The sequence below is a fragment of the Amblyomma maculatum genome, chromosome 1 (assembly GCF_055883805.1).
Source record: "Amblyomma maculatum isolate TAMU_Amacu chromosome 1, ASM5588380v1, whole genome shotgun sequence".
Classification (NCBI taxonomy): Eukaryota; Metazoa; Arthropoda; class Arachnida; order Ixodida; family Ixodidae; genus Amblyomma; species Amblyomma maculatum.
Window position 1 is genome coordinate 272,309,656 of NC_139344.1, and position 142,127 is coordinate 272,451,782.

The window sequence follows — 142,127 nt, forward strand, 5'->3', positions numbered from 1 at the left end:
AAGGCTTCGCTTTGAGAGTAGCCGCAATAGCCGTTGTGACAATCCGTGGTTTTTTGCCCCTATTTGTTCTCTTTTATGTTTATAGGAAAGAAAATGTGTAGTATCTGTCATACTGAAGTGTTTGTGAAAGCGGGAAGAGATAAAGAGGTACCGTAGAGGAGGGCTATGGAGTGATTTCTGTCGACTGGGCATCTTTAACGTGCATTGACATCGTACAACACACGGACGCCTCTCCGTTTCTCTCCCATCGAAACGCAGCCGCCGGCGGTCATATTTTGAAGCTTGGTTTTGAGGAAAGGAAGGCGCAGTATACTTTTGGCTGGACCCCGCCGGGTGGCGCAGTGGTTAGTGTGCTCGGCTACTGTGCCCAAGGATGTGGGATCGAATGCTGGCCTCGGCGGCCGCTTTTCTATACCGGCAAAAAGCAAGGCGCCCGTGGGCTGTGCGATGCCAGTGCACGTTAAAGAATCCCCAGTTGTTCGAACTTCCCGGAGCCCTCCACTACGGCGTCTCTGAAAGCCTGATTCGCTTTGGGACGTTAAACCCCTTAAAACAAACCAGCTAACCAACTTTTGGGTAGACACCACATAATGATGGACACCTACACTTCATCAGGTCAACGTGACACCACCTTTCAGAAGGTTAAGCGTCCGGGCAGGGTGTCCTTGGTTGATACATGGAGTAAAACGCACTTCTTTGTAGGGTCTCTTGAACTGAAGGAAGCAGTGGACACCCGAGGCGTCCTTGCAAGCTGGCTTTTCTGAGCTGCACATCTGTTAGCAAGGAAGCCCATTATGTAGGAGGACGACTAAACGGTCGGACTCCTGGATGCAGTCGCTTGAAGCAGGCAAACATTTCGAAAGGAGGAGAGTGTCTTGAAAGGATTCAGAAGAAAAAGTTCTAAAAGACAAGTGTAGTTAAAACCTGACAAGGTAATAATAAAAAAGTTCCGGAATAAAGCAACAAGGGAGTGGGAGTTGGAGTAGAATAGTAGCGGGCAATGGAAGAGAAGGAGGGGGCATGACTTTTTTTTTTTATTACTGGATGTGTTTTCCCAGTAGTCAGCCCGGCAGGCTCTGGAAAGCAATGAAATCCCCTCTGTTGCCATGATGAACCCGGCGACGAGGAAATATTCAGTTGAAGAAAGAGGAAGTGAAATACGATACTAAAAGGTATATAAGAGAGGAGACGAGTTATTTATCAGCGTACACGCAAGAATAGAAGCAAATCGGCAGAACAGCTAAGAACAAAAGAAGTATCTTGCTGCGTATACAGCTTCCTATGAGATATTGTCTTTATCTAAGCGAAAGTAAAATGATCAAAGTTACCCCTACTGCTAATCTGTGAAAAGTGCACGGCGGGCGTACGTCATCGGCTTCACCTAATAAATGCGCCAGGGCTGATGTTCTACGAGTAACCCACGAGCGACCTTTCGGGACTTTCTTCCAATGTAACTTTGCCGCGTCCACATGAAGTGTGTGTCGATGTTAACAATAAGCGCGGCTGTGGATGTGACATATCGGCTGCTTCATAAGCACATAGACCAGACGGAAGCGAACAAAACCTTTGTGTTCCTTCTGTGTACGTCTGTAGGATCGCATAACCCGTCTGAGGTATTCACGGCTATGTACTCCCCGCGTTGAATGTTTGTATCTTGTCAAAATTGAAGCATCGTTGAGTCCCATTTAATGGAAACGTGAGAATAAAAAAATATTCTTCGCTAAACCACTCTGCAAAAATATTGCTTAATTATACGACACCTGTATTTGATCATGCATCTAGACTCTAAAAGGAATTTTCGAATGGGATAGGATGAAATTAGCGTAAGAAAAAAAAAACACGTACTAAACGCAACGCCTCAATGCTGAGAATGATTTATCCTATTTCGAAATATTCTAATGTTTATTCAGAGAAATTTTTCGTAGGATTTCGCACTGATGAGTCGATGCCAAGTTTCTGAAATGCTGCTAAAACCATGACGATAATCATATGTAGGACGCAACTCCCTCGACAATGTAGTGGACAAAATGTTGACCGCGGTAAGACCGTGATAGCCTGAAAGTTTTTCTAGGGTAGATCGGGAGGGATGGAGGCCAACCACAGCCACACTACAGAGTGAGGTGGATAAGATTGCATGGGGACGGCGGGGTGAATGCTGTATTTCTGGTGTTTCTGCTTCCAAGGGGTGAGCGAGTGGACAAGGTGATGAGATCTATTTACGTACAAGTGAGCTTTGGAGATGGGAGTGTCTGCAAGGCGACAAGCTCATACGTAAGGATGGTGTCCGTGGTATACGTAAGTTGCCGGCCACAAAGAAGAAATGAGAGAGTTCCAACGTAGTCCGCGTACGTGATAAACATCAGAACCTGAGCCCCGTTGAAGTGGGCAGAGTAAGCGTACATGTTCAGCTTGTCGCTGAAGGTGCGGTGCAAGCGCATGATCATGTCATTAGTCCGAGGGAGGTACGCACAAGTAGAGCGGTGAGCGATGTGGCGGGGCTCAAGAGTTAAAGTTCGAGCTCCTTATTTATCATTCTTTTTTTTTTTGAACGCATTCAAAACAACTCAATTCGTTTAACTGTCGATGACTACTCACGGACTGCCCCTCTCTCCTCTTCAAAAATCTCATCTCAACCTATAGACTGGTAACTGGTGGAAAAACAAAACGATGTCTGCTTTTTCGATAAAGTTTGTTAAATAAATCCTTTGCTCAAGTCATAATGTTCTCTGCGCTTTCTTGCATCGATTTCAGGGTAGATGAGAACATGCTCATGTGCCCAAGTGCCGTACTAATTATATTTGAAATACTTTTTACATAACATGGCGTTCAAGTGGAACTAGCTCACCGCCTCTATCGCCAGCATTTATGATCCGACTGTCTTCAAAACAACCATAGGCAACAATATTAATAATGTACAATGGTTACTCCTCTCTTCAACGCCATACGCGAATTGAGAGTAACCCCCCTACGCCAATACCTTTGTGCCATTCCTGCTTTGTTTTCAGTAGTTCACACTTAAATCTTGAACCGCTGACATACATAGGCTTGAGGGCCTTGTGTATATTCCATTCCATAACTTACTTGCAGCGCTGTAAAAGGTACAGATCTCCTCAGCCAATCAGAAAAGTGCGTTGAGCCAATTCCTCCGCGCATCGTCGTCTGCTCATCTTATCGAGGCGCGTGCAGATATGTTGGAAGGAAATAAAAATAGACGCCGACTACGTACCCAACAATGACTGGAAAGTTTCAAGATAGCGTATGCATGCATGCGTACGCTTGAGCAAGCGTTTTGCAGGGCGTTACGCCGTTCAGCGCACACTCACATTTCGTAAGCAAACGGGGATGCACTGAAAATTATAGCTTAGTAGCGCCATCTAGTTTTTAAAACTACAACTATTTTAGTCAACGCACGACTGGTTTTGACGGTAGAGCGCGCTTGTTACGACGTTTTCTTTCAGAGGGCTTTAATATTACCATTTAAGAACCTTTCCATAGAAGGATGAAAAGCAAACACCTATTTGGGGATGAAAAGGTGGTTGAAGTCGCAGTTGGAGTTCAGTCCAAGTACTTAGTGGCTATGGCCAAGTATGCGGAGGTGGCGATGAGTGCACGCACCGCTCACTGCTCCAAAGCCGCACTGGGGCGGTTTTAGGTGGTAAGGGTTGCGCGTGTACGTCCATGAGGCGTGATGAAACATAGGGGTGTCGCTGCACCATAGGCATGCATCCGTATTAAGTGGTGCGTAGAGGCGGTGTTGATAGGGGAAGCTGCGGAAAGTGGGAGTCTAGATGCGGCGAAGTGTGTAGGTCTCCGGCGATGAAAGGTGTTTGTGAAGAGGGAGTAGATGCTAATCGTAAGGTGTCAAGGGGCTTAGAGTAATGGGCAGAAAAGGGGTACATGTATAGGCTGTCAGTCCCCACTCGGTTGGTGTAAGCGCGAGCTAGGGTGTTAGCCTTGAGGTTACCTTCTAGACCTTCGTAACCGGAGGCCCTGGCGATAACACGATCTTGGACAGAGTGGCGTCCAAAATGCCGAGGGCAAGATTGCAGACACGGCTGCTGGTGAAGGCCGGACACGCAGCCTGTGAGTCGGCACGCAGCTTAACATTTGTTTGTCCTGTGCTTTGATGGAAAGTGCGGGGGCAATAGCTTCCGCCGCAGCTGCAGGTGTGAGGCTTCAAAGTATCCAGCAAGGTAGGTAGCCGCGAAACCCTAATAGAGGGTGGGAGGTAAGAGGGCGAGCTCATTTATACCATCGTACTTATCATCGCTGCAGTACCATCTGCAGAGGTCACGAAAGCGGGCAACCTGTAATTCATGGTACATATGCCGTGCGAGGGGGCCAAGGTGGAGACGGAAGCGTACTTGTAGAGGGAGGGTGTCTGTGAGGGCCGGGGTGCATGGAGCATGGTGACCACCAATATGGTCAAGAATGGATCTGCCTCCGGTAGTAGTGAGGAGGTGAATACGTTGATAAGCGAGTACAGTTTCCTGAATTGATTGGTTTGTGGATGCGGGGGTCAAAGAGGCATATTTTAGAAGTGCAAAGGACGCCCACAGCAGACTTGTGGATGCATAGGAGAACATTAAACTTGTTTAGGTCTGCATAAGTGAGGTGTTGGTGGGGCAGGCTGTGTTGGGTGCGGCTTACAGCAAACGATGTGATCAGGTGGAGGGTGTCCTTCTCACGCATGCCCTTTCGATGATCGTGATGGGGTGGTTATGCATTTGGAGGTTAATGTGTCCCGGTAATGTGTATCACTTACGGATCACTCCCGATTTCTCTGGGGCATATTGCGGTAGTAAACGGGTGCGGGGGATTAGAGAGCAGCCCCTTTGTCGGCCATCGAACCACGGGTGCACGAGATGGCAATATCATCTGTGTGAAGTATGTAGCCAATATCAGGGACAGTAAAACCTTTGTGGGCTATTGTTGCCTTGACGATGTTGGATAGGAGGGAGTGCGCCTTAGGGAGTGCCATTATTGGCAATGGTGAAAGAGGGTAAACGCATAGGTCCGATCATGCCGATAATTGCGGTGCGGTCCCATAAGAACGCGGTGACGTATTGAAAATGCGGGACCTACAGTTGATCGAAGCTAGTCCCTCCGGTATGGCTTCTTGCGAGATGTTGTCGAAAGTGTCTTTAATGTACAGAGTGAGGAAAAGATGTTCCCCACCGCAGGAAATGCGATCGAAACATCATGTTTCAGGAAGAGAAATCATTTTGGACAGAGAGGCATGGCTGAAAACTGAGGATGTAAGGTTGGAAGAGTTGATGCTCCTCAATGAAGTTCTAGAGGCGCGTCAGTATAGGACCCTCTCATACAGTTTCCACTAACAAGGGAGGTATAGTCTAAAAGCCGTGATGGAGGGGTATTTGTTGGGCTTGGGAATTAAGATGACCTCAGCATGTTTCCATTCACCGAGGAGGTGGCCAGGAGTACAAAAAAGTTCATCATTGATATAGGCGGTTAGTGCTTGGTGGGCTTCCATGGAGGAGTTTCGGTCAAGCGCGCTGGTAACTATATCCTCCCCGAGAGCACTGTTATGGGTGGAGGAACGAGTGGCCGCGTCCGCCTCCCTATATGTGACTGGGGAGTTCAATTCTGGGTTTGGGAGACCAGGGTAGCTTTTGCCGACGGTAGGTAGGGAGTGGGGTACCTAACTTCTGAGTGCGGAACGCGGTTAGCAGTGCTTTATCCCTGCCCTGGAAAGAGTGCACCGGTGATATATGGCGTCCAATGTAAGTTTCGATGTTCTTTTAGTTTGCTTCTGGGGGAAGAAGACTTCCGATAATGGCTCAGGTATTTGTTGGAGGTGACTAGAGTGCCCCTGAAGGTGTCGTAGCTGTGGAGCCAGATTTTAACGGAGAGCTGGAAGACGTAATTTTGGGCCAGAAGTGTAATGTTGGCAATGAGAAGCTTGAGTTTCCGGTTGTTTTTGGTGGCGCCAGCGTTTAGTCACGTCTACACAGGCTTCTCACAGGTTAAAAAGATGGGCATCCACAGCCAGGTGTTCTTCCGGGTGATGTAGTAAACGGGTGCGGGCACAGTGTTGGAAGCATAGATTAAGAGTCTATTTGGAGAAATGCGTTATGGTTTGGCTTGAAGAGATCTGTGACTCGAAAAGAGTCCCAGCTGGTGATCCGAATTTGGCTGATTGGTTTTCGCACTTCAGGGGTCGGAATAGAGAGGAGGCAATGGTCGCTTCCGAGAGCTTCTCGCAGGTTTGTCTCAACAAAAGCTTTTCTTTTCTTCTTCTCCTTTTTTTTTTTTTTTTGCGAATATGAGGTTGTGAAAAGTGTCTCTGAACACAATGCTGCCATTTCTGGTTGGTGTCCCTGTGTCTGTGAGGAGGTCGAGTTGGAGAGCATCAATTACAGTGATAAGGGAGAGGCCTGTAGGTGTGTCAGAGCGGTATAGGTGCAGGGCCCATGTATTAAAAGCCGGCGGTATTAGCTGGTCAAAATTCAGGCCGGTGCATACGGATTGTGGCAATTAGTGCCCGCAGTCATTAAAGTAAACTGTGGCCAAGTTGCAAACATTGAAATTGTTGATAAACGCGTCACCACCTGGCACACAGTCAGATTAAAAAATGCAGTAGCGAAAATTCATGGGCATGACAGCCCAACAGACTATTAAGAAAAAATTAAGAGACATTTTTTTTTTTTTTTCAGGTAATGGTGACCGTGAGTGATAGCTTTTATTTGCCGCTTTTAGATGGCGCTACAATTCGTAAGTATCAAAATATTGCAAATAGAACTAGTCTTTAAATATCCACTCTCTCGTCTGCTTGTGTGTTCGTTTAAATTTTCATTTAAAGCCAGCTAGTCACTATTTGAATCGGAGTTTCCGACCTGGTAAGAGCTCTATTCACAATGAGTTGACAAAGATCTCCCATCACCCTAATTAAGGCTGGGCATAATTAAGACCTATTATCGTCGTCAGTCCTGCTAGGAAACATGGTATGCTGAAAAGTGGAGGTATGACAGTGCCTTGGGGACGCCGATTTTGTTATTTTACTTTCTATTTTTATTTAAGAATACTGTAAGCCTTATTATGCTCTTACGAAAGCGGGGAAACTAATGGGACAATTATACAAGAATGCCAGACATGAAAAAACTTGCAAAGAAATGAAAGCATGCGCACTGCAACGTTGTGATACACTCAATTTGACGCATAAGAACACTGATAAGAACTACGAAGCAACATAGTAAAGTCAACATGATAATCAAGAGGCACTGGCGAGATAAGACAAACTAAACACTCGCAGTGAATAAAGAAGGACATCGCAGGAATATTATGCATTTAGTTTTACCAAAACCAAAAATGACTCAATTTGTTTTCAGAAAAAAGATCAAGAGACGTGTCGTCCATGAATTCATGAGGCAGACTGTTCGATTTTTCAATGGCTCAAAGAAAAACATAAGAATTTATATACGTCGCATCGCGCTGGGATGGCTCTGAAGCCCTTTCTGTGATTCAACCTACTTATTCGATGATAACGTAACTCGATGTACTGATTTACCTCAATTTTTATTCCACCATTGTAAAGAAGGAATTGGTATTTCATAGAAGCTACGCATCTCCGACAAGAAAGGGTGGGAATATCTGCAGCTCGCATGAATGCTACTCTTTCATGCTGTGAGTAGCAGGAAGAAATAAAACGAAGGGACTTATTTTGAATTTTGTTTTCTAATTTTTGGCTAAGATATAACTGATGACGGCTTCAAATCATCCTTAAGGATGTGCCTTATGAGGGTATTCAGCGAAATCCGAGTAGTTTGAATGATTTTGTACACGTGTTTGTTATATCTGCATCCCCCCACCTTTCTTATGCGTAAATGTGACGTCTAAGTATTTGACCGTATCTACCTTATTTATGTTAGATCCTGGTAAAGTGTAGGAATGTACTAAAGGTGCTTTTTACGGGTAGTTGAGATGCAAGAAGTTTTGTCGATATTTATTTCCCTCCCCCATCCAATACTACCATCTGGCAATACTATTTACGGAAGAATTTAACTTTAGCTGGTCGTCACGTGTACCGACCGTGGTGTACAGCACGCAGTCGTCTGCGAAGAGCCTTATTGTTACTCCTAGTTCAGCGCAGGCATGAATACCATTGATATATATATATATATATATATATCAGGAACAGAATCGGTACCAAAACGGATTCCTGTGGGACACCGGAGAAAACGCTTACTCATTTTTTAGAGCTTGTTAATCACATTGAGTATCCCCAACTTTCGCCGAGGATGTTCTATCTGCAAGAAAGTCTTTCATGGAGCTGTTCTTGTCCCCACTGGCTGAAGCCGGTGAACTATGGTAGAGTGGGGCACGGAACCAAATGATTTTTTGAAGACCAGCCTAACAATTACCAGGAGCTGTGTGCTGCAGGTATATGAGGGCATTATTCTGAAGCCTTTTCACAATATGCAACTCACAGAGCCCTCGAAGGAAATGGGACATAAAATTGTATTTGTAAGAGCTATTCAAGTATTTTTTAGTGTCATAATTTATCATTATGCAAACGCTAACTAATAATAGGGATGTCGACCTCAGGCATTGTAATGTCCTACTCTGTATCGGTATCAGCACTGATTTCTTCCAAACAGGGGTCATGCTTGTGTGACTTGGGAAGCTTAAAAAGTGTTAAATAGCGTGCACAACTCGCTCCCGGTGCGCTATTAGGGTTGGAATCATAGAGAGCGGCCTCGATTTGTGCGATGTGTAGGGGACGTCATATTCATGTCATATAACTATTAAGGTTCCACAGGCAAGACATCCACATTTTCAACTTGGGGGAAGAAAAAAAAGACCCCCTCTGCCTATACAGCAGGCTCAGAAGCGCTGCCCTTCACTTTCAGGGTCTTTTTCCGTAACGATTAAATGGGCCGTCTGCGTTCGAGGAGAGCGCGAAGTATGTGTAAGGCCCTTAAGAGCCAATTGTTCCATCGACGGAAATACACAGCAACTGCCAGTCTAGGAGAGCAAGGTGCATAGCGTACTTTTCAACATGTGTTGTAATGCGAGAGGCAGCGTACGACGGACTGTGCGACCCGTCCGACGATGCGGAGCACCAAGCCTCGGAGACCGCAAACCCAAAACGTGAAAGTACGGCTTCAGGGCATACAATTGGAGTGAACGCTTGGTTGTATCTCTCTCCATGGTAACGTAGCTATACGACCGAAAGCTCTGTTAAGCATGGTTTAGCACAGTTTGACACAGTTTGACACAGTTTGACTGATTAAACTTCATTTTTCTTTTCGAAGAATTCATCTGTAAGAGCCATCGTCGGGCTGCATTTTCGCGGTATACAAGGGCTAGCTGCCTGGCGGCAGCAGTGCGAAGCTAGCAGTCGCATGTGGAAATGCATCTCAGGTGTTTGACTAGCAAGGGGCGCGTTACTGCTAGGGGTCGAATGATTCGAATCTCCAGTTGCCGGCCGACCGACGCGTCGGCTCTTCCGTCACGCTCCCTGCAAGCAGTCGCCTGCAGCCACAAAGCCGGTTTTAACCTTTCGAAGCCTTTCAAGATCTCCCAGCGAGTCGAAATCCGCAGTTGCATCTCGAGTAGTAAAGCTTTCGCTGTAAAAACCAAGTCTTGTTGGCCAGTGCAAGGCACTGACGTCCCCTTATGCGCCTGCGTGCACCACATGTATACATTGCCAAGGCTGGTGCTGGCCACGCGCGAGAGAAGAAGGACGCATGTCTGCTCATTAGCTACTGGAGCTGCGGATCACGATCCTTGTCCAGGACAGATAGTTGCGCTAAAGAAGGGTGCAGTAATGTCTATACACTGTTAAATTAGGCCTAGTGTCACTCCCCTGAAGCCAGAAAGCTAGGAGAAGTGTGGGCGTGATGATGTTCTGCTTGTTTGCGCCGGAATCTCCAGCAGTTACGCTGCAATAACGAGATAGGGGAGCCAGAAGACAATGCATTGACGTTTCGCCCTAACATCCGCCATTATTAAACTAGTAGGTGTGCAGAATTGAAGTTGATATGTACCCTGGTCCGAGCTCTTGCCTCGGAGGTGCGTGTTGTTTTACGGAGTGGAAACATACGCTTTATCATCTCGGCAGTAACCATTTCAATGATAAGCTTGAACTGGCATCGAAGTATAGTGTACGCGAGTGACTTGTCGCAAGATGTGATTCTGAGAGCTGTCTTGTAGTGCGGAAGATTTCAGTAATCAGCATACAAGCACGCGCCTACTTGGGTGCCTCCACAGTATACTCTGAGAGGTGCATGCATGTGAAGATAAAATAATGACATTCCTCTAACCAGTGCGCCCATGCTGCGTTTAGCATTTGCGCGCATCTTGTCCCTTAGTTTTACGTTAGCATGTGTTGTTCTGCTTTGTATTGCAGGCAATTCATCAGCACAAATATGTAGAGTTGTTTCCGAGGATGATCGCTGCATACTGACAGGACTCTTGTGCATAGTCTGCGTCGACGTTTGGTCGCCACGACGACGCTCGGCTTCTTGCTGACGCTCTCTTCGTCGTGATGCTCGAATGTGTCGTCGAATGCACCCCTCTGGGCTTTAGAAACCTTTGCCGAGCAAGGTGCAGGTCACTTCGCCAATTGTGGCGTAAGGTTCGGCCATGCAGGTCTCCAGGTTACGAGCATAAGCGTTAGTCAACAACATGAAAGAAATTTTCCCGCGCCCAATTTTCTGACTAGTCTCATATGCGATTACGTTTGGACGAGGATGTGTTACCGGTAGGAACAATCCTTTTAGATGAATTTTGCTTCGAAATGCGGAGCCCTCAAACAACTTTCTTGCCCATATGTAAGTGTCACTTGTTAGCCCTCACTGTTGTGAAACCGCAGGTCTGACCAGGGGAATGCTTTCATAAACCCATATTGATGTTAGATTTCCTGTCCGAAATTAATCAGAGACTAAGTTCGAAAGTGTTGTCCTATATGAATATGCGTAGACCGATCCCACCGGCCAGTTTCACGACGCCACCGCTGTCGCGGTGCATGCTGGTACATGTAGTCAACCGGCCGCTCCAGCCGCCCGGAGAGCCTGTAGAGCCTGCGCGCCGTGTTTCCGAACGATTTTTAGCTCGTGTGTATGTCGGAGTGCATTGGGAAAATTCACCTGTACATGGTGAATTTGAAGCACATGGCACATATATTAAGGCGAAAGCCTTTAATGGTTCATACTGTCGTGGACAAAGTGTGTCCCGCTTTTGCGGCGGCTGTCGCGTGACGTTCCTTGGCGCGCGTTCAAGTGTGAGATTGCAGATGGCAGGAACGCTAGACAAGATGAGACTTCTCAGGCTTTCGCCCTTCACTACTTTAGTCGCTAAACACCGTCGCAATTTTTACTCTAGTTTTATGTATTTAGGCAAAAGCTTATACAGCTCGCTCGGCTGAAAAGCCGTCGGCGTTGTTGTAGTAGTAGAAGAAATAGTTGCCGGCACCGCATGTCGGAAATAAGGAGGGCTGCGTAAAAAACCATATCATGGTAATTTGTCCTACTGAGGTTGATAAATAATCGGTTTTCGATAAGCGATGACGAGCTAATGGAATCAACGGGATTAATCGATTAAATACGGAAATAAAAAAAATGAAAAATGGGTGGTTCAAGTCTCAAAACTGTCAGAATGAAAAGCAATTTCAATGATGCTAACTTAAAAATTTAGTTCAATTTGTCACTTAATTAGTTGAAATAATTGAAAAATGAAAACTTTTGTGTCCTATTATCTGAATGAAAAGCCAGTGCTATGGTGCTGTTTATAAAAATTTAAAATGTGCAATTAAATTGAAAAACAAAATCAAAAATTAGAAAAATGGGGCTTCACATGTGTCAAAATTAATTGCCACAATGAAAAGCCATTGCTGGATCATTCGAATTAAGAAATTTAGTCTGTAATTGAGCAAATAATTTTAACAATTGAAAAAGTGTAAAATTGGAAAAAAAACAAGTTAAAAGGTGCTAAATTCTGAGACCAAAAGTTAAAGCTTGATTATTGTAAGGAAGAAAATTTAGAGTGTGTAATTGGTTACTTAGCTGAAATAATTGAAAAAATAAAAATCCAAAAAAGCGATTTAAAGGTGCCAAAATGCCCGGGATGAAAATTCAATTCTAGACGATGCTAAATAAGAAAATTTGAGCATGTAATTGATCAAATTCTTAATTGAAATAATTGAAAATCTTGTGTTATTAGAAAAGGCGGTTCAAAGGTGTCAAACTCAATTTGACATCGTTAAATGCACTTTTTCATTTCATACAATCATTGTAATTTTTAGTTGGTCACTTATAAACAAATTTTTCTATTGTCATCAAGCATTTACCTTTCATTATGTGTATTTGGTCCCGATTTATGATTTTTCAGTTCTTCCTTTTTTTAATAATTGGTCAGTTTCACCCCGCTAAATTTTTTTTGATCAATCAATGACGCATTTACTTCTCGTTCTATATGCAATTTAGCACCTTTGAACCCCATTTTTCTTTTTTTTTCTTTTTGTTATTAAAATTATTTGAACAATTACACACTTTAATTTTCTTTATTAGATCGTCAAGCATTGGTTTTCATTGTGAGCATTTTGACACCTTTTGAAATCTCGTTTTTCAATTAGTTCACCTAATTCATCAAATACGTAACCTAAATTTTCTATTAGCATCGTCATGCATCGGCTTTTCATTCTGAGCATTTTGACACTGTTGAAAACTTCTGTATCGAATTCATTCATTTTTCTTTTCTTTAATTCATTAATGAATTACAACGATTTCTTTACCTCACCATAGCCTATCACACACTAATCAACCATCAATCATCAGAACTAAAAATTACCATGATGCGATTTTTTTTGTATGCAGCCCTCGATTATTTCCGACCTCTTCACAACTGAACGAGGCTACTGCCTAAAAAAAAAACAAATTTAAGGCCCTTAGAACGCTTGCTTTGCATGTAACAGTCACTGTAAATTTCTGAAATAATGGCAACGAATTTTTGTCGGCAGTGAGGTAAGGGAAATGAGCGTTGAGTTCCTGTGGAGCGGAGATAGCAATAGTGCAGTCGCATGTGCGCGCGCTGACTTGCCGACAGCCGACTACAACAAACATGGCGGTGGTGCAACTTCCGGAAAACCGGCTCATGCGCAGATCGGTCGGTGGGATCGGTCTATTGGCTGTACTTGAAAGCCTGAGTTCAAATGAATTTTTCGAAGCTCATCGGCAACGGCTGCGCGAAGTTGCCGTGTGAGGGGTGTCTGCATAGTTGTCTAGGAGAGGTAAGCTTAATTATCACAGTGTAAGACTGTTGGGGTCGGCCGCTTTAGTTCATTCTTCTGCCGAATGTGTAGCCAATCATAATTTTTAAAAGCATCGTATCAGCGAAGTGATCTAGTCAGCCAGGTACAGTGGGCTTGTACTCCGAGCTGCTGCCTTGAGAACGCAAGCTCGCATGTCTGGGGGCGGCTGCGTTTTCCGGAATGCTGCTTGTTCACGAAATCAGCGCTTCTTTAGAAGGCGCTTACCACCACCTTCGTCTTGTGCAAGACTCTACCTAAACAAGGTTATATACGAGCACGTTTCCCATGGCAAGAACATAAACAACAACTGCAGAAAGGTATTGTCGCCACCGCTTGGCTGGATTCGTCATCTGTCGAGCTTGACTCGGCAGCATTGCGGAAGGTTCTGCCTCATTATTTATGCCGCTCCGAAATGGTTGCCACGGCGTCTTGCTAAGTCTGCTAGGTTGTGCCATGCTGGCATCGGCGGCGGACGCATCTGGCGATTCCGGTTTATTACACAAGTATACTATACTACTTCAATGTGAAATCGTTGAAAACATTGTCCACAGGCGACGAAGGATACCACTAGAGAGGGTTCAATCGTTTTTCGGGGCCTAGCCCCAACATTCCCGGCGCAAATCCTCAAAAATGCAGGAGACGATGCGAGTGTGCGCCTGATCGAGACGACTATTTTCAGAGCCACCCAGATATTGGACCTACTTGACTGCGCCCACAAGTAACACAGATGAAGGCGATAGGCAAGCGTGTCTGTCGAAGAACAGTATCACCGCTGTTATGCTGTTATAGGTCGTGCTCAATTAGGAGCTAGCTTACGATAATCTCGAACAGAGTAGAGCCAGTTGTGCTTTGTTGCAACCTTTCAAAATAAACCTGGTTTCATCTACGGCCATATGAAAAGTGACGAAGCCGAATACCAGAGGACTAATTACAAATACTACAGAGTTGCAAGCCAACGCCGTTGCAGATACTGTTCTATTGCAGACTGCCAGCTGTTCTTATTTTTTCGAAACCCCAAAGGGTAATTCAGCTTATGTATCTTGCATGAAAAGTATGATTTCAGGTTTCTATTTTTGCTCCTTTTGACTAGAGTGCGTGACAAAATCTTGGGGTATACATCCTGTATTCTGAGATAACATGGTTAAAGAAAATGCTGCATTAATACAATGTTGATGCATTGCTTTGTATTATTGAGCAATTACCAGGGCGTCCCTGCGATCTGCGTAATACGCCGAATGTCGGATTCATCACGATGCGCACATCCTATTGATGCATCTTGTTCGTCGACCTCAAGGTAGTCGTACGTTTGTCGTCTACGCACCGGTTCCCGTGCCATGATAGGCGAGGTCCTGCCCCTCTGTATTCGTTTTACGTTCAATTCGCCGATTCCACTCAGTGTCCCACAGCCTTAAGAGGCTTTATATCAGGGAACCGAAGCGAACAAAAGCCCGCCGCCGTGCCTTGTTTTCGACAGTAGCAGAGATATCACACTTGGTGGTGTGTCTGCGAAAAGAAAGAGGGGGCGAGAATGGGTCTGAGGGCAACGTCGTGGCGACGAAAGAGCGAGAGAGAGAGAGCGATCACGTTGATACGTGTTTATTCGAATCAAGGCCGACATAATTTTTGGTATCACGATATAGGAAACCCTTAGGTCGGCTTATATTCGAGAATTTATAGATGTGATTAATATACACGACAGCAACTTATTGAAACTGAAAAAAAAAAAAAAAATGGCTTGCCGATGGTGTCTCCACAAAAGTCCAGAAGACAGATTGTAGCCATTACAACTCCTATCCGTAGGAGATGGAAGTACTTAGGCGTGCGACTCTGACTTCACGTAAGTTTATGCAGGAGTTCTATTGGTCGGAGAGCTTTGCCCTGCCACGTGACCTTCCAGGCTACGCACTGGAATGAACGGCGCATGCACGTCCGCGAGGCTTTCAGCGCGACACCTCTGGTCTAAGTGCGATCTCGTAGCCGTTGGAACGCATTAAGAATAGGGTGCCAAGGCGTAAACGGGCCCTTTCCAAACACTTCTTTCTCGTCGTTAAATCATTTCGTGGGCACCTGACCGACGGACTGAAAACTGCGCTTGGCAAGCGTCCTGTGTTGTGTGTTTCTTCTTGTATGCATTCTTTCGCGCTGAGTGTTTCTATTAATTTGCAATAAGCCAATTAGCCCAGACCAATGTCCAATTTTGCTACAGACGTCGCGACAGGCCAGATGCGGTCTCTTGCAGCTCGTACGCTGGCTCACTGAAACGGGCGAGCTAACTCCAACAAGCCGCCTCCAACATGCTTGATAGCCCGTTCATTCAGAAAGTGCTGCAGTATGAAACGGAGCATTGTGTGCTGTACGAGGAGAATAATTCAAGCTGACCATTGACGACGATGACGAGTGAGAAAGTAAATGCAATTTACGTTTTGTGGCTGATTTCGTTCTCAATTTTTTTTTTTCGTTCGACTTGCATTCAAAAAAAGCTTTGTCTTTTCTTTTTTTTTTTTTTTGCGCGGTAGCTTTAAAGGCCCCGTTTTTCATTAAACCCAGCGTTAGCGTTATGAAACGTCACGGCCATGGCTCTGGCATACGGTAGCTGAGATGACCAGGCACTGATTGGTTTTGTGCGACGTCACGCAAAGACGTGACCTGTCGATTTGGCAAGAGCTGCCAACTCGGACTTCTCACTTCAGTCGGCAGTGTGAGGGGAATCGAGCCCTTCAGGATACTTGCGTTCCAAGTAGGACATGCTACCCTACAGGCCACGCTGAACGTTCTTACGGCTTGGTTAAAGAGGCACATTGTATTACGTCAGGTGACATTTCACATAATATGGTAGGTTATTGCATTATGCTACGGAGCATGTGTGAGATAATAGAGGTATGTACAAATTAAGATATTAGTAACTAAACGATTTGCAAAGTGAATTTACGTCGCGTCATACCCTCAAGGGCGGAGCTTAAATGACACTACACCATCACCCCAGTTTTTTATCCTGCCTTTTACTTTCGCGGGTCAGGTTAATATTCGAGGCTGGCCTAGGTCCGGGTAAATAAGGCGCGTGAAAAGTCTTTCTTCTTTATCTTTCCGCACAAGCGCTGTTCGTCAAAAAGTAATTTTGTGTTTTCGTGCATCGACCTTTCCTCGGTGCGCATGCAGTTTCGCCGTGTTTCTGCGACTCGTCGCATGCACTAGCAGCTGCACTGTAAACTTAATTTTAGTGGATATGCCAGAATCACTGCACTTCTTTGGGTGCAAACGTTTTTCTAATCTTGATTCCCATAAAAAAAAAAATAAGATAAGTAAAATCATTGGAGAAAATAGTCTACGGCTTAGTTAAACAATTTAGAGAAAACTGAACGCAAATCGCCACAGAAGCGGTGGCTGTTTAGCGCTGACGCTTCCTGCATTCTCACGGTTTTCCCGGCACAAATCTCGTCAAAGTTGATAGTTCAATGTCAGCCCCCTTCTGCGAGGAAGCGTGCATGCACGTGTGCGTATGTGTGCTTGTATGCGTGCGAGCAAGTGTTCCGTGCGCATGTGCATTGCGCTGACGTCGACAGTACATGCACGGGCGCTTTGCAGGCCGCCTCCAACGAAACGGGGTTGCCGCGATAGGCATCGAACCCGGGCCACCTGAACCGAGGGTTGCGTGTGTGCTTGTGCGCATGCGCGCCTGCCTGTGTTTTTAGCAAGCGTGGTCTCCGACGTATAATAGCTCCCGCCGTAAAGCACCATATAGTGTTGAATATTTGAATATATACGCAATCAAGTACCAATCCAGCTGGAACGAGAGGCAACGAGGAGAGACAAGACCTGGCGGACATCTTTTGTCGGCAACTGTTTGCCGACTTCGTAAATGCGCCGTGAATGAAGGATATGTATAATTAGTAGCATGCAGCCTACGTCCCCTCCCCCCTCATTGCGGGCCTCCCTGCAGCGCTTCCCAACGCTTGCAACGGATCGGCGGGCTGCAGCTGCATTAAACGCTGCGATTCCCGTCAGATCCGACCATGCTGTCACAGACAAATATAGTACAATGGGCATTAAACTCTATACATGGCTTCGAAGTCAAGCACAGCGCCGATGTAAAAGCAATAACCAAGCATATTTGAGTGCATGCTATGTCTCGCGCCTCTTTAGGCGTGACGTAGTCATGCATGCAAACGCTCCCAGGCACACAATTGCACGAATAGACACAGCAATTACCCATGGCACATGCAAGCATGCGAACCACGGCTTCTTCACAGCGGTTCGCCGGAAGGACGCGTGCAGCAGCGAGACCACAAGAAGCGTACGTGAGCGTTAAACATCATCATCAGCTGAACTATACCCACTGCAGGGCGAAGGCCTCTGCCATAATCCTCCACCTAACCCAGTCCTGTGCTATCTGCATTCACTTGACCCCTGCGAACTTCTTAACCTCACCCGCCCACCTAACTTTCTGCCGCCCACTGCTACGCTTCCTTGAAGTCCAATTTGTTACCCTAAGCGACCATCAGTTGCCCTCTCTACGCACTACATGCCCTGCATATGCCCATTTCTTCCTCTTGATTTCCACTAAATGTCATCAACTCGGTTAATTTCTCAGACCTAATCTGCGCGCTTCCTATCTGTAAACGTTACTCCTATACCATTTTTGGTTCCATAGCCATCTGCGTTGTCCTCAACTTAAGTAGAATCCTCTTTGTTAGACTCCCCGTTTCAGCCCCATAGGTGAGTACAAATAAGATGCAACTGTTGTATACTTTCCTCTTGAGCGATACCGGCAAGCTGCTAGTCATAATGTGCGAATACTTGCCAAATGCGCTCCATCCCAATCTTATTCTCCTTGTTATTTCCCTTTCGTAGTCCGGATCGGGGTTTCTACCTATCCTAAGGACATATTCGCTTACCCCTTGTAGTGCTTTGCTACCTATTATGAACTGCTGTACCTTCCCGAGGCTGTTGAACATTACCTTAGTCTTCTGCATATTGATTTTCAAGCCTACCTTTCTACTTTTCCTGTCTAGGTCATCAATCATTATTTGTAGTTCATCTCCCGAGTTGCTTAGCAAGGCAATGCCATCAGCAAATCGCAGATTACTGAGGTATTCTCCATCTACCCTTATCCCTAACTGCTCCCATTCCAAGTCTCTGAATACTTCCTCTAAGCAAGCTGTGAACAGTGCTGGGGAGATCGTGTCTCCTTGCCTAACATCTTTCTTTATAGGAATTTTGTTACTTTCTTTATGCAGAACTATGGTTGCTGTGCAGCCACTATATATATCTTCCAGCACTTTCACGTACGGCTCGTCTACCCCCTGATTTCGCAATGCCTGCATGACTGCCGATGTTTCTGCTGAGTCAAATGCTTTGTCGTAATCAACGAATGCTGTGTATATTGGTCGGTTATCATCTGAGCATGTTTCTAGCACCTGGTTGATGGTAAGGATATAAACGATAGTAGAGCATCCTTTCCGAAAATCGCCGCCTTCTCATCATATTCGCGATCTCATGGCGGCTCTCAGTAAATCATTAAACTAAGCAGTAGCTTAGGTTACCCGATAATTTGCTGCCGCAGCTAACCGCGCAAAATGCTGAAAATAGGAGGCTGAAGCACACCTCTGTAGTCGCAGTGAGCACGCAGCGTGGACCACGAGAGACTGTCCTCCCAAAAAGGTTGACATATTCTATCAGCTGAACTGCTCTATACGTCCACTCAGGGACTGTTCTCTACGGCATAATGCCATGAGACGACTGGTAAACTGGCCAGACAAAGTGACACTTTTTTAGATGCATCTGCGTTGCGCACACCAACGGTAAGGACCATGCGTCGTCTGTTAGGGCAGATTACGCGTATCCGGGAATTTGGGAGTCGAGGTATTTGGTCTGTAACCGGGGCGAACAGTTGTAGCTACTGAAAAAAAAAAAAAAAAAAAAACGAAAGCAGCCCTCTCCCGAGGTGTGTATATGAATTCTGAGGCCGTTAATTTTGCTTGTGCGCCTTTCTTCTCAGTTCAGTTCAGGCGTTCAGTCGTGTCCGACTCTTCGTGACCCTATGGACCATGTCACGCCACGCTTTCCGGTCTCTCACTATCTTCTTAACATCACATAGCTTCATCTGCAATGCCTCGAGAATGCCATCTAACCATCGCGTTCGCTGCCTACCCCTTCTCCGGCGACCCTCAACCTTTCCCAACATCAAATCTTTCTCCAGCGACTCCTCTCTTCTCATCAGATGACCAAAGTAGCTGAGCTTTAACTTTAGAATTTGACCCTCCAATGAGCAGTCAGGGTTTATGGTCGACAATATCGACTGATTTGATCTTCTGGCAGTCCAAGGAACTCTTAAGAGTCTTCGCCAGCACCACAATTCAAACGCGTCGATTCTTCGGCGGTCAGCCTTTTTAGGGATACCGAAAGAAAAATTTTAAAGACAATTATCATTATTGTGGAACAACGCGACAACATAGCGCCTGCGTGCGGCTGTTATTGGGTAGGCGCTTTCTAGCGCGTGACATCCCTGCTTATGACTATACATGCCAACGGAGATCTTGGCATGTCCGCACATGCACCGCCGAGATCAGCTGCTGGCTGCAGCAAGTGCGGACAAGAGGCATCTTGGGATCGTACACGAAGTGTATAGCTCCTTCGGCCGAAAAGCCGTCAACGTCGACGTCGCTTTAACCAAAATTAAAAATAAAAATAAAATAAAAACAGTGTTGGAGAAAATACGCCTCAGATCTCGTATCAAAACTGTGGAAGTAACTGTTTTTTGTGCAGCGTTGAGGGTATGTGTCATCATACCCCTTCGCTCCCCATTCGGCATCCATCTGCTAGTCAAGCTGAAAAGCACATCTGAAAAGTGTAAGTGGGAACTTAGTGAGATACTGCACCTTTCTTTCCCCAAAAACCAACTTAAACAAAAAAAATATATATATAAAAGTATTCGCGGAATGAAAAACAGTTTCGCATCCACGTTTAAGGCGAAGCTTGAGAGTTTCCCTAACTTTCAATGAAGCACCAGAAATAACGTTACTTTAACGACCATACTATGCACAGCTGCACCGTTCTATAAATGTGAAGTACGTAAAAGCCACCACAGCGACCTTTTGAATGCGTATTTTTGACGTTCGATATATTGAACCGCACTGCTTGCTGATTAAGGAAATATAAGAACTAGGCTCCACCTCGATGTTGATGGCCTTCAATTTCGCATTACAACTTTGCCCCCTAAAATAAAATGTAAGCGCTTATTACGTAATCTTATTATTTAGTAATTTAAAGAACGAGCTCATTCATAGATTGCGCCAATGTGCTTTAATAGATCACCGGGTTGCAGGGGGTTTGATTAGTGAAACGAAGCAGGTGGCAAATGGCTTACTCGCGTTATCTTCAGGTGACATTTTCAGTTTATTTGATAAGACAGTTGTAATTTTTTCTAAAACGAAGGTCGCAACCTGCAAAATTATTTCAAAAACGCGTGCATATCGCGCCATCTTTGTGAGAGGCGCCTAAACGCAAGTAGCTTGTTCTGACAACAGATGGAGCACGTTTATTCATCTCTCGTAGGGCTTCTCGGTACCCAGCAGCGAATCACAGTGTTTTGATGCGTCGATTTCCTTATGAGACGATCGATCAATCTGCTCTTATTATGGCATATTGTCTATTGAACTACCACACGGAAAACTAGGCAGATGCGAGAAGTTGGAAACGTGGCTGAAAATGTCCCATCAAGGTTTCGAAACAGCGCTTATTTATTATTGCTCGCCTGTTCAAGGACAGCGCCGTCAAGCGTCGTAGCTCTCCTTTAAAGCATTTACTTAATTTACATATTGTATTAAATAAATAAAAAAAAAACGATGCGCATAACAGGCATTATAGAAAGAAAAAAAAATAAAAGGGAAACGCCCAATTTTAAGAGGCGAATGAATATATAGACTAAAAGGCGAGGGCAGGAAGAAGGGCCTACATATGCGCACGAGTAGGTACCTAAAAAGGCAACTTCACTTTTGCAAATTGCAGCCGAGGAAGCTCTTATACAATCGAATCTGTATTTTTTTGCTGACAAGTGCCTCGACAAGTTCACGGGCTGTGGTGTTTTTGCCCTTGCTTAGGATACTTGCTTCTGCAGCTTTGCTAGACATAACTTATTTTCTTTTCCCTTACAGGCTTTAGAGTGATGTGGTGTGGCAGTACCCGTGCCATTCATTATCACAAGGTTATGGTCAGCAAGGCGATCATTAATGCAACCACCCGTATGGCCAATCTAGCTTTTCCCACACATCAGTGGGACACAATACACCAGGCCCACTATATATATTACAAACGGTACCGCATGCTTTTTCGGCCATTCTACATTTTTTTTTTGTGTGTGTGTGGGGGGGGGGGGGGGAATCTGCCTTGTCGCACAACAAAGACAGCTTCTTGAGGTCCCAAAAAACCACAGGAACATAAATTTTCAGCAACAGGCTTCAATATGTGTGCTACTCTTTGAACGTAGGCAATTACCGCGGGTTTATATTTCTGTCTGGAAAAATCGCTTTTTCCACCGTTCATTTCTCTCTCTCTCTTTTTTTTTTTTTTTTTAGTAGAGAGTCTGCAACTGAGCTTATCAACAAAAGAGGATAACCAGCTTATTGCAACTTCAGGACCTGCCCTTCGAAATTTTCCTTCGCTTGTGACAGCAAGATTTTTTTTCATGGAGGCTTGAAGGCACACCAGAGCGTTGGCAGGTTTAACTTTCTTAGAGGGGGCGGGATCAAATGAAAACAGTTCCTTCCGTACGCGTGGGCAATACATCCAACAAACGCTTTCGTCACTGAAGCTGATGTTACTGTCTAAAAATTGTAAAATTTGGTTTTCTGAAAGCTCGTAGGTAAAATTCAAAAAATTACTATGTCGTTTAAAATGTCCTCCACATTTTGCAGGTAAGTCCGAATTGTCTGTTTTTTAAAACAATAAAAAATTATCAACGTACCTAAAACACTTTAGAACTTTTTCTCCACCAAGAACTTCTAATAGAGCTCTGTCAAGGCTCGCTAAGAAAATTTGCGCAGTGCCGGGTGCACGCAAGACTCAATAAAAGTTTTTTTTTTTTTATTTTGCACACAATGCGCTGGTCTTGAAAGGAAACAACAACACTGGAAAACAGGTAAAACTCGAAAAGCCCCATGAAGTTCTACTGATACGCTAGCTTGTGTTTTGGAAAAAGTACTGCCACTCTTTTGAATACAGAATTCAACAGCAATCAACAATTCACTCTGCGGAATTGAATAAAAGAGATCGAAAGCATTTATACAAAACATGTAGCCTACAGTCTTGTTTGCATGTAGAGAATCAAAGAATTCAAAACTATTCTTAAGAAACAATGGGTGATCAATCTTAAACTGTTACCTTTACATTGGCAAATATCCTAAGTGAGCCTTTATAAACCAATGTTTTCACACAAAGATATGGCTGTATTTTTTAATTCTTGCTAATTTGTCCTTTGTCAGCCGGAAATTCTTGTGTATGGCCTCTAGCGCCTTTTCGTTAAAAAAATCCCGACGGCATGACAACAAAGGCTTTCTCCTTATCGGTCTGCATGAGTCGAAGGTAGCTGTCGGTTGAAAACTTGATGACCATTTTGGTGGGAGAACCAGGCCGAAGTCCTTTGGCCGTTCGAATGAGGCTGTCAACGTCGTCCAGCAGGCATCTTTATCCTCTGCGTCAGCCTTGCTGGCGATCCTGCGATTGGTGGAAAGGAGTTCTTGCCCTGGGATTTTTGGCTCGGTGCTAAACTTCGGGAACTCCTTTAGGACACCAGCGACGTCATACGGGATGCTGACATCTCCCAGAAGCTGGAGAGCCGTGCTGCTTTCTTGATTTTGGAGCCAAACTCCACTTCTCGCATGCAGAGCCGAAGGTGAAGTAATGCTTAGAAGTGACCTCTAACGAGAGGCGTACCACCACCACACCTACTCGCTTTGCAGTACCGTCCGTCGCAGCGCCGACCGTCGCTCCAACCGCTCGCTGTTGTTCACCCAGTGACTCGTCAGGAAGGTGCGGGGTGCTCCCCGCAGAGAGGAGGAGAGTAGCGGCATCCCAGTTGAGGCGCGCGCTGGCGTGGAGAGCAAGAGAAGTTTCCGCACTGCGCATGAGCGCGCCGCCGCGGAGAACTGACCGAGTGGATCGGGAAAGCGTCTGAAGCATCGCATGCGCAGGACATGAAAGTGGGGTCTGCATTAAACGCCGGTGCACATGGATGCGTTCAACTGAACGTTGGTTGTGTTCGATACCACACTCGATCGCCCACAGCCACAGCTTTCGCTCGACATTCGGTTCAGCAGAGTTGAATCCCTCTATTTTTTCCCCCTTCATTCTTGGCCAGCACAAGGAGTGTCTTCTGCCACAAAACTTATGTGGTCTGGGCTGCTATCCGCCTGAAGGACTGAAAATTTAGTACGCCAACGTTAGCAGGGTCCCTCCCCTTCCATCTCCTCCATCCCCTCTTTGTTTCTGCTCTTGCGCATACGTCGGTCCTCCTATCTGCCCTTGCCTTTTAGTCCATATATTTACTCGTCTCCGACGTAAATAAACAGTTGCAAGTTAAACATGAACCTTCTCTCTTCCTTCGATGAAGTCTGTTTTGCGCATCGTCTCTCTTTCTTTTTCTTTTTTTTGAAGCTATGCACCAACTAGCCCCCCGGAGTATATTACTAGGTAACCTTTTTTTTTTTTTTCTTTGCTGGGCCCTTTTATTTGTGTTTCCTCAAAACCACCACATGCTTCTGTGTTAATCACTCATATTGCTCTCACACTGCCGCACGAGAGTACTTGGATTCTGTATCACGGAAGTAGTGAGGCCTCGAGAGTTCACTGGCTTGTTAAATTTCGCCAGACCTTCAATTCGCCACGTCAAGAGAATGTGCCGGATACTTTGGTCTGAGCTTTGGCGTCAGGTGCGGCTGCTCTACGATTAGCTGCATGTGATTTGCTTTGAGAAGAAACCTGCCAACATTGGCGTACTAAAGTTGCAGTCTTTCAGGCGGATAACAGCCCAGACCATATAATTTTGAGACAGAATATACTCCATGTCCTGGCCGAGACCGATGGAAACAAGACCGCAGAATCCGAGTACCCTCGCGTAGCAACGTGAGGGCAATAAGAGGGATTAACACAGAAGCGTGTGGTGGTCTTGAGTAAATGCATATAAAAGGGCCCACAAGAAAAGAAATGTAACCTAGTAATAAACTCAGGGGGCTAGTTGGTGCATAGCTTAAAAAAAGAGAGAGGATGCGCAAAATGCACATCATAGAAGGAAGAGAGAAGATGCATGTTCAATTTGCAACTGTTTATTCACTTATTCAGGAGGACCCACGCCGCTTGCACGAGAGTAGAAACAAGGAGGGGATGGGGGAGAGGAAGGGGAAAACCCGGCGAGGGACCCTGCCAACGTTGGCGTGCTAAAGTTGTCGTCCTTCAGGCGAATAGCAGCCCAGATCAGAGAATTTTTATGGCAGAAGACACTCCTTATTCTGGCCAAGAACGAAGGAGAAACGTTAGAGGGATTCAACTCTGCTGAACCAAGTGTCGAACGAAAGCTGTGGCTGTGGGAGATCGAGCGTTGCATCGAACTCAACCAACGTTCAGTTGAACGCATCCATGTGCACCGGCGTTTAATGCAGATCCCACTTTCATGTCCTGCGCATGCGATGCTTCAGACGCTTTCCCGCTCCACTCGGTCGGTTCTCCACGGCGGCGCGCTCATGCGCAGTGCGGAAACTACCCTTCTCCTACTCTTCACGCCAGCGCGCGGCTCAACTGAAATGCCGCTACTCTCCTCCTCTCTGCGGGGAGAACCCCGCATCTATCTGACGAGTCACTGGGTGAACAACAGCGAGCGGTTGGAGCGACGGTCAGCGCTGCGACGGACGTGACTGCAAAGCGCGCAGCTGTGGTGGCGGTACGCCTCTCGTTAGAAGCATCACTTCGCCTTTGGCTCTGCATGCGAGAAGTGGAGATTCGCTCCAAAATCAAGACCGCAGCACGGCTCTCCAGGTTCTGGGAGATGTCAGCATCCCGGATGACGTCGCTGGTGTCCTAAAGGAGAGCCCCAAGTTTAGCTCCGAGCCAAGATTCCCAAGGCAAAAGCTCCTTTATATCAATCGGAGGATCACCAACAAGGCTGAGGTAGAGGATAAATATGATCACTAGACGGCGGTGACAGCCTCATTCGGGCGGCCAACAGACTTAAGTCTGGTTCTCCCACCAAAATGGTCGTCAAGTTTTCTACCGACAACTACCTTCGACTCATGCAGACCGATAAGGGGAAAGCCTTTGTTGACATACCGTCAGGATTCTTTAACGAAGAGGCGCTAGAGGCTATGCACAAGAATTTCCGGCTGATAAAGGTCAAATTAGCAAAGGTTAAAGACTACAGCCATATCTCTGTGAGAAAACATTGCTTTAGAAAGGATTGCTAGGGTATTCGTGAATACAAAAGTAACAGTTTAACTGTTTTTACCGCAAAAACTGACACAGAAAGGATCCCGTTTAGGTGTATTGATACTGAAGGAGATGCGTGGAAAGGAGATGTCGTAGCTACCTACTGAAACATCTAAAAACTGTTCATTGTAAACATGAAAACAAGTCTCTAGGCTACATGTTTTCTGTAGATGTTTTCGATCTCTTTTATTCAATCCTACAGAGCGAATTGTTGATTGCTGTTGAATCCTGTTTTGACAAGAACGGCAGTATTTCCTTCCAGAACACAAGCTGGTATACCAGTAGATAACTTCAAGGGGCTTTTCGAGTTTTGCCACTCCTCATTGTCTCCTTTCAGACCGGCATTATGTGCAAAAGAAAATATTTTTTTATTGAGTCTTGCGTGGCCCCAGCACTGTGAAATATTTTGTTAGCGGAACTTGACAGAGCTCTATCAAAAGTTTTTGGTGAAGAAAAAGTTCTAAAGTGTTTAAGGTAATTTGATAACTTTTTTTTTTTTTGTCTTAAAAAGCAAGCGATTTGCCCTTACCCGCAAAATGTGGAGGACGTTTCAAACGAAATAGTACTTGTTCGGATTTTACCTACGAGCTTCCAGAAAACCAGATGTTACAGGTTTTAGACAGTAACATTGGCTTCAAAGACGAAAGCGTTTGCTGGATGTATTGCCCATGCGCACGGAAAGACTTGTTGCCAGTTGATTCCGCCCATTCAGTTAAGCGCATCAATGCTCTTATGTGCCTTCAAGCATCCTTGAAAAAAAAAAAAAAATCTTGCTGCCACAAAACACTGCAAAGCTTTGAAGGGCAGGTCCTAAGGGTGCAACAAGCTACAAGGTTATCCTCCTTTGATAATAAACTCAGTGGCAGAAGCGTTACCAAAAAAAAAAAGTGAAATAAAGTATAATAACAGTGCAAAAAGTGATGTCACTCGACTGAAAAGTAAACCTGTGGTAATTCTCTATTTTCATATGATGGCACATAATGTAAAGCACGTTGCTCAAAAGTTTAATGTTCCTGTGCTTTTTCTGCCCCCAAGAAGCTGTCCTAATTCCTTGTGCGACGCAGCAGATTCAAAAAAAAAAGAAAAAGGTAGAATGCGCGAAGAAGCGTGCGGCTCCGTTAGTGAAATGTGCGGTCGGCCTAGTGTATTGTGTCCCACTGACGAGTGGGAAAAGCTTACATTGGCCAAACCGGCGGTTGTATTAATTATCGCCTTGCTGACAATAATCGCACGACAAAGAATGGTACGGGTACTCTCATACAGCATCACTGTGAAGCCTGCTGCGAAGAAAAATAAAGTTGTACCAAGCAAGGCTGCAGGAAACAAAAATCCTATCCAGAGGCAAAGACGCCACAGCCCGCGAACTTGTCGAGGCATTCCGCATCAATAAATGTGAAAGCGATTGTATAATCATACCCTTGGTTACAATTTGCAAAACTGAAACTGAACTTTGAGATACCTACCCATGCTCATGTGTGGGTCCTCCTCTCTGTCCTCGCCTTTTTGTTTATATATTCACTATCCTCCAACGTGAGTATAAATAGTTGCAAGTTACGCATATCCCATTTGTCTTCCTTGTGTGACGGCTGTTTCGCACATCGTCGTTTTTTGAAACCATGCACAAACTTGCCCCCCAGAGCGTATTACTAGAATACGTATTGTAGTAAATGTCGTGAGGTTGAGGTCTTGCAGCAGGGGCTGAACGTCGCGATCATTGTTCAGAACGTCCTGCGATCAGTTAAGAGTTCACAAGCGCTGGCACGAGAGTCGGCGCGTTCCATGGTTGTTTTTGTTGTTGCCCTCTAAAATGCGGCATATATATATATATATATATATATATATATATATATATATATATATATATATATATATATATATATATACAGCGGCATATATACATATATAAAAAGATGAATATAGTGTAACGATGCAAAGCTGTAAAAGAATATTTAAGTAAAATAAAAAGCATAATAGCTTTGAAGAAAATACAGTGATGTCAGATATTTTTAATCATGTGGAAGAATGTTAAAGTGCTAACAAGGCAACCTTCCAGTTGTGATTATGTAATGAAGAATTCCCTAAGTCATACCCAACGCAATCTCTCGGCGTTTGCACTAAACGATAGCAAAACTGATAGTGACAGGTGTCAGCCGGCCGTTCCAGAACGCGAAATCCGGGAAGCGACAGGAAGACACGCTCGGCTCCTGTCGCCGCAGACACCAAAGCATTGCTGTGGGGTTGGTCGCCTCGAGTCTCCGAATGGGAAGTGGCTGCTTGCATTCAGCATACCTAATTTGGCGCCTCACTTCGGTTCGCGTTCCAAGAAAGGCACAAGCGATGTAGCGCCGGAGAAGGCGCTGCGGAGCAACGGTAGAAGCCACTAATCACTACCGTGTCGGTACCGCTTATCGGGCGCCCCACTGACGAGGTTCAGCAGAGTAGAAACCGCTACGAGGGGTAGCGGTAGGTGACTTGGTGGACGGCCGTAATAAGCATTCAAGGATGGACTAACTGATTAGGACCGAAAATCACAGGAGAACGGGAATCTTGAGGAGTTCTTATGGAGTGAGTGACCACGAACGTTGAAAAGGAAGCGTCATGGGTCGCTTGTTTGTGTTATTTTTAGTGCGGGAACAGTGCTGCGGACATTTGCGACCGGGTACGGCGCGAGGGTAAATCTTCTTGGCCCAATCATGCTGCTTATGCCCATTGGCCGGAAGGCTATAAGGCAAAGGAGTGGAAAACCGAGGAGAATTGGTTCTTCTGTCTCGGATCCCGTCTTAGGTTGGTGTCCTGCACCATCGGCTCTGCCGAAGTTGGAGTCTCTCCCAGGAAGATGGTCCAGCCATTTCCAGTATGTGCTATGACTATTGCAAATAAAATGTAAATAAGTTTGTATATAAAAGTCATAAGTTCCGAAATCAAGATCCTTCTATCTAAAATATCCATCTCTGACGGAGGTGCATTTCAAGTGCAACGAGCCCACTGCCTGGGAAAATAACCAGTTCCAGCCGATGCCTGGTTGGCGGAAGGCGGTGTAACTTTACTACAGGGGAGCCCCAACCTTGAGAGAGGGACCTCCAGGTAAGCCTGGACCTGAAGTGCGAACCGCCAGCAAGGGAGGGGAGAATGTTCTATGGATTCTACTTTTCCGCATTAGCCACGAAGTTTTGTCGGTGTCCACCCACATCTACATAGATATAAATTCGAGTTTGAAATTCTGCACCGCAAAAGCGTCATTGATATCTCACACTGCCTGGTTTTGCATGAACGGACATTCCAATGATATGATAAGTGCTGATAATCCGTGGTATTGAGTAAGGGATCACGTAGCCTAGCAGATATATGCTGGACCTTCTGGAACCGCTGGGACCAGGAAATCGCTAGCAGACTGAAATTAGGGACGGGATATAGCAGACGCACTAAGAGGCAATCTCGCTGAGAGGTCAGTCGCCTCGTTTGAATAGACTTCAGCGTGGTCAAGGACCAAGACAAAACAGACTTCTTTCGAAGTACGCGGAAGAAAAAAAAAATCGAAGGAAACGACTGAAAAGTGAGGCAGACTGCAAACTTGTGATAAATGGCAGGGAATTTTGTGTAGAGGCAATCCAAGTTCCAAAGGTAAAAAAATATAGGAATATAATCGGGGTTACGGTCGGAATAGCTCCGTGCCAAATACTGCGAAATAAAAAAAAAAAAACGAACTGCAGCTTTTTTTCGGAACTGACCGAGGCATTTGTAGAGAAAACAGTGTGATGAGATATTTCCTCTAGATGATCAAGAAAAAAAAAGACAATTTAGAATATTTGTGAGATATTGTCATACTAGAAGCTCACAGGAGCATGCGCGAAGTAAGCGGGAATATAGATCGGGGATACGAGCTTCGACATAAAGAAAAACAGTTAAAGCGCATTTCGGGAGAAGGAGGAAGCCACGTGTACGCCTTTCCAGTAAAAATGGGGGTTGAGTTTGTAGTTCGAGCTGCCAGAGAGTAGGATACACCCGCATTCAAGTATTGGTCTCGCATACGCTTTCAGAGAAACAGCAACATGTCGCGACGTATCCCAATCTTTTTATTGTCCACTCAATCGTGTAAACCGGCATAGAGCAGGTTTTCTTTTAAACACATTGTTTTTCACCTGTAGGCGCCAGTTCAATCTTAAGTCGTGAGTAACGCTTTGATATCTAGCCGACTACATCTGCGGAACCGGGTTGGGGCGGTGTGCTGCCTTGTTGTCCGGCTAAACCGATAATGACCCCTGTCCCGAGGCGTGACGGAGGGGACTTTCATCAGCATCCGTCGACATACCGTCTTCGCCAAAAGTAACCAGGCTGCATGTTTTGCTTCTCGCTTCCATTTTAAAGCCAACATGAATTCCCAGAGGATCACAACTTGTTGACAAGTGAGGACAGGGGCTCGCCTTTACTTCGGACAGATTTTCTGCTTCAGAAGAGGTACGAATTCTCTGCTACGCGACTGGGAAGCAGAACACGCAGCCTGGTTACTTCTGGCAAAGACGGTACCTACGAAAGACGCCGGGTACGCGTCTCCCTCCCCATCTCCCTTTGTGCAACCTGTTTTGGGCCCGCGATGCACCCCTCAGTTCGCGCTTGACTACGGGTGAGCTGTTGCGGCTTGGTTTGGCTAGGTCACAATCAAGGTCAAGTCACGCACATTCTTAAGCCACAGTTATACCTCATGAAATAGTGCATTCGCACTAAAAAAATCAGAATAGTTCCGTCATTCCGACTAGCTTCCCACGAGGGGTTCCTGGGTACGAATTCATTCTGCTTCGACTGATCTTTTTTTTTTTTTTTTTCGTCTGAGTTAGGAATATGCCAGTCACAACATTCTTGGCTGGGTTTGGCCGCGAAAGCAGTGCTCTCACACTAAAATTATTCGGTGCTTAATTTTGGTTATATCGTTGATTCTTGCGAAAGCACTGTTTGAAATACCGGCGCCAGAACGCGTGAGCTGTGACGCCACGATATGGTGGGCCAATCTGGAGTCAGAGAGAAGTGAGATCGTTGCTCAGATGTCACGGTCGTAAGTCATTTCGCTCCAGTTGGCAGAAAATGCATAAGCCCCGCTACGATGGTGCAGTAGCTAAGATGCCTGACTACTGTGCCTGAGTACCCGGGTTCGGTCCCTACCACCAGCGGCTGCGTTTCGATGGAGACGAAACGGAAAGGTGTCCGTGTGCTGTGCGATGTCAGCGCACGTTAAAGATCCCCATGTGGTCGAAATTACTTCGTAGCCCTCCACTACGGCACCTCTTTATTCTGTCTTCATGCCCCCCTTCCCCCCTTCCCTTACGGCGCGGTTCAGGTGTCCGCAGAGCAGGTGTGACAGACACTGCACCTTTTCTTCCCTGTGAACCAATTATTATTATTATTATTATTATTATTATTATTATTATTATTATTATTATTATTATTATTATTATTATTATTATTATTATTATTATTATTATTATTGTTATTATTATTATTATTATTATTATTATTATTATTATTATTATTATTATTATTATTATTATTATTATTATTATTATTATTATTATTATTATTATTATTATTATTATTATTATATAAAAATATTTAAGGTAATACATTCTTTTCAAGATTGCTGGTTGTTGCATTCGGACATATCTGCTTTTCCTGATTGGTGTGCGAAGAATCGACTTACCCTCAATTCTTCCAAAACTAGGGTTGTCTCATTTACCCGTAAAACACATAGCTTTCTCTACCGTTATTCTGTGAATTTTGTGCTGTTGGACAGGGTTGATGAAATTAATGACCTTGGTGTACTTTTTGACCGCACCCTCAGCTTCTCCTCTCATACTAAACGCATTGCTCAGCGGGCTATGCGCACACTCGGATTCGTTTGCAGACTTTCGAGAGAATTCCGTACTCCACTTCCGTTCTTAAAACTGTACCTGTCCATACGCTTGCCGCTCTTGGAGTACGCGTCGGTTGTTTGGAATGGCACTTGCAAATCGAACTTGGACAAGGTTGACAGAGTACAAAAAAAAAAAAAAAACTTTACGGATATTTCATTATCGCTTTCCTTGCGCAACTTCCTCCTCTCGCTCCACCAGGAGCGCCCAATTGTGTCTTCCTTCTCTGCACTGCCGTCGTATCAGAGTTGATATCACTTTTCTGTACAAACTCCTTCATGGCCACATTATGTGCCCTCAGCTCTTAGAGTACATCCTACTGCGCGTTCCGCGAAAGAGCATGAGGGAATTCAGACCATTTCAAGTTTCTCTGTCTCTTCATTCCCATTCCCTTCTGGACAGAATGCAGTGGTTATTAAACTCTTTTTATCCTCACCTTGAGATCTTCCAAAACTCACTCTGTTCATTTATATTGGATGTTCGTAGCGTTGTATTCTAAACAGTACTTTATCACATATAACTCCCACTTTCTAGCTTAAAATATTGTATTTACTTCACTTTTTGCTTTTTCTCCTGTTCAATGTTGTCTGTATCTTGAACTGCTTTTTATCCGTTGCTTACTTATATTTCAACTTTAAACTTTATATTCGAATCTTACTGTCCCGTGTTTAATTCTATTTCTTTATTGTAATATTCTGTATTTCTAGCCTATGTTTTAAGTACCACGCACATGTTGCGACTGGAATGGTTATTTATTTTATGTATATTTCTATATCACTATAATCAATGTCAGTTATTTGTTATTGTTTTTTTCTCTCTATCTACCGTTCTTTTTTTTTTTTTTCTTTCGTGATGTGCTCAACAATTCTCTGACTGTGTATATAAGTGACGCTACTCATTGATTGCTTTCTTTCCGTGATAATTTTCGTCTCAATTTCATTTCATGAGTTATTTATTTCTTCTTTGTGTTCTCTCTGTGTGTGTAAACATGTTTGTGCTTTTTCTTTTTTGTTTCTTTTTTTTTTATTTGTGCTGCAGCACAAAGACCACATGGTTGTTCCTGCGCACATTAAATAAAGATTGATTGATTGATTATTATTATTATTATTATTATTATTATTATTATTATTATTATTATTATTATTATTATTATTATTATTATTATTATTATTATTATTATTATTATTATTATTATTATTATTATTATTATTATTATTATTATTATTGGAAATCTTCGCAACGATATGTTGCATCCCTCTGAACTGACGCTAAAGTGCAGTGGCTCCTAATTTGGACACCTTTTGTCCAAACGCCCTAGGCCTTCGGACTAAGGGATCTGAATTTTTTTTTCTAGCGTTTTGGCTCGCTGTTATACCGATGTTGTAGTTACCGAAATCTGGCTGTAAAGCGATATCCCTTCCAGTGATTTCTTTCCGAATTATTACTCTGTTTTGCGAAGAGACCCCCCTGAAACAGGACCCAAACAAAACAAAGGAGAGTGCTCATTGCTATTGACAGTTCTTTGCAGTGTGTTCGACGTTCCAATCTGGAAACTGTTGAAGAGAATGTGTGGCTTCAGCTCACTTTAAATCGACATGAAAAACTTTTACTTGCAGCCTTCTACATTCCTCCTAATCTGCCTCCTCCTACCTGCGATGATGTTTTGCTCTCAATCGAACATGTTATAACTTCTCATAGCAAACAGAAACTACTCATTTTAGGCGATTTTAATACTCCAGGTATCAAATAAAACTCCTTTACATCTCACAACAATCATTATGTAGTAAGTGCAACATGCTAATTGATTTTATAGCTTTTAACTCTTTGCATCAAGACAATTTCATTGAAAACTGGTGTGGTAACATTCTTGATATTTGTCTATCGAATTTTGAAAGTGTTCGAGCCTCGAGCTTTGACATACTACTGACTCGATGTAACAAATTTCACCCTCCATTTCTAGTTACTATTTGTGTCTCTGCCTCACCTTCTACTAATTCAGATCGGGCAGGGAATTCGTCCCGTTTCGCGTATGAACGTGGCCACTATGTCGGTCTCTTCAATTTCTTCTCTTCTGTCGACTAGTCCCTTTTAAACATTCGTGATGTTTAAAAGAAATAGTTCTTAATAGTATGCGTCAGTAGATACCTCTGCATACTCCTAGTGGTAGCAAGTTTCTTTCCTGCTTTTTCCGGAGAACTAAGAACGGCTTTAACACTTAAGGAACGAGCTCATCGTAAAGTGAAACGCCCTGGATTTGACAATTGGGCAGATGAGTTTCGCGCTTGCGTTCTCTTTGCAAGCGCGCTTATACAAGAGGGACCACGACTCTTATCTTGAGTCTTTAGAGAGGAGTGCTTCGAATCGTCCTAGTCAGTTCTGGCGATACGTTCGCAAGCGTTCCAAAAATCGAATTCGCATATCAGTTTAGTTGACTCTCATGGTCGGAAATTCGGGATGTTGCCGACAGTTTTGCCCAACATTTTTCTTCTGTATACAACCCCCCCCCCCCCCCCCACACACACACACACTGCGATTCCGTATTCCTCCCATCTGGTGCCCCACCTAATTCTGGTCTCTTTGATGAGATGTTGATAACCGCGAGCCTTAATCGTCTTAGTCCATATTTGTCTCCTGGGCCTGATGGCATTCCAGCCGCCATAATAAAAGCCTTCACTTGTATCTTTGTACCAGTACTGACTGCTATATTTAATAACTGTTTGAAAAATGCTGCCTTTCCTCGCGTGTGGAAAATGGCACGTGTGTTTCCTGTCTTCAAGTCAGGAAACTAATCTGATGTTTCCAATTATTGTCCGATGTTTCTTCTATGTGCAACCTCTAAGCTTTTCGAATTAGCTTTGCAAACCTACTTTCATTCCATCTCAACCATGTCCTCGTACTCAATCAACATGGCTTCATATCGGGTCGCTCTACGTCAACTAATCTAGTCACGTTTATGACGCATGCCTCTGCAGCAGTTCTTCAGAGAGGTCAGGTTCACACTGTGTACAGTGACTTGAGCAAAGCTTTCGACGTTGTTATTCATTACTTCTTGAAAAGCCTCCACTCTCTGGCATCGAAGGCTCAATCGTAGCCCTCCTACGTAGCTATGTCATTGATCGCTCCTATTATGCCAGTGGCAATTGACAGACCTCCTTCGTTTACCCTGCAACCAATGGAGTTCCCCAATCAGAATAAATAGGTAGCACAAAAGGACGACGACAGAGGAAGGGACACAAGCACGAACGCTACTAACAACTGGTTTTATTCCCCGAATCAGTTCACAATATATAAGGCTACATGGGCACATGACAATAGGGCAACGGCAGCCTTCTGAACAAAAAAGAAAAATCTCATTACAAATTTTATACCCGCTGAAAGAACCCGTAAGAAGATAATCAGCCGAGAAAGGGCATCAAAAACATACACTACCGAAGCCAAAAGAAAAATGAGCACGCGTGTAAAAGACGGTACACATATTACTGATAGCTCTCCAGGAAGGCGCGTGTCCCTTCCTCTGTCGTCGTCTTTTTGCGCTACCTTTTTATTATAAGAATGTGTGAATGTCACCAACTAGCCCAGCAACAAGTTTTATTGAGTTCCTCAAGGTTCTGTATTAGGCTCGCTTCTTTTTTTCTCCGTTTTTATTAGTGACGTTTCCTCCGTGATCAAGAAGTCTTCGTTTCTCTTTTATGCTGACGATATAAAAATATTCACTATACGTTCTCTTCAAGATTGCTTGTAGTTGCAATCGGACATGTCTGTTTTCTCCAATCGGTGTGCGATGAATGGGCATGCCCTCAATTCTTCCAAAGCTAGGGTTGTCTCATTTAGTCGTAAAATTCACAGATTTCTTTATTCTTATTCTGTGCATCTGTGCTTTTGGACAAGGTTGATAGAACTAATGACCTTGGTGTACTTTTTGACCGTGCCCTCAGCTTCTCCTCTCATACTAAACGCATTGTTCAGCGGGCTATGCGCACACTCCGATTCATCTGCAGAGTTTCGAGAGAGTTCCGTACTCCACTTCCGTTCTTAAAACTGTACCTGTTCATATGTTTTCCGCTTTTGGAGTATGCGTTGGTCGTTTGGAATGGCACTTGCAAATCGAACTGTGACAAGGTCGACAGAGTACAGCAAAAGTTTTTATGGATATTTCGATATCGCTTTTCTTGCTCAACTTCCTCCTCTCGATCCACAAGTAGAACCCCCACCGCATCTGCCTTCTCTTAACTAACGTCGGGTCAGGGTAGATATAATTTTCCTGCACAAACTCCTTCATGGCCACATTCTGTGCCGTCAGCTCTTCGAGTACATCCTACTGCGCGTTCCGCGAAAGAGCATGAGGGAATTCAGGCCGTTTCAAGTTTCTCCTCTTCTGCATTCCCACTCCCCTCTGAACAGAATGCAGAGGTTGTTTAGCTTTTCTTGACCTCACCTTGACATCTTCCGAAACTCGCACTCTTCATTTATATTGGATGTTCATAGCGTTGTATTATAAACAGTATTTGGTCACATATAATTTGCAATTTCCAGCCTAAATATTGTGCTTACTTCACAGTTGCTTTTTCTCCGGCTCAATGTTGTTTGTATGTTTAACTGCTTTTTATCCATTTCTTATTTATATTTTAACTTTAAACCTTCATATTTGGATCTTAGTGTCCCGCGATCAATGGCATTTCTTTATTGTATTTCTCTGTATTTCTAGCTTGTGTTTTAGGCACCACGCATTTGTTGCAGCTGGAATGTTTTTTTTTTTTTATATTTCTATATTACGATAGTCAACGACTGTTCTTTGTTCGTTTTCTCTAGTTACAGCTTTTTTTTTTGTGATGTGCTCTACTAGACATGCTACTCACTGGTTTCATTCTCCGTGACTGTTTATGTCTAAATTTCATTTCATTTGTGTTCTATCTGTGTGCGTAAAACTTGCGTGTGCATTTTTTTTCTTACTTGTGCTGCAGCACAAAGAATATATGGTTGCTCTTGCGCACAATAAAGATTATTATTATTATTATTATTATTATTATTATTATTATTATTATTATTATTATTATTATTATTATTATTATTATTATTATTATTATTATTATTATTATTATTATTATTATTATTATTATTATTATTATTATTATTCGTTTCAGTTTCATTACGTGTGTCATTTATTTCTTCTTTTGAGTTCTATGTGTGTGTGTAAAACTTGTGTGCATTTTCTTTTTTTTCAATTTTTTTTATTTGTGTTGCAGCACGAAAACCACATGGTTGTTCTTGCGCACATAAATAAAAATTGATTGATTGATTGATCGATTATTATTATAAATGCATAACATGGTCTTTAACGAGCCTTTAAATCTAGCTTCACTGCTAGGTCTCTAAGCTTGCAGCAGAGCCGACCAGATGAAATTGAACTGGAAACAGCGCTGGCTGGAAGAAATAAAATGGCAGAAATGGAGCATGATGCGCTATCTGCAAAGAAGGTGTCGCGCCTGAAAATGTGCGTGTGCGTGCGTGCGTGCGTGCGTGCGCGCGCGCGCGTGTGTGTGTGTGTGTGTGTGTGTGTGTGTGTGTGTGTGTGTGTGTGTGTGTGTGTGTGTGTGTGTGTGTGTGTGTGTGTGTGTGTGTGTGTGTGTGTGTGTGTGTGTGTGTGTGTGTGTGTGTGTGTGTGTGTGTGTGTGTGTGTGTGAGAGAGAGAGAGAGAGAGAGAAAGAGATCAGAACTCCTGCCAAATTCAGCCTGTCGACACAGAGCACCTGCCAACTTGGCCATGTGCGTAGTCTCAGGCGTCACAAGCCCCATCGTCCACTAGGCGATCGGCGATATTTCAGGTGTTCTCATGACGTTATACACATTGTTGACGAATCAATAATCAGCACTCGGCAACATCAAGTCATCTCATTACGTCTGTCGCGATAATCAAGGAACGCGTCCCCAAATGCAAAGAGAGGGGGGGGGGGGGGGGGCGCTATCGCAAGCATGTTCGAACAAGATCACAAACAAATGGAACAAAACAAAATGAACCCTTTTTTATAAATTAAAGTTAGGACGCAATCAGAAATCACACTTACAGAAAAACACACACAAAAGACGCCCATTTATACAAGTTAAATGAAAGCGTTCACCGAATAAAGAACGTTCAAGAAAAGACAGGGATCTCTTGTAGCCAGGGCGGCCAGGGCGGATGCGGTTGGGCCAGTTGCTTCGCGCCGGAGGTGCTGCGTTCAAGAGTGCTCTGCGAAGAGCCAGGTGGAAACTGGAGCAGAGAGGATCCAAAGGTGACGCCGGCGGACTTGCGTCGGTTGCCCCAGAACTTTGGCAGCGGCAACGTAACCGATTCCGAGACCAGAGCCAGACCCATCGATGGCGTCCGTCACGCTGAAGGCTTAATAAGGCCAACTTTGCACTGGTGATCCAAGAGAGGCCTCTTAGCAGCACGGACCAGACATCCGTCCTCTGCTAACCTATACGCTTGAATGCCTTTCCTTTCTCTTCCTTCCTTTCTCGATGCCTCGGTTTTCTGACACGTCACCTCTCCGCTCCTCGTGTCCGGCATGCGCTTCGTTGTTCTCACCACTTGCGCATGCGCTCACTCACGCCGGTTCGACACGTGCATCGCTCCGCCATCGACGCGCCAAAAAATCCAGCGTTTCATCACGCAACACCTCACAATGTCACAGCGCGACCGTGGACAAGAGGGCTTCTGGAGTGCGGATCTGGAGGGGGAATATAGGTGGGTGTGTAAATGGTTGGTGGGCTTCTTTTATGGGCTCCTGTTGGATGGAGAGATCCGGACAACGGAGATGGGTTTCGTTCAGATGCTGCATGGGCTTCTGCTAGGTTGAGACTGGATGTGGAAGTGGGGTGGTGAATAACACGCACCACTTCTGAATGATGAAGACATTCTTTTTTCTTCTGATATCTTTATTTGCTCTCACATGCCGATGCTGACACGGGGGGAATTATGTAGGGGGGACGGAAATGGGGAGATGGGGCATATTAGCGGAGGTTGGTGCGGTAATGGCGGTTGGAAATAGTTTTAAATTGAAAGCTTTACTACGCCTTTCCGTAGCTTGGTCGGCGTGTGTTTCACATAGCCTTGGACGTGCCCAGCGGCACGCGGAATCCGCTCCACCCATTTCTTGTTCGCACGCGTGGCGCGCAGAGCTCGCTTCTTCTGCTTCACTTGTTCTTCTACATCGCACACGCGCTTCTCCTTCTTCACACACCTGCAAACTTCATTCGCACAGGTACATATTTCCACAAAGATATAACATTGCCCGACACAATTGCACAGACTTCCAGTCCCGTTACCTACCCTTTCCCTCCACCGCCACCGCTGCCCATCTGGCTCGACCCCTGAGACTTCTTTCTTCAAAACGCCCTCGACACCTTCGTGTCGTCTAAACACGGCTATGGTGTCCTTCAGGTTCGCAGAAATCTGTGGAGGAGGAGCGCGTTTTCGCTCTCCCTAATTAGGTTTAACCTTTGTTAAGCTTTTACTTTTTTTTTTTTTTTTTTTTTTTTCACTGCGGCGTTTCCTTGTGGGCGGTAGAGATGGATGGGAGCTCACTGGAGAGTGCAGATAGGGTATAGAGATAGGTGTTGGGCGGTGCTTCTTTGGAAGGAGGCCTCACTCATTTGCTCGCACGCTCTGGCACCGGAATGATATGGAGGGTGATGGCGGGTTTGTGGATGGGAGTGGGCTCCTTCCTCTTTTAGGCTTGTGTTGTTTGGCCCCTTCTGGAAGACGAAGGTGAGAGAATGGATGGCTGGAGATGCTTGTGGAGGTTAGGTATCACTAATTCGCTTTTATACGCTGATGGAAGGAAATCGTGCGCTGTCATAAGCCAGGGCCACAATTTTACGGAATGGAACTATTGCCGCTCTAGTTCACCTAGTAACGTCGAAACGCTTTTAAAGAGCACGCTGTTGATATAAGGTTCCAGATTTCACCTAGTACTACAAGTAGTGACAATTCAGCACTTGCGATCGCGTGACCACACCGAGCACATAGCCGACGCCTCGTACATTGCGCTAACTTCGTCGCCATCATGTAGGGGTGAGGTCGGAAGAAGGCATCGCCAAACGTACTGATACGTCTCTCATGAAAATATCCCGGGTTTACTGGATGTCACGGTATACGACGTGCTTGCTCAACAGGAGTCACCTCAGTTGTGACGAAGCCGCCAGCTACGACATGGCACATAATCCACGTTGAGGGAGGGCCATGCAGCCATGGATGCAGCCGAGGTGTAGACGTCGCACGTATGCGGGCGACCAGACTGAAAACGAGCGACATGTCAAACAATGGACGAACGCTGTCTGGAAGCTGCTCCCAAACGCGATGCAAGACTAGCTGACCAAGTCTGTGAAAATGCATTCCTCGCACTATAACCCCCCCCCCCCCCCCCACACACTTGTAACCCTCTCAAAAGAAAAACGCTATAGTCACATGTTCATTCGTTGCAGCATCATTCAAGGCAAGTACTATAGTTGCAAAAGTACGAGGTGCGCCAGGTAGCGCTGATAATTTCCGTCTTATGTACGCAGCCGCCATATACTATATACTGGAGGCTTCAAATTATTCGATATAGATTTATATTTTCCAAACCGTGAAGCGCACTTCAGCGCAGCCTGTGCAGGCGGTTTGCAAAGCGTGGCGGATAATATTTATATCATAGAGCTTGATTATTACATGAATAATTAACAAGACTAACTATTCAGCGTTTTTTTTTATTTTAGAATTTTTAGTGCAATATGATAAATTGAGGGCCAAGCACATCCAAGGCGAGTCGCCTTTTCAACTTTTTTTTTTTTTTTTTCAATCTGCAGTGCGGCTGGAAACATCGAGTGAAAATACGAATCTGGAAGCTAGATGACTTGTCCTTCACTCTTTTCAGTTGCACAGTTATAAAATTTCGTCCCTTCCATTTTTATGCATCAAATACAGACGCCCTTTGCGTATATCATGGGACATAGAAAGTTGACATGGTTGTAGGACGAAAGCCTTCCTTGTTTCCTAATTCGTGTGAGAAGAAAGTGTGGCCCCGAAAACGTCATTCACCCTTGTCAAACATTCCTAGATTGATAATAACGAAATCAATAACTGTTAACTAATCATGATAATTATGATAATTATGATTTGATTAGTCATAGTCATGGTTAGTCGGTCGTGGTTAGTCATAATTGTACTCATTGTTAGTCATAGGTAGTCATAGTCATGATTATAGTGTCTGACGTCATAACAGCTCAATGTAGATGGCGCCACCGCATGCTCAGACATATCTGAACACGCCAGGCGTTGGCCGAACTCGGTGTACAACACAACGTCATTAGAAGTGTGGACACAGGCGCTGAACTGTACCAGCAACAGAAGAGAAATGCGTTCGCTTTGCCGCCCGTAAGGAGGCTTAAACTCCTTCTGGAATTATCGAGAAAAACTCGTGCAGCGACGCTATTTTATAAAAGTGCAACGCATGAAAATCAAGTCAACGAACCTTCAGATCCGTAATTTTGTCGTTCTGTATTCCGAGCTGCAATGCCGATCAAGAAAGTTTAAGAATGATGCTAGGTTTTGATGCTGACGGCCTTCAATTAGAAACATAATGTTGACAATTAAAATAATAACAAACTAAGAAATTGATTAGTTAATTACTCTTAATAAAAACTTATTCATCCTTATAACTCACACAATGACCGCCTTAGTTGCCGTATTCAATCCACATCAACCGACCTCATCAGCGTTCCTTTCACAGCCTTTGAAAGAAAGAATTGTATTGCATAATTTTTAACACCCTTTGTATGTGCGTTGGGTGGGGGGGGGGGGGTGAGGATGGAATGCAAAGATACGTGTAAGTGATTAACTTGGCTTAAAGGAGACGAATCTCTGAACCTACCTGGTTAAAAAGCTTGCTCTTGTCAAGAGTTTCTAGTTCTAGACGTCGTGGTGTGGTTTTGTAGCTGTCATCGGAAATCACCCTAAAGAATTTCTAATCTTCACAGAGGCAGGAATGGGAAATGAAAGGCGAAATAAAAAGTTCTCTTTACAGAAATAAGGCATAACATTGCCATTGGTGTGACATGCCATTCACCCGAATCTAGAACGCAGCCATCTTGGATAAACTAGAAAAATCACTGAATACCATCACAAACATGGAAAAAAAGATATTGCTTTGTGGGAAATTCCCCATCAACGCAATTAACACCTCACTTAGTGAATACCTAAACGTTTTTTAATGACACGGCTTTCAAAACTGTATAACAAGACCAACAACAGTGGCACCAATTTCGCCATCTACAAATGATCACATATCAAAACACGGATGTCAGCTCCTTGAAAACAGATGAGATAAAATATAACACTAGATATCAATTCTCTGCCGTTATTATGGCTCGTGTAACAGCCATAAACCAATCCATGAAAAACGCTCACAGACCCCCAAAATGGGACTTTACTATGAAGCAATGAGAAGTCCTGTCTAGGTGAGACATTTTAAGCATGGATTTCGATCACGCTAACGAAGCATATGATGCATTTAACACGTTACTTCAGTAGCGCTGCGTTTAAAAGCAGTACAAATCTCGAAGAGTGCGCCGCGTTAGGTGTCATAATTTACTTACTTTTTTGTTCGTGGATGAATGAGGAAGTACTTACCATATATATTCCTATTAAACGTGCTTTGGCCTAATAAAATTAGGAAAAATGCAAATAACAATTATTACAAACAAATATGCAGAATTATAAGCAATGCGTCACTCTTTATGATGTGGAGACGAAAGAAAGAGTATTATAGCCATCAAGTTGAAAAGTACAGAGTAACTCGAAAAAAAATATGGCGGATAATCACTTGCATCCATCATTATTCTGAGAAATTTACTATTTTGTCATAGCTGAAATTTTGAAAACTTTGACCTAGCATGTCTTGCTTCTATATTCAATCTTCTTTATCCTAATGCAGGTAATACCATAGCTGCCACTTCGCAAGATAGTAGTTGCACTATTCTACCTACTCCGCGCTATAATACTTTTGCTTATACATAAAAATGACAGCTGGAGAAATCGTTAGTGTCTTTCACCAGATGTCACCATAGAGGGCTATGGAGCATGATAGGATATTCTTGACAGAATCAAGGGCAACGCTCACATTTCATGCATCCCCTTGAACAAAGCAACAACAACAACAACAAATCAGGCATTTTTATCGGGAGTTAATCCAAAAACGCTGAAGACTGGGAGGGCTGTACCCATCTACAAAAACGATAGTCCTAATGATATTGAACCTTAACGTCCGCTTATTATGCTCGGTTGCTTTAGAACATTGTCTGAGAACCTAATAGCGAAGATAATACTGGACATTTTTGGGAAATACGACATATTACACAAAGAAGAGCATGGCTTCCGCAGAGGTCATTCTATAGTCGCAGCTGTACACGCAGTAAGAGAAACAGTTAACCATGCTTTAAATTTAATTAAGGTTGCTATAATCATAAGCATTATTATTTAAAAAGACAAAAGCATTTGAATCTGTTAACCATAATATTTTGTCACAAAAACTTCAGGCAGGATTTCGATACATTCGGTGCATCGAATTCCAACAAATCTTACAGTATGGCAAGGTACCCGACAAGGGGATGGTAAGGTGACTTGATAAATGAGAAAAAAAAAAATGTCTTAAATCGTAGTGAAAGCTTTGAATTATTAATAGTTACTTCCCTGAAAGAAGAATTAAATGAAAACATTTCCAGATAAAACTCATCAGTTGCGCTTTTTATATCGGTATGAAACTGTTTTTTTTTTTTTTTAACAAAGCTTTTAGATGGACAAGATTGTGCATAGCGTTTTGAAGAAATAGCAGCGCAAATAAGAAACACACATGGAAAGACCGAGGAAGACACATGACAAGCGCTTATCATATGTCTTTCTCGTATTTCTGCGCATGTCTTTTTCCGCTATTCCTTCAAAAATAAAAAAAAATATTTTGGGAGAGCTGGTACAGATCTGCTGCCTTTTGGGAGCAACAAAAGGTTGTCTAATAAAGGTATATATACTCGTGGCGCCCTCTCTATGGCCTTGGGGAAACCTCCTTCGCCGGGGCTGCATGTCGGACGTCCGAAGAGCGATCAATACAGGGGGCGTGTTTAAATGACGAACGTCCAGTTTCATTTACCATGATGCGCGAACAGTAGCTCTTTGTTTCTACTCTGTGCCGTGCTATCATTTGTTCTTTGGCGCGGAGGCCAAGAGGGCAGTACACAAAGACATCTTCAAGGCACGGGAAACTATTAGTTTTGCCTGCAGCAGAACGCAAAGATGAACACAGCAGACATACGAGAAATTGGAATATTTTCTGACTTTGCTTTCAGTCTTTCTTTTCTATCGACATTTCCACGATTTCCGCCGCGCTGTGAAGCTTGACTAGTAAGACGGTCGCAGGGCCCGCTTGTGTGCTGAGGAGTCCGGTATAACATCCGGCACGAAGGCGCCCAGCGAGTCTTCGGAGACGCCGGCGATATAGCCGACGGGTAATAACGGATCCCGTCCGTGCAAGCAACAGGTCTCCAATTTCGTCCGGGCAACGGCGCTCGCTCGAATATGTCCAAAAGTCAAAGAGGAGGGAGAGGGGAGGATAAGGCGGAGCTCACCGGCGAGTCAGTGCAACGCCGAGGCTACGGAGCGTTGTCCACCGGTGCGCGCTCTCGAAGCGCACGCGCAGATAGGGAACATTAAAACGGCCCGCTGAAAGCAAAAAAAAAAAAACAAGGAAAAAAAAAAGGTAGCGCGGGGAGGATATGAGAGCAGGCGAGGGAGGAACAAGGCAAAAAGAGCAAGTGAAATGTCGGGGAAGGAGGGATGTGCGCGCAGGGATGCCCGGAAGCGGCGCTGTGTCACAGCTGCACGGACGACGGCGGCTGTCGGCACGATGCGCGGCTGGGCTCTGCTGGGCGCCGTGCTCCTGTCGGCCGGGGCGCTGCCCGAGGACGACAGCTTGGCCACGCCGGACTACGTGGAGCTGGGGGAGCCGGTCGGAGGAGAGCCGACCCGCAACCGCACGAGATGGGACTCGCGCTTCGTGGACTCGGACGGGCGCTTCTTGGCCAAGATCATGGCCACCTTCATCCTGAGCAAAGACTTGACCCGTAGCTTCGACTACCGCATCGCGAAGCCCGCCCTTGACATTGCCATCACCAAGGTACACGGCCGGAGGCCATTCTACCCCGAAGGATCTCTCTCACTCCCTCCCTGAGACTTTGTCTTGTGACCGTGCCTTGAGACCTTGTCCCAGTGCGCTGTCTTGAGACTGTCCTGAAGCTTTGTCTCCAGATTACTTCTTGAGACGCCGTCTTGGGACCTTGTCTTGAGAGTTGATGCTGGTACTTTCCCTGGAGACCGTTTTTTAACTGTTTCGAAACACTACCTTCGAACTCTGCTTTTAAATTTTGAGTTAATTGTTTCACAGTTCTGCCTTTGATCGCCTTTATCCGAGTTTGTCGAGTTTTAGAAATTTATGTCTCATTCATGATTGTTGCGATGCGCTTACAGTTAATCCTTTTTTTCATCAGAGACATCCTCTTGAGCCCCTCTCCTTTCTTCATGCTTCGCAAGCGTCTGAGGGAGCTTATATCTTCACCCTCACATCAACAAAAGTCGCGCAAAAGTGACAAAATTCTGTGCACCGTTGGCCAATATGAGTCGCAGGCCGCGACTCAACAGCGCGGTAGTTTTGAATGCCGAGGTCGGGTCTTGGCGTTTGGCAGGAGTGCGCACTCAGCATGGTCACGAGCACGAGCGATAAGTGGCGTTGGCCGGTGCGGACATGGCACACTAGGCCTTTTTGTTTTTGTATTGCTTCAAAGAAACAAATGTCACTGCGAGCAGAAGTTTCTGTTTAACAGGCGACTTCATGTCCTGATGAAAAATGACAATTCTATTGTAAGGGCTCTTGTCTTCACATAGGTTTCATTGTGCGCGCAGAGACACACAAAGTGTCTGTGTGCTCAGAGGACCTGTCACAGTACAAAACACCCTTGCTGCTTCCCGCAGTAACTAATTTTCCATGTCTTTGTGTTTTGCTCACAATCGCAGGTTGTTTTTTTTTTCTCTCACTAAGGTGCATCTCGTCGCATTCGTTCTTAGCACCTTATTAAGAATTGTTGACAAAAAAGAGAGAGAGAGAGAAAGATGGCAACGTGTTCTAGATGAACTGTGAAGGCTAACGGACGAGCTCCTTTAGTGCCGATGGAAAGTATGAAATACATTTTGAAAGTGCCGTACAAAAAGAAGCGTGCTTTCTTGAGAAGCGCATGGGCGGCCATCTTGCTTGGGTCTCGACATGAGTGAAAGCTTCTTGCGGAATTTTTAATAAGGTGCTCGTTCTCGTTTTATAAAGCTTACCATTAGTTGGTAATCAGCATTTAGGAAATAACAAGAAGAATAAGATTGGGATGGAGCGCATTTGGCAAGCACTCGCAGATTATGACTAGCAGCTTACCGGTATCGCTCAAGAGGAATGTATACAACAGTTGCATCTTGCCTGTACTCACCTATGAGGCTGAAACGTGGAGGCTAACGAAAGGGGTTCTACTTAAGTTGAGAACAACCCAGAGGGCTATGGAACGAAAAATGGTAGGGGTAACATTAAGAGATAGCAAGCGTGCAGAGTGGGTCAGAGAAATAACTCAAGTTACCGACATTCTAGCAGAAATTAAGAAGAAATGGACATGGGCAGGACATGTAGTGCGAAGAGGGGATACCCGATGGTCGCTGAGGGTAACAAACTGGATTCCAAGGGAAGGAAAGCGTAGCAGGGGGCGGCAGAAAGTTAGGTGGGCGGATGAGATTAAGAAGTTCGCAAGGGTCAAGTGGATGCAACTAGCACAGAACCGGGTTAAGTGGAGAAATGTGGGAGAGGCCTTCGCCCTGCAGTGGGTATAATCAGGCTGATGATGATGATGATGATGATGATGATGATGATGATGATGATGATGATGATGATGATGATAAGCATTTAGCACAGAGCCACATAACCATCCCTTATAGCACAATAAAAGACCATATAGGTAAGTCATTGGGGGGGTACGAGCATCAGCCGAAAGCAGGCATTTTGAACTTTAATAGTGAAAAGCGACCGACCCCGTGGTCGGCTCACCATGTAGGGACACACGTGTTAAGCGTAAGGCGCTGCTGCTCCCCGGTCAGCCCCAGCAACACGATTTTTTTCCGAACGGTTTCTCCACTGATCGTGGGTCTCACCTGTGTAAGCCACGGGAAATAACCCTCAATCAATCACCCCTTTCCTCTGGGAAAAAAATAAACTATGTAAAGATGAGGTTTAACTGACATAGTGCTCAGCTGCGGGATACAGCTTTGAAGGGCTGCAGAACTGACCTAAAAGGGTATGTGAAAACATTATTTGGCTGCTGTTTCGAGACCTGTAGCAATAGCTTTGTAAAACCCGCCAAAACACCTTTTCCCGAAATCTCGCGCAACGTAGAACATGTGAGCGCAGTCGTCGTAGATCGAAGGCCCGAGTACTTCACTTCAATTTTAAACTAGATCTTGCTGCCATTGATAGACCGAAGACCTGTGTTCTGCACCTTATTTCTAAGCTAGACCTTGTTGCCATTAAAACGACGTAGAAGGGATTTTCGCAAAGCAGATAAGCTGGCTTTTTGTCTCGTAGGAGGACACTGCTTGACTCGGTGGCATGAGAAAAAAAAAATAAATACTCATTTAAGGTCTCGCTTTTGGGTTGCGAGGCTTTGACAGACCAGACTTCAAAAGTTATCGCAAGGGTATCAAACTCTTCTTGAAACCTGAGCCGACTGGATGAAGTCTGGGCCACCTTGCTCCAGTGAACCAGATAGTCTAATAATTCAACTAGTAATAATATTTTGGCTTATTAAAGCGTAGTTAAATTCCCGTTCGGCTACGTAAATTTAATTATCAAGGCTTGTCAGAGAGCATGCTCATATTCACTGCTTCCAGACTCCCGTTTAAAATAACCTGTACAAAGACGTAATGAAAAAGCACTACATGGACGAAATTTGATCGTTGATACCGCTATTACTGCGAGGTTATCATTCCTTTGTCTTTAGTTAAAACATACCTAATATTTGAAAGCTTCCACGTTCGCCTCAAAAAGTGAAGCATATTTTCATAAATAAACTATTGTTGCTTGCGGCACGCTGCTTTTTCAAAAATGGACGAAGCGCTAACAGCACATTCACAAGAAAGGGGACACGGACAAGCGCTCACTGACAACTGATCCTTTATTGAAGGGAAAAACACAATATATAGGCACACCTTGGCGGCGCTAATCAGCGGCAGCAAACGTCACAAGGTGAAAGGACCATAAAACAGATAAAAGAAAACAGGCATAAATGTGATAAAAAGCAGTTATGATGGGATGAATAGGCTAAAAACGATGGTTCGAAAAACAAACTGATATATGACACGTGGTGTATAGGGCCAGATGAACATGAAGACAATCACAAAATATTGATAAAAAACTGACTCACACACAAAAAAAGAATAAGTTATATATAAAATAAAAAAAAACTCAGACATACGACCAAAAAGAAAAATACTTCAAGCACCTTAGGATGAAAGATAGTAGTTTTCAACTCATCAGGCATGCGCATCTTTTTGCAGTTCTAAATTCATGCGCAAAATTCAACTGCGCCCTTCTAAAAAATAGAACTCACTCTGATATAGCACTTTGGACGGTTCGCTAACGCAATCTAAACCTTTCCTTTGTATGAAGAAGGCTTTTTTTAACTCCCAAGCTACATTGTCTCGACTTTTATACAGTACGGTAGTTTCTTTTAGAATAGGTATGCATTTAAACTTCTTCTTGCAATGAATCGGCAGATTGGATCCAGTGCCCTTCTCAAGCGATCGCTCGTGCTCTCTCAAACGCTCATTCGAACATCTTCCAGTCTGGCCGACGTATACTTTACCGCATGTGAGTGGTATCTGATATACAACGCCTTCCTTGCACCCGATATACGGTTGGTGTGTTCTACATATTTCCTTTCCTAGTTTCTGGTTATTAATCCGAGGGCACAAGGAAGCCAGCTTGCAAGGGGCAGAAAATATTACGAAAACTTTGAATTTATTTGCGACCTTCTTCAAGTTGTGCGTCGTGCGATGACAATAGGGCACAACTACAGGCTTAACCCTTCCAGAATCCTCTTGAGTGCCTCTACTTCTTGTACCTTTTATTTTTTTAATCAAGGACTCAACTACAGCAGATCTAACGATCTGTGGGAAAGCTGCCTTATGTAGCCTTTCAATCTGAAGTTCAAAGCCAATTTGCATGCAATGTTCACACGATTTCTTTAAAGAGGATTCCAACACTGATGTGGCTATGGCTCTTTTTACTGTCTTGGAGTGGGCCGACTCGTAAGATAAAAGCGATTTTTGTGCTCGGAGGTGGTACATCCAGCAAACTCCTCCTTGTGCAAAGGAGAGTTCTAGATCCAAAACATGCAGCGTATTGCTTTCTGGTAGTTCAAAGTTATAAGTATTTAACGGGTGGTATTAGAATGAAGGAGGCCTAATTAAGGTCGTTTGTGCAACTTCATCAGAGGACGTGAAGACGACGACACCCGAAGCGCCACGTGAATGGTGGCAGCTTAGCGAGCGAAAACACTGGTTAGCGAAATGGCACACTGGGCATTGTAGAGTGCCCATTGCGCCATCTTCGCAGCCGGATTCCATTTTACACAGAGCGAGAATACTGTCTCGATGCCAGTGTTATCAAACTGGCTAGCCTAAAATGTTTTTGAAACAGATTTCAGCTTTCAATGTTGTACTTTAATTGAGATGTTCGCCCCACTGTATTTTTCATTGTGAACAGGTAATAATAATAATACAAAAATTTGGTGCAGTGATGTTTAACGCAGTGGTCAACGAAACTGATCTTTTATTCTCGGTGTGGGTTAGAAATCTTTGTTTCTTTGTTTTTTCGAGTGGTTGCTCAAAGGACTCTTCAGAGCCACCTCGGCGGAATCCAAGCATGAGGGAAGTAATGCTCCTGCATTAAAAATAGCAAATATTAGCCACACTTCAGTGATTCTGCCCCTGAAGCTTCACCTAGGATGCCTGTGAAGAGAGGAAAGAAAATGTCCAAGAAACAAGCTGCATCATTAGCGAAGGGTCATTCGTCGTTTCTTGTGCGTCTCCTCTCTCTCTCTCTTTCTCTCTCTCTCTCTCTTTTTTTTTTTTTTTTGCGCTGACAAAGCTCAGTAAGCGAAAGTTGGACCGTGGAAGCCAATATGTGAATCATTAACCGTCCTTGGCGCTTTCAGCTCATAGCTCCGCTTAAAGCCACTTGCTAGCCACCATCGTCGAAGTATATACATCCTGACTGAATCCGCGCGGCGCTGGAGTCCGGTCAGTCACAGGCTTCGTTTATTCGTAGCGTCTGTGAGAATAGTAGTTGCGAAACGCGTAAGTACAAAGCCACGGAGGGCTCTCTATATATATTTTTGGTTGTTGTTGTTGTTGTTGCTGCTGCTGCTGCTGCTGCACCTGTCGGGTATCGAAGTGGATGACACGGACAAAATGCAGACAAAAACACAACTGATGGCCGAACGTCTGCTGCTTCCACATCTTTGAGTGCAGACAGCGCAAAAAAAAAAAAAGCAAAAGAAAAATGGGCACGTAAGTCCTTCCTACGACCTCGTCTTTCTTGCTAGCCCGCAGTTCTGCTCACACATGCAACAGAAATTTAGGTTTTCAAACTTCATCTCTATGTATGAAGATTTAAGTTATTATAAATAACTTGGTTATTCGTTTAAATAATTAGCTGACTAGATAACATACAAAAGCCACAATGGCTTTACAGTGCAGGTTAGCAACAACACGCTTGCTTCAGTGCTGAGTGCATTGCAAAATTCAAACGCTGGGGCATGTTAGTTGGGACAACGCGCCTGTATTCAAATGAAGCAACGGATAAGAACACTGATGCACGAAGAACTGTTTTCTTAATAAACAAAAATGAGTATCAGAGCATGCAGGTTGTTCTACCTAGCCGGCCACTATTCTGAAAAAGCCAGTGCATCAAGAAACCATTGGAGAAGAAATATAGGGTACAATACTGGGCGAAGTGAGGAGACGCGTCACATTCAGTGCTGTGTGATTCGTGCCTGCTCGCTTCGTCCAATATTATGTGTTGCATTTTGTGATGGATTCGTACCGACTATCCCACCCCGTTACTCTTGTACGCGCAACCAACAATAAAAGGAAAGGACATGTCAGAAATCTGGAAGGCTGCAGATTCATCTTTTAGAAAGAGCGGCATAACCGTCGCCTGTTTACTTACGAGACCAGAGCTCTTTTATGCAAATGCACTTGCCGAGTTATGCACGACCTACGGATATGTCAACGTCGCGATGCCTAGAAACGAACGATAGAGCGAAGTCGAAGAGATAGATAGATAAAAATGGTTTCATTTTTTTGCTTTAATGGCGTGTGCTTCCAAGACTGCAGAGTTAGAGCAATTCTTGTTTGTGTCATGGACATCAGACTGCAGTTAGAGATGCCTTAGCAACGTGCTCATGATTCCATTTAAATACACAGTGGCTGCAAGAGCAAAACCCGTGGCAGGAAAAAGTGGCTTCTTTTTTTCCATGATGTAGAACATGATAAGCGTAAATCCACATCAGTTCAGTATCAGTCGTTCAGTCGTGTCCGACTCTTCGTGACCCTATGGACCATGTCACGGCACGCTTTCCGGTATCTCACTATCTTCCTAACATCACATAACTTCATCTGCAGTGCCTCGAGGATGCCATCTAACCATCGCGTTCGCTGCCTACCCCTTCTCCGGCCCAACCTTTTCCAACATCAAATCTTTCTCCAGCGACTCCTCTCTTCTCATCAGATGACCAAAGTAGCTGAGAAATGCACATAGCTGTGGTTAATAAATGGCACTTTACCACCGAACGGGCCTCCCTCTACATTCTCGTCAGAGGCCTCAGCAAAAGTCCTGCCCTCTCGTCATTAATCCTTACACATTTCTGATTTCAGGATGTTCTCGTGAATGAACATAAAAAAAAAAAAACAATGCAACGGTAGGCCAGGCGGCAATCCCTCGATGAGTCTCTCCATGTTCTCTGCTACAGGTCTCTATGTATATGAGCGTACAGCCATGTCTTATGACGTATAATTATAGTTAAACACATGCACGAAATAATGCGTGTTTGAATCAGTGCTAGAAGTATTTTCTTGGTGGCGGCAGATACCTGATTTGAAAGGATGCTCCCCATTGATATAGATCTCCGTTCCGGTCTTCTCAGAGGGGTCCATGGCATCGGGTTTACCCGTGGGGCCTGCACTGGACTTTTATAGCGTTTCCAGAGCTGCTGTTCTTGAAGTGTTACAATACTTCTAAGCCATTCACTGCTTATAAATGCCAGGTGGGCTTCGATACACTGTTCAGCCTCAAGTACGCTAGCATATGATATGGCAGTCTGAAACTTGTTCTGACGCAGCACCTGCTCACGCTGCAGTTTGGCCTGTGTGACGAAGATTGCCGTTGATATACCGTCCGTCGCAGGGGATAAATGTCACGGTGCTTGGCCAAGCAAGAGCGCTTCCGCACTTTACCGATCGAAATGCCACCACTCCGTTTCGAAGGCGACGCGCTAATCACCATACACCTCGAGCCACCAGGTGATAAAGTTTTATAGTTCTGCGTTCCTTTCCTCCGCAATATATCTGCCGTGACCCAAAACAGCGAATGCAGAGACTCCTGCGGGGGCCTTCCAAAGCGCTTCCGTCTAATACCCACATACATTCGGTATCAACGAGTGACGAAGACTGTCTTCCCCTCTTTTACCCAGTGTCCGTTCCCGGTATCTCCCAAGTTATCTGTAGCAATTATGCAGAAATTCAATTCACCGCCTTAAATAACTGTCCTGCAAAAGTGGATACGCAGGAAACACATGGATGCTATTGCAGTACTTCAGAAACACTAGGCAGGGGCAGCCATGAAGCTTTTGAATAAGTGGCGGCGAGAGGGGGATGCCTGAAATGTTTACATCGAATCTACAACCACCGGTACTTGCCTATGACGAGACAGCAGAGTTTGATACGGGCCCTAGCCCCGGCAGTTGCTAAACCAAACATGATAGTCGGGCGGCAGCGTGCTAGCCATGCAACTCGTGTCGCGCGTTTTTTCAGCGTCGGTTGAGCTCAGTTCTGCCAGCAACGCTGTTGTTACGGCGCCTTGGGACGCTGCAGTTTGCTGGCATGAAGAGCGTTTGCACACTTGCTCTGACGCTTGATGCATTTCTTCTCATGGTAGCACCTATCCTGATTTTACCTGATCAGGCGGGAAACGCCACCTCGGGCGGCTTAAATCTCGACATACGTAATGGACTGCGAGTGTTTTTCTCCTTGAATTTCTTTGTTCTGCAGTAGCCGGTTCAGTACGCTGAAAAACACCATTCCTGCTCTGCGGTCATGTTTTAGGTTTCAGAGAACGATATTTCCTTCAGTTCTATGTTTTATTTTTGTTGAAACATGGAACTTAGGTACCCGTTTTATATGGTCTGGCACCGGCAGTGGACATGAAGACTGCACCATAGAATTGTGTTACTCATGCGGATAATATGCACACGCTGTCGACTTAAGTACGCTGCCTGGACAGGGTAATAAGACTCATTAAAGTATAAAAACGGGCTAGTAGATTTCGATCGATCGAAAGCCTATTCTTTTCAGGGCACACGCAATACGGCACTTTTTAAGGAACATGGACATCGGCGTTTATGACATACTTTTCTTCTGAAGACCCGCCCCACCGCGGTAGTTCAGTAGCTACGGTACTCGACTGCTGAATCGAAGGACGCGGGATTGAATCCCCGCAGCGGCGGCCGCTTTGCGGTGGAGGCGAAAAGCAAGACATCCGTGTACTGTGCGATGTCAGCACACGTTAAAGAACCCGGTGGTTGATAATTCAGGAGCCCTCCACTATGGCATCCTTCAAAGTGTGAGTCGCTTAGGGACGTTTAAGCCTATAAATCGAACCAAACCTCTTTCGAAGTCCGTGCTTCCTTGAGCTGAAACAATGTTTTCACCCCAATAAAATTTGCACTGAAAGGCGGAAGTTTTTAATATATATGGACACAATCATGAATAAGCTGGCCGGGAAAAAAAAAAACAAAAAAAATACAAACAGATCGTCTACCTGAAACTATACCGGTGTATCTGTACAGCCAACAGAGCGTTAAGGTAAACGTCGGGAACAGTGTGTTGTTCATGTATTTCAAGAAGAATGATGCAGTGGTGATTGCGCTTTTTCAATTACGTTAGCCACACTGAGCGTAAATATGTCGCGTTAGTAAAAAAGCACGCCCAACGCCAAACATTTTGATCCAGGCCAGGCTTCTTTACACTCTCATGGTGGTCTTTCTTCCACTATCAATCATTCTCTTTCAGCTGCACGGTGGCATCGATCAAGTCTGCCGCCGATCCATGCCACTAGGTGCAAACTTGACCGCGACTGTGGGACAAGTAAATATTAACGCAGGTAAACCGACAGCAATGCAGGTCCTAATTTCGTGGATTCATCGTCAGTCTTGTTCCGTAGATCGCTACGATTTCTAGTAAACTTGTCGCCAGGCACGCAACCAGGATTTTGTTTTCGAAGATGTCGAAGGAGATTTTTTTTTTTTTTTTTTTTTTGTACAGGGCCTTGAAAGAGGGAGGGGAGGCTGGTAACTGTCAGGAATGTTGCGGAAAAAAGTTGCCGTTAAAGCATGGTTAAAGTTTGAATTCGAAAGGGTGAGTGTTCTCGCTACTGCGATGGGCGTTGAGCTTTTGCGGCAGGTAGCACCGGACTATTCGTTCGAAGATCTAGCTTATTTACCCTACAAACATGGGGGAAGCATTGTCATTGTGAAAAACAAAGATAATCGAATTTTACTTCGAGCTTGAGCCATGCATTTATCAGACTGTATGGTGCGAAGGAATGCTCTGTCCGCTAGGTGCATTTTCGCAAAGTTTACTAACTCGACACTCTTTTGGGACAAACGAACACAATGTAGTTCACGCACCAAGAAAGTCCTAATCTTTCGCGACTTCATACATGAACGAATCTTTTTTTACCGTCGCCATACTTTCAGGGTGTATCATCATTTCACGGCATGTGCTGGCGTGACATATTTTCAAGAGAGATTAAAGAAATTATCTGCGATGAGTCTTTTCGTACGTTCCTACCACTGGCGGTTACGGCTGTCATGCATGCGTTGCTTTTCAAAACCCATATGAACACTACTTGACTGTGACTACAATGTAGCCTCCCCATCGCTAAATGTTGGTTAGATTGAGCGTGTAGTTCGTTTCTGAGCTTACAGGGGGTTTTTGAGGTAAGAAATAACTACCCTTTTGTTTCTGATTTGCCATTGTTTAAAACCATAGCTGGGTCTTAAACTAGCAGTGATATCGACTCCCGACTAATGAGCGTCCGAATTCGGTGTCCAAAAGACAAAAGAATTCGGCATTACATTCGAAAGCACCTTCTGCGCATAGCTCGAACTCTCCGCGTAATCTAGATGATGTATCAGGCCAGGACCTACCCACAGCTGCGTGGAGGTTACCTAGGAAACCAGCCATGTGCTCTGAGTGTCTGCAATAAGAGAAATTCCTTTACAGTGAATGCTACTGAAAATGACTCGCAACTTGTTTCTGATCATCTGCCCTGCGCATTAATTACCCGGGCCAGAAAGGGAGCTCAGTGCATGAAATAAACCTCTAGATGCATCTGAGCACGTACAGGACGCATTAAACCCTGTTTTTAACAGTTCGCCTTTTAACGGTTGGGGAGAGCAACGAAGGACGTTAAACTTTTAGCGTACAAATCTTTCATAAGACCTTTCCTTGAATATGCGTCTGTAGTATAATCTCCTTATCAGAAAATTCTTTCAACTGAATTAGATAAGATTCAGGGACGTGTGGCGAGCTTTATTTGCACAAAATATAGAAAAACAGATTCTGTAACGCAAATGTTAAACTCATGCGAAATAGACATATTAGAAAGAAGACGTACAAAGCAGAGGTTAAACATACTGTACCAAATCATTCACGAAGAAATAAACATAAATAAAAAAAAACATATCTGCAGCCTCCGGGTAGATTAAGCTCCCGCCTTAATCATCACAAAGGCCCCGCCGGGGTGGCGCAGTGGTTACGGCGTTCGACTACTGTTCCCAAGGATGCGGGATCGAATCCCGGCCTCGGCGGCCGCTTTTCGATGGAGGCGAAAAGCAAGGCGCCCGTGTGCTGTGCGATGTCAGTGCACGTTAAAGAACCCCAGGTGGTCGAAATTTCCGGAGTCCTCCACTACGGCGTCTCTCATAGCCTGAGTCGCTTTGGGACGTTAAACCCCACAAACCAACCAACCAACCTAATCATCACAAAGCAATTCGGCCTTACATAACTAACACTAAAGTCTTTCGCTGCTCATTCTTTCCGGATGCTATTGAGCGCTAAAACAAACTGCCCGCTCATGTTGCTGAGTGTGCAGGTGTAGCTGCATTTGTGAATGCACTAGGTAGCGCTGATTAGATTCCTGCGGACGTGCGTGTATATAACATGTGTATATATATTTTAGTATATGAGGTGACTGTACGGCGGTGTCGTGTTGCGTTTTTATGCTCGCTTGAATTCTATATTAGAAGTGATTTGTTCATTTCTGTGTATATATTTGTTTTCATTTTTCCTCTCTGTAATGACCCTCAAATTAAGGTTGACAGTATTGTTAAATAAATAAATAAACGTATATGTCCTCAGGAATGTCGGTCGAAGGACACATTTTTCGAGATCATGAACCGACACCCGGACTTGGAAATCACTGTGAAAGTCGGTGCAGTTTCCTTTTATCGGCAACCTCAGCGTTTAGTTTCCGAGCTCCTTGAGGTGCGCTCTCCGGTCATACACTTCTATACTGCCACTTTGCAAAGTCTTCCCGAACAAACAGGAATTATGCGAAGCAGAACAAAGGCAGCCTTTTGTAATGCCGAGTGTCGTTCTATGGCAATGCCGTCAAACAATGCCTCATGTCCTCACAATGCTATGCTGCTCAATGGGAAACGTATGGGTACATTGCATAAGCGGGCGGAACGTCAGAGCACAGCGCAAACCCATACAAACACATTATTTATTTATTTATTTATTTATTTATTTATTTATTTATTTATTTATTTATTTATTTATTTATTTATTTATTTATTTATTTATTTATTTATTTATTTATTTATTTATTTATTTATTTATTTATTTATTTATTTATTTATTTATTGAGGTACCTAGAGCGACCTAACATGGGGGCATTAGACGAGAAGAGCTATAAACACCGCACTGACTAGCACCTGACAGTTTTCTTCTTCCTTAATCAGAAGAAGAGAAGAAAGCTGCCAGTTGCTAGTCAGCGCTGTGTTTGTAGCTCTTCGCGTCTAGTGTGTTTGTATATGTGTACGCTATTTATTAGAACATGTTTGACCAACTAGGCCTGCCAATATGTTCTGAGGAATGTAAAAGAGTCGTCACAGGGGCGGGCATTGCAGAGCGCGAGCAAACCCATGCGCTCTCACAGGAGGAACTCGTCCAGTTCACATTCGCTGCCAAACATCGACACGTTTACGCCGAGGACAAGGCCCGGCAGTAAGCCTAGTGGTTTCAATACACATGCTCTCGGCCTGTGAGCAAGCGACGGGTGCGCCTAGGTTGCCGAAGGAATTTGCAGCCGACTTCAATTTCCAGCGTCTAAGTTTCTTGCTGCCATGCTTTATTATATGGCTCAGCTTTAGAAATATTATGAAACAGAAGTGGTACAGTTCTTTTTGTCTGTATGTTCTCCAGCGTTAAATCGGTCGCTTTCTCTCTCTTTCTTTTTTTCTTTCTCGAGAACTCGCAAAAACGGTTAAAGTATATGACAAAATGGTTTATGAGTAAACTTTTCGCTTCGAGCATTCATTTGCATTCATCTACGTGCAGGAAAGCGGTTGGTTTAGAAGACCTTTCGAGTTCCTGGGCGCCCTAAAGCGTCCTTGCACAAATGTTGGCAAATTCCTGTTGAACATTGCTCACAAAGCGATGTTTGCCTTCTGTCGCGTTAACAGCGACGTTGCATTCTGATTCTACTGCAGCAATTACTTCTTTGCAGTCCGATCGTGCTCTGACATCAACCGAATATCGTAGCAGTAACTTAAATGCCATGTCACGGTCACTTTCTTGGACTTACCAAGGGAGAATAAAGGCAGGGCTGCGGGCTTGAAGTGTGACCGCGTCGGTTACATCCAACGTCAACGTTCATCGTGCGGCCGTAACCAGGTGCGTGCACTGGAGCCGAGGGAGATCATCGTTCTGGTCAGGGTGGGGGACATGCTTGAGTGCTGCCTGCTCAACTCTTAGAGCGCTCTCTAGATGGAGTGCATTGCCGAGACGTGCCGTTCAAATCTAGCAGTCCGACCTTTCCACTTTTTGTTTTTCAAATAACCCGAGCGAGTGCCGCCGACGCGAGCGGCATAAAACAAAGTCCGTCACCCAGTGCACCATCCCTGTGCGAGCCGAACGTGAAGCCCCGGCTTCAGCGGAAGAATGTTTAATATACCAAAGCTTGCGCAAGAGCCAGCACGTCCGCAGCCCGCTGCCATGATGCGGGTTTGGAAACGAGCGGGCAAGGTACGCTCCTCGAGCGATTGGCCGCGGGTTCACGCGAGCGGAACGGGAGGACTCCACTAAAAATAACACAGGCAAGCGGCTGTGGATCAGGGTCCAGAGAAATATGGCCGCCTTAAGCCGGGCCTCCGCCATCGGGATGAGCCAATATCCGTGGCTGCGGCAATCCCCGCGGGCCCCATCGCTGCCGTGTGGCTGATTTACGGTCGAGGTAATTGCCAGGACCCTGAAGCTTCGCCGTACGCCCGGAGCCACAAGACGCTACACAACTGGACAGTGGGACTTGACCTAAAAGTTCTGATTACCGCGAATCTGTAGCCCATGGGGCACAATATACACTTTTCAATGCCCGGGCAGCCGTCGCGAAATCTTGATATACAAGAAATTGAAGGCAGGCGGCACTATTAGTATACGAAAAGCAGTCGACGCAGACTCCGTGCGAATGCTCACATATAAATGGAGTTACTGGGAGCGGCCACTGCGACTTCGAGGTAGAACGGTTTCTCTAAACCGCACTAGTCGGCCAACAACTAAAAAATGGCCTTGCACCATGCAGCCATTTCTGAATTGGTTCTAAGGCACACACAGACTATCAGAAGGGTGATTTAGCACTTTGCTTTCTCGGTGTATTCCGTTGCTTTGAAACGCGATATCTACCGGTCTGAGGCGAGAAACCTACGTTAGATTTCTGCATAGAAATCACACCTGCGAGCATATTAAGGTTTAACCGTGGTGAGCTGCAAAATAAGTACGTGCCACAGGAGCGAACTGGAGAAGAAAGTGCTGCTGCGAGTGTGAAAAGAGGCTTTGGCGCAGGTTCGCAAGCTGTACCCGCACATCTCGTTCGAGCTGATCGGACGGCGTGGCTACACGTCGTGCATCAACAACTACGCGGGCAACTACGCGGCCGAGGAGTTTCTGGGCGGCGGCGTGGCTGCCTTCGTGGGGCCCGGCTGCTCTATGGCTGTGGACTCGGTGGGCCGGCTCGCCTCATACTGGAACGTACCCGTATGCACTGCGGCTGGCGTCGGCGCTCAATTCGAGGACCGCGCCATCTACGGCACATTGGTGCGCCTCGCGCTCACCATCAACGCGCTGCGGGATGCCTTTCTGCAGGTGTGTGCCACCATCTTTGCGCGCAAAAGGCGCCTACCATACTTGTAGATGACCTTGGGGCTCTTCTTCGCGCTCTAGGTCTAAACATTTCTGGTTATATAGTCTATAGGAGTGATAATGCAAAGGTAACCAGCTCCGAATCAAGGCGTTATCAAGTTCATTTTGCTCCTCCCTCTATAACTAAAGTTACTGATAGGAGCTTCCCCTAGCTATGCAAAATGGTTTATACCGTTTGCCTGTAGGCTTATTCACTCTCTTGGTCACCTGGACATCCTGGGAATCATTATTTATCAGTTTCATGACCCAATCAGGATGTCGAGAGTATTTGCAGCTGTGGAGAGTGTTTCGCTAATTACGCCGTCATGGTTACTCTGGACATACTGAAATGAGTGCAGCTAGTGAGGTACAAAGATTGCTTCTGGACGCTATCGTGAGAGCGAGGATTGAATCAACAAGTGTCCTGCGGGCGGCTGTCGCTGATGCAGGTGCTGCGCCACTTCGGCTGGCGACACCTGGCGGTGCTGTCGGACAGCTCACAGTCCTTCTTCCGGCAGCTGCGGCGTGCGCTCGAGGGCCTGTTCGCCGATTCGGACACCGGCGTGCGCGCCGTCTTCCGTGACTTCGACTCCACCCGCTCGTCCGTCAACTACACCTCGCTGCTGGTCGAAGGACGTTCGTACGCGCGCGTCTTCCTGTTAGCCGGCGACGGCGAGGTACGCTCGGTTGATCCCACTTTTTATTACCCACGAACATTCATGTGTTCGTCTGTCACGCTGCTTCTCCTTTTTCGCTTGCACTATTCCCTCATTGGACAAGAGATGTAAAGGAAAATTTCACCAGAGGAGGAATGATTCTTTTTTCGCATGTAACGTTGCTCGTTGCTCCTTTGCAGTCATATAAGGTGAACTATTTGACAGCCGCAGAGAAGCATGAAAAACTTCAGAACATGCCCCCCCCCCCCTCCCGCCCCCAAATGCCACTTTGTACTTAGACTGCTTGTCCTGCCATTGTAGTGGTGCACTGCGCTACTCGCATGCAAAACTAAAAAAAAAAAAAAAAAGGAAAGTACACATGATCAGTGCCATTGGTGCGGCAGTGCATGCGTTGACCCTATAGTGTTCCTTGGACGGATCAAAGGTTTGTTGCGATCGTGTGGCGCGAACCCCGCTGCACTCTCCCAATCCAATGTCGCACCATCCATATTTACCTTTCTTCTCTTCTAAAAGCGGAGATGATTTCCTTCTCTCGTTTTTTGCCACATGCTAACGTAGGGTAAGACGGACGGACGGACAGTTTCCAATAGGGGGTTCTAATGCTAAAGGATTTAAACACGTGAAGATAGGGCACCGAGTTTATATGCTGAAAATTTGGCAGGAGCATCAGGAAGTACTTGATCACCGTAGCCAACGACGCTCACGAGCCTTCGTGAGATCCTGTAGCGAGAAGCGAGTAGAGAAATAGTTGGTCCTGAGTGACAGCGGTCCAGCAAAATGAAGATTTACACAACCCGTCAATAAAATGTGAATTTCTCTGAGCTCAACTTTCATTCGGGCAGGCTGCCTCATCGTTTCAAAGTCTTAGCAGCATAATAAAGGCAGACACGACCCGCTACAATGGCTGAGTCCAGAGTAGGTCGCGGGATCAAATCTTAGTGGTGGCGGTCGCACTTTGTCCAAAATCAGTAGTATGACGTGGAATGTCAGAGCTTGTTAAAGAATCAAAGACAGTGGAAGTTAATCTGGAGCCTTCTACTAATATATGTCTCTCACAGCCCACGTGCAGCTCAAGTCCAGCTTTCTTGCATTTGTAGAATATTGTAAGGTACTCTTATGAACATACTGATCGGAATGGTCTAATATTGCGATACGTAAGAATATCTTGCTTTCAAAGTATGTCCCGCATTCGCAGTGAGTCGTAAGGCTATCGTCAATAATCAATGGAGTGTGCTTTCGTCAATGAAAAATTCTAAGGACGATTACGATACACCGTAATATGTTAAGCGTTTTTGCGATATACTGAGACAAAGCATTTGAGAGATGCTTATATGTATGTGTGTATGTGCAGTTACAAATAACTCTTTATAAGCGAAAGAAGAGCCACGAGGGAGTGGCGCAGAGCTCGTGGCTCTTCTTTCCCTTCTCCTGAGAAATTCCATTTGGCTCGTGACTCTCCTCGGTTACACCGACGACAGCAGCGACGGCAACGCGGTTCAGCCGCAGAAAGGGCGCGTAAAATCTGCGCTTTAAAAGCAACAAAACTACAAGTGACCGGAGGGAAGATCTCCGTATATATTGGTTGTTATAGTGCAGTCTTGCAGTGTAAGAGAAACTGAGCTCGTAAACAAATTTCCCTTGAAATATTCGCTTATCCAGAATTTTTGGATATGCAATATGTCAAGTCCCTCCTACAGCGACCACAAAATATGCAATCTCTGCATTTTTTACGCTGCGAAATGCCTTAGGTATTCTCGCCGCACGAGCTCTGCGGAGAGCCGGGGAACATGAAAGGTCCATGGCTTACCGTTTTGCTAACTTCCTCTCAGCCCAATTTTCACGTATCTTCTGGCATGGCCGTTCACCTAAGCATACCACCAACAGGTCATCCGGCAACTGCTTCTGGACGCCTACGACTTGGGCATGCACGATGGTCAATTCGCCTTTCTCACAGCGGAGCCCTACAAGAACGAGCGCTACTTCGGAGAGTTCTCCTGGTACAAGGAAGGGGACCCACGGAACACGGTATCTATAACCCGCACGTTTTGAACCTGTCAGAGCGCGTACAGTGCTCAAGAGCGCACAGGTATTTGACACTGGGAAGGCAGGCTACTTCCCCGTTACCTTTTTTTTCTTTTGCCAAAATTTCCTAAGTTATTGACTGCTGAAAATCGAGGAGCAAATATTTCTCTTTTCGATTATTTCTACTCAAAACGTGCATAACGGCCTGTCGCTCGATGTTTACCACCATACCTGCGGTTTTGACATGCTCGCCAAGTATGTGAGCTTATTCGGACAGAATGGACAAGACCAACCCGACGACTCCGGAGGTCTTACACGACACATGTAGAACGTGATCCCCAGACAGCCACTTCTCCTTCATGTATTGTGGAATTGTTCCGACTTGGATACAGCCTTGTAGAGGGCAAAGCTTCAGGCCATTCGTGCCTCCCAATTTTGTGGAATGCAGACAGACGATTAGGTCGGACCCTCCCGAGACATGAACCCTCCTTAAAGATGAATTCATTTATTTGTTTTGCAGTGAAACTTTTTTGTTAATCTCCCTAACAGGCGCCAGGTGAAGTACATTATTCGGGTTGAGTTGTCTAGGCACCCTCGCATCTGTTTTGAGCAAATTCATTTGGTGGGGTGGGATTAATTTCCGGGCGGTAGCTAATAGTAATACTAGTTTTGCACCGGAAAAAATAGGCGTAAGTAATTTCATCCGAGGAGCACTTAATCTCTTTAATCGTAGCTGGCGAACCTAACCGTATGAACTCTCCAGTCGCGTGCGAAGATCAAGCGTGCATTTGCGAGGGGGAAGAGGTATAAATACCCTTCCAAGAAGGCCCTCCAGTCAATGGCATAGACCGATACTCAACACGTCGTGCATATTCCCCCTTGGACTTGCTCGCGTGACATCGCAGGGTGTGGCTGCTGGAAGGGGGTTCACCGCGGGTTAATCGGATTAACCCCACCGTCACGAAATGTCCCAATGCCATTGTCTGAAGGGCCTCCTTTGAGGGGCACCTGCTGCTTTTTCCTTGAGTGGTATAGCATTCAACACTTCACCTGGTTATTGTTCTTAAGTATGTCGCGTCATTGTCGAGGAAACGTCGTTTTGATGGAAGAGCACGTGAAGCGAACTCCTCGTCCATTTTCGCCTGACATGGTAGTCAAAATGGCGGACGGGGGAGCTTAGCGCATGCGCAGGACGTTATTGGACTAACTTCCATTTAATACCAAGCGCTAACTGCACATGTTTCTGCTGTATAGTTGATAGGCGTCCTAGCATTTCGTCATCTCACCCAGACGAAGAATGTTGAAACAGTTCATTTGCGCTACCCACAAAGTGTACTGACAGCACTGCCTGAACGGGAGGAGGAATATCCGAGGCAACTACGGAGATACATCAGATGGTACCATTAGAGCACATAGTTTCGGATTCATATAATTCGATAGGTCGCGCACCTCTTCAGCGAAATTCCCGAGTGTAAACGACCGATTTATCAACCGCAGTGCAGCAGCTCGAAGCTCAAGATCATCGTCTGTACACGCGGATTGGTTTCAAAAGCAGATTGTACTGACAGTGAGCTGGATCGATTTCTTTCTTTAATCTATCAAACTGCTTAGCAGGATCGCAACTCTGTCGGCCCTCGTTTCGCTGCTTTCACCTGTACGCAGGAGGTCCGCAAAATGTACGAGGCCCTGATGATTCTGTCACTCAAGATCCCCACTAGCCCCGAGTACAAGAAGTTCGTGCGCCAGGTGGTGGATAACTCGCGGAAAGAGTTCAACACTACCATCGAAGACTCCATCGTGAGTGGATACGCAGTATAACTCAGTGATCTTGTACGGTACCACAGCTGCCAACACGATGCGCGTCTTACAGGTCAACGTGCTCATCGCGGGCTTCTACGACTGTGTCCACCTGTACGCTTGGGCACTTAACGAGACACTCGCTAACGGCGGGGACCCCATGGATGGTCGTGCGCTCATAGACCTCATCATGAACAGTACGAGATACGGTAATGCGTGACTACGCCGTAGTCTTTTGATACCATGCATCAACTCAAAAGCTTCTTGAAGTATATTAACCTCCCAACTCGAGAAACTTTCCTTCCGGTTTATCCGCATTGACTGTCACCAAAACATATAGGACAGTAGCCGGGATCACCGTATTTAGAACCCTGAAAGCCACGTGCGTCATGGCGTTGTCTAGAAAAACATTAGTAAGCAAAAGACTGTGCGCACGATTATGGGTGATTCAGAATTCTTGCGTGTAGACAGGGTTAGTTCAGTTCCTAGCCATCCAAGCATCACATATGGTTCCGAACTAGCGCTTAATACTGCCATCTAAATATAAATAGAGCATATAAACCAAGATGATAGCCTTTTTTCTGTATGCCGTCATGTTGAGCGTCTGGGAAGCGCACAAAAGAACGAAACAGGGTGATACGCCTCTGTTCTTAAACAGTTTATTCATTACTAGCCTCGCATTTCTGCACAACCATTTACGCCTGGGTAGGGTAAAAAATGTCTGCGATATCATATACAGCAATAATGACTTTTATCACTGTACACGAATTTACAAATTATTGTCAGTTCAGTCGACCGGCATCATGAAGCACGCTCACAGCTCCTTTTTGGTGCAGGACTGACGGGTAAAATTCATTTCAACGCGAACGGGGACCGCATCGCTGAATACGCACTGAAGGCTCTCGACCCTACTACACTTGAAATGCGGGTAAGTGTTGTGCGCCATAACCTGAATGACAAGCCCACGTGGTATGGATGCAGTGATGACCGAAGGCGCTAGCTGACGTGCACGTCATCAAATGTCGTCATTTTGCGGGGTGAATCGCAGCCCGTGGCCGTGTACCACGGAGCGCGCCAGGTGCTGGTGCCTGTGGAGAATGTCACCATCTACTGGCCGGGTCAGCGGACCGAACCACCGCAAGACGTGCCCGAATGCGGCTTCCTGGGGGACGCGCCGCACTGCCAGCGGAAAGGTGCGAGGGCGCCTTTCTGTTCTCGCTCAGACTATTATTTAAGGATGGAGATGCCATAGTTTGATGTCACATTAGCATAATGTTTTTACTTTGCTGGAACTGGATAGACCTTTTTGCCCCTCACTTACCACTGGAACGCAGTGATTGTGCAACGATTCTCTTGCAACTAAGGCGAAGTGTTGGTAGCAAAGGGACATTTTCAGTGAAGCTAAAAGCTGCGAGGAAGCTAAAAGCTGATCCATTTCAATGCAACGAGCTCTAGTTGTATGAAGTGAGTAGCAAGTAATGTCTTGCGAAGATTTATCGATTTAAACAACTGTAATAAGCGCCTCCGAAACGGGCGCCGGAGTAGCAGAACAGAAAGTTTTGTGCTCACGAGAAAAGGATAAAGGAGCAAATACAAAGCGAAGGAGAAGTAGCGCAGACAAAGTGCGTAAACAGCGGGGCTCTCAACGTGGCTATATGAACGGCTAGGTCGGGATAGCGGTCCAATGTCATTCTTCGCTCTTCAGGGACGACGCTCTGGTCTACAACATCCACAAGAGGTCAGGTTCTGAATGCCACAGAGAGGGTGGGAGCAGAGAAGATATTGACTGCTTTCCTGAAATGCGCATGTTGTCGCATGCATCTGTAAAGGCATCACAATCACGGGCGACGTAGCAAAGTTTCACCAAAGAGTCTGGATGCTACGAGACGGCGCACGTCAATTACCTTAAGTCGACAAAAAACGTGTTTCTCTTGATGGGCTCCTTTACGAGCTGCCCGGGTAACTTTTCTAGCGACGCAGTTAGCAGAGAAGCTTCAGTGAGCCGGCAGCCACTGAAAAGCGCTGTCGGCCCTGTTGTTAATTTTCATGTGGCCGTGGTCGTGCAGAATCGCCCACGCTGCTGATCGTGGTGACGCTAGTGACGCTTCTGAGTTTCTTCGGCATGGCCATAGTCGCCCTCCTGTTCTACCGGAGGGTGCAGCTGGAGACGCAACTAGCAAACTTCTGGTGGAGCATCAAGTGGGAGGACATCTCTTTTCCGGAGAGAAACCGGAAGTCTGCTAGTAGCCTCGCCACCAACGACGAAGGCCTGTCCAAGGGCTCGCCCGTGAGTTGCACTCTTTTCCGCGATTCACTGCATGAGCTCGCAGGGATGACGCTCTTGTCGTTCTTTGCTGTCACCTGCCAGCTATACAAGGCGCGGCACGCACCAGCCATTGATGGGTTCCTGTTAGGGGTAAAAAAATGTGAAGTTGGATTGTTCCTCGTCGGTCGCTCGAAGGAAAAAAAAATAAAAGTAACGTAATAAGGACAGATATATGAAAACAGAACAACTTCTTTAGTGTCTTTTCTATGGACTTTTGTGTCCTCTCCCGCTGTTTCTTTTCGATTAAACAAGTTAGCTTAATTGCATTCATTTTAATGCATCTCTTTCCATTTCTTCCTGAGAAAGTAATAGGACTTAAACCACTGTTATTCACGAATTGTTTATCTCAGGTACAACGCGAAACAAAACGGACAAGGATTGAGGGGGAGCCAACCTTTCGACAAAATGAGCTGTCTTCATCTGAAAATAGGGCCTTCTGTCCGAGAAGGAAGGCCCTCATCGGGGCTTTCTCCTCGGAGCGAAGGCCCTAATTAAACCACCGCCAACGATGAACGCTTTGTCCAGGCAAAGCGAACTGAGGCTTCCCCTCAACCGTTGTTCGCTTTGTTTTGCGCTGTTCAAACATTCCATCTCCTTACGGCTTACTAAATTGGGCCCCCTTCTCTGAGGTATATTTTTATAAGTTTGCGTCATGAGCTGGTTCTCGACTCAATTATCGCTTACGAATAAACCAGTAATATCGAGCGTCTATTCGTGTCAGCGGCCTTGCGTTTTTCATGGAACGGCTGTGCAAAATGGATGTCTCCCCTAGTCTTGCGAGTACGTTTTTTTCTACCTCTATTTTTTTTATTTTTTTTTTGGTTCTTGCGTAGAGATTTGGAGGTGCCTGCTCCACTCAGGGCTGTTACGGCGATGTCCACGTCGGAATTTACAAGGTAAGAGTAACACCACAAAATTGCTAAACTTCCTAGAGGAAACAAATGGGTCTTTATTTTTTTTTAATTTAGCTTCAATGGACTACCTGAAAGCGCGAAGCAATGCGAATGATAAAATAATTAAAAAAAAAGTGGAGCAGCAGAACAAAACTTAGTCGCCTTTTCTTCTACCGGAAATAACATCCGATGTACTTTCATTTCGTAACTTCCCTCACTGCTCGGGGAGATCTTTAGTGTCCGAGCAGTTAATGTATTTGCGCATGTCCTCCAAAAAGAAGTCAGCCACAAACAGTAAAAAGCTCCCCTTTTGTATTTAGGAGAACAGAGATCAGCGGACTAGACGCATTGTTTCGTATACCATTGCGATAACGTCAGCTTTCCGGGAAGGACAGCCGTGGGAAAGAAAATCAAATTCAATCCCTGTCCGACTTTTCGCGCTCTCTTCACTGCGTGCATAGCGCTATAGCTCGGCGGCGGCGGAAGCTAAAATGAAAAAAAAAAAAAAAAAAAGAACTATACTGAAAGCGCAGAATTCTTTCTTTTCTGCTCCATTCACGGGGATCTCTTCCTAAAAAGCACCAAGTGACCCCATTCAGAGGGCGTAAAAATGACTAAGACACAAGCAAATAGCGAACTTGAACGCGGTGACATCATTCTGAAAACCAGGGCAGCGCATAAAATGCGACCACAAGAGCAAGCGTCGGGCCCAGTTCGAAAGCAAAGCAGGCTTTAAATTCAATTCGAGCTCTCTTCTGCGTTCCTAAAATGCAAGCGTAACGGTGCGTATACCCCGAAGCTACTTGGCTGTGGGGAGCTGCTTCCGTTTCGGGCTACGTCATGACACTATAATCCTTTTGCTGAGCACATAGGCTCCCCGGACGCAGGCAGCCATCGTTATAACGACCGGTGCGGGGCAATCAAGTGTCATGTACGATCGCCATTCGGCGGGGGCTCATTTCCTGATAATGGGGATCGACTTTGTTCCCGGAGTTGCAACACCGTGTCAGAGAGCAAAAAAAAAAAAAAAAAATGCGCGCATGCGTTTGACGCTACCGGAGTTATTGCTAGGCTGTAACGTATAAATATAAGCGTCGTAAGTGCTACTCCACTCGCTTAGTAGTGCTACGAGAAGCGGTTGGCTGAATCCTCCTTGTTTAGTTCATGCGGTATTCACCCGACTCCGCAGAACTGTCGGCTACGAGGCATGGTGCGGTATAGAACTCTGAATTAACTAACCTTGGTGTTCTTTAATGTGCAACAAAACCTTCTGTAACAGTGTTATAACGCGATACCGTTAAATGTCGTGTTCTCTGGAAAACCCAGCGGTGGCGTTGTGGCGAAAATTGATGTGCATGACTCTGACAGGCAGGCGAAATGGCCAAGAACTGATTGGTACGACGTCGCGAGACCAGTTTACATGGACGAGTTGGCTGGAGCTGCCGGCACGGAACTGAGATGGTGGGTCAGATGGGAATCGAACCCATGGGAACCTCTGGATCCCCAGGCAAGCGAATTCGTACGGATTGGTTAAAGCGGAGCACTATATCCATGCGGGGTGACGTTTCACATAATGCGGCATCTTGCGACTGTACGCTGTAGAGGCATAAATTAAGGCCCTAATGATCGATGAAACGAGTCACAAAGTGCACTTACGGCCACGAAGATCCGCAAAGGGAGCCGGCAGAAAGGGAGCTGTTAATGCTGCCGCGCCGTTCCCTTAAAGGTGGAGCGTGACCTATTTTATTTCATTTCCCCTCCCTCGAAGTGCGGCCGCTGCGGCCCGGTCCGAACCCGCCAGCTCATGCTAGGTAGCCGAACATGCGTGCTCGAGGAAAGACTTGGATGTGCTCACTGCCAAGCAACTCAAAACGGCTTATGATGGGTCGAACAAATGCTACCAAAACGACTGACAGAAAGCGCCCCGAGGTATCAGGGCTGCCATTTGCAGCTACTTAGCGCCAAATTGGCTACTTTAGCGGATGAAAATTTCAGGTTGTCTCCCCGGCTACTTTATTGTGATGCATTTACTAGCCTTTTTATTTATTTATTTTTTTTTTGCAACTGGAGAACTGAATAAGGACAATTCATTATTACCAAACTTTGGTCACATGCGTTGCTGTCGTCGTTGGCCGATGGAAACGCATGCTCTCTACGCCGGCGGAGATGGTGCGTATCGAGCCACACCAAGGAGCCTACACTTGCGCGCGCGGCGCACTCGAAAAAGCACGTAGCTTCATACTGAGCTGCTACAACACAGCGAAGAATAAAGTACTCCCTCCGTAAGGATCGCTCATCCCAAGCCAGTGACGGCATCAAGGAGAGGTGACAGGGACCGGAAACAATTTTTCGGTACACAGGACAACTCGGACAATTATGAGGAGGATGGTTCATTTGAGAGTGCCGCCCGCATTTTCTCCATTGTGGTTATGAGAAGCTCTCACCACCGCCTTTTTTTTTTTTTTCATTTATAGTTATGAAGAGGGATATAAAAAGGCAACGTGACTACCCAGCAATGATAAACTTGATTAAACTTAATGTTTGACTGTCTGGCGCAGCCTTTCATCGAATGCCTTTTTGCAGACGTTTCGCTATTCACATTGCATTGCGTTTTGTCACTTCCCATTTCTAGCGCTTGATCTGGTGTGTGGACTTCGCAAATACAGATCCCCTACAAAGCGAAGCTAGTCAAGCTAGATCTACCGGTTAAGGAAAATCATATGTACCGCTGGCTAGTATTTGGCTGAAATATGGTAAAATTACGCTGGAAAGAATATTCCGACTCCAGAAAAGCTATACAAGTACATACGCATACTAATTTATTTCGTTGCAACCACCAAGCAGTAGAGCCAAACTTTTGTGATCTTTATTTTTCTTCTTGCGATTCAAAATGCTCTTATTTATTGTTCGATAATAAAAAACATTTCCGTAATATTGCTTCTGTTCTATCTGGCTACAGATTTGGTGCTAAGTTCAAAACTGCGCGGCTACGTATGACTGCTCTTCGGTTTCCTTTTCTGCCTCCTTCTACTTCCAGCTTCTTTAGAGCCCAGCAGCAGCCTACTCTGCAGTTCGACAACAGGATTGGAGCAAAACAGAGAAAAATTAAGGGGCCCACTTAAGCTCCACGTTAAGAGTATGATGCGATAGCGGCCTGTGGCCTCCTCTAATTACACCCATATTCATTAGCTCATGAAATATGAATTTGCGCGGAAGACCATACTACATGCATGCCTTAATATAAAATCCCACTTGTTCCCAATCCGTACAAGCATAGCCTCAGTGCTGTTGCATTTCTTTGTAATGGAGACACAAGAAATGTTTTGCGTGGTCTAGGAGGTAGCGTTTATGACTTGCAAATAGTCTTCGTTCAAATCCTTCTTAATTATTCCTTAAGGAACATTAACTAATTTATACAAGGGAACCATTTGAAACAACTGACAACCTTCAAAGAACATTGCATGTCATGTTTTAATCACATTCATTCCATGCGTGACGTCACACTTAACGTGAGTGCTGTGGGTAGTGTGAGATTCTCGCTCGATGTCAAGCTGCTGTGAGGTCATGACCCTCGCCACTAATAGAATGTTTCGCTCACTACCATAGACGACGGCTCCGGCTGAAATTTATGCAATAAGGGGCCCTTGTGCTATCGCTTTAAAAGAAGGCACGATCACCGCAGTGATTTTATTTAGGCATGTACTTAAAATAAACGCGATCTTCCATGTTACAGCGCGACAAACAGGACAAGAGAGGAGGACGGAGTACGGCATTATCTTCCAATCGAACTCATTATTGGCGAACCAGTCAGTATAAATACCCCATTAGTGGCCCAGAATTGGAAACAAAATGGCACAGGTAATGCAACAAAACAGAAACCTTCACAATGCAATTGGCACGTGTGAACGTTCACATTCAAGATAGGCTTTCTTTGTTTCTCTGACAACGCTATAGAGGGCGCACTGATACATTCCTCCTGAAGCCGCCATCTGTGCTTCGACTATTTCTCGCGTCAATGCATCACGGTTTGTTCCTGTCACAATGCATTCCTGATACAGTGGCTCGCAATGATTATCGTCATCGTCACTTTCATCTTTCTTGTAGCCTATGCAATGTTTTGCCACGTGCCTTGTGGTGGCAACACGTGCGACGTTATATTCGTGTTCTTTTAATGTTTCATTAAGATAACGGCCAGGTTGATGTACCTCTTCCCACAGGAAACTGGCAAGGTATAAATTGCTCCTCCCTGGCAAGGGACGAAACAATTAGCGTGCCTCTTTGAGCAGCCTTGAGGTTCACTGTCTGAGGAATTCACTTCCGTGACTAGAGAGTCGCTTAGGCGCCGAGAAAACAATGCCCACTCTCGCACGCTTTCCAATTCTCCTCAAGTTGTGTAAAATATGGTGCAGATACGGCGCGACAGCAACCTTTCCTTTATTTTTGTCAATGTTAGTTTTTCCATTCATTGCTGTCCCCAACTTTTTCGGCAGTTTTTCTGCCACGGAAGTCAACTTTCGAAAGGTACCCGACCTGGTCCATGCGATCTACTTTGTTTTGGAAGTTTTGCTCCAGCCTATACTTACATGTATTTTTCACTGCGTTGTTAAAAACAGAATGAAAAATAGCGCTTTTCCTGAGCTTTGAATGTGCTGACGAATATGAGAGAATGAGCTTTTGACCAGGCAATTGGCATCGCCTCATTTACCGCAGGGTATGACCGTGGCAGTGAAGACGATCCGCATCACCAAGTTCACTGCCACACGGACCATACTGCTGGAGCTGAAACAGGTACTCTTCCACGTCATTCAGGGCCTCACGGAGTCGCTGCAACTTTCTAGAGGCCTCGGCATTACTTTCAGAAAGCTCTTATTCGTCTGTACGACATGCCAAGACAACGAATATTTCGGCCGTCTGTGAAGGCGGTCAAGCTTGATACTGAAACACGTGTTTATTTATTCTGATGGTGCGCTTCGAAGCAGCGTCTTTTTCTTTTAGCTGATCAGTTGCTGGTCAGAGACCGCAGAGGGGCTCCAGCCGTGCATGCGTGTGCGCAGATGAGAGACGTGACTCACGAGAACCTGGTGCGCCTGGTCGGGCTGACCACAGAGGACCCGAACGTGGGACTCGTCATGGAGTACTGCCCCCGAGGGAGCCTCAGGGTGAGGAGAGAACGTTCGCCACACGCACGGCTTCTGCTCGCCGAAACCCGGAAGAGGCAGCAAGTTCCGCCGCGACCGACGTGCTCCGAAGGGAGACACTCACGGGGCAGTTAAACGGCCGTAGCGCGCTGTAAGGAAAACGTAGCGATTTGAAGCAAGACACCCCGTCAATATAAGTTTCTGCCCCATCTAACCCGATTTAAAAACAGGGATGTTTGCCGAAGTTCTGTAGGCGAAGCACGCGTCCTTTCCTCGAGAGCGAACACTGCTTATGGCCGGCATTTTTTGGGCCAAGAAAGCGCTGGCCGCGTGCTTTCTATGACGGGAACATAAAATCCACGCGTATTCTTCTCCGTGAAATCTACCGATCCGGGTAATTCTGCACTCCATTTCAGTGGTTCTTTGCAGCATTGGCAAAGCTGCGATAAGGGCAGAGGTGAGATTCTTACGCTGCCTGCTCTAGTGTACCAAATGGGCATAATAGATAGCGTGGTTTAGAGCGCGCGTCAGCTTAATCAATCTCAAATAAAGCCTTAACGTACGCTCACGTTACGTACTCTTTTTTTGAAATTTAGAGCACGCGACTATTGCGTACGCTAAAATAGCATTGCCCAGATGGCGCGCGCTTCGAAGCAGGGCTGAACTCGTAATTGGTGAACTCGTAATTGGTACTGTATTTTTCAGCAGGTTCAATGGTCATAAATGGAGAATTAGGCTTTAGTCTTGTCTTATCTCACGTACACCGAAATCCGTGAGCGATAAATAAGGTCCATTTTATTTTATTATTGCCATGGACGATTATGGCGCTCTTAGGTTTACAGAACAACGTCAGTTATTGGGCTAAAGTCGTTTTAGTTCCAATTATTTCTTCAATTACCCTTTAAGGCCCGATCACAAATTACATAAAAGGGGGACAAAAGCGAAAAGATAAGCCAACACATAATTACCATAAGCACGAAAGTCGTGGCCATCGAGAGCATAATCAAAAGCGCACGAAATGCTGACAAAAGTGAACACAGATAAGAATAAGCATTTAGGTTTGTCCAAGTTCAGCGTCTGAATAAAATTATGAAAACAGAATGGTATTCCAGCCAGAGTAGAGACCGTTCATGATCATTTTACAGATGTAAGCGGTACCAAAGAGCTGATTTCACTGGCGGATGGTAAAGAGGAGGGTGAGTTACAAACACGACCAGTTCGGGTAAAAATGGGTCTCATCTAGGTTTTGATACGTGGTAAACCGCGATGAGCATGCATGGTATAGTACATAGCAAAGAAAGAAGGATTGCGGTATAATTTGTAGAAAAAGAAAACAGTGAAAATTATCCTGCTTCTTTCTACGTCGGGTAGTCTTTCACATAATGCGTGAGTAGTATCTGTGTCGTAGCACTACGTGTAGTCTACAGCGGACTAGATTCAGAACTGAACGAAGATACAGCGATAGAAACATGGTTCATTTCGGATTAGAACATATTAGTTTTAACAGAGTGTCAGATTGAAATCGAAGAACAAACAGGGTGCGTCAGCTCTACAAGTTAAAACAGCAGATTTGACAAGACCACCTGAAGGGCTATCCGAACCATCTGAAGAACGCAAGTAAACAAAAAGAGGTTTTGAACATCCAAAATATCTCTGTGTGAGTGAATAAAATCCTAAGCAGGCCGCAACGACGCCTATACCGGCACATTTCCTTCAAGTCGCGGAAGGGAAACGCCATAGATTTTTCTGCACAAGTGTCGCTACTGAGTTTGATGCCGGTTGCACAGAGGCGTGTTCCACGTTTGAGAGCACTAGTATAGAGCATGCTAAACGCTTTGTAAAGTAAGGTAGCGTCGAAGGAAGCCGAGTGTTTTCGATAGTGAGCTAAGTGAACCTATTCGCTGCAATACTTTCTAATGAACCAACCGCGACAGTTAGGGCGCTCGACTGCTGACCCCAATGATGTGGGTTCGGTCGCGACGGCCACGAACGAGGCGAAAAGCAAGGCGCGCGTGTACTGCGCGATGTCAGTGCGCGTTAAAGTAACCTCAGGTAGTTGATATTATCATCAGCCTTCCACTCATGTTTCTCATAGCTTGAGTTGATTTGGTACTTTCAACCTTATAAACCAAAGAAAACCAATTTGATTGCGGGAGCAGATTCTACGGGATCATTATTGAGAGTGCAATGAACGGTGTGGGACTAAATGTTGTAGTAAATCTGATTTCTTTTTTAGATGTTCATTTTAATTTACATCTTCTAAAGCTTTTAATGTAAATGATTGGTCTCAGAAGGGGGAGTTGTCTCTCTGTATACCTCGCAGATTCAGACAAATAATTTGATCCCGCTCAACACATTTTTTTTTTTTTTTAAAGACCTCTCTTACGGGACACAACTGGCAAATTTTACTTTGGACCTGCAGTCTATCAAGCAATTACTAATATATTTCATCAAATGGCTTTAAAATACGGCGTCAATCAAGTGCGAAAATTGAGCGACTGTTGGTTAATGACATTAAACACCAAGAAATGTAAACTCGTCTTTTTACTTGCGTGCGTAATCCCCTTCTTTTTTCATATGAAGTTGCTTTCTCTTCCATAGGAGGCATTCAATCATATAAGTATCTTGGAATCACCCTCTACTGCGACCTTTCTTGGTGTACATGCATAACCAATAACATCATATCAGTCTCTAGGTTTGATGAAACTCCGTCTTCGTCTAAAACACATATAAGACGAAAATTTGAGTAAGCCAGCCTCATCTGAAACAATACTCAGATATATCTAGGAAATGCAATTAAAAGCCGTGCCGTCCGTTTCGTTCACTCGTACTTCATCACCCATTCATCTCTGAAGGGCATTTCTAGGTTAGAAAGCCTCGTACTTCGTCGCCGCATCGCCAGCCTTTGTTTTCAGCACAAAATGTTTCACAGTCCTCTCAGTCAGGCAGTTAACGTTCCGCATCGCAGCCACATACCTTTACGTGCTGAGCATCCGTATCAGATAAATAGACCTCTTGCCCGAACTGCAATTTGCGCAGTCTTCTTTTTTCCTCGGGCAGTTTTGGGCTAGAATGCCTTTCCCACGAAGTCGCCGCGATCACATGCCTATCTGCGTTTCTTGGCGCAGTTACAGTTCATTATCAAAGGCTATTTTTTTTTTTTTCAAATATGTAACCCGACTCTTTACGTAATTCCACTTCAGGAGGGTTCTTAAGGAAAATAAATTGAATTGAAGTAGTCGGCAAGTTGACTGCAAAATGCCAGTAATTATTTATATAATTAATTTAAATAGAAAATAAGATAAATCCGAGTCAATTGAAGCACTCTGAATACGCGGGAGAAGGACGACGAAGTTCCATACACCCAAAATTTTGGAGGAATTCTGGAAACTTTTAAAAGTAACTTTTAACATATTATATAGCTGCGCCATAACAACCAATATATCCAGAAGTCGTCTTCCAAGACATGTAGTTTTTTGCTATTTATTTTCAAAACTTCTCCCCATTGGCTTTTTAAGGCAGTCCTAATTACTCGTTCTGAGCGTAAGTGAAACTCCAGAAGCAAAAGTTTGCCACACATCGGGAGTTTAGACCATTGCCATTGACATGCGCACAAGAGTATCTTACAATTTCCCACAATCGCCTCACAATTATAATGTGTCCCGGTAAGCTAGACTTGTTAATAGGTCGGTCGGCCGCCGGATGTGGATGCCTGGATATTTGGTCATCATCGGCGGCCCTTACTAGATTTTCTTATAGAATCTGGCCTGTACCTGTATTTGTAGATGTTATTTTATGCTGCAAGGTATGATATCGCAATAATAAAATACTAATTGCAGGCGACTCGTTGAAAAACTCATTTATGTTGAGGCTCTCAAGTTTTATATATACACGTATGTGAGGGACTTTTTCAATATCGTTTGCGAAAGCTGTAAATGCAATGTCTATGCTATAGGGTCATGAAAAACATAATTAAACAGTGTGGTAAGCCATGCTGATTGGAATATTATGCTTCGCGAGGCACTCCATGATGACAGATGAGTTTATGTTCTACAGTCGGATACAACTGAAGGATGAAGTAGCAGATCCCCCTCAAAGAAGGGCCTTCGGCCAATGGCGTTAACTAATTTTCACGACGCTACAGTTAATCTGGTTCGTTTCATCTTTCATCTGCCACACTGTGGGATGTCACGCCAGCACATCAAAGAAGGCTAGCCACGACGTCACGAGAATCGGCCGACACTTTGGGCTGAAGAACATCTTTTGAAAGGTATCTCCCAGTTCGTTTTTTTTTTTTTTTTTTTTTTTTTTTGTCGTATCCGACTATAATAATTTGCGGCTGGTTGGTTTGGTTTGTGGGGTTTAACGTCCCAAAGCGACTCAGGCTATGAGAGACGCCGTAGTGGAGGACTCCGGAAATTTCGACCACCTGGGGTTCTTTAACGTGCACTGACATCGCACAGCACACGGGCGCCTTGCTTTTCGCCTCCGTCGAAAAGCTGCCGCCGAGGCCGGGATTCGATCCCGCGTCCTCGGGAGCAGTAGTCGAGCCCCGTAACCACTGCGCCACCCTGGCGGGGTAAATTTGCGGCTGGTGTTAGTTAATAAGATGGGTCAGCAATGTGATGGTTGAGAAGCATCACCAGGTGTTGTCCAAGTCGTTTGGGACACAACCTCATCGATGGAGTGCTGAAAAACAGCGGATAAAAGGGGCATATTGCAGGTTTTTATATTTTGATTAGGTGGCGACTCTAGTAAGTACTAGATGGCGGCAGTACTCGACTGGAGTTATCATTGCGCCTACGTTTGCATACACTGAACGAAAAGTGCAGATGTGCCAAGTAGCGTAACCTCCAGCAAAGTGGTCTATATATTTCAAAGCTGCCTAATGTACCGTCTTTGCCAAAAGTAACCAGGCTGCAGGATCTGCTTCTGAGCCATGTGGGAGCAGGTTCATACAACTTCTGATGCTATAAATCAGTACAATGTAAAGGTGAGCACTATTCCTCACTTCTTAGCTAGTTATGATAAGGTGGAAATCCTTATTGACTTTATAATGTAACTGAGAAGCAAAACATGCTGCCTGGTTACTTTTGGCAAAGACGGTACCTTGAGTATCGATACGTGGACAGTGTCTATTTATACTCGTTTGCAACCGTGCGTACACTACACGCAGACGATAAAGCGTGGCAGAACACGTTTAATGTACTATCCTGTTTGGCTGAAGCCTCTAGCTTCCACAGTGATGCAAGGAACTTGAACTATGGAGGACATGTTTTGGCGCTTCGAGCCGTTACGCAACGGGTTACCAAAACCGATGTACTCCTTTTCGTTCACGTTCCTTGAAACGCGCACAATAACGCGACTCTAACACTGGCAGCGACCTTAGCGCAAAGTTTGCCCAAATGGCTTCCTTTCCTCGCACAGCACCACTTTCGACGAAAGCCGCCTGCGCCAAGCTTTGATAGCCTAAGCATGTTTATTTATTTTATTTTTTTTTCGAGTTCCTCTGTCGGGAGCGCACACGCAGTTTTCCGTTCAGTCGCGCATTCCCTATACAGAAAAGCATCGCGGCAGAAAGCTTCTCTTTGATCCGCCTGGTGTTTTCAGATCGGCGGAGGATAAGCTATAGAATCTCCTGTCAGAAGCCTTAAGCCAGGTATTCTGCTGAGGCCGCTTCCCTGCCGGGGCAGCGCACAGAGCGCAAGCGGACGTCTCGTTTCTCTCCGGGCTTAGCTCCGTTCATGTCTTACGATGACACTCGGTGCGGATCTTTCAGACCTAGCGTATTGCATATTTATCAAAGTTATTGTTTCAGTGAGTCAATTTTTCGGTGTCTGAATCCTTTATTTTTCTTCGGACACTGAATTTATGTCATACACTAGGTGCGTTTGACAGGCTAACTGTGAATTGTGGAGGCCTTCTTTTACACCAAAGGAGGGTGCGCATTCATCTTTGCAGCTCGTTCACTTAGCCACGTATACAACCCTTTAGTGAACCAACCAATTAGTTATACAAAACAAAATGAAAAAAACAAAAAGGTCACAGATCAGCCTGAGTCCGTAAGCCAACGCTTCCACAAGAGCAATGTCTGTCTTGTTTTGTGCAGCCAAGGATCCTACCTTCCTGCCATCTCTTCACTAGTAAAATAATTTACTAGTAAATTGGCTGGTTAATACACTACAAAACTAGTGCATGCTGTAAAAAAGGCACACTCATTACAGTTCCCCGTCCCTATTTCCTTCGTCCTTAATTTATTTTAAATGTTTATTTTGTCTTCACATACGAGGCCAGCTGCAAAGCAGAGGCTAACGTCTACAGTGTCTACAAACACAGCGCCGGCTGTTAATATTCCCACGCAGTGGTGACAATCACGGTAGCCACAAACGAGGAGACTGCTGTAGCACTTAAATAAACTCTTCATTGGGCCGACTTCCGCCTGTAAAAGAACTAAATAATCAGGCGGCTACGATGACAGGAAGCGTGCTCGTCGGTCGTAGAAGCCACTGCATTCGGCAGTGCTCAGTTTAAATTAGGCGCAGAAACATCGAGATAAACCAGCTAAGGGATACTGAAGAAGCCCGGAAAAATACAGAAGCAGTTGTGCTTGGCTGCAATCATTCGAGACTAATCTCGGCGCATTTAACGCTATCAGGAAAGTGGTAAAGCCGCGGTTCGCAACACCACGCTTGAACGAAAATAAGGAAGCACAACGTCATCCCATGCCCCGCATGCCGACAGCTGTTCAGTTCAGTTCAATTCAATTCAATTCATTTTAGTTCAGTTCAGTTCAGTTCAGTTTTATTCCTTAAAAGCCCCCTTTTCAAGGGGTGTTATATAAGGGGTGGAAATGGACTTGAAAATGTGAAAAAAAAAAAACAGCAATTATTATTTAACATTGAAGATGATCTGTTACACGCGCTTGAAAAACAGATGGTGAAGCGATGACGACGATGTCATAGGGAAGACCGTTCCAGTCTGAAGCTGTTCGACAAAAAGAGCGAAGCAGAAAAAGCGGTAGTGTGCAATGGTGGGCTTGCAACTTGCAGTGGGTGACTGGTGCGGTGAGATATGCGTGGTGCGGCTGTCATGTACGGTGCTTGATTCAGAGAAGAACTGAAAAAACTTGTGAAAAAGAGCGAAGCTAGCGATGCGGCGACGAAATATATGAGAGGAGTTGCAATCCTGATTTCACTTTCAAAGTTGAAACACTGCTGTCGTACGAGTATGAGGAATGAATGAACCGGACGGCACGGTTTTGAACAGATTCCAATGCAGTGATTAGATATGCTTGATGTGGTTCCAGATTGCAGATGCATATTCTAATTTCGGTCTTACCAGTGATTTGTATGCGAGCAGCTTTGCCTGAGGTGGGGCAAGACGGATATGACGCTTAAGGAAACCTAATGTTTTATTTGATGCTGAAATGATGTTACTAATATGAGCAGGCCATGACAAATCAGGAGAGACGGTGATTTCCAGATATTTGTCCGATTGTGTTAGCTCAATCGATGTATTAGAAACCGAGTAATAAAAGCGATAAGAGTTACGACGACAAGAAAAGGACAAGAGTTTGCGTCTAGTAGGCTTAAGGGGCATCAACCAATTATTGCACCCGTTTAATACGCTGTTAAAATCTGCCTGAAGGGTGTGTTGATCATCACGATTGCTAATGGTACGGTAAATGACACAATCATCCACGAACATTCTAATATTGCAGGAAACATGCATGGGCAAGTCGTTAATATATATATGAAGAATAAAAGGGGACCAAACAACAAAATAAAGATTTCAAAGGTCGCGGCAATATCTAACACTGATTTTCCGCTTCAAACTGAAATATGCTCTCTAACATTGCAAAAACAAACATTTTCACAGCCCGACAAAGCCTCTGAGTGCCTTTCCCTGAAATAGGTTTTCTTCGAACAAGAGCATATCATCCAGAGCACCATACCTTCTTCGCAGTTTTGCACCTTAGAATCGCTTCTCAACATTTCAGGTGTTCATATTTTCCTAGTAAATATCTCATTTTATTTTCGAACTCTGTTATCCCTATTAGAGTTGACTGATGCAATCTTTTCTTCTTTTTTATGTAGCCTCGTTAATGCAGTGATGGTCATCTTATTGTCTTTATATTGTCTGGGACGCTTCTTATTACCATTTTTTTTTTTCATGACAATGGGGGATTCCCTAGCGATCTTTTGCTTTACCTACGTGTATTCGCAAGCTCATGAACACGCAGTTGTGCTTATTCAGTGAGCGTTGTTTTCAATAACCATTGTAATGAAACGAATTGCAGCTCAAACATTTGACGCACACATCTCTCTACTCAAGGTCACTAGATCGGCATGCAACATATACCAATACGAAAGCGTCCAAAATTGCTTCATGTGACAGATTTATGAAGAAATGTTTTCGTATGCTCCATTTGTAACTATCCTTATTACCTTGGAAAATGTTTTATTCTAAAGAAAAGGGTAGAAAACATCGAAACTGGAAGATCTTCTGTGACCAGGCAAATAAGGCTTGAAATGAATTAATTATAGCAATACAACCGCAGAATGAACATGCAAGTGCATGAAGTCGTTCGAGAACAAGCATGGGAATCTCGAGATAATGAACAGTCTAGCAGCTTCGCTATTACTCCCAAACTTAAAAGACTCGGATCTTGAAACTCAGCATCGCTTGCCAGCGAAGGCTGGAAAGGAACCTGTCATCATTGCTAGATTTAGTCAGATATCACTAAAACAAAAATGGATAGAATGTCGTACCCTTCTCAAGACAAATGATTCGGATGTGAAACTTCTAGACAACTTGATTCCTGAAAACAAACGGCTACTCTGGCTAGACCGGGAATTGAACTTTACTATTAATTCGTGTGGGGAAAAAACGGGCAGATATTTGCTAGAGAGGCAGAAGGCGATAAGGTTCTTGGGATCTACGATGAACATGATCTGGATAAAGCTGTGATGATAAGCTGCAAGTGTTTTCTGCTACCACCGGTTTTTCAGCAGAATGGAGGGTCTCGACACTGGTTTTGTTTATCATGACATAGAATCTTTTTGTAGCGTTCCTTTATTAACAAAAAAAAAAAAAAAACAGGCGAAGTACGTCTTCTTTTAATTATTTGGTGCGCATAGTTTGCGAAACAAGGATGAAGAAGTTCGTGCTTCTTTAAATCACGAGTTTGATGTTTGGGGCTGTTGAGAAACTTGGATAAGGAATTCTTATTATTAGTGCATTTTGATTTGGCTTGGTTTGGTGTGGTTTATGGGGTTTAACGTCACAAAGCGACTGAGGCTATGAGAAACGCCGTAGTGGAGGGCTCCGGAAATTTCGACCACCTGGGTTCTTTAACGTGCACTGATATCGCACAGAATTGACTACATAGTTCTCTCTCAGCATCTGACTACATAGTTTTGAACCGGAATGTTGAAGTGCTTTTTGTCAAAACCAGGCCATTCGTATATGACGCTATTTTATAGACCACCGTCAGGTTCTAACGAAACATTCTTCCAGTTTCTTGAATTTATGTTGGACAAACTTTCCGTACTAGAAATTCCTGTTGTTATTATTATGGGAGGTTTAAACATCAACCTGCATCGAGCCTCCCATGTACCTAGCACTTTATTTGGCATTTTGTGGTAATACTGAATCATCAATATACATTTATTTAATAAGTTGTGATCCCGACAGCACAGCGGCTGACATCCTTGCTAGCGACATTTCCCATTATTTGTCTCTTTTCTGTTTTGTACTAAGAGTGCGGTCTGCAGATTTTCCTGACACACAAAGAAACCACACCACATCAATGGTAACAAAGGTCAGCAGTGATCAGTTCCGTCTCCTTTTAACCGCCGTAAACTGCAACGAACTTTTAGCAATCCTAAACCTTGGTGAATTATACGTGCGATTCCTAGACAAAACCACTAAATTAATAATATAGCATTCCTCACCGTAACGATAACGAGAGCAAAAGGGCTAGGAAACCTTGGATTACACGCGAGTTAGTCGTACGAATAAAATCACAAAATGCTCTTTTTCATAAATTTTATGTGCACAGAAAAATTATCATTTGAAGAATATAACAAAAAACCCGCAACAATTTAGGCAACAATATAAAAAAGCACGCATCCGCTACTATACCAAAATTTTGCCGGCATTTATTTTTATCCTCAAAAGACATGGCGCATTGTAAACAGCTTACGTCGTAGAAATCATACTATTTAACCTGCTGAATTAAAAATTCATAACCCAATTTAGAGCAGTGTGGCTCTCCGCAATGTGTTCAATAGACATTTTTTAACCTCTGGATCTGTCACTACCCCTGGTTCTAATGATTTCGTTATGTGAATTAAATGTCACCCGTCTAACTCCGTGTTTCTTCATCCGAGCACTGAATATGCAACTGCTTGCCTAATTAATGACCTTAGAGATAACAGTTCATGTGGTTTTCATGGCATTGCCGCGGCGCCAATCAAAGCGATTTCTGGTATTCCATCTGAAATACTATGCCGCTTATCAAATTAGCCATTATCTGCAGGAATATTCCCAGATAAAACGAAAATTGCTAATAATAATTCTGCACAAAGGGGGTGCGGTCGACTGGGTCGGTAACTGTCGCCCAATATCAGATCTTATGTTTTTTCTTTGTTGCTTTTGTTTTTTTCAAGATAGTAGAAGAGGTTATTAATGCAAGGTTAACTAAGCACTTAACTGAAAATCAATTGTTCTCTGCAGCACAGTAGTCCCGAGAGGTAAGCCAACTGAATCCACCCTTTTATTCATTAAAGAAAAATTAACCCATAACATTAAATGCACTTGCTTACTATAAAACCTTTTCGATTATAACAAAGCTTACGACTCAATTGAACGTGAAATACTTTTTTTAATCCCCATGCTATAGGATGGGGAAGTCGCACTTCAACTTTTCCGAAGCTATTTGTGAAACCGTTCTCAGTTTCTCATTATAAATGAATTTGTCTCGAACAATACAGCGTTCGTCAAGGTTTCATCCGAGATCCTTTGTTATTTTCATTATATATTAATCACATCACTACTATCCCTGGAATTTCCAATATCTTATTGCATGCCGATCACACGAGTGCCATTTCTGGCTCACAAAACTTGGCTTCTCTGGCGTCTGTTGCTAACAAATGGCTTGAAGATTTGTCGAGGTGGCTCTGTGGCAACTGGCTGACGTTAAATATCAATAAAACTAAATAATAACTTTTTCAACCATCAATAAACCAATAAATAAAACCATAACACTCTTGTTTCGTTCTAGCTCCTCAGAACACGTTTTAGTGCATAACTATTTTGATATCCTATTTCACTAAAAGCTCCACTGGTCTTACCATGTAGACTTTGTAACCAGAAAACTACTCGATACATATATATACTAAATAAATTTCGCCCGCTTTTTCCAATGCGCTTGAGAAAGCAACATTTAATTTTTTTTTTCCACTGTGCACTCTCGTGCGCAGTAGTAGGTTTGGGGAGCGGGTGCAAAAACAACCTTAGAAAAATTTTATATTTTACAGAATACAGCCCTTTGTTTCATTTACAATCTGTCTAAATATGATTCTGCTTCAGCGTGCTTCAAAAGAAGTCATATAATAAGTACCACAGCCCTCTGTAACCAACGGCTATCTGAATTTATATACCTATATGACATTACAAAACTGATTTCAATGCGTAAAGTGGAAATTTGGGTGAGTTGGTACATATTAATTTCACTCACAGCGCACCATGACAAGACAAAATGTATTTTAGGTATGTTTCTTAACGCTGGTCTGCACTACACCATGAAAAATGTGAACTTTCTAATACCTCGCATAAGGATCGGGTATGTAATGCAGTTGATTCGCTAGCAAATCCCTAACCTTTTGAAGTGTTTCACTGATATATTTGACCTAATCGAACAATCATGCTCCTTGTTAACCTTCAGAAAAAAAAAAAAAAAGTGTACATTCTGGAACGAATGTTATTGTTTGTATCCTGCGTTTTACTCTTGTGGTTTACCGATCTGGACACACTTACTGCGCCTTAGGAAGTTGTGCATTGGATGTGAACAACCTGGCTCTTATCTTTTAAAGAGCTGATCGGAATGCCGACCAGGCGAGCAGCGTACGCACTTGAAAATCGAGACCTTCGTAACTGCTCGCCTTGAGCTCCCGACCTGACACGTGCGGCTTCTGGACACGCTCTAAAACAAGCAGCCGCTATTGCTTCCCCTGCTCAAACGAGCGTTGTCTGACTGAAGCTTCATCGCTGCTTCATCGGCACGCGGGAGGAAATTCGAGATCGCGAAGTAGACGTCATTTCAAGGCCCAAATCTAATTTCGTACTGAGACCCAGGTACCGTGCTGACAAAGTTTGCCCATCGCAAATCAACCGAATCGCTGTTTTCCGGCGTTCTCTATTCATCTCTCGCTGGAAACGAAAAAAGTGGGACTTCTTCGAGGTCAATTAAGCTGATTCAGCTGCGCGAAGCCGTTCAAGTGAATTCGGGGCAGAACGCGGGTCCAGGGAAGCTCCACACAGAGAAAAGTGAGGCCAGATATGTGAAAGGCTGTTGTTTGGAAGCGGGCAGGGCGCGCAGTTGTTCGTTTCGGGAAATTTCTGCGTGCGACCCTGGCTTTGTTTAGAATGACGCACGTGTCTATACTAAATGTGAAAATAAAAACAAATACGCTATGCAGCCTTAAAGTTTCTTCCTGATTCTAGCACCGCAAATCGAGTTTTCAATTCCGCAGTAAGTCATCCGCAGCGGCCTTGAAAGTTTATATCGGTTTCGCGTAAAGCATCCTCGTCAGATACAGAAGGCTCAGCTTGAGCAGCTTCAGCACGGGAAGCGCAGGGCGCATTTGATTCGATTGATTTATTTCATCGGCAGTCAAGCATGCCGTCATCACTGCTTGATTTCGCAGAACGCTCGTGGTGCGACGAGGACTCTGCCCATGTTTTTTTTTCTTTTTCTTTATGGAGATGCGTACTTGCAATCGCTCTTTTGTTTCGGCTTCGACTTATGTATTTATTTTATCATTACGTATTCCGTGCTGTTTCATTCATTTCATGCATCGAATTTATGAGCTATAAGCGCGGAGGACCGATGCAAAGGCCTGTAAGAAGAAACGTATCGATTTAATAGGCAGCTTTGACTGCACAAAAGCAGCGCCCTTCGGCTTTCCGTCCTCACTGTGAACGTAAAAGGTTATTACACAGAAGCACTGGTAAAAACAGGCGCTGTTGTTTGCGACGCGAATGTGCACAATTTTTTGCAATGCACATCGACGAAATGTGTATAGCTCGGCACCCTCTGTCCACCTTACCGAACTCGCATGGCTTTGTAGAAAATATCAAGGCACACACCATGCAAAATAGCGTATATGAAGTACTCCAATGCAAGCAGCAAAATCGTTGCAGTGCCAGGAGCGCGAGTCTCGTTTTCAAACTTACATGTACCAGCTTTCGTCAACAAGAACAATCTTTCAACCCCTCTTTGTTAACCTAGTAAGGTATCGGAGCTCCTGGCAAATGATTAATGTCCGCCTAACAACGACACAGAATAAAATTGATGTACCTTTACGTGCCAAAGATACTCCTGGGCTTTGACGTGAACCTTATAATGATATGAAGCTCCTACTCAAACCTGACCAACGTACGGTTCTCTGGAGTGCATCGAAATATCGGCGCCCATCGGAACAGAGTAGCCAGTCGCGATCGGGATTCGATCCAGCGACTTTGGGCGCAACATCCGGTCGCCAAGCCTATGCGCCACATCGGTAGGCAGCACCGCAGAATGGGCCGCTGGTTAGATGAACTGTATGTATGTATACAAGCATATATGTGAACTATACTCCTATGAATGTTGTGACTACCTATGGTAATTTTATGCGAAGCGTTTTGCTGCCGAAATGCTGACCCCAAGAACTGGCTTTAAGGCTGCGAGAAACAGGGCGTTTGAAGCTATAACACATACCGGTCCTTACGGGAGTTGCTGTAAACGCAGTTGCTAGAAGGCGCTTCTAGTGCGGATTCCTAAAAGGAAAGCATAAATAGTGTTTGTCTTAAATGGTTAGGCTGTAAAAGTCCTGAGAGCGGTCTCCTTGAGACATGCAGCTGGGCTGTAAACCGAATTTGTAACTCAGTCTGGTGACACAGAAAGTTTCAAGAACAATGGCTGTAAGCTGAATTTGTATGCGCCAGAGATTGCATATCTAACACTGTATATCAAGACTAAAACTCTCTTTAGTTTAAATAGAGAACATTGAAGTACGCGCAATCGCAGCTCCGAGACGATTGAAGTTTCTTTTCTTTTTCTTTTTTTTTTTCGTGTCTAGGGCAAATTCTTCAGTAATGAGTGTGGTGCTGATCCCATGCGTGCTGCTTGTGCGAGTCAGTTCTAATCCTCCCCCTTTCTTGATATGCGAAAGTGCAGGACCTCCTGGAGAACGAGTCCCTTAAATTAGACTGGACGTTTCGGTACTCCATCATCAACGACATTGTTGAGGTGAGTTGGACAGACCATTTTTGTTCATAATAGCTAGAAAGTAAACGAAATACGAATGATGGACAGCTCAACGCTGCACTTATAAATTAAGTTTATTAACTCTTTCTGATTGGGCGGAATGCAAATGAATAAGTAAAGAAAGCACGAAGAGTTAATGGCACAAGAAATAAGCACAATGATTTAGTCAGCGCCTCCAAAATTTAGAAATTCGCACCAAAGCAAGGTTAGTGGGTGGTTGGTGCACAGTTTAAGAGATCTGGTTGGCTTCGCGATCTGCTTTGATATTCGTATTTCACTAGGACAGTCATGCCATCTTAAAGCTGCAAGAAAAAACTACGCTCACGACAATGGACTGCAGAAAGAAAAAGGACGTTTTTTTTTTTTTTTTTTTTTTTTATATGCAGGAGCGCGGCCGCCGTGGATAACTAGCGTGCGTTGCAGTGCCACCGTCCGAATCATACTGGTCGCATTGCAGTTCAAATCTGGCCCACTTTTTCAATGGTCGACAAGGCCGATGACCACTCTGACACTGAAACGCGCAGCAGCCACTTCCTTGCGACGGCGACGCGTGACATGCATGTAATCAAGGGTGTGCACCTTTCTATGCGAAGCCACACCGTTAAGCTATCCGTGGGCTGTTCCTTGCAACCTCGCAAAAAGCGCGTAAGACAGACAAACAGACAAACGGCCGAAGGAATTACAAGGACCAGCGTAACAATTACAAGGACAATTACCATTGCAAGGCACTGCAAAAAACGTACGTCGAAAGGCCGAATACAATCAACTACAGCAACTTTCCTCTCTTCTTAGATTGATGTTGATTATGGGCTGTAACGCTCATGTCGAAGTTGCATGGTGAAAAAATTTCCACAATTCAGACCTAACGTCATTACCTTCTGAAAATGCGCGGCGAAAGAGTACATACTTGAAATAATTATTTTGCGTGTAACGGAAGCTATTCTTCTCGAATTCGGCCGTCCTGATCTAACCGTTGAATTCTTTTTTGCTGGTTTTAAACATAATTAGAGAAAGCTTCTACTAAACCAGAGTACGAACACTGAGATGCTAAAAACGTTAGTTTTCATACGGCAGACGGTTAACGTCGAGTTTTTCTTACGAATAAACGAAATGGTCGAGAGGGGAATTGAAAAAAAGAGGAGGATGATCGCTAGCGATATTCAGTACACGTACGTTTTTCGTTTATGTCTTTTTGTACCTTACAAAATTCGCACATTATCCGCCAACACGCGAGTAACGCTTGCAGATCGCTTAGAACCTCTCAACAGCGACCAGGAAATGGAATAATAAAAGTGCGTTTGGCATCAATGAATACAAAATATTATCATTATGTTTTAAGGTGTACCCTGGATGTCCAGTTCGCACCTTCGCAACAATCGGCATTAATGGCGTAAGCTCGCATAGCTTGCCACTCATTCTGGGAACTTAGGCGAAGGGGCCAGCAGAAACTCCGTGACATCCCGTCTAAAGCGCAACGGAGTGCAGCTGGGGCTATGAGAACTGCAGGGGTCATAATAAGCACAAGTGGGTGCTTGTAAGGCAGTCGTAAGGCGAGCATGAGCCATGGCGACTATAAGAACATGGTGTTAATGAATAAGCTGCCAGAATCCTACACACATAACAAATGAAGCACTGTCGTAGCAATCGAGCGTTGTGGCGAATCGGGCTCCCTACTTGTGGACACACTGTATACGCGCAAAGCTTTCAATTCTAGGGAGGTCGTCTGCTCGATGCGACGCACTAGCATCGGCACATATGTATGGTGGTCAAGGGCGCAGTTAACGCGTACTGGTAAAGCTGAGCCCAGCGAGTCAGACCAGATAAACGGTAACAATGGCACAGTGGTTTACCGGTAGACACTACGCGGTAGAGAAAGGAACCGAAGATGGCGGCAGTCCATTGCCTCGAGTGTGGCTGCGTTCCGTAGCTAAGGCCGCGGGGTTTCCCAAGAGTGAAGCAAGAAAACGAAACCGCCTCATGATTTCTAGATTCTGCTTCAGCCCGTCCGTTGTTACCTGCTACCTTGCTCAGAAGTGAATTGGCAGATCTTAAGTACGTGTGACTTGCACCGCACCTGCTGTGCTGCACGCAGGGCTTACGGAGACACAATCTTCTCGTTCGTTTCTCTTTACTCGCAATGCGCGTTCTTATCCGGACTGTCGGCAATAGGACGTGCCCTACGTTACATAAACATAAAAAAAAAAATGCTGCTATATGTTGCAGCAGCTAACTAAACCACGCAACACTCTGTATACCAAGTAACATGCACACTTACAAAATCCAATACCACTCGTTTTGAGCCAGAAAAGAACAGCACAAGACAAAACTTAATGCTTCAAAACAAAAACAAAAAAAAAACAAAAAAACAACAAACTGCAGCACAGCCACAACGAAGCGCGCTAGGGAAAAAACAAACAAACAAGACGACGGCGAAATGGAGAGAAAAAGTGACATCATGAAATGAAACGAAAAGTGGAGTTGCTGGAAGAGTGCTCATGAAAGATTGTTCTCGTTGGCTTTTAATGGGCTCTTTCTTCTGTAATTAATAAGGGCAAGTGGGGAATGAAATGGGTCCCGGAAGTCCGTCTGTCTTTAATTTTCGCTTTTGCTTCCTCCCTCTCTAACCTACCTCTCAGGGTAGATCTAGATGAACTGTTTTTTCGTTTAAGGGCCAGTAAAATTGCTCGTTTAATTATCATCCAGTACTCATAATCGCAGTCAAGTATCATGCTGCCGCATTTATTGTAGGGCTCGAGCCACTACACGATACCTTTATATGAGGTGTCGTATTTTAGGCAGCCATTTGATACAGTTTTTGAAAACTAAAGGACATTTGAAGAAAAGTGTGTGCATTGCAGGCCGAAAAGATGTCCTTTTAGGTACTTTCCGAACAATCGAACCTAATTTAACCTTAGACGCCGCTGTTTTATGCGTTATGTTTACCCTTTGCGGTTGCGCTATTCCATCGCTGTGCTGTTATTTCTGGCATGTTGCTTTTCCCTGTGCTGTTCTGTTGCGGCGCCGTTTTTTGTGTCTGCTATTCTCCCTCGCTGTTTTTTAGTGTGCCCTACTTGTATGTGTTTCCAAAAGGTTATCGAAACCATAGTGCTACATAAATCCATCTTCTCGCATAATTCTCAAAGCAAAGTCAGAGTGTGCACTTCCATATAGGAAGGAATTATGTTGCAACATCACTTGCTGCAAACGCTATAGCTGCCCCAACTAGAGAACCTAAACGTTTAACTAGAGTGCTTTTATGTAATGCAATGATTTTTACTTTGGTGTTGATTTGTATCCTATGCGCCGGAGTGTTTTGAAGTGCTTTGAGTGCACAAGTGCATGTTTAGACGTATCCAAATTAGACTAATTTTCACAATTAATTAGTATGGTAGCAAAACTCTTCTCAATAACCCTACATCTTATTTTACATTTCTGAGACCTAGGAGCCGGAATGATAAAATTCTAGAAGTGTAGGATTATCACTCAACGTTTAAATATATAACGGAGTTAAATATTCGCGGTGGCTGTCGGCTGAACCAATCACAAGTATAGCTATTTTCTCGCCCCGACGCATTGGCACAGTTGTCAGGGCGCTTGACTGTTGACTTCGAGGACAAAAATTTGATCCTGCCCGTGGCGTTTCGATGGAGGCAAAAAGCAAGGCGCCTCGTGTGCAGTACGATGTGAGTGTTCGTTAACGAACCCCAGGTGGTCGAAATATTCGAAGCCCTCCACTACGCCGACTCTCATAGCCTGAGCCGCTTCGGGATGTCAAATACCACACTATACCGCACTATACCTATATTTTGCAATTACCTAATAAATCTTAATGATAAACCCATTCACCTTTCTCCGTTGGGGGATACGAATTTTTAAAACGGGTGTTTAGTGTTCCGAAGCGGCCTATGGTGTATAATTTACACCGTAGTGAAGAGCTCTGGATTAAAGCTCGGCCCTTTGAGGCTCTTTAACGGGCTCTCGATCGCATCGCACATCACAAGGCTCCTTCTTCTTTCTTTTTTTTTTTATGTGTGTGTGTGTTTTGCCTCAGTCGAAACAAGGCCGCTGCGGACGCCAAAGCAACTTTGCTACAGCGGAGAGTTTCTCCGCTGGACAAGGTGTGTCTTCAAATCAGAAAATTGTAAAGCTACGAAAGAAACTTTCAAGGATGCAACTTTAGTATTAAGAGCTTTATTGTAAAACCCTTTTCTGCGCTGACAAACAAGCGGCCATGATACAGACAGCCACAATGTGACCGTTTGTGTAAGCACTGTGTGTGGCCGCCATCCTGAAATGCTCGCCATGTGTGGTGCCTCCACGGCGACACAGCCGCAGTCGAGCATCTGCAGTCTTGCGCTTCTTGCGGATTTCGCGCGCCTCCTGAGGTGCGCGAGAAAAATGAGATGAAACAAACGTACGTTTGCCAGCGCTATCGGAGCGAGGGGCGATACCTGCCTGACTTCGGTCTCCTGTATGCATTGTTCGTTATGGAAACCGCTGTGGCATCCAATTCCTGATGACTTCCACAAAACGTCGCAAAGTAAAAGAGAGTCTCACATTCTACTAACAATATAGCTAATAGCTAATAAGGACTGGAAGTGGATAATTCTTTAAGGTTGTTGTTTTCTGAGCCACACGTTTAATGTCATTCATGATGACGAAAACTCCTGAAAACAAGTCCAGGATTTTCATCCGATAAAATTTCAGCAGTATTGTTCCAGTGTAGTAGGTCAGTCATTAAAGAAAATAGCCGTAAATTTCCGTTCGAGCCCAGAAATGAAAAACGTGGCCCTACTGGCTACGAAATGTCGAGCAGAGAGAATCAATCATTTACTACTTAATAACAGGTTGTTTTCAACAAAAATGCACACTCTCCTGTATGGGGAACATCGACGGAACTATCAGCAGCATTTGATGGGCGAACGATCCCAGTACGGTCGCGCATAGCAGCAAAAACAATGCCATGAAATTTGTATTTTCAGTACCTGGGAGGAATAGCATTGAAACTTAATGGACTGCGTTGTACTGAGCTTGCTCGTTTGGCATGTGTGTAGTTTTAGTCCGCCCCGCCGTAAAATGTGGGAACAACGACACTGGCTGCACGGATTTCGTGGTGCAGGGCATGAGCTTCCTGCACGGTGGCTTCATCATCTACCACGGCCGCCTAAAGTCCACCGCCTGCCTCATCGACGCTCGGTTTGTGGTCAAGATCTCCAACTTCGGCCTGCGGGAACTGCGCAAGCAGGTCACGCCGGCCGACATCGAAAACCCCCGTAAGTGACAGCGAGGCTCTCATTTCCTTCCAGCAGTTGTCTTGGCGTTGTTGTTTCACTGCAACTCTCACAAGCACGTCTTCCAGGCTTCCTATCGCTCTACGACATTGATAACCCGCCGTAGAAAGTGACAGCGATAAAGAAACGGAGATACGAGGCCCATAGACGACAGGACAAGCGCTTGAACTACAAAGAGAGTTTCAGTTGGTAGTTCAGCGCCTCTCCTTTCGTCTATGTACCGCCTCTTGCATCCCCGTTTTCTTTTAAACTGCCACTGTTTATATATGATGAATCACCGACTAGCCCGCACCAAGAAACCGTTGTTGCACGATATGGAGTTCAATTTGCGTCCAGATCTCACAAGGCCTCTTCTGAGCGCTGCAAGGTAAACTGACATACTGACACCAACTCCTGGGTTCTACGCGTGACTCTGGTATACACTGCGCCCTGTGTATACATATATGTATCTGCACTGCATTATGCCCAGCTGCAATTAACTTTCAGATATTGCTTCATTTATTGTTAGCGCTTCCGGCAGGACTGGCTATTAGAATTTATAACGACGCTATACGTTCGTCTGCGTGGCCAGGGCTCTATTTTGTAAGACAAAAAAATTAATAAAAACGCGTATATGGCGATACTTTTGATACTTTGCAGCATACTATAATAACACAGGCTATAATCGACAATCTCTTGAACTATGCACAAGTTCACTTAGCGAAACTTGTTTCTGTCCTCTTAGTTTATTTTAAAAGCACAAAATTCTTTTAGCTCCCGCTGTTGGCGCGCCGCCGGTGGCCTTGGCGGCAAAACGGAGAACATGGAGGTGAATCTAAACGAAGTTGGAAAGTTTCGTGGGTCACTGCCTGGTGCCTGCGCTGCCGCTGTCTTCATTACACCGTGGTAGCCGGAGCCAACGCGCGACGCAAATTAATCTACGCTCTGCCCTGCAGCCCGAACGGCACATGCGTATTGCGGGCGGCATTATAAAAACGATCCGGACGAGCGTGGCGACACATCACCACTGAGATTTTGACAGTGACAAGTGCCAGCGCAGCGCGAGTTGCTGTCGTTAAAGAATGCGCGTGACGGCAGAAACAGTACACCGCAGATATCGTGGCGCCATTCATCGCCATGACATGTCTCCGCTTGACGGCGAGACAAGAAGAAAACGAAGCGAGATATGCTGAGCGTGTTGGCCAATGTGCTAGGTCAGAAATAAACCTATTTCGTGCTTACATTTACGCTCGATTATGGGAGAGGCATTGATTTTTAAACACGAGCAGTCGTGACCAAAAAGTGGTATACAACACCTTGCTGATTGCAGAGCTTGGGAAAACTGCATTGCAGCGCCATCTAGCAATAGCTATCTGGGATCGACATAATCGTGGCGGTGCTCCATTTTACTGACATACATGTGTCGCTGTCGGTAAATGGCGCTTTGATTCAGTTTTTTCGAGCTCCACCACCGGCTGAATGTTTTATACCCCTGCATGTATGCTATTACTTCGCATGACTTATTTACTTCCTTCTCGCATTCTCCTATACTCTTTCACGGGAGTCTGGTGGCGACTGTTTATTAACCATGGTGTGAGGCGCTTAGGCCTCGTGGAAGTGCCAAATTTACTCTGCTTGTTCTCAGTGGGCAACAACCGGACGCAGCAGCGCGTAAAACAAGCGAATTTAAAGGCGTGGGAATTGCTAAGAAAGCAGAGGTTGGCCGGTAGCTTCCATGATAGCCTGAAAGATAAAAATGATCTCCGGCAAATAGAAAAAGGACTGCAAAAAGGTGATCCGAAAGGCCGTTGTGTAGAATTAGTCGACTGTTTTCTTTAAAAAAATGTTTTTTGCTCTTACATGCGCGTTGCTTGCATGCTGGTCCTGTAGCACATTTTTCCTTATATACTGGCAGAGTGTCTGCAAGCGATCTCACCAGCATGTAAAACACAGAAACATCACTCAAAGAAGAAGGATGGGTATGCCATCACAAAACTAATAATTCCGCTCCCTCCCGTCGATGAGAATATCGTGCTCGGAACGCAGGTAGCCTCCTGTGGACTGCTCCCGAACACTTGCGCGAGGAGGTGCCTGGCGGCTCGGCCAAAGGAGACGTCTACAGCTTCGCAATCATACTCCAGGAGATTCTCACGCGCTCTGGACCTTTCGAAAACCTGGAGAAATACTCCAAGCACTTTCTCCCACCAGAAGGTAACCCGCGCCTGCTGGCAGCCAAGCATCTGCATGAACCTCGCGCTAATTTGGCCGGAGAAGTCATACGCTGCTGCCCTTTGCTGCGGTGGCAGTAGCATAGATTTGACACTGCAAACTTTCCTTTATCTGCATAGTACAGCTATGGTACTTTCGCTGCTGCTCGCACCATTATTTCTCACATCAATGGTCCTCGCTAGTGAGAAAGAAGTTACGTAGTAGCGTCCGGGTGGCATACTTGGAAGTTGCAGCCGATATTGCATGTGACCTGGGCATCGATATTTAACAAGGCCGTTGCATGACCTACTCTCCCATCAGCGAGCATCACTACGAGCGGGTGAGCGATAAAGGATAAGCCACTGAATCTGTACGTACGGGCTTGGGTAAAGTGGCCAGCGAACACCACATGACCCGACTCAGATGAGCACTCACACCTTCATTTGCTGGCAATTTAACGCACATCCGTTGTAGTGACGTAGGCTGCTGGGGTGCGTTGGTCTTGTCAAGATGTCGGTGGTGACGCCTAGACTGTATGCCGAGTGGACTAAACCGTCTAACGGAAGAGAAAGAGTTGGAAAAAAGGCTGCTGCTATGGGAAAGAGGCAGCGTATACGCTGCGGTGTTATTTTTGTTTTGTTGTTTTTTTCATGCATGCGTGCGCAGATCGTCCCTGAACGCTTACAGACCGCAACCAAATGTTGACGTTGACTAGCGAAACAGCACACATTTTAAGTCTGAAACGTAAATCGTTACGATGTGCACACCTCAAAAGGAAAGGCAACAAACCAGAGGGAAGGCCAACTTCGCTATATCCGCACATTTAAGGTGGAACTTTATTTGACTAATATGCGTTTTCAGTTAGCTATGTTTCTAGCATCGCGGTGCATCGTGCCACTTCTGCATAAGCTACCTGCGGAGTCTAGCGAGTAAAGCCATAGCGAAAGAGTATATGATATGAATGAACTGTTATCATACACTGCATGTGACCGCAGTTTGTACCAGTCATTCACCAGTTTCCTCTGAAGCACGCCAAAAGACGAAAATATGTCATTGAAGTGGGTAAGACTGATGGATTCTCGGCGGTATGGCATACAGAGGGGACAGTCAACAGTACGTTTTTCTTTTTTTTTTTTGAGCCATGTTTGCACGGCCAGGGTATCGTCGAGTAGTTAAAAAATGTTTTGGTGCAAGGAGAAATTTCGTCACGTACTCGCGCTAGCATATCTCATGCTGGCCGGGACAGAATTACGGGGGTAGGAGCAGCTGAGTCGAAAGCATCCACTTGTTTCCGATAAATATATATATATATATATATATATATATATATATATATATAGAGAGAGAGAGAGAGAGAGAGAAGGTGTTATCCGGTTGCCGAAGCGCCGGCTCGCTATCAGCGGATCAAGGTGCGTGCATCCCAAGCAGAAACGCAGATCACGTTGATTTGACTCACTAGCGGCGTCAGCGGTATCAGTCAGTCACTGCTAACTCTTCGCCGCGCAACGTTCCTATGTGCCCATGCGCTGCCTCCCGCAACCTCCCGATAACCTAATTGCTCTCTTCATTTCTCCGACCACAAAGCTTCCTTCATGACAGTCAAGAACTGTTAGTGGAGTGTTTCTTGAGAGAATATGTGTGAAAAATAGAAAAAGTTGTCTGTAATTGTACATTTGCCTCATCTATCGAAAAGGTGAAACAGCTGATGAGCTGCGCTCAAATTTCGCATTAGGAAATAACGTAATCGTCGGCAATTTTTTTTTTTCAGTGGAATTTTTATATCTGGTGGGTAAATGTCTAGACACAAAGAAATGAACTTTAATATTGCAAGATATATTGTAGTTTTCTCTATATCACTAGAGGCGTAAAAGGCCATTTTTGCCATTTCAATAAGTTTCAAGTATAGAGATCTGCTGCTTGCGCACAAGAATTTTGTCACACATTATTTTTACTCAGTAAATACATGCAACTAATAATCTTAGAGCTCAGCTATTTGGCGTCCGTTCCTGCGTTTCGCGTCGTCGTTTCCATCGGCGTCGCCGTCGCCGTTGTCCCTCGTAACCAGCTCCCCAGTCGGGGCAGCGCGCGCTCCTGCCGCCACCGTTCGCCGCTGCGTGTACTGCATCTTCGATATTTATTCAAATTCATAAAAACAATCCTCAGTATTTTATAAATATCAAACGCTAAAAATTATTCCATTGTGTAGAACGCATGTTTTTATTTCATTGAAGTGCTGAGGGGAGCTTAAGGAGTAGGCGTCAAAAATTCGATTTAGTATTCGCTGAATTAAGTTACCTTTCACCTTATGCAATATCTAAAGCCGTCTCAATGCTTATAAAGTCGCTTTCTACTTGTTGACATGGTTGATGATAAGTTAAGATTGGACAAAGTTGCTATTTCTCGCAAATTCGTGAAGAACGCTAATGTTGACGGCTGAACTTTTTCTGTATCCTGTAACTTTTTTTTTATTGCTAGGTGTTGTGGTGTTCAATCCAGTTTTGAATAATATTATTTCCTTTCTCGGATATGCCAAGAATTAACAATACCCTGCTTTTGAAGACGATTTTTCTAATGTGCATTTAAATTCAATTATAAGTAAAATACTTCGCACCATGATAGTTTTGCTGGAATAGCACGAATGCGCCGAGATGACGAGTATTCTTGTCGAAAAATTAAAGTATATATATATATATATATATATATATATATATATATATATATATATATATATATATATATATATATATATATATATATATATATATATATATATATATATAGCGCAAGAACTGATAATAAAATAGAAATGTCAAAAAAGGCTCCAAAAAATGAACTTCGTGCGTAGACTCCTGAAGAAAAAGGCGTGTACAAGAGGACAGTATACCTTCTTCACTAGCAAAGAGAAAAAAAAAGAAGAGAGAAAAGTTTGCAGCGCAGGATTGGATTAAAAGTCAGGGCCATTTTGCCGTTGTGATTAATTAGGAAAGCTTGGATCTAGCCCAATGAAGAAGGCGTACAAATTTTGTTTGCTGCCCTAAAAAAAAAAAAAAAAGAAAAAAAAAGAACGATGCAGGGCACTGCCAGCAGCTAAAAGGTGAATGGAAACAAAACAAGTTGCAGCATAATTCGCAATAGTTGTAACACGCTCCCTTCAGTAAAAAACTTACACGAACATCAACCATGAAGCCAAGATAAGATTATTCAAACGGTGCACCATTCTATACAGGCATAACGGAATGGCGTTGAGCCCCATGTCCAATGCACGGACACGAACATTCAGAGCAGTTTATCTGTGTGCTAAAGACGATACCAAATTGCTATCACGGAGAATTTTCTCAACGCTATACAGGCTTGTGAGCGCAGAAAAATCCAGGGTTATCGACACTATGCTACAACTTTAACCTAATTACTCAAAACATTGAAAGTATGCTACAAAGCATTCAATGTCGCATACTAAAATAAAGCATCTTCTCGTAGAGTGCAAGGAGTAGCGGAGACATCGGACGTTTTCTCACACAGCAGTGGACGTCCCCAAAACCCGAGAGCTGACCACAAATAATTGTGTGAGCCGAGCAGTTGCTGCTAAATACATAGACCTAGAGCATTGGCGCTGTTTGTTACAAAACAAAGAGAGCTCGGTAATCGATAGAGGACGCAGCCTCCTTCGCAAGGAAACATTTTGAGTGGAACCGTTAGAGACTTGAAATGACTGGTTAATGGACTGTTCTCTAATCTGGGCCCGATTTAAGCCCTTTGTGGCAGCTTTGCCAGGCTATAGCTTCGTTTCGCTGACAGCGGTCGCCTTCCCGGTGCTTGTGAAGCACGCACGAATCGCTAAGTGCTGACGCTCGGCGTCGACTCATTGGGCTCTTTAATGTTTGCGTTGCCCTTGACGAACTATTATGCAGAATTTGCATGTGCGTACGCTGCTCTATGCGTATAAAACGATAACCTTCGGATACGGCAGTCTTTCGATGCTTCCACTACTGTATACTGACAACAGAATTGGTCAAAATAACTCGGTGTGAGCGGATTTTCCTAGTGATGGTTACGAAATAAAGAGCGATAGTCTTAAATCCTAAGCATTCTACGCAAATACACCAGCTGAACGCTTGCAAGCGGCCAACGAAAGCATGCAAGGCTTGACGTTCGGCCCCCCTGCGCGAGAAACTTGAAGGGGTCATGTAGCGCTTCGCGCTGCGCACTGTGCGTACAAAGACCATGAGCAGAAATTAAATCGCCATCCTTCTGCTAGAGTGAAGTGCGTTGCCGACAACGCAGGGCTGCCGCCTAGCTTCAGTACAAGAAAAGAGCTCACTGCGCAGATCTTGGGATTCAACTTATCGCGAAGACCTGCGTTCGGCAGTATTTTTGGGCTTCAAATCGGCATCATTTTTTCTTGCCTCTGAATGGTCGTGCCAAGAACTGTACACTGAACGGGACACTATTGGGCGGCTTGTGCGCACTCGTACGGTCCAGTATCGCCGAGAAAGTCAATAAAAACTGCAAATGTATTGCATCCGGTGTAGCCCTGAAGCGAGCTGTTTGCTCTTTACTTGATGCAAGTTAGAGGGAAGAAACTCGGACTTCCGGTAAATCTGCGCTCTTCCGCTCCACACGCCGAGGCAGCTCTTCCTCTGGACAAGCGCGTGGAGACGTCGAAAGCCGTCAGGATTTTGTCCGCCTCCGTCCTGTTTGAAACCGATGTTCTATGTTTGCATAGTAATGTCTATCATAGAAGGAAAAATCAAGAAGAGAAAAATACGTAAAGTTTTACAGCGAAGAACAGGCACCGGCGAGTGACTGCCGTTCACATCTGGCTGTAATGAGACGTATTCTATCTGCAATTAATTTCCTCCCTGCCGCTATTTTTCAAAAGCAAAATTTAGTTCTGTAATACACTTGCGCCCAAGCTTCTTATTCTGCTTCCTGCCTACGAGTCGCAAGACACTCAGAAATTAAATGCCACGTCGCTCGCATTACAGCTCTGTGCAAATTTAATTTAGTTGGCTCAAAAAGTGCTTCAGTTTTTCAGGTGAGTGCTCTCTTTTCTACTTTCAGTGCTAGTGACTCAACGTGTTGTGTGTTGAGTTATTACTAACCACACGCCTGCAATTACCACGAGGCATCGTGCTGAAAGCGTTTGAGAGTTCAGTATCAAGGCGTCCACCGAGCTGTTGCAATGTAACCCATTTCGAGAAATAGGGGAGAAAACCTGGGCCAGGGGGCGCTGCGCCGCTCTGTGCGTCAGCGCCCTCCATGGAGACTCCGTCAAAACCTCCGCGCAGAGCGGCCGCGTCGTCTGCTCCCCGCCGCATAGAAAAGCATGCTGTCGTCTGCTCCGCGCTGTTTTCCAGCACGTGTTTGCGCTCGCGCGCTCGGTTGTTTCTCTCCTCCTCCGGCCGCATTCTGGCCGCCGTCGCGCTCCAACAAAGGGGGCAAGAAAAAAAAAAAAAAACTGGAATGAAAAAGTGACTCGTGAAAGTGTTTTTCTCTCTTCTCTCTTTCGTGTGGAAACGATGGTTGTCGGATTTTTTTTTTTTTAGGTATCTCGCACCTCTGTTTGTAACTGGCGGTGCCGCAGCAGCCATCGCGGAACCAAGTTGGACTCAAGAAACAGATATATGTCATTAATGCCATCACTCGACGCTTATAAAGGGAAAACACATACGTCAATCGTTCTATCCTCATACGCGATCCTGCTTCGGGAGCTCAAAACTGCGCATTCGCTAGAGGAGATAACTGAACTAGGGATTGCACAGCGTAGCTGTGGAATTAAGAAGACAGAGGTTTACTTGAAGAGATGTCCCCGTCTGCAAGAAAAGTCGTCAGGCATTTCCTCGCTCTGCGTCTCGCGGAGAGAGGAAACTGCCGAAAAAATGACATGCCTCGGCTTCTCGTCAGTGATCCAGATCGTTAAGAAACCTCTCATCGTTAAAGGTAGATAAGTCACTGATTTCGGATGGCAGCGCCACAGCAGCGAACTCCCCCTGACCGCTGTCAGCAGGAACCAAAGGGTAAGGCGGCATGCTTTGTGCCTTTGTAGGGAACGCGTCCTAAACGCGCCGAAAACAGGCACCACGCCGGCAGCATCGCCTAAAACGTCTGTCCCCAAAGAGTTGAATAGGCCCCTTTCAAGTGAGCAGTCACAAATGGAAAGGAAGCTCCCCAACCAGCGCCCGGAGCACTCGTCGCTGTGTACACGCGTATCAATTCTCAAAGAGAAGGCTGGACCCTTCATTCTCTGAACAACATGGAAGAGACATCAAGAGGTGCCGCCTCAAGTCCTTCAAAATACCTGTCGCTTGCCTCTGCCTTCGAGTACCGAATTCGCGTTCATGTTTTTTTTTTTGTCTGGGCCTGCCAACAAGCGCTCTTTAAAAACAATGTCCGCGGCGATCAATTAATCATAATTTCTCACTTTCGAAAGCACCGATAAAAAGCGTGCCTCCAGCCAGCCTCCATGTCAGCCGGGGCACAGAAAAAAGCAAGAATAAGAAACACCACTGGCAAAGAGCGCCGGCTTTGCGCACACAGACGCACGACCATCCCCCCTCGTCCTCATTCTCCTTCTCCCGCTCCGCGTGCACGTGCGGCTGCCTGTAGCACGCGCTCCCGAGCGAGCGGGCTGCGCAGACTCCACAGACAGCCGCGCGCAGCGCGGGCGCGGATGCGCGTAGGTTTTGTAGTTCCTCTCCGCACCGCTGGAAACCGAGCGCTGGCGTCGCGGAGCAAACTCCAGCTTTGGTTCCCTATACATATGCCTACCCCAAATCTCTCAATTCTGTCACAAGCCTCGAGCGTATTTACGATCAGAGTTGTTGGATAGGAAATAACGACACAACTTAGATTAAAACAATTCAAAGATGTCGTGTGGCTACACGCTTTCGCAGAAGTTACGCTGATAAATAATATGATCATGGACACGTCTACAAACGGCAGTGTGCTACTTATTTGAAAATGCGATCAAAGGCTAGCCAGCATGAATAACGAAATTTTTGCTCATATGTATAGCTTTAAAAATGTGCTATGCAATTTATCTCACGATATCATATTATTTTTATGACGCAGTGGTTCCTCAGCCGTGCCACTTGAACCACACGCCCTTTGCAGTTTTCATTTAACGCCCGTTTAAATACGCAGGATTCCCCAACATGGTGACACCAACTGCCTATTGTTTTCAATGGTATCCATTTTCCATTGGTTACAGTGACGTATGCTGTTTTTTTTTTTTTTTGCGCCTCATATGCCCCGCGCAAACCCATTTGACTGGCAGAGTAAGGGTCCCGAGTCGCCGAAAACTTGGAGTCATCGGCGTTGCCAGAGCAGAAAGTTGGGCAAGTTGGTTGACATTCATGGCTGGAAAAGGCGCGAACTGGAAACAAGGACGGAGAAATAACGACAAAGACAGGCGCTAAAAAACGACAAGGTAGCGCCTGTCCCTGTCGTTCTTTCTCCGTCCTTGTTTCCAGTTCGCGCCTTTTCCAGCCATGAATGGCGTTGCCAGAGAATGCGGCATCGTTCGTGACCGACCAATCTGAGCAACCTCCAAATACAGTCAGACCAATTCACCAAAAAGTCTAAATGAAACCAATATTGGTGAAGAGGTTCTTGTAACATCGACAAGAAAGAATATAGAGGAATAATAAGCGATTAATTAAGGCCAGTATGGGGCGGGGCCGAACACAGGTCCGTTGTTTGCGATACGAAAGCGTTTCACGTGGGTCACGAAGGCTATTTGGTTCAAGCGTGTTAGAAGCGGGCATAGTTAATGCGTTGTGCTCTTTGACTTCTTGAAGACATATACTGATGCTAAATGTAATTAAGGCATGCTAATTAGCAGTCTTACTGATTGGTTTCCGATTGAGAAAGGGGTGAGGCAAGGCTGCATACTGTCGCCCTGCCTATTTAACCTATATGCAGAGTGCATCATGAGGAAGGCCGGTCTGGACGAGTCTTCAGCTGGAGTGAAGATTGCTGGAAAACGTATCAACAACCTTAGATATGCGGATGATACCACTTTAATGGCAGAAAGTGAAGTGGAACTCAAGAGACTTCTGATGCGCGTACAAGAAGAGAGTGAGAAGTTTGGGCTTAAACTGAACATTAAAAAGACGAAGATCATGGCGTCTTGCCCTATCAAGTCCTGGAGCATCAATGGACAAGAAGTGGAAGCTGTGACAGATTTTCTCTTCTTGGGCTCCAAGATTACCTCGGAAGGAGACTGCAGCCATGAAATTAGGAGACGCCTGCTTCTGGGAAAGAGAGCAATGGTTAGCCTTGTCCGCCTAGTAAAGAGCAGAGACATTAGTCTACCAACCAAGATCCGTATAACCCGTGCTATGGTCTTTCCAGTTGTGATGTATGGATGCGAGAGTTGGACCGTGAAAAAGGCTGACCGCCGAAGAATTGACGCGTTTGAATTGTGGTTCTGGCGAAGACTCTTAAGAGTTCCTTGGACTGCCAGAAGATCAAATCAGTCGATATTGTCGACCATAAACCCTGACTGCTCATTGGAGGGTCAAATTCTAAAGTTAAAGCTCAGCTACTTTGGTCATCTGATGAGAAGAGAGGAGTCGCTGGAGAAAGATTTGATGTTGGGAAAGGTTGAGGGTCGCCGGAGAAGGGGTAGGCAGCGAACGCGATGGTTAGATGGCATTCTCGAGGCATTGCAGATGAAGCTATGTGATGTTAAGAAGATAGTGAGAGACCGGAAAGCGTGGCGTGGCATGGTCCATAGGGTCACGAAGAGTCGGACACGACTGAACGCCTGAACTGAACTGAACTGAATTAGCAGTTAGTGATTACGTAGAAAGCGGCATTGCCATCGAAAGCAAATGCCGCTGTGAATACAAAAAGAAAGGAAGCTACAGATCAAAGCAATTTTTTTGTATCAGTCAGTCGCATGATGAGCAAGTGATGAGGAAATGGTGACGACGTGCGTCCATTACCGCTCCACTCATAAAGGGCCACTGACCAGGGTTTTAAACAGCTAACCTCAGTGCTTAGGTCCGGCATCAAAATAGGCAAAATACTAGAGCCATGTGCACCCCGAAAAGCAATGAAAAATCAAATCAGGCCCAGTCACACTCCCTTTCGAAAAGCCAAACTTCCTAATCCTCTACGCCGGCTCTTTCACGTCTACGCAGGTCATTCGTCCTCTGACTGACGAGTGAAGGTCGAGCGTTGACCACGCATTACTCGATGCGCTCATTGCGGTTTTCCGTCTCCCTTTTCGTTTTCGCATACGCACGAACCACACAAAAGCCTTATTTTCTGGCCCGAATTCTTGTTTGTTCTAGTGTGTTCTTTGTTCTGTGCCGTTCCAACAGCTCTCGTTCGCATCTCGTCCCACACGCAGCTTCTCGCTCTGCTGTAGTCCAGTACATCCTGGTGCGGAGAAAATGCCGGAACGCTGGTGAAGGATCCGGGGCACCGTATCTCGCTGTGCCTGACTGCGCAGATGCGTGGCGCCGTACGGGTTCATTTGTCGGGCCAGTATTTAAAAAAAAAAAAAAAAGCACGCACAGAGGGGCCCACTTCACTGCAAGCACAACCGCGAACTTTCCTATCCCAAGGACGAACAAGGGAACCTAAGCTGGAACTTGCTCCTCCGTGCTAGTGCAGGTTTTCTCCCCTAGCGGAGAAACACAAACATTTATACATGCAACGGAAAGGGAAAAATACAAGTATAGGCTTCCAAAGCACCGTCGAGCGGCGCTGCTGCTCCTGACAGGGAGCGCCATCTCTGACAGAAAAATAGAAACTGGGGATAAACGCGGCGGCACCACCTAGGCAACCCGTGCAAGTTTTCTCCTTTCGCTCGCTCGCTTCCGCGCACGTGCAGACGTCTCGGGCTGCTTTTGTCGCGCGGACAGAAAGCACGCACTGGACACCGCCGGCTCAGCTCGGTGCCTTCACGGCGTGCGCCGTGCGCTTTCTCTCGCACGAGCACGCGTCTTGACGCGCCCCCGCAGGCGCACCGCGACATGCCACCTGCATTCCGGTTTGATTGGGCAACCTGACGCGTATTTTCATGAAGGATACTTAATTATAGGTGTGAAACTTTTTATTCACGTCTGCACTGTAGAGAAGACAACAGACGGGGATGAGTAAATATTGACTGTGAATGCGTCCTATGTTAGCAAAAACGTAGGAAGTGTATCTCGAGGTAAGTCCGGTATGTAATTATATTGTCGTATATAATATGTTTAAAAACTGCTAAAGTATCATCAGTACTGTGAAGTAAAGTGGCCCGCTCGTTGACCATCGTTTTGGCCTGTAGCATGCGATCTGTATACGGATTTCTTTTTTTATTATTACGACGTTACCAAAGGAAATCTTGCAGTAGAAGAATAAGTATTTAGTCCGAAGAAGGTGTTTCTTCAAAGACAAGAACGCTAGCAATCTCATAAGCACATGCGTGCTCCGTGCGCTGCACGCGACATAACCTGCTCGCTGGCTCGGAAAGCAGGTGAAATCCAAGCTTCTACTACATTGTGTTTTATTTCAGTTCTTAATAAATGGTTGTGTTCATTTGGGATAATATTTGGTTTGCACTCACGAACCCTGTGACGCGAATGGGGTGCTCCGTGCGAGTAGTGTCAGTCGAGCCATAGCTAGGATCACCTTTGTACTGCACTTCCGACATATCTTCGTTAATAATAATAATAATAATAATAATAATAATAATAATAATAATAATAATAATAATAATAATAATAATAATAATTGGTTCCCTTATTGGCCAATTAGCGAAAATCTGTAAGACCGTCTCAGCAAGGCATGTTTTCCAACGCCATCCCCACCCCCGAAAAAAAAAAAGGCCTTGTTCCTAGATATTTTCTTGGTCTATCTAAAAATGAAAAGGCAGCTGTGGACACTAAGAGCACATTCACACATCAGTCTCGATCGCGGACGTCGCATCAGTTGATTTGGTTGCTTTCAGAGCACCCACAAAGCAGGGAGAGAGCACAGAAAAGCGCCGAAACTAGACACGCGGGGAGCGAAGAGCAGGATAATCTTCCATCCTCTTAACTTTTTATGCATGGTGTTAAACCACTGTACTTTTTTGATGCCTCTCCAAGCCATCTTTATCAACTGTCAACCTTTCTGAGTTTACAAAGAAAGGGGAAATTGGCTCTTTTCGTTTCCACAAAGAACGCGAGACTTCCAGTACGCTGTCATGTTGTTGGAAAACAGGTCTTGTGGACACGCTTCAAAAAAAAAACTGTGAAGTTGCACACGTGAGCCTCGTCTTTTGGTGCTTTGCCTACTATTGTGGCTTCCCATGACACAATGCTACTTAGTACATCCGTTTTGCATCAGCGGAAGCGTTTTTGTATCGCCAAATAACCGTCAGGCGCAACGCGATCGCCGCGTGTGCACAGGAAGCTAGCGGAGCGTCTGCTCCGGCGAAGCCCCATCGTTTCACATTTCGCCACCATGCCAGGAATGCGGCGCTGCCGTCGCGCGGCGAAACTTGAGCTTGGGTTCCCTATGACGTGGACGTCTGACGTAGTCTACGCCTGTTTCTAGCATCGGAGGAGGACGGCAAAATTTCGCTTGTGGAGGCTAGCCGACCAGGCAGCGTGAAAAACCTCGGAAATGGAACGGAATGAGAGGAGCACAGTGAAATAGTTTTACTGTGATGACAGTAACTCCGCTATTCATCAGTCCTAACAAAGAAAAATTCTGGCTGCGCGTTCCAGGGACGATGCCTCACAGTCACCGGGGGTAGAAAGTATCTTCGACCAGAGGGTGTTCAGTGGCCTTTTAAGGCGGAGCTTTTTTACTTCTTATTCTGATAGACCGTAGTCTAATCCACGCATCGTTTCTGGAGATAGGAAGACAACAGACGGCAGTTAAGACTACTTACGCAGGGGGAATGTTAAAGTGTGAGTTCTGATGCTAAGTTCATTGACCAAATGACATACACATAATCTCGGTTGTTTCCAATCCGTACGAGCGTGCGTTACGTGGCCTAGTTGGTAGTGTCTAGCTCCCAACCAAAGGGCCATTTGTTTTAGAACAACATTGCATATAGTCATGCAGAATGCGCTAATATTCAACAGTATACACACTTCAAAATTTTTATTGACCTCAAGTGTTGCATCGGTAAATGTAACGTATATAATGCGTCTCTCGGCTACACCGCTTGCTAATTCGTGTTGTAATTTAACGCACGAAGTGGTACTTAAAAGGGCCTGTTTTTCATATAACATGCTACTTGCCTGATTCACTCAGAAATAACCTAACATCCTCATCGTCTGGTGCGACCTACACCAAACATAGTTCTTGCGGAGCAACTACCCTAAAATAACTTACCAAAGTAAATTCGCAGGCACTTCCAGTTTTAGACCGATCCTTTACCCAAATGAAGCGAAATGGGTGGAAGCCGCTACTGCATATGCTTCTTGAATGGTCTCTTTGACGCAGCAAAGGATGGTGATTTTAGTTAATTCTGACGGATTCAAGCAAACCTCCCATCCTAATTTGTTATTATAGTAAAGGGACCAATCATTACTACGCCATGCGGTAAATTTCTGTACGAATGAGGAAGCTGCAAAGCTGAGAGAAGCATTCTACGTGTTACAGTTAGAGACGCAACACTTAATATTGTTAAAGAATTGGGCGGGTGTACATAACTGACACAAGGAAACCCATTTTTCGCCTCGGACGCGCGGCAACGCTCAAAAGTGTAATGTTAAGGTTCCAGTTTGATATGCGGTTGTACTTTAGCTGCAAAGGTGCACGTTCTTTTCAGTTTTTTTTTTTTTTTTTTTTTTTTTTTTTTACAGAGCCTACCTTAGTGAACACGATCCGCTGCACAGGGATAAACTAAATGCCATACAACGTTTTCTTACAATACTTCCAGCGATCGTATGCAGTCCCGGCCTTTGAAAGCTCAATAGGTTTCGTTCGGCGGCGCAATAAAGCAAACTAAGACCTTGTTCGTACAGCGGAAACAGATGTGTGCACGGGTATAACTGAAAAATATGTCTAAAGTGTAGTGCATGCTGACAAACGTCCGACATTTTGCTCTTTCTTCAAAATAAATTTTTAGCCGAGTTTCACTATTCCGAAAGCAGAAGGAATATACGTGGATGGTGATCTTGCTGTGCAACAATACGATGGCGCTGAAAAAAAAAAAAAAAAAAACGAGCAAATGTAATTAACGATGCCAAATCTATTGCACCAAGCCGTCAGCAACGGTATGTTTTGCCAAGCACGCCAAGCCATGCCCTTCTCCGACGTGTCATTCGTGACGTAAATCAAAAGAAGCCTATTCGCATTGCACAACAAGTCTAACCCCTTCCATTCCACGCGTAAAGTAATGTTCGACGTGAGCGCTGTGGGGTTTTCAAAATTCCTGCTTGAAGTCATGTGACTATGACGTCACTGGGTTTCTGGGCGCCACTTTTTCTGGTCGACGTTGGGTTTCTATAATGATGAGCATTATTAAGTTTCTGCATTAGTTAAAGTATCCTGTCACAGGTAACGTGTGTTGGGCGGCCGTATGCAGAGATCCTGTTCCGAGTGAAGCTGGGCTCGCGGCCGCCATTCCGGCCCGACGTGACGCCCGCCGATTGCCCGCGCGAGCTGCTGTCGCTCATGAAGCTCTGCTGGAACGAAAGCCCCGCGCTTCGCCCCTCATTCGCCATCCTCAAGCAGCTGATGCGCAAGTACACCAGGTGAGTGTCCCGCATCTTGCACCGCCTCTAAGGCAAGGACAACCATTGTGGCGCCTCCCATAGCCGTTGTTCCGGGCACATGCTGTCTTTGTACAGCGTATACACTTTAGTATGCTACAAACCAACACTGATTGATTGTAATATCTTAAAACGCGACAGCGGTATGTCTCGATGCAACTAGATGATATTAAGAGTATTTGGATCTCATGGTTATTAAAAGTACTTGCAAAATACGGATGTAAGACCAGTCGAGCAACAAAATAGATTGCCCGAACTGCGGGGAGGAACCTTTCTGACCCGCTTGGAGTCTATAGACGTCGTTGAAGTCAATTTTCTAAAGAAACAGCGGCGGAAAAATGCATAGCTTGACTTGCAGGACAACTTAGGCGACTGCATCTGCCTTGTCTGAATTTTGTGGCATTGTATATCAGCGTAGATTTCTTTGGCAGATTTTGTGCGATCAGCCTAACGCAAAGTTCTCGCCATACATTTGCGTTCTCGAGGACGAATCGGTGGTCAAGGGGACTTTTAATGCGACCCTTGGATCTTGACTCACACAGGCTGCAGGCAGAGCGTTATATCTAATCTCCGAGGATGACCTTTCACGTAATGTGGTACATTACGACTGTATGCTCAGGAATATGCGCGACTCAGCGAAGTGCTAGCGAAAGCAACTCGTGTTTGGCACAACCACGCTGAGTCGGTCTTAATTTCGTTTTTTTTTTTTTTTTTTCAATGGATTATTACCAAGCTCCGTATGTATTACGGAGACTTTAGCCATACAACCCGGTGTTGAGTGTCTCTGTAGAGCTTCGGTCCGCACAAATTTGAAGACTGTCTGGCTCTGCTCACTGCTGCTTCAGGAGATTGTACTCCTTGCACGGCGTATTCAGGGCCGCGTCAAGCTTCAAACCACTCACGATCGGTCATTTCTTTAAGCTGCGCAAATGTGATCCTCTTTCTACCATATATTATTGCCTGAGCGATGATCCAGGAGCAGAACACGGTTGTTAGCAGAAGGTATGCGTGCCTTGTCGCCGATCTCACATCTCAACCTACGTCATTCCGATTAAAGAGTCATTTTAATTTCAGCAGTTTTGCGCCTTTTTTGCTCTCGTTACTTTTTGCACGCTCAAAGGCCGGCGCCCCTCAGCCGGTGCCACCAACTCGGTCCCACCGACGGGTTGCCGACGGGCGCTGGCATTCCCTGGGCAGCGGAGCTTTTTTGCATGCCAAAGCGACATGGCGGACTAGCCGCAACAGCTCTCAAATTACATACGTAGGCGCGTGACACGGGTGGCGCGAGTTCGGAAAGTTAGCCGTAAAGGGCTCTCCAACTTTCGATAATGATTGCGCGTTCCCTGCGGCCATGTAGTACACGTGCAGTATTTACCTTAGATGTTCATGACAGCGATATAGTGAGTTGAGTTTGTATACGACGCTCGCAAAGTGTTTCAGGACAGCCTTAACTGGGATATCAAGGAGAAGGCCCTGAATTTGGGTGACTCAGCAACGCTTCAAAATAAGCTGCCAATACTTCCTTCCGAATAACAGTAACCAAGTTAGACACAAAACGTCAGGCAGTGAAAACTTGTTTTTATTTATTGTATGTTTGTAACCATCCCACCAAGAAAGCAAGTACGTTACTGCCCCCCCCCCCCCCCCCCCCCCCACTACCACCGTGGTGCAGTGGTTAGGGCGCTTGACTGGTGTGCCCGAAGATGTGGGATCGAATCTCGGCCTCGGCGACCGCTTTTAGAAGGAGGCGAAAAGCAAGACGCCGGTATGCTGAGCAATGTCAGTGCACATTTAAGAACCCCAGGCGGTCGAAATTTCCGGAGTTCTCCGATACGGTGTCTCTCATAGCCTGAGTCTCTTTGGGATGTTAAACCCCATAAGTCAACCAAAATTTATTACTGCAGTGTACATGGACACCAAGAGACTTGAAAAAATGGGGAGGAAAGCAGGTCAGCTCACTTTCTGTCTGGCTGTCTCTATGAGAGGATGAAAGCTAACTGCATTGCTCCCCTCGAGACGTGCAAAAGAAGTGTAATCTAGACACGGGCTTTACTGTCTGCTTCTTACTGGCGATTTTCGACAGAATGGGCCTGCGGCGACCCCGCCAACTAATCTATAAGGAGCGGCAGCGGTTTACTTAAGGTCCGCGCATTCAGACGCTGTTGAAATAATATTTCTATGAAAATAGTGGCAATTTTAATGTAATCGACGCCAAACTGCAGCCGGGCCGCAACCCCGCTGACGAAGAACTCGTTCGGCAGATCTGCTCTGTCTGCTGCTGGTGCAGCGTAACAAGCACTTTCAAATGTCGTCCCAGGAGTGTTGTGGCGAAAAGAAAAAAGGTTCGGCAACATTATTGCGGCGTGTCTTTATTGTGCTTCAACAAGATGGAAAAGCCCAGAAGTATACCATTGTTTTCCACATGCCGCCACTTGATGGTATCGGTTACTGACCGTAATGTACAGGCCTGAGAATACTTTCTCAAGGAGCTCGAACGGTTCTTTGCGGAGCGAACGAAGCGAAATTTTACAGCAAGTGCTGGGTTTCACGGTCAGCGTTAGCACCGTAGCGAAGCTGCATAGAAACAAAAACGAGAAACGAGCACGTTTCCCTAAATACAACAGTTGCGCGCTATGCATGATTTGTTCAGCAGCGCGCTGCTTGAATGAAGGGATCATCGCGCGTACATAATGCTGCGCTTCAGCGCGCTGAATTCAAATCCAAGCGCATGACAGTAATCTAAGCAGTAGAAAGCAGAAAAACTGCGAAACGTTTCAGCTTTCAGGCTCATGCAAACATTTCGTATAGCTTCGCTTACCTGTAACAATGCAGCATTAGACTCGAGATCTTAATGCAGGCGCCAATTGTGTGCATTCTCTCTTACGCGGCTGACGTTTGCAGACACAGGTGGTCATACAAAGGTTTCAGGGAGTCTGCCAAGGTGGAATGAATTTGTAATAAAGGAGTACCCGATTTCATAACATTACTCCTTTTTGGAGGATAAGGGTGTTATTACAAATTCAATTCACCCTGGGGGATCTTTGTACCAACAGCCTTCCACACTTCGAATTGATCAACTCGCTCTCGCCCTGCCATTTGATCGAGTATCCTTTCTGGTTAGCTCAGTTGGTAGAGCGACTGCCCCGGACAGGCGGTGGTCCCTGGTGCAAACGTGGGACCTGTACGAATTTTGTCTCAAACAACGAGGTTTCCTTGTAAATCTGTGCAACCTTCCATTGTAGCCATATGACTGAGCTTGGTTGCGTGAATCGGAGTAATTACTCATTTACCACAAATTAAACCACCTTCGGAGATCCCCTAATTATTTGCGCTAAGAAAACGGAGCACGATGCGTAATCAGCGTGTCCTCATTATATCCAGAGTGACTCGTTTATGTTATATATCAGTTTCCTCGTACAGTATCTGAATGTAATAGTACATAGAGACAGTTGCTTGCAACCTGTAATTTCGCATGAACTTGCAATTTTCTTCGTTCATGTCGTGCATACGTTATCTTCCTCTTAGTTAAAATATCGTACTGCTTCGCTATTCTGATCGATTCATCTACCGCACACAATTTATTAAATAAACGAAACAAGTAGAGCGAAGTCAATGCCAATTCATAGCAGCGTGCGGGAAACATTTCGGTGAGAATGCCTCACAAGGCTAGCATTACTCACATATATAGGCCAGAGCGCACAGCAGCACTTTCACGGACTCGTTGTATATGGCGTAGGGTGAGAATCTTGGCCTAGGACACCCGAAGCGGTAAACAGTTTTGCCGTGCACGATGTCGGAATTGGTCCGCTGGGACTTTGAGCTATTGAAGCGAGCGGCAGCACGTTTCTATGGGGCTTCGCTGTTCATTGGGCTTCCGCCTGTTTTTCTGATGTCTCAAGGTTCTAATAACACAATTACTCTTTCTTTTTTTTTTTCATTCACTCTCACTGTAATGCTGCCCTACTGTCATCCTCTCCTTCGTGCCGCGCCACTATGAAGAAGATAGCCTACAATTTTGCCTAAAATGCTTATTGATTCAGGCTGGTTCTAGACTAATCAAAAGAAGATAAAGAAAAGACAGTGGTGGGCACTCATTTTTTTTCGGCACGAAAACAGAACAGAGCTGGCCGTTTAGAGTTTAGGTGTTCAAGGTTTAAAAGAGTTCATTCGGAAATGAAAAGTGAAGACGAAAATGAACGCGTACCGTCTAGTACAGAGCAATAGGTTGCGCCTTGAATTCGGCGAATACAGGAGCTAGGAGCGGTAGGTAAACGGTTCCCCTTGCTATTCCTCGGCCGTCAAACAATATTGCCGCCTGGCGAAATTAAGTTTCTTTCGAAACAGTGCAAGCAAGAGCGAGAAGAGTAGGAAAAGAAATCTGTCAAAAGACAATACCGAGCAGTCGACGAAGTTTGTGGGTGCCTTTGGGAACCGAATTCCTCAATAGGCGCTCGGTCCACGTGCTGAAGTCTACAGTTCTAAAGTACACATACGCTGCATTTTTTTTTTCTCATCTTTCTGCCTTCTCAGTGTCATTTTTTCCCCTCTATGATTAGCTTATTCCACACTATTGTGTTCTCAAATCGGCCCAAAAAGATGTGCCCGAGGCACTGCCAACAGACCCAGCTTGCTCTCTTTTGCGTCCAACAGTTCGCAAAGTGTCTTTAAAGGATGCTTGTCGTCACAAAAAGAGAACACGAAAGAAAGGAGATGTGAAGGCAGACTTAGTAATGAGACTCACACGACGTTTTACGAAAATAATCCTTGTTAGTCGGCTTCTTCCTTAAGAGCCCCGATATGGTATGTATATATATATATATATATATATATATATATATATATATATATATATATATATATATATATATATATATATATATATATATATATATATATATATATATATATATATATATATACAGAAAGCCCATATGCGAACATAGCTTCTTAGAACTCAGAAGGGGATCTGGCCGCATAGGAAAAAAAATTAATGAGGATAAAAATGATGAAACGGGATGGAAGGGGAGGTAGGAAAGATCGGGCGCCATTGGAAAGGACGAAAAGCATTAAATGGTCCCCCGAAGAGTCTCAGACGACGAACGTAAGCCCGCAGAAAACGAGGGGGGGGGGGGGGGGGGGGGGAAGAATGGTGGTGAGGAGAACATCTGAGGCTAATGTGCAAACAAATTCTGGCTGGCAAAGACGAATAGGGTTTTGGTGAAAAACTCACACATCTTATTTTGCAAATCGCAACCCTGCCTCCACTAGCGCAAATGATACAAAATGCAAAGCGTCCTCCACGAGCACAAGATGAAGCAGTAGTATGCTGCACGTTAGGCATTTTACGTACAAGCCAGAGTACAAAAATTAGCTCATAAGCAAGATGTAAAATTTGTTTGAACTCGGCGGGGCCTTCGGAGTCAGAATCAAGATCAAAATCAAGATTATTTTTTCAGTAAATGCAATACAGCATAGAATAAACTATACACACGAAGGAGGTCCCATAGTCCGGGGCTGCACTGTAACCTCCTATTGCAGCGGGAACAAAACACGATGATCATCTATATGCCATCCTTATCGATCGCGGTATGGTTGATGAAAAAGGGTATGCAGAAAGATACAAAAAATTGCCCAGATTTAACAAAGCATGTAGGAATTATACAGTCTGAAATTATAAGGAACAGGAAAAGAACAATGCTGTGTAGGAATACATACATACTTCAACCATATGCGGTTCCCATTAGGTTCAGTATCCTTAATAATTTATATTCATTTTTTCAAATTCAGCTTAGTAATTTTTGCGAAGTATTAGCTCTTTTGAGGCAATTTAATTCTATACAGTGGTTTTGTATTTTTTTGCTTACTCCGGTAAAGAGTTCCAAAAAGAAAGGAGATGAAAATTTTAAGGATGATTGCGATACTCCCTAATGCGAAATTTGAGCGCTGCAATTTAAGCGTTTTAGGGATATATTGAGGCAAAGTATTTGAGAGATGTTTGTATGCATGACTGTGTCGTTACAAAGGACCATTATTTCTCTCACGAGCCAAAGAGTATTTCTCAGAAGAAGAAGACAAAGAAGAGGCACGAGCGAGCGGCGCACAGCTCGTGCCTCTTCTTTGTCTTCTTCTGGGAAACTTCATTTGGCTCGTGACTCTCTTCAGCGCCGTTACACCGGCAACGACGACGCGATTCAACCGCCGAACGGACGCATAACAACTGCCCTCTAAAATAAGCGGTTTGCTTACAGTGCGTATTTTAGGTAGAATCCGATTATTGTTGATATCAAATCTTCTACTGTTCGTCTTTGTAAGCTTTGACCGACGAATGGAAGGAAATGAGATATGTGTATACTGATTACATTTTGCATATGAAGACACAAAATTTTACGACCAGGGTACGAACTGCTTGCAGTTGATATCACAATTCCACAGTGTGCTCCCCTCACTATTGCAAATGTCTGCTTCCCAGCAGGCGTCCGTTCAACAGGTTGTTTAAGTCATTTATCGAGTTCAAACAATGAAGTGATTATTGCTGGTGATTTTAGTTCTCATCATGTTATTGGGGGTTACCGTTCAAATGTATCTGCGCAGCGTCTTTGGAACTGGAAGTCTGTGAATGATGTGCATTGCTGTAATAGTCCAGGCTTAAACTACATGCACGCAGCTTCTAGGTTAGTCATTGATTTAACGTTAGCAGCAAATGGATTGAGGGTCTCATCATGGGCTACAGTGGATTGTGGTACATCTAACGACCATTTCCCAGCTATGTTTATTATAGTGTCCGTTCCCCTCAGGGTAATTACTTTTCAACAGAAATTCATTAACCATGAGCTCTTCAGAAAAGTAGTGAATTCCTCTTTCTCCTCCATAGCAACATCTGAAAATTCTGACCGTGCTCAACAAACATTCTCTTCTTCGTTAGATGCAACTGAGCGTTCATTGTTCACGGTGAAATCGCTGGTCAGTAACGAAATGTCGTGCCGATGGTGGAACGAAGAATGTAAAAAAGCATACCGTCGTAGAAAAGCTGCTTCGAAGAGCCTTTCCTATAACCAGTGTCGTCAAAATTGGATAAATTACAATTTTTCGCGGCTTGATTTAAATGAGAGAGAGAGAGAGGAACTATTGGTAAAGGTAAGGAAGACTATAATGCTAATATGAACACTTATCTCTCTAATCCAAGTAATCGGAAGGCATTGTATATTTTCATGCAGCGCAATCAAAGTAATTCTGCATCTCATGTAGCATGTTACCACCCCATTAAGCAAAATATAAACTTGAACAGATCGCGACAGCTCATACTCTTCGCTTTCGAGTGCAAGCTGGGTCCATTACTTCGACCTATGCCATGTACTGATTTCATTGCAGTTGAGCCATCGGAGTTCAATTTTATAGCGGCTGGTCTGAAATCTGCAGCTCCTGCATGGGTGCGACAGTATATCACACTCGGTATACTGAAAATTTTAGAGCAAGACAACAACTCGAAAGTGTTGAATATTATAATTCTTTCCTGAGAGACTGCCTGGCTTCCCGAAGACTAGAAAGTCGCTAAAATTACAATATTTCTCAAAGATCTCACAAAAGGTTTTGAATTTTATAATATTCGGCCGATTTCTCTAACGTCAAACTTAGTGAAACTTATTGAACGCATAGTTCACTCGCGCTTTACAGACCATATTATGACTCTGAGGGCCTTTAGTGATGCACAGATTGGGTTTCATCAAGGGTGCTCCAAGCGCACAGCTCATATAGACTTGGAGAGCAGAATTAGGATTGCAACGAAGAAAGAGGTCTCGGCATTGGTCACTCTGGATATCGCCAAAGCAAATGACAATGTAGAACAATCTATACTATTGAATAAGGTAGACGAAATCAGGCCATCTTTTTGCATCTTTGCATGATTAAAAGAATTCCAAAGAAAAAAAATTCTGTTACTTCTAAAAAATAACCATCAAACTAGAGGTGTACCTCAGGGGTCGGTGCTGTCGATATAACTTTTTAATATATCAATGCGGGATGCTCCTGTACATCCTGATAAAAAAGTGTACATGTATGCGGGTAACATTGCCTTTTTCACTTCTGCGAAATATGTTCATTCCTTATACCAGGTATTGTAAGCCTACCTGAATGTCATTGAAGTTTGGCTGAGCAATGTAAAATTAATTCTTAACGTGAACAAATCCTCAGTACTCGTTTTCCCACCTTCATACCCTCCTTATATATCCCTTGTGCATTGTGGTCCACAGATCCCACAGGTTGAATCCTTGAAATATCTGGGTGTAATATATCACTCCCAAATAGATTGGCGACCTCATATTAAAATGAGTTACCTGAAAGGTGAACGAGCCCTTGGCCGCCTGATTTGAGTTAGCCATAAGAAATTCGGTATGCGCAGAGATACTCTTTCGTTTCTCCATAAACTTTATGTGAGACCAATTCTGGAGTTCGGTTGTGTTCTTTTCTCTGGCAGTCCTAGATACAAACTACGACCTTTGTTGCTTTTGGAGAGGCGCGCTTTACGGCTATGTCTGGGTTTACCAAAATCAGCCCGTGTACGAGACTTGAACTCTCGTTTTGAGTTTCTCGCTGTACAAACCTCTTTATGAGCACTTTAGATTGTTCCTTGAGTGGCTTCTCCCATTTTGATGACATACCACGCTCTGTTTCTTGATAACCATTGGCCGCAGTATAAGCAACCACAATTTGTATTTACCCAGTCCTTGCTGCCCGAAATTGATGTTCCGCTTAGGTCATTATTGGGTTTGGAACACAAGCACTACTATGTTTTTATCAGAGTTATGTATCGTGGTGGTATCAGCACTTAATATAAAGTGGAGTGAAGTGAGGCGTTTTCGTAAACTGCTAATATACATTAGAAACAAACCGAGCCGAGAGTGGATCCTTACGATACGCCTAGTTAGAAATTTTGGCATAAGAATGAACGCCATAAATACAAACAATCTGAGGTCTATTGGTTAAATCACCTTTAATTAGCAACAAAGGTGGATCAGTTATACCTATTTCCTCTAGCTTAAAGACATAATATAATTATGTCAAACGCTTTCGACATGCATCCTAAGACTGTGACAGATAAACAGCGCGCTGACATACCTTGGACATCTAGAGGGTTGCGTACGTTTATCAGAAGAAAGGCCAAGTTAAACCGGGTGTTTTAGAGAATACTTTCGAAAATTCCTGAAATAGTGATTTTGAAATATAAGGAAAATATTTGCAGGAACAAACTTTCAGGCGCGGAGGACACAATTTTCTGCAAAAATGTTTTGATTCTACAACTAATAAACTAAAACTCAAAATTAACTTTTTAATTGTCGCAGTTGGAAGGTTACATCCAATGCCAGGTACGAAGCCGTGAGCAAGACGGTGCCATATCAGTTTTCGAAAAACACATTTTCTAATGTTCTGCAGCACGAAGAAATCCGACGCTTTTTCGGTACGAAACCGAAACTGGGCGCAAGAGACGAGCAGGAAGCTCGGCATAGGCGTGACATCTGGTGATGTGTGTAGAGGCTACAGCGCCAAATTCGAACTGCCTGTTCTGTTACAACGTGTCACTTTATTTTCTTCCATCGACGCCAAAAATAACGACCATGCAATTGGCAGCACTGGCCTTGCCCTTGCTATAAGCTGTATGGCAGAAGAATGTAGAAGCCTGGTGCAATACCGCTTGCAGTTTTGATTGAGCGCAGTAGCCACAACACATGTCATGAGCGGATGTCTGTCCTGTACCAATCTTCCTGAGCGTCTCTTGCGCTCAGTTACGGTTTCGTACAAAAAGAAAAAAAAAAAAAACAGAGAGAGAAATGTGTAGGATTTCCTTGGCAGCAGGGGTACAGAAAATGGGTTTTATTTTTCTTTGTTTAAAAAACTGGTATGACATTATCTTTTTCACTGATCCAAACTCCACATTGGGACTAAAGCCACCCAACTGCGATCATTATCTGGATGATTAGAAGAGCTTTGCAGCATATTGTGCCCACTGAGGTTGAGAGTTTGTTTCTGCAAGACATTTTTTTTTTTTTCTGTAACTCACGATGTTCAGGAATTATTAAAAAATGTCCGCTGAAACACCTGCTATAAGAAACGTAGTAAAATAAAGAGCTAGTCCTTACTTACTAAGCTAAAGGTATTTGCGGGTTTACTTAAGAAGCAACTGAAAAGAGTTAAACACTCATGTTTGTCGTCTTTAGCCGAGAAGATAAGGGTTGACCAAAAGATGCATAGAAGCATTATTATAAAAATGCCAAGAAAGGTAACATTGGAATTATATACCTGGTGCAAAATGACAGAATAGTAAGTGACGATCTAACTAAAGCGAAAAGTTACAATGCGTATTTTAAATCGGTATTTGGCAGTGATCGATCACACTACAGTTCAGTCTTTTGTGGCAAACAGAACAAAAAAAAAAAATGAGATACTGATTGGTAATGTCAATGTTCAGTAGAACAGCATCTTTTGTGATATTTCTGTTCCTTTTCGTAGCTGTATAATGTGGGAAAATGTTTAATTCATCTTCAGATATCTATACTAATTTTCGAAATCATTTGCAATCATTTTATTAATCGCATTCGCTATTCGTCATTCGCATACCTCTAATAAACTGTTTTTTTTTTCTTTCTGCCTGAGGCTCTCAGTTTTTTATCTGTTATTATTTTATGCAACAGGTTGCAAAAAAAAAAGCATTCAATTCGCACTCAATTTTTAATATTCTAATTCGCTTCGCACCACAAAATTTGCTATTGAGACGGTTCTACAAAATACAAGCAAAAAAAGAAAAATTATGAGGGCCGCTTGAGCTCCGTCTTTAAGGGTAAAACGGGATAGCGTATAAAGCCCGGCTTTAACCAAGCCATACAGACGTGCCTGCGTGGCATAGGGGTAATGCGAATGCAAGGGTCCTGGCAGGCTGGTTCTGATATCACCCTCCGATGTGAAAGGTGAGGCCTGAATGGGAGCTCCTGCTAAACGTCACGTCAGACAACCCTACATCCAGTTAGTGCTCGGAGATGTCAGCTGCCAGCGCCTGCCAGCTCGTGATTTTTCGTTCACAACGCCAATGCCGGCAGACGGCGGCCGACGCCTGATTTTCGGTGAACGGGGCCTTTAACACTATTGCGTTAAAATCAGTCACATCATAAACACACGTAATAGTACAGTGATTCATGATACTGCGATTGGTACACTTCCAAAGCGTCGTCAAATTAACCCGCATAAAAATTTTCTTCCTGGAGCACATTCCAGTCCTCCTCGGCGCGAAGGGAAAACTAGAATTTGGAGCACTGGTTCTTGCAAGAATATACTGCACAGATTGTTGGGGATGATAAGTGATTTTAATAGTTTAACACAAGAAGGTATTTGTATGTTTACCTTCGCGGTCGAAATGTTCCGGAAGTATGTAAATATATGGTGCAATTTCTGCGCACTGCTAATGCTGGGAAACCCTTTAAAATCATGAGCTGAGTTGACAAGCCTAATCGTCTGTAGTTGCTGAAGATAAACCTCAGCACTTTTCTCTACATAACTTGATATTGCCTTACGATGCGCAGGCAAATGGGCAGCAGCAACCTGCTGGACAACCTCTTGCAACGCATGGAGCAGTACGCCAACAACTTGGAGCAGCTGGTCGAGGAGAAGACGGCCGCGCTGGTCGAGGAGAAGCGCAAGAGCGACGAGCTGCTCTACGAAGTGCTTCCGCGCTCTGTGGCCGAGCAGCTCAAGCGCGGCGAGTACGTGCAGCCGGAAGCGTTCGAGTGCGCCACCATCTGCTTCAGCGACATCGTCGGCTTCACGGCCATCTGCGCGCACAGCACGCCCATCGAGGTGGTGGACCTGCTGAACGACCTGTACTCGTGCTTCGACGCCATCATCATCAACTACGACGTCTTCAAGGTGGAGACCATCGGCGACGCGTACATGGTCGTCTCCGGCCTGCCCGTGCGCAACGGCAAGGAGCACGCGCGTGAGATCGGCCGCATGACGCTGTCGCTGCTGACGGCCATCTCGGGCTTCCGCATCCGCCACCAGCCCAACAGCAAGCTGCGTCTCCGCATCGGCGTCCACTCGGGCCCCTGCGCCGCCGGCGTGGTGGGCCTCAAGCGGCCCCGCTACTGCCTCTTCGGAGACTCGGTGAACACCGCGTCGCGCATGGAGAGCTGCGGCGAGGCCATGAAGATCCACATCACGCGCGAGACCAAACGCCTGCTCGACACGTTCGGCACCTTCCGCCACCGGCTTCGCGGCGACATCTACGTCAAGGTCAGGGCTCCTGCTTTCACTTATTATGAGTAAATGAACAGAGCGGCACTGCTGCCGGACAAGGCGGAGAGCAGCAGGTTCATAGGGTATCTTACTTCTCAAGTTACTTACAGGTGCACCAAAAGTAAAACGCAGCACGCGAGCGGTGGCCGAAACCTCTATGCCAATGTGCCCTATTAGCAGATGAGCAGCAGTGAAATAGAGTGCTTCTGCAAATCCGGCTGACACAGTTGGATGTTGCGATGCTTGCATTATGGGAGGTTTGGGAGGAACCGCGCTGCTATGGCGATTTGGCGACTCTGCTCAGCGGCGAAAACGACCCCTTTCAATCTGCGTGACCGCCATGGTTCGCGCTGAGCTCGGCGGCCATAATTTATAAACGCTCGTAGATCAAGTGGATAAATGCAGTCGAAATTTCCCCACGGTGGTCACGGCGATGTGGTGGCATTCGTGACGAAGCAAAAAATGGCAAGGCGCCGAGGAGCGAAACTTTTCGCGGCGAGCCGACAATGCGAGCATTGTAACAGAGAATGTGTCAGCCGAATGTGCAGACGCACTCTCGTTCATTGCTGCGCATCTGCTATTAGAGCACACTCGAATGCATTTTATACCAGTTCGGCCACATCTCGCGTACTCTGCTTTACTTTTGATGCGCCTGTAAGGTCAGCGTGCAAAAGCGGAAGAAAATTCGACTGTATGTGCGCTTGTGCGTGTGAACATATCGGGCAAGAGAGCAGTCAAATTCATCCCTCTTTCATTTCTTCCGTTTATGTGGTCATGTTCTCTTCTTACCATGATACAGCCATTACCCATTGTATAGAGAACCTGAATCTATTTCGTGGTTAACACACCCACCTTTTCTGTCTAAGAGGAGCATAATGGACGGACTTTGTCTGGATCTGTTTTATTGTTGATCGTGCCGACTGCCGTTAGTCCGTTAGGCAGCCGTATGTTCCCAGCCCTGAGAGATCACTAATGCAACGTCGCACTCTTCCCTTCTTCTGCAGGGTAAAGGCATGATGCGCACCTACTTTCTGGAAGCGGAGGACCCGCCCTTCTCGCCGGACATCGGCCTGCAGGGCACATTCTTCACAAACGAGCACCTGATGCGTCAGCTTTGAATACGACCAACCTTTACCCAGGACCGCTACAACGCCAGCGTTTTTTTTTTCTTTATTCATTTCTCACTGGTGCATTCGCTATACCTGATGCTGCCAGTTAGCGCTGAGTGGTTTAACGCCTGAGCTCCGAATATCGGGGTCGAGATTCTGTAAGCGCGCCTCTTGGAATTATCAAAGTCCAGGCTACAGCAACATAAAAACGTTGTCATTGCTAGAACGATAGCCAACGTTTCGCATCACAAAGTACATACGGGAGAAGCAGCATGAAGCTCTAGGAAGCACACATTTGCTCCTCCCCACCGTTAGACGATGTAAACGTTTGGCACAAGTTGCAAAACTGCGCAATGCTTGTCATTCGGCCGAGCTGCAGCCAAAGGTTACCAAACGTAACACGTTTGAAACAAGGCTGTTAGGATATGGACGTGTGCATAGGCTATATGATTAGAAACGGCACTCCAACTTCGAAGTAATTATGTAAGCTCGAACGCTCGAGTTTACTGGCTTCGGTTGCGGCTGAAGATAGTCCCCAACGAAGGGTGAAATCATAGGCAAGTATACGTCTAACAATGAATTAAATCACGTTTGCCGTGCCAGTCAGTAGCGCTGGATATACAATCATCTGTCAGCCCTCCATTCCGCGCCTTTAAACTCCTGAAAGCGTTGCCGTCATCCAGTTGGCTGGAGAGATAGTCCGCAAGAAAACCACTTCCCGAGATGAAAATATTGTGCAATCGTTTGCGCGGCGCTCCTGACAGATCCTTAACCGAGGGAGAAGTCGCTCCAGACGTCGTCAGACGATCAGCGTGTAGATGTTGTCCGCGTGTTTGTATTTGACGAAGCGTATGTCGTTGCAGGCCTTAACACGTCTGTTACAAAATTTTCTTAAACCTTTTCGTGAGGATATAATGGCGATCACCGTTAAAGCGAACACGAATACTTGTGTCTTTTATGTGCACTAAGTGATTAAGATGCTCCTGCGTTGTCTGTTCTAGCACCGTGCCATCTATTAAGCGTTCCTTCTTAATACTGCTGGAGGTGGTCTTGAATATCGCGATTTAGTGTCGCGATATCATAGAAAAAGGCTGTCTGGCACCACTGTAACTACTGCGATCGCCACTCTACAACTCGTAATCATAGGAAGCTCGAAGAAGTTCAGATCCGTAAAAACCCTATCGAGCATTCACTTTTTTTTATATCAGAGAAGAAAAGTAAGAGGAGGGGGGGGGGGGGGGGGGTGCGTTTTTATGTCAGCTCGCAAAAAACTACCAGGTTAACCCGGTGCCTGAACTTTGCGGAACACAGGCAAGATGCACCTTCTTGCGAATTCTTGTAGTATTCGGGACATAGCCGAGAAAAAAAAAAAAAAAAAAAAAAAAAAAAAAAAAAAAAAAAAAAAAAAACACTTCTATTTCGTTCGTCTTTCTCTCTACTAGCATATTGTCCCAGCTTTTGACCCCGGGTGCATCCCTTACTACAGACTGATGATTAACACTGGTAGAGATATCACAAGAACAGCACGCAGGCACGGAGGAAAGATAGCCCAAATTGTGTGCGTGCTTCTTTTCGGTCGACTGCTGTACACGTTCAAGGCCAGTGCGGCTAATGGAGGCTACCGAAGAATCATGTCAAGGGCCATTCTCATCGTCAGTGGCCATGCTGTCAAGCACTGACGAGTCACACAGCACTTTTGCGTAAGGGAAGTTTGCCCATCTTTTCGCCAGGAGTTGCTTCCGAATTGCTTTGCACTAAAAGGCCTCATTTGGCGAATAATTTCTGATTCTGACACCCAGAAGCTTACAGTGTCACACAGCCATAAACACAGTCGTCGTTCACTTGCACTGCACCTACACAATATCGTACGTTCGTGTGCTAACAATGTTCCGTGTATCCGTAGCTTTGTACGCAGGTGTGTTGTTGCCCTGAGGTGTGTTGCATGTTTCTTGTCAAAAACCGTCAAAGCTTGGCAGAGTGGATTTTGTAGCAGTGTTTTCATGCTTCTACTTGCGCCATCGTTTCTCTTCGTTTATTTTTTTGCGTTGTGTTAATCAGCTTCTGTGCGGGAAAGCATTGTTGTTTGCTGTCTTGTGCGTCATCCAGTGCAGTTTTGCTAGTCTGCATGCAAGGTCGATAACCCGCATCTAGAACTTTGAAGCGGCTTGTATTCGATTACTTCCGCCCCAATCATCGCAATTATTGCAGTACAATGAGGCAAAGGCCACATAAATTTAATATGATTGTCTTACTTTTACTCTTCGCAGGTATCGAAAAACAAATATTGCCCCAATATTATCCACCGGTACCACCCACTGAATATGAAAGACCAGCTGGAAGGCAACAAAGTAAGATCTATTAATGCTAACAACTCCAATTTGTGTAATCGTGCTCCGCCACGAGGGGAAAAATGAGACACCCTTCCAAAATTAAGATATGAAGCAGTTCTGCACAGTCTGTACACGAAGTTCGTTCCATGTATACGACTGCAAACTAAATCCAGACAGACCCTTAATTTCCTGTCAACGTCGCGACCTTTTCCTGCCTTAGTATCACTGCTCTTTCCCTTTCGCCGACTTCCTGTCAAATGGCCATGAGATTTGGTTCTATTTACACTATGTGAACTCGAGCTAGCGGACGTGACTGCAAGTCACACCGTACAGCGTTTGTTCCCCTCATCGTAGCCCCCTTTCCACTCTCCGCAGCACTCTCCGTAGCCTTCTTTTATCGCTAGAAATAGCGCGGGGCTTAGATTCCAGGGAAAATCTTGGCATTTTCTTCCCCCCGTATGATCTCACTTTCTTAACCGTCCCGTGGTGAACGTCTTTAGGAACACCATAATGCCCCGCCGTGGTCGCTCAGTGACTAGGGCAGCCGACTACTGAGCCGGGAGACCTGGGTTCGATCCTGTTCGTGTTTTGAGGAGGCGAAACGCGAGGAGCCCTTGTATTGTGCAATGTCAGTGCATGTTAGGGAGCCCCAGGTTATCCAAATTATTCAGGAGCCTTCTTATACGGCGTCCCTCATAGCTTCTTTGGGGCGTTAATAAATACCATAAGCCAAACAAAAACATCTGATGGGATCAGCGCTACTTGGTAATATCCAGATATTTCCTGATTCCTTCGAGCCTCCTGTGCAGGCAATGAAACAATCGTAAGGCCCTGCAGAACACGTCATGTTTTGCCCCGCGTGCAACTTCCCGCGATAAGAATTATCTTAAAATAAACTTGCAGAGGATACATTCATGAACGTTCCGTCAGATAAAAGCAATAGCCATTTGTAATAACTAAATACCTACACCATTCCAGGTTGTTGGGTCGCTTCACCTGGGCACGCTGAAAAACTAGCCGTGACTAAGTTCGCGGCTTTTCGACTGCTTTCTTGATCACGATAGGCTCACTTAACGATTTTGGCTTTCTGCTTAAATGGGGCAATGTCTTGTAGTTGAGTTGTATTGAACCTGTTGCGGTTTATGACAGCTAAATATTCAGCTAATGTGCTGGTACATTTAAAAGTATGAAACGCAAAGTAACAAAATATCAAGTTCTGTCTTATTCTCCCTTGCTAAAACAAACTATTTCAATAATATCACTGAGGAATCCTTTTCCAAGGCTCCAGAATAAACCACTGCTCACTTCGCAGTCAGCTTTTGCGATGAGATTTGTGGCCAAGGAACTCTGTTCTCTGTGAGGGTTATCGACACTGTACTGCAACGAAGCGCAGAGGTCGGGCGTGTGACCTCCACCCTTGGTGCTTGTGCATGCACATTTCTTCAACACTTGGAATGAATAAAACGCACCGATCGTGTTCACTTGCCCTCTTCTGAACATGGAAGGAGAAATTTTGTATGAATGGATGCCATGGCATCCATTCAAACGTCGGCAAGCTCAAGCGACGTAGACGTCACGGCGCTGAACGAGGCCCGGACCCCTGCTGGCCATGTTATGGGCGCCGCTTCGGGTAAATAATCAATAGAGTCACGGCAGACACCGATCCGCCGTCGTAAATGGGAGCCTGCGGGCCTCGGTCGTCGCTGCAGGTCGTCAAGCAGAATGATAGAAGGCCGTTCACAGCTCATGCTGCTCGACATATGAATCCTGCAGCGGCGCGGCCACGAAACAGCACCCGTCGCCCCTCCTCTGCAGTCTCATTAGCGCAGTTCCTTTTTCTGAAGGAATCTCGAAGCCTGCAGTAACGTGTGGGCGCAACCTCATCATCCAGGTGAACCGGCCCGAGAGGCAGAAGAGCAAGGGAATGACGCTAAACTTGAGGGAACTTTGCGCGTCAACTACCTAAGAGTCAGGGGCCACTGTGAGCACTTAACGGTGCAAGATTTCACTGTACATTTTTCTGCTACGTAAAGGAGACCCCAAGTAACATGAACAGGACAGAAAAAAAAAAATAACACCGACTGCTGAAATGAAACTTGTGCATTGCTCGCATACTGGTTGCTAAGCGCAAGCACCAGTAAAACTTGTTTCATAACGTAGCCACTTAGCAGAAATTACATTTTAATCGGTAAGTACTCATTCAATCAGAATACATCCCTTGTAAAAAGTATGCGGGCCACTTAGTTTCCTTTTGGCAGTACCGTTTTATGACAGCTGCGCTACCTGGATCGACACGGGCACATTGTGGAGAAGAGTATCGTGGTGCTATATATGCCGGATTCACCGAGTTTGGAACTCCCCGAGCTCTGGCGACGCTTTTATATGATGAACAAATGCTATCAAGAGAATTCTATAGTGCACTTTGGACCACTAAAGTGCGATAAGGCGAAAGCCATTATAGCGCGGTGGATCTACAGCACCATTACAGCACCTCTATCGCCCTCTCTTCGTTCACTCCCCCCTTCCTCCCTTCCTTTACGGCGTGGTACATGTGTCCGTGGAGAATTATGAGAGATACTGCGCCTTTTCTATCCTGTAAATCAATTTGAAACGTCACTGATGCCTTCGGTACTAACGCCTCCTAGACATCTGGGTCTGCTTCTGTTTGCTGTTTGGTGAGGCGTTCGAGGAAGTGCCACATGAAAGGCGAACACAACCGGCATTCCATTGAACGCATCAAAGTTCACCGACGTTCTGTAATTCGTTTTCAGGAAATTAAAGGCGCAGTATCTGCCACTCGCGGAATCCCGCTATCCTCACGGTAGACAAGGGGAATTACGATGAACGTTTCACGATCCGGGGCGTGGCGCAGTGGTAAAGCGCTCGGATGGGGATCCAAGGGAGGGAGGTTTGATTCCTGGTGGAGAGAAGGTTTTTAATGCGAAAGCATTACTTCGTATATTGAGAAGTGGTAGAGGTTAATGATTGGTGTCAATGTTGTGTCCGACAAAATAATTAGGTCAATTAGTTAATTAGGTAATTAATCAGAGGCAAAAAATGTAAATGTAAAGGCGAAAATGGTCTCAATAGCCAATGGCTTGTCGTCACACTTGAAAGTATCAAATGCAAAAATAGTTAATTAAATCAGGTAATTAAGGTGACGTGATGTGACATCAAGCAACCTGAAGTCGAGCCAAAAAAGGGCACAGGCAGGTATTAGCGCGCAATTTGAAAGTGCCAGAGACTAAAGCAATTAATTAAGGCAGTCAATTAGGGTGATGTCAAGGATGTGACGTCACGCAACCGGAAGTAGAGCCGAAAAAGGGCGTAGGAAGGAACTGGCGTGCAATTTGAAGTACCAAAGACTAAAATGGGTAAACAAGAAGTGAATTAATGTGACGTAGAGGATGTGACGTCATGCAACCGGAAATAGAGTCGAAAAAGGGCATAGGAAGCGATGGTCCAAGCTGCCCCCGGCATGAAACTCCCGAGTTCAACTCGGGAGCATTCAAAATTCACGAGTTTCGCCCGAGTTCGCCTGTCAGTCGAAACCAAAACCGACGCCCCGGACGTGGCATGTAAACATTACGAGAGTACAAGATATATGGTCGGGACACGCCCAACGTGCTTGCCAACTTCAGCAAAGCCATCTTCCTAGACGCCAATTACCTTGACCACGAAAACTTAACAGGCGCTAAGGATATCATAGCAAATGCATCTGATCATCGTTGCCGAAGATACGCGACGCGTCAGCTGCAAAAGAATGGAGAGTTTGATGCAATTCATTTTGGAAACAGCGCTCGTGTGTCCACTAGTCGTAATTCTCGTCTGTCTGCGCTGATATACAGTCCAGCCCACTTATAACAGCCGCAGATATAACGAACGCTCGCTTAGTAAGAACGACGGCGGTGCTACCGTCAAAATATATATTGGGGCAATGCCACAGTGTCTCACGTAGAACGAACTGTTGTGGCCTCAACACTCGGTTAGAGCGAACGCGAATCTGCCGGGCCCCCGTAGTTGACCGAGCCGGCGGTGTTTGGCGCGGTTTCGCTCGACTGCGAACCCGCGGCAGGCGAATTTCGCGCACTTTGTGTTCCACTGACACGACGCGAACACAGAGTGCACAAAGCGTCCCCCGGCGCTCCTTTGCGGGTAAAATAAAGTAAAAAAGAAAAAGCGCGCACGCGCGGTGACGAAAGAGAAAGTGGCGCCGCCCGCGTCGCTGTGATGCATCCACGTGATCTGCATCGGCCAATCCGGAAAGTCAGGCGCCTGCTCTACCGGCTCAAACCGGTTCTCCATTTGTTGCTCCGTTGCCACCCCACGCTGAGGGCATTGCACCGTCGATTCTTTCTGTGCGATGGCATTGCGTTGACATCGTTGCCGCATCCGTGCCTTTCCCAGATCGGGGAGTTGAAGGCTGCCTCAACGCGCGAGCCCAAGGGCTTGACTTGCGCCTGGTGCGATGGAGGACTGTACGCCGACCTCTTCAGGTGCTAAAAGGAAAGCTGTCGACATCGCAACGGAGATGGCTATTGTTAATGAACTTGCTCAAGGTGCAAAAAACTGCGAACTGGTGAAGAAGTACGGACTGTCGAAATCGACCATTTCAACCATTGCTAAGGGGAAGGAAAAGATTCTTGGTGCTACCGTGTGTCAATATGGACGGCAGTGACCGGCGGCTGCCTTTTGTTATTGGCAAGTCACGTAAGCCGCGATGCTTTGGAAGCTACGTGCCCGTACGCTACAGGAACAATACAAAAGCCTGGATGAGTCGTGACTTATTTGCAGAGTGGCTTGTCGAGTTCGACCGCGACATGGCACGAAAAACCAGGAAGGTCCTGCTCGTGCTGGATAACTGTGCGGTGCACAGTTATCCTTCCTTGAGTGCGGTGGCAGTGCTCTTCTTGCTTCCCAATGCAACCTGCAAAATTCAGTCGCTGGATATGGGCATCATTCATGCGTTCAAGGTGTGCTACCGGCGGCGCGTCATCCAACGCTTGTTGATCGCGATTGATGCTGCCATGCCAGTTCGCATCAGCTTGCTTGCCGCCATGGAGATGTTGAAAGCGGCGTGGATGGAACTCACCGCGGAGTGCATAGCAAATTGCTTCCGCGAGGCGGGTTTTATGGGCCCAGGCACCGAGGACGAAATAGATCACCCACCGGAAGGCCGGTCGCACGAGGACTTGTGGCAACGCGTCGTTGACACGCAGCTGGCCGGACCTGACGTTGCCTGGGACGATTTCGTTTCTGCTGATGACGACGCCGACATTGCGGAGCCATGCACTGACGAAGCTATTGTGCGTGAAGTGCGAGCCCTTCCTGACTGCCCAGAGACCGACGAGGACGATGACGAGGATGCTGCTCTACCGCCGGTTGCTGTGAACGCTTCAAGCGCGATCGGTTACATCGCGTCGCTCAAGGAACTCGTGTGCAGCAGAGGCCTTGGCGATGAACATATTACCGCGCTGGAAAAATTAGAAACGGCAGTGATGCGATCAGCTTTGAAAAAGCAGACATGCATTACGGACTTTTTTCAAAAATAAAGTTAACTTTCGTCTCGCTTGCTCTTTTTTCTCGTATTATAGGTGGTACACTTACTACGAACTTTGGATACAACGAACAAATTCCGCGTGACGATCAAGTTCGTTATAAGTGGGCTGGACTGTATTTCCAAAGAGTCTGCTGACGCTGGTTTGTTATCTCGGACTGCGGTGGCATAAGCGCGATAATAACTGCATTGTAACCGTGCAGCACACAGCGGAAAGTGCAGTCAAGTTAATTCAGGAGCTTCCACGACGTAAGGTGCACAGGACGGACAATGACGAAGCGGTGCTATAGGGCACACACAATAAAGATGGCTAAATTTCACGCAACCTGGAAACTAGACTGTAGGTGATCGCTGTTTGTGTCTCAATCAACAGACGCCCAAGACTAACAGAGGCTCCAAGTGAATAAAAAGTTGAGTCTAAGGCAGAGCGGCATTGAGCACGTGCAAATGCAGCAAAGCCCTGAATCGCTGCAGTCAAAGCTGTTGTCACAAGCCCAATCAAATAGTCTAGAGTCGAAGCGATGTGTTCGAAACGCGCACGTCACGCGGTGCGAACTGAAGTCTCCAACGCGTAAAACCTGAGATCAGCTACCAGACATGAGTGAGTCAAAGAGGCAGACTGTCATGGACTCCTGGTAGAAATATGCATTAGTTTTAATAACGGCCTACTGGCCTGGGATATTGAAATCAACTGCGAGAATCTCGCGTTGGCTGTCCGCATACTGAAAAAACATAGACACCCTTTGACAAAATTTTGGTGAAATTAGCAATAACAACCCTTCCCGTCTTGTTGGTCGATCAAGCCTGAACGAACGGTAACGTTTGGGATGATGACTAAAATCGGTGCTAACAATGTATTTATCCTCTATTGCAATTAAATCCGGAGGAAGTTGACTGCATGGACATAGACAATTTAAATCTGTTGACGCTGATTAGGTAGAACGGCAATTCAAATTCATTTTAATACACTATTTTGGAAAGAATGCCGGGGTAGCGACTGCCTGCTCTAGAATACTGGTCATATAGGGTTTTGACCGACGTGACTCTTCTTTGTCTTCGACTCGGAACAAGATGTACGTGCAATACCGAAAAAGACTCACTCCGTTTCTGAACATGATATCATATTCATCTCAGCACAGTTAACACAGAGTGCGTCCATACTGCTTTCTTTTTACTTCTCCATGCGGAGCGCAAAACGTAACCACAGAAGGTGGAAGAGCAGCCGAAGACACTGAAGACAGGAGTGGAGAGGTAGGCGCCTGCAGCAAATTAGACATCTGGGTCGCTAAGACTAGGGAAACGTACGTGGATAATATTGTTACGGACGAAGAAGGAAGAAGATGGCAGTGGCGTGGGCAGGAGCGCGCGCGCTAGGCCCGCTGATAGATTCATTAAACGTCATCTCACGACAATCGAGCATCTTCTCTCTGTCCTCTGTTCTGCTGTTGTCATCGCTTGCCGCCACGTAACAATATTTCATAAACGTGGTCCACATCCTTCTCCATAGGTTTTTTTTTTTCTTTCACTGCCGTTGTAACTGCCTGTGAACAACTAGAATTCATAACAGGTGACCATCGGGCTGCCACACTAGGTTAGTCTGAAGCTCTCACTTTGACAGCAGCGAATTCTCGCCGCGCGCATCGGTGTTTGTTCATTAATTTTGGAACCTACATTTCCTGAGCTTGTGCAAGAGAGTCAGACGAGGCAGCCGAGTGGGCAGCACCACATAAACATTTTCCTTGCTATGCTGGACATACGTCCCAATACTTTTGGAGTGTTTGTGACGCGCTCATTCAACAGACTACCGGTCTTTACAACACGCGAATTGCGCCGTTATAAATGCGCTCGCCATGTGGCTAAGGAAGGAGGAACACTTAAGCAGACTCTACACAATCCTTGCCCGGTAACCGGAACAAGATTTCGCCCCCCCCCCCCCCCCCCCCGCCCCTTCAAATTCCACGAGAGCAAGCGATAGGCTGCAGTCGCGGCTGCAACTTCGGCCTTGGCTCGCTTCCGCGCTTGGTAAGCTTCTCAGCAACGGTTAGTCTGGCGTTTTATTCGATGGACGCGGCTGCGGTCTCTTTCTTCGGTGAAAGGGGCTTCCTCTACGCTACTCCGCCTCTTTTTGTCACGCCGCCTGATGGATTCGCCCAACACTAAGCTCGCGGACCTCGCCCGCACTCACCCAGATGGCGAATGCGTATGGCGTATCAGGGTAAAAAAAGGAGTTGCGCAGATAAAGCTCGATGAAGACGACTACTGCACTGGACGGCGCGAAAAAGATATGCAGTTGGAAGTTGATGAAGACGAAAATGCTTGCTGCTCAATTTCGAGAGTACGTTCTAGTTTAACAAAAGACAATAGCATAGTGCTCTCTTGCATGGATCAAGGATGCTGATCTTCTCGTTTTGGCGTGGATTCTATACTCAGCTGCGGCAGTGTTTTTGCAGCACAGGTGTCGAGGCACAGATGATACTGTCGCATTTTACAGTACCTAGTTTGCGCAGATGAATTACCTTGGAGAATGGTACACTCTTAGTCTGGTTCCACCTAAGGGATCCACTTAGTAGCTGGAACCTTTTTGCGAAGTTTCATCTATATCTATATAAAAGTTCCATCTATATTCTAGATGCATCAAAATATGTGGAACAAATATGTACGGGTTTTTTTCGGAACAGTGCCACGCCTATATATCTGGAGGTATTTATGCGAAACACTGTCGCTGAGGTAGCTGGAACCTTTCGCTTTTACTCTCTTGTATGCAATGCGTTGCTTGTACAAACCATAGTAGAATACGTTTGTCAATATATGAGCAAAATTATTCTACAATAGTATTGCGCACACAGTGCATTGCACACAATGGGCTATACAGGATCCTATAAGGTTCCAAAAACACAAAGTATGACTGAAATTAGTCTGCAATAACTCTGAGCAAACATGACACGCACGCATTCCTCTACCGTTAAACCACACTTCCGCCAAACCGGTAGTAGACGGTTAACGTGAATTCTGGTATGGCAGCTAATTTATCAGCCAAAATATACAAATCATTTATATGCAACCCAGAGTTTAATGCTTGAGGTTGCCAGAAGAGAGATATTCACACCACCCTTTCATCCCCATGTTACCAAAAATCATCTTCTGCATAGACAAATGGGCAATAATACACAGATATTATGCTTGCAACTTCAACAGTGTTGCTCATGGTTGATGAACACAAGTATCCAGTACACCAAAGTATATGGCAGGTTAAGCTTTACTTCAATACTTGTACAAAACTTTCAATATTCTAATAGCAAAAACGTGAGGTAGACAAAAATTGCTAAGGTTAAATAAGTCGGAGGCCTTTAATCAGGCTGCTTAGATTGAAGGACATCAGCTCCTTATCAAGTTCTTTTGTTTCAGAGCAGCAGAGTTTGAATTAGTCTCAAAGCTTGGCGAAAAACGTGCGGATAGGAAAAGTTCAAAATGAGGTAGGCAGCCATGCACAAAATAAAGGCACTCTCCATAGATGATCCTGGAGCCATGGCAATAGTTTGCTTCGTGGTGACGATTGTTATCTGTCCACCATCAATAACAATGCATGGTCCTGGTCAGTCAGCGTAGTCCCCCCTTTAATGCAAAAACAGTGTGTACTGGCTATAAGCAACAATTATGTGGAACAATTTGTTGACTGCTTTGCTGTGATGATTTGCATACTTCATTATTTCAAATGTAAAGCATTCAATGCAAATTTGAGTCACTATTTTTTTAATAATAATAATAATTGGTTCACAGGAAGGGAAAGGCGCAGTATCTGTCACATTTGTTTCCGTCGACACCTGAACCGCGCCGTAAGGGAAGGGAGGAAGGTGGAAGTGAAAGTGGAAAGAGAGAAAGAGGAGCCGTGGGGGTGGAGGGCTTAGGAGTAATTTCGACCACCTGGGGATCTTTAACGTGCCCTGACATCACACAGCACACGGACGCCTCTTCGTTTCGCCTCCATCGAAACGCAGCCGCCGCGGTCGGGTTCGAACCCGGGTACTCCGCCACAGTAGTCGGGCGTCTTACCCCTGCACCACCCCGGCGGGGCCACTATTTTTAAAGCAGTTCCAGAAGTGAATGCAATAGCTCCTGTCCAGAAAGCAAAGCATCGAGGTAAAATTAAAACTTTGGGAGACTGAATGCTTCGTTGATGTCCAGATTAGGACACTTTTTTTGTTGTGATCTGAAATTAAAGATTAAATAGTTTAGTACATGCACATATTATGTAGATCTCATTACCTGGATAGCAAACTATATCGAGTGAAATGAAGAAATGTACATCAATCAAGGGGTGGGCGAAATTTGGAGGTCACCATTGTGGTTGCAAATTAGGTTTGGACATCAATTTAGGTCTAAATCGGCCGAGGTCCAATTTAAAAACTTGGTCTATACCTACTCCCGATGGGACAGCGTTCCGTCATCGGACAACCTTTACAAGAATTTCCCTGCAGAGGAGCCGAGCACTAGACCGGGGGAAAGCTTGTACCCATTGGAAACCGGAGGGTACCCGGCGGCATCAGGGATCGAGCCCCCCTAATGCGATGTTGGTGCTCCCTTCCTTTACAAACTAGTTCTGATGCAAATAGGCCAGAATTAGGTTGGCCATCAGTTGGGTCCAAATCGGCCGAGGACAAATTTTGAGGGGGCGGCAAATTGGGGTGTCGTTCGGACCAAATGTGGAGGTCACCCTAATATGCTCGCTGTAGTCGAATTAGGCGGTGTTTCGATTTTGGTGCAAATCGGACAAGGTCAAATTTCCGCTTTACCGGACTGAATTTGAGTTACCCGCGCGAGGCCATGCGACGGCACAAACAAGTTCGTACAGCCGTCCTGATTATTAATAATTTAGCGCTAGTGTGCTAGCGCTAGGGTCAGCGCCTTATAGGGAACCGAAGCTGGAATTTGCTCCGCAACTCCAGCGCTTGGTCTCTGACGGAGCGGAGAGAAGCGGGAAAACTTAAAACCCATGAATAACATAAAAGTAGCGAAAATCATTCAACTTGCTGGCTTCTCCCATCTTGCGCGTCACTGAAAAAAGCGAGCCTCCCATTGGCTGCGGCGCCCTGGTCACGTGTTAGCGCGCGCTTTTTTGCCTCGCAGCAGACGACGGCTTTGCTGATGCGCAGAAACATCTTAGTGGGAAGCGTTTCAGTGGCGCGGTGATGCAAAGCTTCTGTTGTGCCCTGGCTGCAACAATCGGGTAGGCCGGGAGAAATAATTTTTCGTAGTTATTGCCAGAAAACAAAAAACGCTGCTTGTCGAAAGGTTTGAGGCCACAGGATTGGCCGGGCAGACTAACAAATTGCAGGATCCGCGTCTCTGTGAGGTAAGTGGCGCTTCAGTTTTCAAACATTCTTTTTTTTTTTTTTTTCAGAAGATTATGTGCAAAGCGTGAACAACTAGCAGGAATCGTTCATTCGCGGGCTGTGCATTGATCGCGGCTAACGGTCGAATGATCATGACTTTAAGCTGCGCCGTTCACGCAGCTCGCCGTGGCAGCCCATTTTCTTATTGTACGCCTTGCCTATATGTCATATGGTTGATCGATCGCCGGCTCGACCTGTAAGCTGCGCTTCGTGTGTTTTCGCAGTTAACGCTCCATCATTCACGGCGCTCGCTGTGTCCATCCAGATTAGATGTACGCATTGCCGGGCTCGTAATCCTTTGGCTGTTCGGCGGTGGGCTCGACTCGAAAGTTTCGCTTCGTGTGTTTACGTTGTTTACACTCCGCCGCTCATGCCACTCGCTTGTACAGGGTCGTCCACTTCTAGCTATAACACGATCACTGCTTTAAGAGCGCCACTACTGCTGACCTGGTAGCGTAATGAATCTAAGTGTCAGGTCATGCGAAGCGCCACCGCCGGGTCTCTCTACACTTGCATCACTTTGCTTGGCTATATATGCCTGCGTCGGATGCAATAATTTTTTTTAAAGCAGTAAACTTGTTATAGCTAGAAGTGGATGACCCTGTGCGTTCATTTTTGACGTTGTAAGCATTGCGGTATGTATTCGTTTTATTGTGATTTACACCCGTTTATCATCTTTCGTAGTGAACGCCCGGCCAGCGCACCTATACGGCTACCCCCGACATCGCTTAGGAACGGTGACGGTTCTTCGTCGACACGTGCCGGACTCATCATCACCGATACGCCTTAAACATCGCCTCTGGTTCCCGTGCGGCACATCACTGACGCCTGGTGGATGAAGAAATCTATTTAACGCAGCTGCCCCGACACTCCTGTGGGATTTGCGGCCAGAACGTGTACAGTCACACTCTTGTGGGAAAATAAATGCGCACACGACACGGCACAAAGAAGAAAACACACCACAAGCGGTTAAGACAGAACTTCAGTCCAAGGTCCAAACATTTGCGATGAGCTTCCGGTAGGTGGCTCCCCCTAAGAAGAGAACCTTCCCTCCAAGAGTGGTCCCAACATTCCGAAGAAATGATACGGCACATCCTGCAGCAGGCAGGCAGGCAGGGGCAAACACACTTACTGCTCTCCGAGCCCTGGAAAAATGGCTTGGATAGATTTGTCTTTTTGTTCACCAAGTCTTTTCAGTGATTTTGAATGGGATGTTCTTGACAACCCTCATGGGAGCGAGCATCTTCCCATTATTACCAGTCTAACGTCCTCACCATCAATCACCCCTAACTAAACCACGGAGTTGGAAGCTGGACCTAGCCGACTTGACGCTCTTCCAAGATAGTGCGCTTTCTTTTTGGACAGCCTCGATGTTGATGATTTAAATGAGAAGCTCGCAACATGTATCATTGCCGCGGCTCTTTTAGCCATTTTCCAGACGTCCGGAGTGGTACGAAAAAATCAAAATATCTGTGTGTGTGTCCACACATGAAGGCAGAGAGACAAAAAAGAAGCAGAACAAAGTCTGGGGAATTTACCGTTCATACCCAACACAGGAAAACCTAATTAAATTTATAGAGACAATGACGAAGACTCGAAACATCCGTCATAATGCTGAGAAACGTTTTGGCGAGGTTACGTGCCTTCAATAAACAATTCCACCACATCAAAGAAAACGTGAAGCAAGTCCGCAACCTTAATGACAAATTCTACCCTTTTACAGCTCCTGATGCACAAAAATAAGTGTTCTCAAGCAGGCTGACTTACTAGGAGAGCACTTCTTTCATTTTCTTGTTCCCTAGCTACACAACACAGACTCCTTCTTAACGCAGGAAAACACAACGTAAAACAGACTTCCTCATGCATGCGGCTACACCCTTACGAATCCTACAATAGCTAGATTACACTCCAATAAATTGATAGAGTACTAACGGTAAACAGACTGCCCCAGGGCCGAACAAGATAATTATCAAATTCATGTTAAACGAGCGCAAAAGAACAAACACGGAAGAAAAGACTGAATGGTTTATTCGGCAAAAGCAGCTTAAGAACACAAGATAGGGGGAAAAAACAACAAATCCGCATCAGGGATCTAATCAGGGAATGAAAACACACGCATAATAAAACGTGAAGAAAAGCAGAGAACACCGGCACAGAATAAGCACGCGGCAAAATCATTTGTCATCAAGAGATGCAATTTGTTTTTTTTTTTTCCTTTTTGCGATGGTAGTAGGCTTCCTTAAGCTCTCGCGTGAATTTGTTAGTGTGTGTAAAGAGAACAGTAGTATTCTCGAATTTTGGAATACATCGCGTACGCTTTCTTGATCTTTTACAATCCCGACAGTGGTCAGCCAGGTTAGAGCGCTCTTGGCTGAATGAATTCTTGTGTTCCATGAGGCATAGAGCATTTTGAGCATTACGCATGCATGATTTTACCAGTCCCAACCTCAGACAAGAAACTGCAACCCCGTGTTTCACAGTGTTTGATTGAGAGGGGGAGTAATTAAATAATTGTTTAGAACTTCTAGGAGCGAAACGCCAGCAGACATGATCAGGCAAGAAGTGCAAGGTGAGGTCTAAGAACTGCAGCTTTTTCTGTTTTGATAGTTCAAAAGTAAACGACAGTCCGGAGCCATTTTCCTTAAACACACTTAAAATATCAGCAACATGCTTGTTAAAGTTATCTATTTTTGTCAATACCAGAAAATCATCTATATACATACCTAAATATACGAGAGTGAAGTTCGCTGAGGTTGGCTTCTATGTGTCTATCAATGCGGCTCAGAAAAATATCACAAAGTGTTGGTGCGACCCTGGAACCAATGCATACACCAGTAACCATACAGGTTACTGCGCCAGCCCACAAAGGTTGACTGCAGATAGAGGGACAACAATTCAAGAAAATGCTCAACCGACGTACCGCAGCTGGATATTAAGCTTATTTCGTCATTATCCTCAGTGATGCAGCTTTACACGGATTCTAGAAGGACATTGTGTGGCAAAGAATAAAAAACACATCTTCTACGTCTATACTAAGGGCAAGGTCCTCCTGGGTTTTCACCCTTTAACAATTGCACGACACGCTCCGAATTCCGCACAAGAAAGGGATCAAACAGTTGCAGCCACGAAAGATGCCGCTGAAGGTAGCTGGACACACTGTACTGCCACGTTCCACGCGTATCAGATTTATGCATTGTGTTTTCTATTCACGTGATTGTGTTTGTTGCGCCGCATTTCTGGGCACTATGCAGCACCAACTCGCCCCTCAAGCTGTTATTATGAGTTATCCTGAAAAAAAAAAATGCAAATAGAAACCTTTTGATTTGCTAACGGCACGCGATAACGAAAGCAGATTTAAATCATTTAACTGTTCTACAGCACGCTGTTTTACCTTCTCAGGCTGAACGGACACGTGCTTTAAGTTTTTTTCTGACGGCTGCGCAGGCTTTATCGGAGAAAAAAACCATTCGACATAGTGACGAAGAAACCTTCTTTGTCAGAGGTGATCACACGGAGATTGTTGGAAACAAGATAATTATTTGTCACAGTCGTTTGGCATTTTGGGGCCTACTTTCAGTCCTGCGAAGAACGGTTACGTATTCCGAGACGCACGTCTCTCTTTTTCCATCAGGCACCAAACGAGCAATCTTTCTGGCCATATCAAGCTTATCCAAGTCGGAAAGTGAAGGGTCAAATGAAAATTTTGGATCTTTTTAGAGGACGTCCAAATGGTCAGCCGGCACTTCACAAATCAAAAGCGAGCCCATCTGTCCGAACCTGCATTAAAGGACTCTTGAAATTTTTAACAAAACCAGGGTGTCGGTAAAAAATGCCCGAGGCTGGACAAGGCTGTCATTGTAACAATCCTGAAATCTGGAAAACTGGCAACTTCTCCTACCAGTTACAGGCCAATAGCTCTAACCAGCTGTCTTGCCAAATCTTTCGGAAACATAGTAAATACTAGGTTATAGTTTATTCTTGAAGCTCGTGAACTCCTTGAAGACCACCATTATGGCTTCAGGAAAGCTTGTTCAACAGTGGACCATTCAGTTGGGCTAGAAAACGCAGTCCGAGAAGCTTTCATACATAAGCAACGCTGCCTCGCAGTTTTCTTTGATATGGAAAAAGCGTATGGTACCACCTGGAGATTTGGGATACTCTGCAACCTGGCAGACCTGGGCACCGCGGCAGAGTGTTGCTGCTTAAGATTTCTTGTCCAACCGTTCAAGCCTGCCTCGGTGAGGAACTTCACTCAGAACGGTAACCGCAGAGTGTATGTTAATTACTACGTTTTTCATCGTAACAATTCGTTCCATAGCCACAGTAATCCCAAAGTCTATTATGTACTCACTTGATGTCGATGATCTCCAAATCACATGCACATCAACCAGCTTATCAACATGTGAAAGGCAGGTACAACTTACACTGAACAAACTCGCAAATTGGGCGGACAAAAATGAATTTGGATTTTGCACGCAGAAAACAGCGTTTTCCTCGCTCAGGAGAGGCATGCAGCTCGATCTGACTCTGTACCTAAATGAAACTAAACACCTAATAAAACAAGAATATAAATTTTTAGGCATGACCTTTGACAGAAAGCTTACGTTCTTCCCTATCATAAACAGACTTAAAAAGAAAGCTTCTAAACATATGAACGTACAGAAAGTACTCTCTCGGAAACATTAGGCGTCTGATAAAACGTGCCTACTGGACTTTGGATGTGTAGTGTATAGATCAGCGATACCATCATACCTGAAAAGACCCAGTGCATAAGCAGGCGTACGCCTTCCATGCAGTGCCTACAGGACATCGCCCATAGATTCTTTACGCCGAAACAAATGAACCCCTGCCAGAAGAAGCAGTCTTACTTGCACATATGTTTGATATCCTTACCGAAACACATCTGCTAATCTGATACCTGGTCAAAGTGCGCGACTAGGGCTCAAAGCCGAGATTCGCTAGTTCCTTGGTACAATTTTCATGCAGACTGTGATTGCATACACAATTACAAAAAACACAAACACCCCAGCAACATATCATCCAAGTATTCTTTGCACTAGAGGAAAGATATGAGAGCTTCACCATCATTATACTGACGATTTCAAAACAGCCGATTATGTTGGAAGTGCGATTGTACGCAGAAAATGGGAGAAAATAGTAAGACTTCCACACTGTGCATCCATCTTCTCTGCTGAACGATATGCCATCTTGGTCGCTGTGGAGAAAAACACAAGCGAGAACGTTACAGAGAGTATTGTTTACGTAGATTCTGTCAGCGTACTCACAGCCCTTCACCCCATAAATGCAGTTGCACCACCACTTAGAGACATCATACAGGGGGTTTACATGAGACCGACAAAGTCGGGTCGGGGAGGCCTGTCGGGCTGAAAACCGGCTATCGGGCTCATGTATACGTCGGTTCGGGTCCCGCCAGCCCGACTGCAGGGGGTGGGTTGGCTCGACCCTACCCGATGAGCGAGGGGCATGCATACGCTGACGCGTCGGGCAGGCGCCTCCTCTCTTGCCTCCTTGCTGGTCGGGGACGGGACCGTGAGCTGTTCCTCTGAGCAGTCCTCCTCTTCCTCCTCTCCCGCCTGCGCCTGGTACACTTGCTCGACGCACGGTGTAGCAGCGATCTTTGCCCGACAGAAACGAGCTCATGTAAACCCGGACGCGTCGGGCTGGCTCAGCTCGACAACCGGCTCCCCCCTACCCGACCCGCTTGCGTCGGGCTCATGTATACAAGGCTATACACAACATGAAAACAGAAACTGCCCAGGGACTAAGCATAAAATTCTGCTGGGCCCCAAGTCGTGTCGTAATCAAAGAAAATGAGAAAACAGACGCATGCGCAGCTCAAGCTCGAAACAAGCAAACCAAGAAAGTAAACGTCCCCTTTAAAGACTGTCTGTCGTGTCTGCGTAGAGATAATTTGGTCACATAATAAACTCCGGTGAAATTTAACAAACTGATTTAATGGCTACATGGAAGAAACTTTACAGAAATTCAGACTGACGACCGTTTCGTTCGGCGTCTTGCAAGCTACTGTCTTGACGACGGTTGGCCGTGTTCCTCTCTCCAGGCCTTCCCTTCTTTCCTTTTTCTTTAGGGGGGGCCCCCCGCTTGCGTGGGCCCTTGGAGCCCGGCAGTCGCGGCGCTTGTTCGGCGTTGTCGATAACAGAGGAATCCCGGTGCCGGCCCGCAGCCCCCTCGTAGGCTCGAATTTCAGGGCAGGCGGGCGTCCGCGTCCGGTTAGGCCGCCAGCGCGTACACATGTCCAGGCCTGAAACCTTCTATCCGTGGCATGGACGCGGTTTAGCCCATCGCTGTGCCCGCTGGGCTTCCAGGAACCTCTTCTGCCGACACGTGGGGCAGGCCCGCCGAGTTTGGTGAGAATTATGGCCCCGGTCAAGATATCTGCGGAAATCAAGCAAAAGCCCGATGAGGTCTGCCGTTAAGTTCGGTCCGGTTTCCAGGTTGTCATCAAGACGTTTGAAAACGTTGGCGTGGGAAGCGTTAAATACAACCCTCAGTTTACTGGAGTCGCGGATGACCGCTTGAGGAGGCAATCACAGCCACGCACCGTAGCGAAGACGCAGACAAAATAAAGCAGCAGATCATAGTCCCTCTGCGCATGACATTTTGCCTCGATGCTCGGCTGTACACCGTAGCAGACGACGTGAAGCACCAGCTCTTGGTCCCTCTACGCATAAGCCACTTAGCCCCCATGCGTAGCTACGCACCGTAGCAGAGACAGACAACGTGACAAAGCAGCTCCTGGTCCCTCTAAGTATAAGCTGCTTTGTCTCGATGCATATCTGTGCACCATAGCGAAGATGCAGACAATTCATGAAGCAGCAACTCCTGGTCCCTCTACGCACAAGCCACTTTGCCTCAATGCGCAGTTGCGCACCGTAATAAAGAGGCAGAAGACGTGAAGCAGCAGGTCCTGGTCCCTCTACGCGCAAGCCACTTGGTCTCGATGCGCGGCTGCGCACTGTAGTAGAGAGGCAGACGACGTGAAACAACAGCTCCTGGGCCCGTATTCCGAGTTTGCGTCGTTATCGAAGTGTCGCTATCTCACATGACCTCGGGTCATCTGATTGGTGGAAACTCCAGAACCGGGTATTGCCACTACGGAACCGGAAGAGGTGGCCACATCATGTTCCGGTGTTTCCACCAAAGCAGCATACATTTTCGTTGTCATTTCTTTGGCGGCCAAAGAAATGACAATGAAAATGTATGTTTTTTTTCCCCATGGATGACAGTTAAGCCAACAGAACTTTTGCCCACATGCTCACAGTGCTGCTTCATATTGGCCTATGAAATCGGCTGAAATGAAACAATTTGATGAAGTCACATAGCTATACAGAAGTAAAACTTGATCAAAAGCACTTTCACAACACAATAAAACACCAA

At 45.3% G+C, this 142,127-nt stretch overlaps 1 protein-coding gene across 1 annotated transcript; it reads left to right on the forward strand.

The window, feature by feature from the left end:
* Positions 1 to 44,552: 44,552 nt before the first annotated feature.
* On the forward strand, positions 44,553 to 121,441 carry LOC146206532 (atrial natriuretic peptide receptor 1-like). Its single transcript, XM_084587040.1, has 18 exons — positions 44,553 to 44,822; positions 59,135 to 59,434; positions 59,920 to 60,147; positions 62,032 to 62,172; positions 63,832 to 63,966; positions 64,040 to 64,175; positions 64,803 to 64,894; positions 65,015 to 65,159; positions 66,033 to 66,253; positions 67,126 to 67,188; positions 71,896 to 71,973; positions 72,240 to 72,344; positions 86,767 to 86,838; positions 91,976 to 92,129; positions 94,173 to 94,337; positions 107,860 to 108,028; positions 119,611 to 120,319; positions 121,327 to 121,441. The coding sequence occupies exons 1-18, from the start codon at positions 44,553 to 44,555 to the stop codon at positions 121,438 to 121,440; spliced, it is 3,297 nt and encodes a 1,098-aa protein (XP_084443166.1). The 3' UTR covers position 121,441.
* The last annotated feature ends 20,686 nt before the right edge of the window (positions 121,442 to 142,127 follow it).

Excerpts from the sequence above, each read along its gene's own strand:
- LOC146206532 (XM_084587040.1), top strand. The coding sequence starts at position 44,553 with ATGCGCGGCTGGGCTCTGCTGGGCGCCGTGCTCCTGTCGGCCGGGGCG. Across the intron at positions 64,895-65,014 it reads CTACTACACTTGAAATGCGG|CCCGTGGCCGTGTACCACGG; the intron begins GTAAGTGTTGTG and ends GGTGAATCGCAG. Across the intron at positions 65,160-66,032 it reads GCCGCACTGCCAGCGGAAAG|AATCGCCCACGCTGCTGATC; the intron begins GTGCGAGGGCGC and ends GTGGTCGTGCAG.